Raw genomic sequence first — 137,564 nt, 5'->3', positions numbered from 1 at the left:
GGCCACCTCCTTGTCGCCCTCCATGGAGGGAGGGGGGCTGGTGGGGTGCTCCGAGTTGGGGTCTGGGAGAGTGGCTGATCGCCACATGGACCCAGCACTGAAGGGTTCTTCAGGGTGGGAGGAGGATGGGGAGGGGGGCCAGCCCACTCAGTACTGTCCTGTTCCTTCTGTCCCTGAGTTTGCTGGGAGCAGTGTGACAGCTGCCTTCTCCACGGATGAGCAAGCAGTCCACCTCCAGCTTCTGCTGGTCCTTAATGCAGTGTGGAGGGGAGCTGTGGCCCAGCCAGTGAAGGGCCTGCACCCCCTTAGTCCTGTCCCCAGCTGTTTCTGAGGGTCATCTTTCTGTCACCTCCCTGAGTGCCATGGGGGAGGATGGAGTGGCCAGTCCAGCCCAAAGGGACCCCCAAGCACTCTTCCCTGCCTCCCCTCTCCAGCTGCTGCCCCAGGCTGTGCGGGCTCCACTCAGCGATTGTCTGAAGCCAAGTCCACTGTCTGGCCAATGTCAGCAAACAGGAGACCCCTCCTTGGCACCCTGTGGAGCACCTGAGCTCTGGTGCCAGCTTCTTTCAGGTCAAGAGTGCCCCGCAGATGGGCCCCCAACCTTCCTGTCCCATATGCCACCAGGGGGCAGTGCAGACCACAGCTCAGGACGGTCACTCTGTCCCTCTGGGCCCGGGCTCCTGCATCTGGTACTTGTGCGGTCAGTCGGAGCCCACTTTGAAGTGTGTTGGCCCATTTGGCTCCCAGCCCTTCTTCATTCCTAAGGTGAGGGGAGGCCAGCAAGGTGGGGAGTCAGCCAAGGGGGGCCCTGGGGAGAGACTGGGGAGGGGTCCTTGCTGGTCTTCCCCATCCCCAGGATGCCTCACCCCTTCCTGTCCTCCCTGGCCATATGTGTCCACTCCCCTCTGGAACCAGCTCTGCACCCCTTCCTTGCTGCCCTCCTTTCCCAAAGTGCCTCACACTGGCCAGACTCACTGGAGGTGGGGCTTCAGGCCCCAGGCAAGGGTGGGGGCTGCCCAGGGTGGGGAGAGGGGTGTGGGCTGAGGGGAAGGGTCCATGAGGTCACCTGTGTCTGTGGTCTCCCCCTACTTCAGGCTCTAGACTGTACCCCCAGCCCTCCATCACCCCAGTCCCCAAGGGCCAGGCCAATCCCAGGGGGCATGCCTCTCACCCCACTCCCACCTCCAATGGTCCAAGGTTACCCAGCTCATAAGAGACACTGCCCTGGGTGGGGGTCCTTGGGGACCCAGGGGTTTGGGGTGCCAGCTGGTTTGGGGAGGCATGTGGGTGAACCATGGGCCTTGTCCTGGTCATCCACCCTTCTAGGCTGGGTGGCAGCAGGCTGGTGCAGAGGCTGAGAAGGGTCCTCTCCCCTATGGCTGACCACACAGCCCTGTTTGGGACAGGTGGGTGTCACTTCTCCATCAGGTGCTTCCAGGATTCTCTTAAGACCCTGCCTTTGGGGAAGGGAGCAGTGATGTGCGCTATGGAGACTCCAAAGACCCTCTGACCTACCTGACTTGCTGGGGCCTAGGACCAGGCTCCTTCCAGCTCCCCCACCCCCACCCCGGTCCTGCTGAGTAGAGTGGGGGGTCCCCTCTCCCGGGCTTAGGGAGGGGACGTTCGCCAAGGAGAGACAATCCCAGGGGCGGGGGGCGGACAAGAGGAGGCCCGGGACTGGTTGTCCAGGATGGGGTTGTGGGACGTTCAATCGGCTGGACCCCCCTGGACAAGCCCCAACCTTGGATTTTCTGGGTATGAGGGATGGGGGGGAGGGGGTAGTTGTCCAGCGGCCATCGCAGGAACCCCAGGGCGGAGGGGCCGGGGACTGCTCCCGTGCAGCACTCTGAGACCAGCGAGCCTGCAGACCCTCCGCGCACACCCTTCCCCACCCCGAGCGGCGCCACTGACCCGCGAGCCGCTGGTCACAGACACGGTTTAATGGGGGACAGGAGAACGGCACTCAGTACTCCCAGAGCGCAAACCCGGCCGGGGCGTCTGCGTCCGCGCGCAGCAGCCCCGAGGCGCCGCCGCGCAGGTACTTTCCGCTGCGGGCGCGGATGGCCAGGCGGCCGCGCTCACGGAACTCAAACAGGAAGTCCTCGGCGCGCTCGCCGTCGCTGCACACGCTGCCGTGGCTGCCGGTGTGCCAGAACCCGCCGCCGCGGCCTGGGGGATAAGGGGAGCGGCGGTCGGCGGGCGGCACGCTCCCGGCCCCGCGCTCCCCCTATCCCCCTCGGCGCCCCCCACTCTCTCCGGGCCCCAGCTCCTCGCGCTCCCCCCGCCCCCATCCCGCACGCCCGCACCTCGGATCTGGTAGGCGCCGTCGCTGAAGCTCAGGTGGAACACGTCGTAGACGGAGCGGTTGGTGTCCAGCTGGTTGGAGCCTCGGCGGTGGCAGACGAAGCCGTCCAGGCCCCGCAGCACGAGGATGGGCCGGTTGATGAGCTTGAGGATAAACTCCTCGTCCTCACCTGATGGTGAGAAAGGGGTTGAGGGGCCTTAACGGAGCTCCCCTGGAAGAGCTCCAGGCCCGGACTCACTGCCCAGCCTGTGTGCCTCGATCTGCCACTGCCATTGCCTTGTGTGGCCTTAGCCAGGGGCCTGCGGCCGTTGAGCCCCCGGTTCCCCAAATGTGCAGCAGTGATCAGGGTGCTCTGGATCTGCTCCCCCACGTCAGGAACGATGGTCTGGACTAGCAAGTATGACTGCTGTCTTGGACAGCAGCAGCTTCACGGGGAGGGAGCGGGGCCAGCCCTCGTGGAGACAGGGTCTCCGAGCTGGCCCTGTCCCCAGGCAGAGGGCCCCCACCCCAGTCTCCGCAGGGAATGAGGGGAGTGCTCACCCACAAAATCGCTGATGGCCGCCAGCTGCCCATTCTTCTTCATGCACACATAGCGCCCATTGCTGGCCTTGAGGGCCACCCGCCGACCCCGCCACTCCATCTCAAACATGGTGTTCTCAGAACTGGAAGGGGCAGGTCAAGGTCCCCTCAGAGGAGCAGGACGTGGGGGCTTAGGGTCAGGCCTCCCCATCCCCCTCAAGTCCAATACCACTCCCTCAGGGGGAGGGACAGGCACTTGCCTTCCGCTGATACCCCCACCACCATTAAGAGCTGTCCCTCATCCCAGTGGGCATTCTTCCCTGGCTGGGCTGCTGTGTGGTCCCCGTGGTTGAGGTGGAGGTGGTGATGCAGGTGGTAGTGGTAACAGAGATGATGGTGGAGGTGATGATGGTGATGGTGGAGGTGGTGGTGATGGTGGAGGTGATGATGGTGATGGTGGAGGTGGTGGTGGTGATGGTGATGGTGTTGGTAGAGCTGGTGATGGTGGAGGTGATGATGGTGATGGTGGAGGTGGTGATGGTGATGGTGGAGGTGGAGGTGAAGGTGGTCATAGAGGTGGGGATGGTGCACTCACACTTGTGTGGCTGTGGCCTGGATCCCCCCATGGGTGACCAGGGTCCAGTAGCCCCCAGTGCTGGAGTAGAAGGTGCACTTCCTTGTCTCCCGGTCAATTTGCATCAGGAAAGTTTCATGATCCAGTTCTTCGTCTTGGTTGGCTGAGACATTGATCCCTGGAGGGAGGAGATGGGAAGCCCCTCACGCCTCACCCTGGGTGGGGTGGGGAGCAGAGGGATGGGGAGGCATGCTCTTGGGGCAATCCTGAAGTCAGCGGGGGTCTCATCTAGAACCCTCTGGACTCTAGAAGATTTGGAGCTCTGCCTCAGCGCCAAGTGGGTGCGTCATGGACCAATACACACTGCTCCCTAAAGGTACTTGCCCAGCTCCCACCGCAGCCCCAGGAACCAGGCCCTTCCGTGCTGGCAAATCCCCTGCCTCTGCTAATCGTCAGGTAATCTGCTCGCTCCTGCTCTCTCGACCCAGGACTTACACCGGCCTCTATTTATAACTCTTCCCTAAGCCACTGGATGGACACTGGGGTCCCTGTCCTTCCCCAGCCGTGGCTCAGGACACAGCAGGGGCCTGGGGTTTGCTCCTGGGCGCTGAGCAGGGATTGGACCCCTGTCACCTCCCCAGCCCCTCACTCACATGTGCGTGGTCTCCCGAGAACCCTGAGGGAGGGCAAGTCTACTTGGGGCTCTGCCTGGGGTTCCTGGGAGGGAGACGAAGGGGTCATCCATGACCAGGGTGGGGGGCAGCAGGCAGGCCGTGGAGCCTCCCCAGTATCTTCCCTTAAACCACATCCCTGTTCCATCACAACTGGCCACTCCAAGAGAGATGGCAGATCACAGAGGTCCCCTGAGGCTGGGCTCCAGTGGCTCCAGCTAGGGGAGCAGGAGGGAGTGTGGCAGACCCCCATCAGAGCCTGAGGGTCAGGGCCACATCCTGCCCTGCCCTACCCGCAGCAGGTAGAGCCCAGACTGCAGAGGTCAGGACCTGTCACCCTTCATGGCTGTGCCCTCCAAAGCCCCCCAGGCTGGGGTCTGTCACCCTTCTCACACAGATCATTGCTCAGAGCCAAAGAAGGTGACCCAGCATTCTCACTGCCAATCCCACCGTCCCATCAGCAATACTGAACAAAGTGAGCGCCAGCTGCCCCTGGGCCCGCCATCAGTAACAAAACAGACAGCGGCCCTTGCCCTTCTAGCACTGGTCCATGGGGGGCGGCGGACAACAAGAATGGTGGTACATCCAGTGCCCATGAATGCTGTGGGTTTTGGCCAGGGACAGCCTCACTGAAGCAGACCTGAGGAGGTGAGGGAGCCATCCCCACAGGGGCTAAGTGGGGAGCGAGGCTGCACCTCCACCCCCATCTCTGAGGCCAAGCCATTGGTGTCCCCAGCATTGCCCCACACACACCCGTTCCAGACAGGATGCAGCCTAGGGGCTCCATCTCACACAGCCGGCTGCTCCTGGGGCCCCGACCTTGAGGCAGGAGAGGCTCCACGGAGTCCTGGTTGCCCGCAAAGAGTGTGGACCCCACCGTTCCGGGGGTATTGGTCAAGTGGTGGGTGTCTGAGCAAGAAGGGGTATCTGAGAGCATTTACAGGAGAACTTTCCTTACTCCTGCGAAGACTCAGAAGAGCCAGTGCCCCTCTTTCCTTTGGACTTTGTCCTGTCTGGATGTGAGCCTGCAACAGCAGCAGCCGTCTTGTGACCACAAGGGCACCAGCGTGAGGTCAGAGCTGTCCTGGGAGAGAGGTTCCTCGAAGAGGAAAGAGTGGAGGACTTTGGTGATGCCACTGAGCTGGCAGTGGTGCCTGCCGGGGATCCCACCACCCCCGTGCCTGCAGACTTCCGTTTAGGTGAGATAATCAGTGTCCTTGTGGCTTAAGCCAATTTGCGGCCATTGTTACTTGCAGCAACGAACACTGCCTGCTGGGCGGCCCCGCAGCAATGCCACATCAGTGAGGGCCGGCAGCGGGCACAGCAGAAACAGAGCCTAGCTGATAGAGGCTGCAAAAAAAAAATATTGGCAGGAGAAGCCAGGGTGCTCACAAACACTCCAGGGGGAAGGAGACGGGTTTGGGGGCTGCCTGACCAGCAAAGTGACAGGGACCGAGGCACCACCGCTCCACAGAAGCCGCCACTCCAGCTACCTTGGAATCTAGTGGCACCGCTCCCCTCCTCCCGCAGCACTGAGATGCCACACTCCACTTGCTCGAATCACTGGTAGCCAAGTCAACATCTGAATATCTCGGGGCCGGGTCCTATGCCCTCAGGCTTATTGTAAGCAAAGCAGGGAGGCGAATGTGCGGTATCTCTGGCCTCTACAGTGGGAGGCAAATCTGGTCCTTTGTGGGGGACATCCCCCATTAAAGGGATGGGGTCAGACGCAGGGTAGTCCAGAGAATGAAAAGTGGTTTGTACAGCTACCATCCCTCACCACCACCATCATCATCACCACCATCATCACCATCTCCATCACTACCATCACCACCACCATCACCTCCAGCTTCAGCTCCATCCCCACTACCACCACCACAAGACTCACAAGCTGAACAGGGACAAACACTTTGTATCCAGCATCTCCTTTGACTCACAGAGAAAGCTTTTTCACACTGCTGCCCACCTTTTAATGACAAGCCAAGCATATGGGCCTTGGCCCAGGCCAGAAAGCAGTGTGGCCAGACAGTAGGACCTGACATGGGAAGGACCGGGGCTGTCTGTCTTCCCTCACGCCCCAGGACCCGACCACATGCCGCAAGTGCCGGGGGGTGTTTGCTGAATGCCGGTCCCTGCTCTGCGCTAGCCTTGAAGACCTGGACTACAGGCTGGGGCCCCTAGAGCCACAGCTGGGCCACCCCTCCAGGTGCTCAGGGCCGGGTCTCTCCCTTCTGGACCAGGTGGTGGCAGTGAGCCGGCTCAGGGTATGCCCAGCCACTCCTGGGTGCACAGAGCCAGGAGCCCAAGCAGCTTGGGGCCACTCTGGGACCTCACCTTCTTTGAGGGGAAGTAGGAACTGCCCACGTTCACCCCACAGGCATGTGATCACATGTGGAAGGGCCCACCGGTCACATGAAGCAGGTGACCGATGATCCAGGACTTGGGGGGAGCCACGCCACACCTGTTGGGTAGAGACAGTGTCTCCCCACCAAGGAGTCCAGGCCCTGGAGGGGCCGCTTACATCCCGCTGGACTGGAGGAACCCCAAGACCCCTCCCCACTCCACTCTTGGTGCCTCTCCTTGCCCTGCCCTTGGTCGCCTTCCAAACCCTTTAAAGTTCAGAAGTGGGATGATAGAAGGGAAGGGGAGGGGCGGGCAGGGGGCCAGCCCAGTGTGGGCGGGGCCTGCCCTCCTACCCCTCATAGCAACTGGCCTGGGCCTCAACCACCTCCAGATGAGCGCTGCCCATCCTGCATCCAGTAGCTGTCCAGCGGGCCCAAGGCTCAGCAGGGACCCCATACGTGGCCCACAGCCCACCCACCTATGCTGTGTGCTGCCACACACATGTCCCCACCCATCAGCCGCAGTGCCACTCGCTGCACGAGCCCCACGCTGAGAGCATGGCTGGCCCCGCACCCTCCTTACCTTGCCGCACGGACACGTAGCGGTGGTTGGCGGCCACCAGCACCACCTGCGGGTGACTCTCCTCCAGGTCGAAGAGCTCGTCCTTGCCGGGCCGTGTGTTGCGGCCAGCCCTGAGCGTGCCTGTGGGTCCCACGGGTGCCAGGTAGCGGCCGTCACAGTCCTTGAAGGCCAGCTTGCCCGCCTTGAACTCGAGCGTGTAGCGGGTGCGAGCCTCGGGCTCCCAGACAAGGCGGCCATCGCTGCGCAGGTAGCGGCTGTCGCAGGACTTGAGGCAGTACTGCCGGTTCTGGAAGATGAGCGTGACGAGCGCGTCCACGCCCCACGGTGTGTTGCTGTCCGCCGCGATCTCGTCCTCCTGCGGGCACAGGTGCGCGTAGCGCCGCCGGCTCACACTCAGCAGGTGGGCCTGCGGGTGGATGGCCAGGTGCACAGTCCACAGCTCAGCCGGGGTGATGGCTGTGGCGAAGCAGGACAGCTGGTCCTCAGTGCCGCCGAAGAAGCGGCCGTGCGGCTCCGACTGCAGCACCCAGCGCCCATCAGGCTGCGGCAGGACCAGGAAGCGGCAGTCGCGGCCCGGCCGCTCCGCCTCGCAGGCCACGCGCCCGTCCTCCTCGGCTGACAGGTAACGGCCCAGGTGGCTGCTGCGAAACAGCACAGCTGTGCCCTGGCCCGGGTCTGGCTCCAGCAACCACATCTGCTTCCTCTTGAGGCTGGGTGCTGAGGCGTTGACCTTGAAGCCGAAGCTCTCAGCCGTCAGGTAACGGTCAGTATCATTGACGAGGCCGAACTGGATCTTCAGCACCTGGTGTAGGCCATTGGTGGGCATCTTCGGGCCTGGCTGAGGTCCCCAGGAGGGGCCTGGGAAGCTCTCTCTGTGTGCTCACGGCCCCCGAGGTCCCCCAGAGGCCTGGCTCGACGGGGTCGGCCCGTGGCCCCCAGGCCCAGCCGGCGTCATGGACCTGCTGCCCGCTCGGATGCTGCCTCTGGCCAGCGGTCACGGGCCCAGGCAGCTCTTACATGGCCAGCGGGCAGCAGAGGGCGGGTGGGAGGGCGGATCAGAGCTGTGCCGGCTTAGGAACAGCAGCAGACTTTCGTTACCCCAGCTTGGATTTCAGCCACTCCCGGACTGCCCAGGGGCCAGAGCCCAGGGCCGGCAGGGCTGGAGAGCGCCACCCGCCGCAGGGCCGACCACCTCCTCGTCTTCACTGGCAGCTGCCCGGGCCCCAACGCGGGCCCTGTGCCCCGGCCTCTGGCCACTGCACGTCTTGGCCTCTCTCCTTGCCTCCCACCTCCGGGCCCCCAGACCCACTGCACAGACTCCCCAGCCCAGCCCAGCTCTTTCCTGAGGTAGAGAAAGCCGCCTGGTGGAAAACTTGCATGTGGCCGCAACCCGATCGCAGCCCTCCACCCTCAGCCGCCAGATCCAGTTACTGCTTCTCTGATTCCTGCTGCCAGGAGTGCGGCAAGGCCCCCAACCCGGGTGGCTGCAGCCGAGTCGCATGCCATCCCCCTCAGTGGCCCCTGGGTCACAGCCTGCAGCCCTGAGTCTGATGCTTCCCGAGGGTGGCCTGTGGCTGGGAAAGTGGCAGGCAGGGCTGTCGGCGCCCCACCCCCATCCTGGCGCCCATGGCACCCAGATCCGAGCCAGGTGTGGAGAGGCAGCCGCTTGGCCGAATGCACACTGGCCGGGGAGCCTGGTGTGTTGGGCCCTGGGAAAAGGGCCCTTGGTTTGGGCTGAGGTGGCAGCTGTATGATGGAGAGTTACACCCGCCTTGCAGGTTGCACAGTGGGAGGGTGACATGGGAGCATGAACGTGGAGCAGACATGATTCCAGGCACAAGGAGGTGGCAGGCTGTCAGACTCGGGGTCACGGGGCCAGGCTCTGACCTGAGCCCTGTACCCTGAGCAACTCTCAGGGCCCGTAAGGTTGCTCTGTCTTCTACGGGCAAGCTCTGGTGAAGCCAGCCTTGATGGTGGCCTTGGAGACCCCTGATCTGCCGTTCACATTGCCAGAGCGACTGGCCTGACTGCGGGGTCTTTAAGGGCTGGGTCCGGGGATCACATAGGGCGAAGCCTTCCCAGCAGAGGGACGAGGCCAGCAGGCTAGGAGAAGCCAGAGCTGGCTATCTCTGACCCGGCATCTCCCAGCCCAGCCTCTGGGGCCGCCCCATTGCACCTCCCCGCGCCCTCGACGCTAGGCCTGGGGGGGCTGTCTTCGGGAGCTGCAGCGGGCCTGCTCAGCTTTGCCCTGCCTGTCTGTCTCTTGCACCTGCCTCAGGGGCCAGGAGCCAAGTAGTGAAACCAGAGCTGCCTGTCCTGGGCCCGGGCCAGCCTTGGTGTCCTCTTCCTCATCACAGCGTGTGACCCTCAGGCCTCCCTGCTCTGGGGACCAGGACTGGGAGCCACAGGGCACTTCCAGCCACGACCCCTAGAGTCTTGCCCTTGATGTTCTAGGCATCACCCCTCCATCCCTTTCGAGGCCATATGGGGGTCCAATAGAATGAAGGGGCCTTGGGCCGGGCATGCATAGGCCCCAGGGAGTGGGTGGGGCAGAGGGGCACATGGGTCAGGAGTCGTTCCTCCATTTTCCAGGTCCCGGACAATGACCTCCCCAGGCACGTGCAGACACTGAGGAGGAGACCAGGAGCCCCGATTCCTTGCTTGGGGGTTTCAGATTGGGGTTCAGGGAGGTAGGCCTGCACACAAATCCCCATGACAGCGTAGTGCACGCCACAGGTCAGCTGCGCGAGGGGCTGGCCTTGGCTCTCCCTGGGGGCTACTGTTGTCCACCTCTGCGACCCACACGTTTATAGGGCATCGACTGTGTGCCTGGCTAGGCTGCGTGCCAGGTACCCCATGGTAGGGAGATGCAATCTGGGGTTGTACCCCCCTCCCCAGAGATGATGCCCACAAAAAATCCCCCCAAGTTCCTATGGGACTGGGTTGCCCAGGGAAATGTCCTGGTTTGGAGATACAAGCCATGATGCTGTCCACACTTCAGGTCACATGTGTACGGGGGTGGGGGGGTGGGCTGAGGGGCAGCTGTGCCCATGGCCACCACCAGGCATGGGCACTGGTCTCTCCTCTGCACCCCCAACTCCCAGTCAGGCTGCAAAGGAGCTGGCCTGTTCCGATTAGCATGACGGCCTCATTAGCGCTGACTGGTGCTGGCAGGGCGCTCATGGGCATCACGTGCCCCACGGGAGGAAGCCCAGCCGCCAGGCGCTAAGTGGGCCTGGCTCCAGGCAGCTTCTCAGCAGCAGAGCCAGAAAGAAGGGCCTGTGGCCTCTCAATTCTAGGGCCCCACAGCCCCAGGTGGAGGTGGGGTGGGGCTCCTTGGCACTAACCCAGGGGTGTGAGCCATGGGCTGGCCTTTCAGGCCCCAGGGGGACTCTGAGAGGCGAGCCTTCCAGCCCAGGCTTCCTCGGAGGGAGGTAGTTTGCACAGATGGTCCCCCCTCCCTCCCTCCCCCTCAGGATCTCAGGCCCTCGTCCAGCTGCCTGCTAGGGTCATGGTTCCTTTCTGGATCCCCTGAAAGATTCTGGCACACAGTAGGTACTTAATAAGTGCCTGTGAATGTTTGCCGTGGGATTCTTATGTGATGGGCTGAGCCTCTGCTGATAGATGGGGTGGGGTGCTTGGGAGTCTGGGCCCCTCGTGTGTGTGTGTGTGTGTGTGTGTGTGTGTTTAAGTACACACAGACAGGAACTGGGCAGAGTGAGCCATGGCCACCTGCTGGGTCAGCCCCAGTCTGGAGATGCTCTGGATCCCAGCCTCAGAGCCCACTCATATCTGCCCAGCAGAGCGACCAGGCTGTGCACAGCATAAGGGAATCTGTTTCAGGGGCGCCCCTCACACCCCAGATGTACACTCCTTATGAGAGCCTGTGATGGGCTGGGTGTTGCAGCCCCGTGGCAGCACCCTCAGGCAATAGGGAGCACCCTTCTCACAGAACCCCATCCCCCCTGCCAGAACTTGTCCACACAGCCACCCACTTGGGGCACACAAACGTGCCCACCACTGCCCTGTCCAGCCTACACTCTGGGGCATCCAAAGTCCCTGCCACTCTGGGACCCCCATTCACCTGCCCCTGCTCACTTCTGAACCTGGCACAGTCCCTTCCCAGGGGTGAGGGCACAAACCCAGTGTGTCCACACCCCCCTGGGCTCACATCTGCAACCTGGACCAGGCCTAGGCACAGACGTCAGGCCACCTGACACACCAACTTTAATATGTTTGACTTGAGGAAGGCACCTTTTCCTAAGGTGGGCAGCACCTCTGGCTCCCTGCTTCAGGGAGTGGCCACCTGCAGATGGACACAGCCAGATGGACCCTTATGGCCACAGCTGGGCCCAGAGGGCAGGGGTGGCCTCAGCTGTCAGAGGCTCCAGCAGAAAAGGCTGGGGCCGATCCTCAGCCTCTTGCCCTCTTAGTGTCCAGCTAGGGCCAAGAGCAGAGAGGGCCTTAGAGCCCCCCAGGCCCCTGGCATCCACCCTGGAGCTCTCAGGAAACCGTTCCTTTCCTGGGGTGCTGGGGGATGGGCAGGCTTGGCCATTTGGAGGGTCCACCTCCCACTCCACCCAGCCAGGCCCCTCTGGCGCTACCAGGGAAAGCACGCCCACCTCCGCATGTCTAGACAGCCAGCCCTAGATGCTAGAGCCCAGGCTGGGCTCCTGCCAGCACACTACCTGCTGCCATGGTGACCAGCGCATGCACCAGGCTCAGTGCCCGGGCAACACTGATGCTGGTGGTGTGAGTTGGCACAGGTGCTCTGTGTGTGCAGGCTGGGGGAAGGGGCCCTCCCCACCTCAGCTGGCCTGGAGCCTGGAAACTGGGAAATGGCCCAGGATGGAGGCCAGGACAGCCCCACCGGCTGAGGGACCTCCACAGTCACACTTTTCCCAGACTAAAGTCTTGGCCCCCTGCGCTGAGCAATGCCAGACAGACCCATCCCGCAGGGCAGTGAGTCTCTGGGAATTACTCCTCACAGAGGAGATCCCCAGTGCCCCACCCCGCTTTCCGGAGCCTGCGCCTCAGCCCCAGGCCCTGACCAGCTGCTGCTCTAGTTGGCATTCCTCTCCCAGGCCATCCCGGGTACTCTGCCCCTCCCACGGCCAGGCCTCCGCCACCCCTTTGGCCCTCTGCCCCCGGACTTCTTGGCCCCGCAAGGAGGTGAGGGCCACTCTGCTGGTCCAGATGCTGCCGGGCACAGCCTGAGGCCCTGATTTCTTCACTCCTGGGCCCATCACCTTCTCCTAGGGTCCAGCTTGGCAGGCACCCAGGGACCAGCCTCCTGCATTGTTCCTGAAGCAGGCTCACAGCTTGGTGTCCTCATGATTTTTTCATGGCAGAGCTCTCCGCTGCCCCACAGTTCCACTTACATGGGCGGGCGGGGGCCTAGGTTGGTTTACTGGAGGCCTGCAGGCGGTTTAGGGTGACAGTTCCCCTCAGCAGGGCAGAAGGGAGGGGGCTCGCACATCTCAGACTGCGCTGTGTGTGCAAACACTGGGGGTACCCAGCCTGTGCCTCCTGCTTGCTACATGTGAAAACCCACACCCACCACCATCTCTCAAGACCCCTCCCTTCCCCCACCCTATATCCCCCTCAAGACCCTCGTCTTCACACACACGCACCCAGATACACACAGTCTTGGCAAAGCAGCTCCTTGAAAACCTCTCCTGCCTGGTCCCCCCGCCCCGCTTCAAGCAGAGAGCTGCTGGCTGGGCTGGGGAGGCCCCCACTTAGAACTTTCAGGGTACAAAGCTGGTGCAGTCTCCTGGCTTTTGTCTCTTATAAAACCATAAGGTCAGGGGGCGGGGAGAGGGGGAGATGAGGGCTATATCCAGCAGGAAAGGGGAGGGAGAGACCAGAGGCCTCTGGAACCCAGCAAGGCCGAAAGTTCCCGAAGGGACCACAAGGACAGGATTGAGGGCACCTCAGCAAGCTCAGATGTCCCATGACCACTGGGCAATCTTCCAGCACCCAAACCTTAGGACCTTTGCACATTCCTGGGACAAGAGAGGAACACTTGCGATATCTGAGCGTGAGCCCCGGCTGCGTGGGGCTGAGTGAGGACCAGGGCAACTTCATCAAAATGTGCATATTTTACTGCCCACCTGGGCTTGCAGACACACAGGTGCCCAAGATGTGTCAACACCTGGCATGGACGATCAGGAGCTCACGACTCCGCAGGTGACCACGGCAGCCTCTGCCCGGCCCCTGTCTATGTGCACCTTCACACACATGCCCAGACATGCATGCACACAGACACACAGACACACAGACACACAGACAGACACCCGTGCACAACGCCAAATCTACCTGCAGAGGATCAGCGCATCGTGAAAGAACCAGACTCCCCATGTCAAATAATCACAGGCACTTGTTAAGTACCGACTCTTGTACCTACCCTTGTTAAGTACCTACACACTTATTAAGTGTGCCAGAAATCTTGCTGGGGATCCAAAAAGGAATAAACTCCATCTCTGACTGCTGGGCCAAAACAGAAATGGTCCATTGCCTTCTACAGTCAAACAGGCTCTGCACGTGGTCACCTTCCTTTGTCAAATGGCTCCCATGGGGACAGTGTCATGCCACTTAACTCAGGGCATTAGTGCTGGTCTGCTTCTAATAAAAATCTTCTCACCTATAGGTGATGCTATAAACGGTGCAGAGAACAAGAGAGAGGCCCTGGGGATTAAGTATGTCATAGGTTAGGACAACTAAATGCAATACAGATCCTGGATTAGGTCAGGGAATAATGCTATGTAGGACATTATTGGGACAACTGTCATCACTGAAATTTAGATTTCAGATTAGATGAACCGTGCCATGTTTGATGTGAAATTGCCTAATTTTGGTTGCTATACTGTGGTTACATAAGACAACGTCCCTGTTCTTTGGAAAAAGACACTGAAATATTAAGGAGTAAAGGGCAGGACGTCTGAGACTGACTCCCAAATGGTTCAGATAGGAAAAGGGAAAGATAAAAAGAAGATAAGGCAAGTGTGACAAATGGTAAAAATTTATTAAGTTCTCTAAAAAAATTTAAAAACCATAATAATTAGAATTTAAAATCCCACTGCAGGGTCAGAAGAAGTCAAATATTCCAGGAAGTTAAGAAAGATAAATAGATAGAAGAAAAGACAATTAAAGGATTCAACTAGGAGATATGACCAGCCAATTAATAGAAATCCCCAAACAAAAGAACAGAAAAAAACTAAAACAGGAAAGAGGGAAATTATGAAAAAAATAACACAAGAAAATTCCCAAGAACTGAAGGACATTGAGGGCCTAGGGCCTAGAAGTGACCAAGACAAGAATGAGGTCTTCAGCACGGGTACCCCAGAAATCTCAGATCGGCTGGAAAAAAGGGAAAAGCCCAAACGCTTGTGCAGAAACACGAAAAACCATGGACGCCTGATCGGGACTCAAATGACAACCATTTCCCAAGAGCAACAGTAGGAAGAGTCGGGAGTCAAGCCTTCAAAGTCTGAGGGAACATGGGACTTCCCTGGTGGTCCTGCGGTTAAGACTCATTGTTTCCACTGCAGGGGACACAGGTTTGTTCCCTGGTCAGGGAACCAAGATCCTGCATGTTGCGCGGTGCGGCCACAAAGAAAAAAAAATCTGAGGGAACATTATCATCTCGAAACTCCCTCCCTTGTTCCCAGGTAGGTAAAACACAGGCACCTGCAGATATGCAAACTCAACTCCTACTTACAGACCCCAGGCCTGTCCCTTCCCAGCTGGGTGGCTCCCCGCCCCGCCCCCCATGCTCAGTCTGTGCCCGGGCAAAGTGGGGAAGAGAATGTTGTGAGCAGGAGTGGGTATGTGAGTCTGCTCAGCACTGCTGACCTTGGCTGTGGCTCCTGTGGGTCAGGGCTGCTCCTGGGGGCTGGCTCCCTGAGACAATTCACTCACACAGGCCCTGGTAGACACACAGGTAGGGCCGACCCACCTTTCACCCAGGTAGGTAGAGGTACAGCTCTGGCCACCAGCCCATGGGCATCCTCTGTCCTTCCCGAGGAATGACCTAACCCCAACCTGGCTCTCTCTGCCCCCCACCCATCCATCTTCAGGGTGTTCCGTGTCTCTCTGCTGCCCTGGTGTGGCAATCCAGGTCCCCCGGAAGCTGCATCCCTGCCGGCTCCCTCTCCCACCTTCCTGGGGCTAGCCCAGTCCCAAATGACCTAGTCCCACAGCTCACAGCCCTTGGGCAGCCCCTGGAGAAGAGGAATGAACTCACACCCGTTTGTCCCCCAACCTCTGCCTCCCCATAGCCAGCAGGGTGTGTATAGTTGGGGGAGGGGGCTCACAGTCCCACCCCCTCCAATCCTGCTGTGTGACCTGGAACCAACCTCAGCCTCTCTGAGCCTCCCTCTCCTCTCTGAATTGGTTATCTGTGGCCATCCGCCCAGGTGGCCTAGCTGCTGAAATAACCCAGTGTGTCCAATGAGCAGACAGCATGGCAGCTGGCATCGAAACCCTCCCAGGGAACCAGCTGTGTATTCAACAGACACACTCAGGTCCAGGGTCTGCCCTAGCTTTGGGGTCCCTCTGTGGGTGCTGCCCGCTCCCTGAACAGAAGGCACAGGGACATAGGGGTGGGCTGGCCCTGCCTGGCTGAGTGGAGGCCCTGGCCCTCCCCTCTTCCGTTGCCCTGGGTGCTGGCTGACCCCCAACCCCACCTTGTCACCCTGTGTCAGCACCGGCTGAGGTCACCGGCCACTCCCAAGCCGCTCCCTGTCACCCTCGGGCGACAGTGACTCAGGGGCCACTGGCAGCATCCTCCCCAGCCCGAGTCAATGGCTGCGGGGGTCGTCCGGGCTCTGGGGAGGGCCGGGGTAGTTGGGATGGGGCGGCAGGTGCGGCCCCGACTCCTCTCCCGGCCCGGGGCGCTTAGCCGCGATAGCGGGACCCACCTGGCGGCCCACCTGGGAATGACAGCAGCCTGCTTCAGAGCTGGGCGCTCGGGGCCGCCGCAGCCGGCCAGAGCGCCATCTCCTGGCCCAGGCCGCAGAGCTCTCTCCGCGTGGGAGATGACCCCGCACCCAGCCCGTGCCTGACCGCGAGAGGCGCGTCCTGAGTGTGCGCACTGCGCCCATCTCCCCCGTCCGCAGGGCCCCGGGTGCCGTGCCCTGCCCGCAAACCGCCGGGGCTGAGGAGATGCGGCTTGTGCGGTGCAGGGGAGGGGGCTCTGACCCCAGGTCCGAAACCAGCTAACGGAGGGGGCGCAGAATGGCCGCGGGTGGCAGGGCGCCCCACGCCTCCGGCCCTGGTTGGCACTGCTTCGGTGGCAGCCTGTTCCGCACCCCTCGGCCGCCCGCTGGACCTAGTCTCTCCCGGGACTCCCGCACTGACACCAAAGGGCTCAGAGGAAGCTGGTGCTGGGGTCAGGCTCCCAGAGGTGGAGGCGGGCCGGGGCGCAGGAAGGCGCACGCTACGACTCGTGGCCCGGGAACTGCCCCAGGACCAAATTAGGACACGCGGCCCTGGGCCCAGGGCGGGTGTGAACACCCGGAGCCCTGCCCCGTCCCAAACCGGCCGGAGCGGGCGGGGCTGAGAGCAGCAGGGCCCGCCCCCTGGGCGCCGCTTCCCTGGGAAGTCCAAAACCCGGAAGGAGAGCGCCCGGAAGGCCTGGGTGGCCGGTGCGGAGCCGGGGCTCGACGTAAGCCGTGACCTCACCTCCCTCCACTCTGCCCACTCCAGCTGCAGCCTTTGGAGCAGTGGCGGGGAGAACAGAGCGCCCCGAGCAGCGGCCTCCTGTCCGTGTCTTACCAGGGGTGGGGACACCTGTCACGGCAGCCCTGACCTTGTCCAGCTCAAGAGAGTTTGGCTGGCCGGGCGAGCTCCCCGCAGCACCGTGCCAGAGCGGGAAGGGCAGGAGGGGTGCCCCACCCTTGTCCCCTGCAACCCCCGTGAACCTACCAGCTTGGGTGCTGGGAGAGGGTCCCTGAGGGCAGTCAGGCCTCTGCTCCCTTCCCTTTCAGCTCTAGAGCTATATCCTCTCTTTGGAGGAGGGTTGGAGTCAGGGTTGGGGGAACAGCTCGGCAGCTCCCCTGTCCCCCTTCTGACTCTCAGGGAAGGCCCTTCCCTCTTTCAGGGCTGGAGCCCTACTCTCTCCATTCCTTCTGCCTACATTCCTGCTTCCTTCCCCTGTATAGGTACCAGGGGACACCAGCTTCACCTTGTGTCCAGAGAACCTACACTCTGGGGCAGAGGGCAGGGACAAACTGAATAACCAACATTCAGGTGGGAGGTGGGGACTTGCCCCAAGACCAGGGGATGACCTGGAGGCCTGCAGGGAGGAGGCGGCCAACGGGAAAAACTTTCTGGGCAGGTGCTGGTCCTAGGCTGGAGGGCAGTGAGTGAGAGGTATAGTAGGTGAAAGGGTGGAGGATCAGGCAGAGCTTGCCATGAAAGCCTCCAGCAACAGAGTAAGGGGGTTCAGGTTCTATCTTGAGGCAGTGGGTGGCATGGGGAGCAGGGTGAGGTGATTTGTAATATTAATTGTGGGGAACCAGGAGGCTGACAGCTGGACTGGACACAGGTCAGGGATGTGCAGAGTGTGCCATGGTCTGGTGGGCACCCTGGTTTCTGACTTTTTATTTTTGAGCACACCGTGGGCCATGCAGGATCTCAGTTCCCCGACCAGGGATGAAACCCATGCCCCCTGCATTGGGAGTAGGAAGCCATAACCACTGGACTGCCAGGGAAGTCCCTGGTTTCTGGCTTTAGCCACATGCTGAGGTGGAACTGTCATGAAGCAGCTGGAGGCCTGGCCTCCTGGGTTTAATCCTTGGTTCCCCTTTGCAGTCTGTGGACACAGCTCACCAAGAGTAAGAACGATGCAGAGGTGAAAAGTGGTGACCTCCGGGGGCAGGGCCCACACAGGTGGGCAGAGTATGCAGCGAAGAGCAGACTGTGACCATTTCTGGACCACTGTACCAGGTCCAGCAGCCTGCTCCGTGGTGTAGGCAGTGCTGTCACTGCCCCCAAGGCCCAGTGGGACAAGGCCTGGGGGGCGTGCCCTTGAAACAGAGTAAGGAGGCCGCCGCTCCTGGTAATCTCAGGTCTGACACACACAGGTGCTGAGTGAGTACAGCTTAATCATCATCGAAAACTGAGTGCCTGGGGACATTGAGGCCAGAGGTCTGGAAAACCTCAGTGGTGAGGCTTGGGGCAAGTTCACTGGGCCACCCAATGGTCTCCTGTCCCCAGACCTATCATCCAGTGCGGGAGGGGTACCAGCCTCAGAGCCTCTGGTGGGCCACACACCCCTCACATCATTGGCCCATCTTCTTTACAGAAGTTGAGGCTCAGAACTCAGGTCCTGACTCCCAACCCAGTGTTCTTCCAGAGGCCTCCTTGGTTCCTGCTGCACCACAGTGGGGCGATGGGAACCTCCAGTAAACTCCAGTGGGGCCTGTCTTCAAAATGCCTGGAGCCCTCCACTGCCGGAGCAGTGAAGCCTTGGCCTGGGTGTCTCTGTGTACCTGACACCCCAACTTCATGTGGGGGCTGCACACTGCGAGCCTCAGTTTCCCTGCCTTATGCAGTGAGGACTGGATGACACATAAAGAGGCCTGGCCCAGTGCATGCTGGCACAGAACAAATGGCAGGGTTGAGCACAGAGCACCTGACAACTCACCAATGCCTAAGTGCCCGAGCAGCTGGCCACCAGGGTGGCTCCGCAGGGCGTGGGGCTGGAGCCCTGGCCTCCAGGGTGCCTTGGGATATATGGACCCTCCATGACTGTCTGTAAAGTGCCGGCAGGAGAACAAGCCCCACTGGACACTTAAGACCAGAGACAGAAATGTGTGGCCCTGACTCTGTTCATTGACCTGAAACTCAGAGGCAGGCTGGCCAAGCCAGCAGTAAGCTGACCTTGCCTACCAGGGCAGCCTGGGGACCCTTGTTCCGAGCAGACAGAGCCACTCCAGAGGCTGCCCCTGCCCCAGTGGGAGCCAGCCCGGAGACCTGGAGAAGGTTTTAGGTGGCAGAACACTCATCTGGCATTTGATCCACAAGCCTGAGAGAACAGGACAGTGAGCTGAGGGTAGGGAAACTTTGGTTTTCCTTGGCTTTTTTTTTGGCTGCACCGCTCCGCACGTGGAACTTCCCTGACCAGGGATTGAACCCACACCCCCTGCAGTGGAAGCGCGGAGTCTTAACCACTGGACCACCAGGGAAGTACTCCTTGGCATTTTTAAAATGAAGTTTTTATTATGAGATAATTTTAGATTTACACAAATGTCACAAAGACAGTATTAGTATTTCTGCAGCCTCTCTACCCGGTTTCCCCTAATGTTAACATCTTACACAGTCATGGTACAATTGTACTGAGAGATTGACTTTGGTACTTAATTAATTAAACTCCAGACTTTATTCGGATTTCACCAGTTCTTCCACTACCGTCTTCTTTTGTGTTCCAGGATCCAACCCAGGATCCCATGTTGTATGTGGAGGGAGGGGAAGGAAAGACATTCCTGGCAGAGGCAAAGGCCTGAAGGGGGACTCATTACCAAGTTCCCTACCCTGACTGCCTGGCAAGTAACTGGCTAGTTGGGAGATGGAGAGAGGCAGAAGGCAGGGGTGGGGTGATGGGCTGGGGGTGAGGCTACCAGGTGCAGAGGTGACCTGGATCCCGGGAAGCATCCCTGGAGGCTGGAGCAAGGAGACGCCAGGCTGGTGTGGGTGTCAGAGGGAGGGACAAGGGAAGGACCCTGAGCTGGGGTTGCCTGGCAGTGTCCAGGGCTGGGGAGGCCTGGGGCTAAGTCTCAGCTACGCCAGACTTCCTTGCAAGGTGATGCCACCTCCCTGCACCACTGTCTTCTCAGCCGTTAAATGGATAGAAGATGAAACGAGATGCAGCAAGGTCACAATAAATGCACCAAACCAGCACTGGGCTAAAAAACTCACATCATTTCTCTGAGCCCCAAGTCTGCATCCTCAAGATGGGAAGGACACACCCACTTCTGGGCAGAAGTGCAGTTGCTGACTCTCTCCCTCCTCCCAGGGCCTCCCTGCTGACCCAAGCTAGGGGCTGCCACATCCGTGTGGTCCCCTCCCAAGGGGCTCCAGGGCCTCTCCAGCTTCAGGAGGGGTGGGGGCAGCCGTGCGCTTCCATGAGCACAGCCCTGAGATGACCTTGGGCGAGGCCTCGCACTGCCCGATTGCAAAACAGAAAAATCTCAGCGCAGAATGCGGTGTTCCCCAACCCCCTGTTTGGGGCTTGGAGGTCTCGCTCTATCTGGGGCCCGGTCCCTGGACCCACGGCGTCCACTTACTCCTGGTTCCGGATGGTGCTTCCCAGGAGGGTCGTCGCCCCCTGCCCGCCCCCCCACCGCCAAGCCTCCAACTCCGCTTCCCCCCGCCCGGGCCACGTGACCTCTGGGCCCGCGCGCACCCCCACGCTGCACTCTCGCGGCCGGGCGTGACGCGATGCTGCGAGGTCTCCCGGACCCGCTGAGGCCCGCGGAGTCCCGCGGTGAGGGTGGGAGAAGCTGCCGGTCCCCTCCCCGCCCAGCCCCGCCTCCTCGAAGGCGCCGGGGCCTCCCCGCCCCCCGCCACCGCCCCTTTGTTCCGCCGGCCAATCCGCGGCCTCCTTGACTAAATAAGGCTAGGAGCGCGCCCGGCGCCCCCAGTCCATTACTTCCGCCCCCCGCCCGGCCGGTGACTCAGGGCCGGCGGCGGGCGGGGACGGGGCTGCCCAGGCTGCGGCTTCCCGGGCGATGGGCGGGGCTCCGCCGGCGCCGAAATGGCCAAATATGGCCGCGCCGCGCGCCACCGCCCCGCACCCGCACACCTGCGGCCTCACCTTGACCCCCGCCCCACCGCGCCGGGTGACACAGCCGCGGAACTGGAAACTGCTCCCCCACCCCAGCCAGTGCCTGGCCGGCTGAGAGCGCCCCTTGCCTCCCCCGCAGCCCGGCCCTGCGGGTGGCGGGCTGGCGGCCTACCGAAGGGGGAAGCCCCGGAAATCTCGGGGCTCCCAGGCCCCGCCCCACTTCCCCCCACAACCCTTCGGCCGTGCACCCAGCGCCCTACGGACTGCAAGGTGGGAAAGAAGGAAGGGGGAACGGGGACAGAGGTCCAACGGCCTCTGCCCCCTCCCCATCTATCCCACGAAGCAGCCCGGGCACACCAGACAAAGGAGTGCCAGAGGGAACTGGAGTCCGAGGAGGGGAGGCCTCCGCGGTCGAGGGAGCCTGAGTGGAATGCGGGGTGGGCAGACACAGGACGCGACGCCTTGGATACTGGATACTTCCCACTTCTCGTGTGTGACATCTTGGGACCCCCAAGTGTTGCAGTCTTCTTCGCACACTGACGCCCCCACCTGGGGGTTGAAGGCCGGTGGTTGTGCCCAGGAGCGCCTGTAAGGGTGGGTTTTCCGGAGGCCCAGCCCCAAGTTCTTCCACGGGTGGAGCACACACCTGATGGACAGTAGCCTTGCCCTACACCCTTGGAAAGTCTGGGGAGTCTGGGACCCAGCTAGGCCTGGTGGCATGGGTGGCCGGCCATAGGCATGGCCTTGGCATCTGGGTGACTGCAGTCCGCAGGTGGGCTGGGCGGCTGCTTTACCTGCCTAGCCCAAGGTAGATGTGGACACCAGCTGACCTTTCAGGGCTTTTGGGGCGCCCGGCCTCGCCCCCCATCAGACATCAGCCCGGGTAGAGCCCAGCGCGCCCGGACCTTGGACGAGTCCCCAGACTCACTCAGTCCGGCACCACTGTCACCCCTCATGGCCAGTGTGCTCTTACACATGCCTCCTCTGATGTTTAATTCTGTACTGAGCAATCCCGAAAGCTTACAAGTAAGTCCAAGGAAGTCGTAGTACCTGGTTCCCTCCGGGCATAACGAAAGCACTGGAAGCAGCAGGTGTGACCAGGACCCTGCCAGAAATGACAGGTCTTCAAGAGCAGGCTCCTGGGGAAAAGGGCGCGCCCTGGACCCGGGAAAACCACAGCCCCAGGGCTGCCGGGGTCCATTGGGTTTACTCCTAGTGTCATAAACAGAAGACAGAGTTCCCCTTCTCAAGTTTAGGGGTGAGTTGACCGTTCAGGCGGTCAAAACTACTCTTCCCTGCCTCAGTTTCCCTACGATGTCCAAAGATGACTAAAGTGAAACAAAGCTCCACCCTCTCCCCAACGGACAGGGAGGGGGTGGCCCCAAACCCGGAGTGGAGCCCCCGCCTGGGGACAATCGGGCTTGCGGTTTGAGGGGCAGGATGTGTTGGGTGTGGTATAACGGGGCCAGTCTCTGCACCGCCAGGGACCCCGCTTTTGCACCGTCAGGGACCCCCGAGCGCCCCAACTCCGGCGGAGGAGACTACGCGGTCATGGCTGCGCTAGGGAACGGGCGGCTCCTTTCCATCGTGACAGGGGCGAGGTCACGGCTCCCCGGGACTCCCCCGGACCACGGGGCCCACAATGCCGCACGGGCAGCCGGCGGGGACCACCACCCTCCCCTCCCCCAGCCCGGCGCCGGAAACCCGCCTTCGCGGCCTGCAGAGCCTCGGGGAGAAAGCTCGAAGGGGGCGCCCGGGGAGCAAAGCCCCCCCTGTGGGGCCGGCCGCGGGCGCACAACCGGCTCCGAATGCCGCCCAGCCCCGAGCCAGGCAGTTTCGGGGTGCAGCCGGGCCCTCCCCAACAGCGCCCAGCAGTCCCGGGGCGGGGCCGGAGGGTCAGCTCCGAGGCATCCTCTGCACCCCGCCCTGCGATCCCCGGGGACGCCCACCCACCCGCCCCCGCGCCGGCCAGCGCCAGCCCGCGCGTGGTCTCGCTCGCAGGGTCTCGGGCGCGCGGGGGCGGCGCGGGCGGGGCGGTTGGGGGCGGTGCGGGTGGGGGGCGGGACCGGGCGCGGGGCCCCACGTGCCCCTGCCGGGCGGGCCAATGGGCGCCCGGCGTTCGGAAAGATCGCCATATATGGACATGTTCTGGGGCCGCGCGCGCCGCCGGCCCGCGCGCGCGCCCCGCTCCGCTTAAATACGGGCGGGGGAGGCCGTGGTCGATCTCACTCGCCGCAGCCGGCTCACGCTCCTTGTCCTCTCGTCGCTTGTCTGCTCGTTTCTCCGCATCCTACGGCCTCCTGCTCCGCCGGTAAGTGACCAGGCCTGTGTGGCCTGGCCCGGTGTCCGGGACCCCGCGCTCTTCCGTAGGCCCGCTTTTCGCTCCTGGCCCCAGAGGCCCGGCCGTGCCGACGCCGGGAACAAAGGGTAGCCGGGCGGCGTGGAGTGGGTGAGGTGGGACGCGCCCCGGCGGGTCCCCATGGGGGACTCAGTGGGGGTGCTGCCGGCGAAGGGGGCAGGGCGAGGGCGGGGCCGGGACCGGGCCTGAGTACTGAGAGCACCCGGCCGTGTCTTCGCGGAACAACGCTGCTGGGGGCGTTACATAAAAGCTGGTCCCGGTTCCAGACGGTTACTCTGCTGCCGGGGCGGCTGGTCGAGGGGGGAGGCGGAACGTCTCGCGGCGAGGGCATTTGTGCAGGGGCTGTTCCTGGGCTCCAGGGCGCGCCTGAGATGGTTGCATTTTTGAGTAGATCGCAATGGAAGAAGAAATCGCCGCGCTCGTCATCGATAATGGCTCTGGCATGTGCAAAGCGGGCTTTGCTGGGGATGACGCTCCCCGGGCCGTGTTCCCGTCCATCGTTGGGCGTCCCCGACACCAGGGCGTCATGGTGGGCATGGGGCAGAAGGACAGCTACGTGGGCGACGAGGCCCAGAGCAAGCGTGGCATCCTGACTCTCAAGTACCCCATTGAGCACGGCATTGTCACCAATTGGGACGACATGGAGAAGATCTGGCACCACACCTTCTACAACGAGCTGCGTGTGGCCCCCGAGGAGCACCCTGTGCTGCTGACGGAGGCCCCCCTGAACCCCAAGGCCAACCGTGAGAAGATGACCCAGGTAACCGTGGCCGGGTCGATTGGGCCATTCCATCTGTTTCACAAGTCATTTCATGCTCAGTTTTGATTTTTGAAATTCAAGTTTTTCTTTCACTATTTCCAGGGTTCTGTTCTTCTGGCATTTCCTTCCTGAAGTCTCAAGGTTTCTTATTTGTATTTCTGCTTGCTTCTTTTTCTTTTCTTCACACATCACATTTGTGGCATGCTGGCATGGTGTGTGAGCATGGGGTGGTCCTGGGTCCCTTCCATTGACTTAAGGAGCTGTTGCCTCTTGCAGATCATGTTCGAGACTTTCAACACTCCGGCCATGTACGTGGCCATCCAGGCTGTGCTGTCCCTGTACGCTTCTGGCCGCACCACTGGTATAGTCATGGACTCTGGGGATGGGGTCACCCACACGGTGCCCATCTACGAGGGGTACGCCCTCCCCCACGCCATCCTGCGTCTGGACCTGGCTGGCCGGGACCTGACAGACTACCTCATGAAGATCCTCACGGAGCGTGGCTACAGCTTCACCACCACAGCTGAGCGGGAAATCGTGCGTGACATCAAGGAGAAGCTCTGCTACGTTGCCCTGGACTTCGAGCAGGAGATGGCCACCGCCGCGTCCTCCTCCTCCTTGGAGAAGAGCTACGAGCTGCCTGATGGTCAGGTGATCACCATCGGCAACGAGCGGTTCCGGTGTCCAGAGGCGCTCTTCCAGCCCTCCTTCTTGGGTAGGTGTCAGGCAGGCAGCATGACCTCCGTCTGAGGCTGTTGAGAGCCGAGGTGCCTTTCACCTTGAACGTGACCGCTGAGAGTGAGCTTTGTCTCTTAGGTATGGAATCCTGTGGCATCCACGAGACTACCTTCAACTCTATCATGAAGTGTGATGTCGACATCCGGAAGGACCTGTATGCCAACACGGTGCTGTCTGGTGGGACCACCATGTATCCCGGCATCGCCGACAGGATGCAGAAGGAGATCACGGCTCTGGCCCCCAGCACAATGAAGATCAAGGTGAGTCAGAGGTGGTTGTGGGCTTGGGCTTGGAGGCCTTGCTGGGAAGACAATGCCACCGACTAAAACCACGTTCTTGTTTTTCCAGATCATCGCTCCTCCCGAGCGCAAGTACTCGGTGTGGATCGGGGGCTCCATCCTGGCCTCGCTGTCCACCTTCCAGCAGATGTGGATCAGCAAGCAGGAGTACGACGAGTCGGGCCCCTCCATTGTCCACCGCAAATGCTTCTAAACGGACTGCGAGCAGATGCGTAGCATTTGCTGCATGAGTTAATTCAGAAGTATAAATTTGCCTTGGCAAATGTATACACCTCATGCTAGCCTCATGAAACTGGAATAAGCCTTTGAAAAGAAATTTGTCCTAGAAGCTTGTATCTGATATCAGCACTGGATTGTAGAACTTGTTGCTGATTTTGATCTCGTATTCAAGTTAACTCTTCCCTTGGTATATGTTTAATATCCTGTGCATATCTTTGATTTAAATCCCTAGTTAACACGCGGCTCCGTCACTTTGTGGCTGAGGTGAGAACACATTTATGGAAGAGAAATCCAATGGCTTGATGAGAATCTGGGAGACCAGGAGTCTCTCGATCTGTGCAGGGTATTAATGTGTCAGAGCTGCCTATTCCAGGATTTCTCTAGAGGCTGGCAGGAGTCCTGAACCAGTTGTCATTTCTGTTTTGCCGGTCTTACGGGGTTGGGAAGGTCTGAGCCTTAGGACTTGCTTTCCTTTCTTACCGAAGTTTTCCCGCCAGAACACCGTGGGTTGTTACTTACCTTGAGTTGGAAAACAGTTTGCATTCACACCTGTAAATTTATTCTTTTAATTTATGTAAGGTTTTTGTACGCAATTCTCAATTCTCTAAGAGATGACAACAGATTTTGGTTTTCTACTGTCATGTGAGAACATTAGGCCCCAGCAATGCGTCATTGTGAGGAAATAAAAGTGCTGCAGTAAACTGATCAGTGCCTCCTGTTTTGGGGAATGGAGGGTTGGGTGAGGGTGGAACAACCTCGGCTCAAATAAGGCAACAGTTTGGTTTCATCCAAACCAGAGGTGAGCAAGTGGTCCTAATGAACATCTCTTCACAGCTGGAATCTGCCTCACGTTGTGGGCTTGTGGGCTTCTAGGGAAAGGAGACCCTGGCTGGGATTGGCCCCCAAGCTGGTGGAAGGAGGAATCTTTTTATATTTGGTGTTCTCAATTTAGCGTAGGGCTGTGCTGCCATAGAAGCACTTGGGGCCACGAAGGGCGTGGCTTTCTCCACACACAAGTAGTGGAGGGCGTGGCTTTCTCCACACACTGGTAGTGGTAGGGTGAGACTTGTTTGGTCAGCATATGAAAGTGGAACAACCGTGGGGTTAATAAAATAGAGCCTGACCGTTGAGCCATGGAACCTGCGATCTGATGATAGAAGTGTCATCTGGTGACATGAACATGACTCGCAGGCTCTGAGCTCCTTGATGGCTTCTGCCCCAAAACTTTATGTAAAGGCAGGCAGAGTCTTCCTCAGGTATTTCAGATTTTCAAACAATTCTTTGCAGTTTGGGTCAGAAAGGTAAGCTTTCTTCGCTGGATTGAAAAAGCTTAAGGGTTTGGAAGAACATGTTTTTGAAATCTGGAGATTTCATGCCTTTGCTGTTGGGAAGCAAGTTTCACCAGTGGGGGCTGGTGGTGCTTTCTAGCTTAACCTCCAGGTAGTTGGGGAGAGGGCTTCAGGGTCCAGGGGAGGGAGGCACTGTTAGGCTGGGCTGGATTGGGAGTAAGGGGCCCCAAGAACATACAACTGAGGGAGATATGGAGTCTCTCCTTTGGGGGGCAGAAGGTGGACCCTGCCAGTCTCACACCTCTGTCTGCTTTGCCCCTGTCCCCTTGCTCATAACCTCCCTGTGACCACCTGTGGAACGCACAAGAGTGACAGGTCAGAAATTACTGTTTTGCCCTGGGCAGTATTCCGCTTTCAGTCAGGACTAGAAAATCTGATTTGAAGCATGAGCAGATGCAGGGAACAGGATAGACCGGACTGAGGAGAGCCGCCAGGGAGGACAGAACATGTTTAGGAACTGGGAGGAAAAAGGTGGCTGCCTGGGTGGCCACGAACCCAGCTCCATCCACTCTTCTTGCATTGGGCCCGGTGGGCAAGGCCCTCTACTCCGGCCTCCGTGTCTCCTCTGTCCCCTCTGCAAACTGGAGAGCGGTGCCTGCTCCACGCGGAGGCCAGGACACCCTCCCTGTGCGTGGAAGGGGCATGTCAGCCCACCCTCCTGCTCCTGTGGGGTGTAGCAGAATTTCGGCAGCACAGAAGACACTGGCCATTCTTTGTGGTGCTCTGGGGACAGTAACCGGATGTCAAACCCAATCAATGTACCCACTGGATGACGGCCGTTGCCTGGCTGAGCCTATTGGAGAGCTTGGCACGCTGCCATCCATCAAAAGACACTTCACTGCCAAAGGGAGGCACTCACGGTGACCTCTCCCCTCGGCCCTTCCTCCAGCCCCTGTGGAAAATCTCACCTTTTGTCAGCATCGTTTCTTCGGGTAGCTCTGTTTACTGAATGCAGGCTTTGCAAAGGAGAGGGAGCTTGAGGAAAAGATTGACTGTAGCCACCATGACTTTTGACACGGAATCGGCTCAAACCAAAGCAAGATGTGGCCAGCTCTGCCTACTTCTACAGAAAGAGAAAGGAGCTTTTCACGGGAGAACATTATCAACAGGCACTTGGGATGCAACAGCTTCAAAGTGGAAAACAGGATTAATCTCCAGACCATGGAAGGACTGGAGATCTGCAAGGAAAAGTTGGGAGAACGTGTAGGCAAATGAGAGAAAAGTATTCAAATGGGCCACTTAGGGAAGATGAAACCTCAAAGACTGATTGTCTTAATGTTAATCAGCTTAATGAATGGAAGCTTCTGGAAGGGCTGCCTCAGAGAAATGTCTCATATCCTGGGGGACTCCATGACGTGAACCCTCGAGAGGCTCCCCTTCCCCAGGTCCCCCAGGTGTTCTGATGCTGAGACAAGTGGAGGATGCCCTCTGAGTGGAGCAGGAAGCTCATGGGTGCCTCCTTCCTGCAGTGCAAGGAGCCTGTCCACATGCCCAGCGGACAGTCAGCAACCACTCCAACTCAGAGTTACCATACCCTGGCAAGAGGTGGACGTTGTGTTTATTGGATGCAATTTCAAGTTCAAGGCCCTTTCATCCCAAGTGGTCAGTGTTTGAGTAGAGGACGGAAACCGTTTCAAGGAGGGAGTTCAAGGATTCACATTAGAAAGGCTGGTCTCTGGTGACCGAGAGAGTGTGGCTTCCCAGGACCCTTTCCTGGTTAGAGGCCCCAAACATCAGACCTGGAGAGCTCCCCATGGGGTGTTCCCCCAAGAAGCACATGAGCCGCCACTGCTGGGGCTGCATGCTGCACACAGAGCCCCACATGGTCCCCCACAGCTGTGCTGGCCTGCACCATCAACCCCCAATGACCAATGGCCATCCAAGATGTTCTCTCCTGCAGGAAGCTCCGCCTCCCCTTTCAGCTCCCTGCTAGGACCAGGAGGGTGCCCTCCAGGGGGGCCTGCCTCAGTGCATGGTTCTCAGGCGTCCTCTAACACTTGCAAGAGGCTGCCCCTCTCTGGTGCCCGTTCCACTTCCCACCCCACTGATGGCGTGTTTGACCCTGGACACGTAGACAGTGAAATAGGAGTGAAGGGGCTTTAGGAGCCAGTGTGGGAGCCAGCCTACTCTCTTTTCCCTCTGCTCTGGGACCACAGTGTTCCAGAGAAGGGCTTCTCCATCAGCCTGGAGGCCTGAGAGACGCCATCAGAGCCAACATGGTCAGACATACAGCCTGAGCAAGAAAGAAATCCTTACTGCTGTAAGTTGATGAGATTGTAGAGTCACTTGTTATGCAGCATAATCAAGCCTTACCTGCTTGATACAGCATCATCGTATATATGAGTGGCAACCCCTAGAGTTGTGCAGTGCACCACCTGTGCAGCAGTCCATGGTATCCCTGCACAGCCCAGCCCTGCCCCCTGGTGCACCTATCCCACCACTTCAATGCCTGTGTTATTTGTCTCCCTCCCTGGTCTGTAAGTTTTTTTAGTGTTCTATTTCTTTACTTGTGGTAAACATATGCATCACATAAAACATCCTTTTTACAATAGCATCAAAAAGAATAAAATATTTAGGAATGAATTTCACCAAGGAGCTGAAAGACTTGTACAATGAAAACTACAAAACATTGCTAAAAGAAATAAGACACAACACATCCCATGTTCATGGATTGGAACACAATATTGTTAAAATGTCAGTATTACCCAAAGCAATCTGCAGATTCAATGCAATTCCTATCAACATCCCAGTGACATTTTTTTTTTGCAGAAATAGAAAAATCCATCCTAAATTTCATATACAATCTCAGACACCCTGCATAGCCAAAACAATTTGGAAAGAGCACAATGCTGGAGGGCAAACACTTCCTGATTTCAAAACTTACTACAAAGCAAAAGTAAGCAAAACAGTGTGGTCCTGGGACTTCCCTGGTGGCACAGTGGTTAAGAATCCACCTGCCAATGCAGGGGACACGGGTTCGATCCCTGGTCCTGGAAGATCCCACATGCTACAGAGCAACTAAGCCCGTGCGCCACAACTACTGAGCCCATGCACCACAACTACTGAAGCCTGCACTCCTTAGAGCCCGTGCCCTGCAACAAGAGAAGCCTCCGCAATCAGAAGCCCACACACTGCAACGAAGAGTAGCCCCCGCTTGCCACAACTAGAGAAAGCCCATGCACAGCAATGAAGACCCAATGCAGCCAAAAATAATTAATTAAAACAAAAACAAAAAAACAGTGTGGTCCTAGCATGAAGACAGACATAAACCAATGGGACAGAACAGAGAACCCAGGGGCTTCCCTGGTGGCACGGTGGTTAAGAATCCACCTGCCAATGCAGGGGACACGGGTTCGAGCCCTGGTCCGGGAAGATCCATATGCCGCGGAGCAACTAAGCCCGTGCGCCACAACTACGGAAGCCCGCGAGCCTAGAGCCTGTGCTCCACAACAAGAGAAGCCACCTCAATGAGAAGACCACACACTGCAACAAAGAGTAGCCCCCGCTCGCCGCAACTAGAGAAAGGCCGCACACAGCAACAAAGACCCAATGCAGCCAAAAATTAAATAAATATATAAATTTATTTTAAAAAAAAAGAACAGAGAACCCAGAAATACACCCATATATGGTCAAATGATTTTCAACAAGGTTGCTAAGACCTTTCTTTTTTTTTAACTTTTTTTTTTTTTTTGGCCATGCCGCATGGCTTGTGGGATCATAGTTCCGCAAGCAGGGATTGAACCCAGGCCCTTAGCAGTGAGAACGTGGAGTCCTATCAACTGGACTGCCAGGGAATTTCCAACTAAAACCTTTCAATGGAGAAAGGATAGTCCTGCCAACAAATGGTGCTGGGAAAACTGGATCTCCACATGCAAAAGAATGAAGTTGGACCCTTACCTAACACCATATACAAAAATTAACTCAAAATGGATTAAGGGACTTCCCTGGTGGCGCAGTGGTTAAGAATCCGCCTGCGAATGCAGGGGACACAGGTTCGAGCCCTGGTCCGGGAAGATCCCACATGCCGCGGAGCAACTAAGCCCGTGCGCCACAACTACTGAAGCCCACGTACCTAGAGCCCGTGCTCCGCAACAAGAGAAGCCACCACAGTGAGAATCCCACGCACCACAACAAAGAGTAGCCCCTGCTCGCCACAACTAGAGAAAGCCCGCGTGCAGCAACAAAGACCCAGTGCAGCCAAAAATAAATCAATAAATAATAATAAATAAACGAATTTATTTTAAAAAATGGATTAAGGGCCTAAATGTAAAACCTAAAACTATAAAACTCTTAGAAGAAAACAGGACAAAAGCTTCATGACGTTGGATTTGGTGTGTACACATACATATATATTTCTGTATACAACCATCTGTATCTATATTAAGCTAAACATGAGTTCCTACTGATGTCCCCAACTCTAATCATTACCATTAGATCAGTCTACACTTTGCCCTTTGTTTATCTGTAAACTCTCACTCTGACAGTGAGAAACCTAGCTCCCAGCATCCACCATGCGTTCACTTAATCGTTCAGTTCCAGTGTATATGTACAGGCAGAACTGAGATATTGCAGGTTTGGGTCCAGACCACCAGAATAAAGCAAATATTGAAATAAAGCGAGTCACATGAATTTTTTGGTTTCTGGTGCATATAAAAGTTATGTTTACACTATACTGTAGTTATTAAGTGTGCAGCAGCGTTGTCTAAAAGAAAGGTATATACCTTAATTAAATACTTTATTGCTAAAAAAGGCTAACCATCATCTGAGCCCTTAGTGAGTCCTAGTATTAACATCAAATATCATAGGTCACTGTAACACATATGATAATAATGAAAAAGTTTGAAATATTGTGAGAATTACCAAAATGTGACACAGAGACACGAAGTGAGCGAATGCTGTTGGAAAAGTGGGGCGGACAGACTTGCTCAACACAGAATTGTCAACAAACGGTTGATTTGTAAAAATCGCAATGAAGTGAAGCTCAATAAAATGAGGTCTGCCTGTACAGCGGTTTCAGAATTAACCAGTACCAGCGGGAAACAATTTTACCAACTACAGTATGGGTCTGTGTACTGTTCTTTTGCCTTTAGTCTTAGGGATCCACTCATTCCTGAAGTTACTTAGGTCAGCACCTTTCCCCCATCCCATTTAGTGAGGTGGTTTCATCCATTTGTAACAGTCTGCATTCCTTCCTGGGATCCCTTGATCTTCTAAATGTTTTTTTTTTGTTGTTTTGTTTTGTTTTGTTTTGTTTTGCGGTACGTGGGCCTCTCACTGTTGTGGCCTCTCCCGTTGCGGAGCACAGGCTCTGGACGTGCAGGCTCAGCGGCCATGGCTCACGGGCCCAGCCGCTCCGTGGCCCAGCCGCTCTGTGGCATGTGGGATCTTCCCGCACCGGGCCACGAACCCATGTCCCCTGCATCGGCAGGCGGACTCTCAACCACTGCGCCACCAGGGAAGCCCTAAATGTTTTTTTTTAAAGCTTGCATACATCGTGGCTCATTTTTTCTGCTGTAAAGTTCTACGGGTTTTGACATTACACAGTGTCAGGTATCTACTATCACAGAACCATCAGGAATAGCCTCCCCACCCCCAAAATGCCCTGTGCCCTCATCTGTTATATCCTCTTCTCCACCCCAAACCCTGGCAACCATGGATTTTTTTTACTGTTTCCGAAGTCTTGCTTTTCCCAAAATGTCGTATAAATGTATGGAGCCTTTTCACACTGGCTTCTTTCACTTGGTAAACATGCACTAAGATTCTTCCATATTTTTGTCCTGGATCAATAGCACCTGACCTTCTTTTTTTTTTTGCGGTATGCGGGGCACAGGCTCTGGACGCGCAGGCTCAGCGGCCATGGCTCACGGGCCCAGCCACTCCGCGGCATGTGGGATCTTCCCGGACTGGGGCACGAACCCGCGTCCCCTGCATCGACAGGTGGACTCCCAACCACTGTGCCACTAGGGAAGCCCGTATCTGCCTTTTTATCACTGAATAGTAGTCAATCGTCTGGATATTCCACAGCTTGTTTATCCATTCCCCTATTGAAGGACATCTTGGTTGTTTCCAGATTTTGGTAATTATGAATAAAGGTGCTCTAAACATTTTTGTGGAGATTTTTGTGTGAACGTAAAGGTTTCAGATCCATCGGGCAAAAGTCCTAGGAGCATAACCTCTGGATTGTATGGTAAGATTGTGTTTATCTTTGTAAGAAACAGCCAAGTTGTTTTCCCAAGCGGCTGTACCGTTCTGCATTCCTGCCAGCAATGAAAGAGAATTCCTGTTGTTCCACGTCCTTGCCAGAATTTGGTGTTGTCAGTGTTTTAAAATTTTAGTCATTTGTTAGATGTTAGTGGTCTCTCAATGTGGTCTTAATTTGCATTTTCCTGATGAATAATGATGTTGAGCATCTCTTTAGGTGTTTATCGGCCTATTTTATATCTTCTTTTGTGAAGCATATATTCTAATCTTTTGCCCATTTTTACTGAGTTGTTGGTGTTTTTATTATTATTGGGTGGTAAGAGTTCTTTATCCTGTATACTAATAATTTATCAGATGCATATATTGCAAATACTTTCACTCTATAACTTGCCTTTTCTTTTTCTTTTCTTTCTTTTTTTTTTGGCAGTGCTGCATGGCATGCAGGATCTTAATTCCCTGAGCAGGGAATCTAACCTGCGCCCCCTGCAGTGGAAGCCCTGAGTCTTAACCACTGGACCACCAGGGAATTCTCCCATTTTCCCATTTATCATTAGTGGGTTTTTAAAAAAATTAATTAATTTATTTATTTTTGGCTGTGTTGGATCTTCGTTGCTGCACATGGGCTTTCTCTAGTTGTGGCCAGTGGGGGCTACTCTTCGTTGTGGTGCGCGGGCTTCTGATTTCAGTGGCTTCTCTTGTTGCGGAGCACCAGCTCTAGGCGTGCAGGCTTCAGTAGTTGTGGCACACGGGCTCAGCAGTTGTGGTGCACGGACTTAGTTGCTCCGTGGCATGTGAGATCTTCCCGGACCCGTGTCCCCTGCATTGGCAGGCGGATTCTCAACCACTGTGCCACCAGGGATGTCCCTCATTAGTGTTTTTTGCATCCTATTGTAAGGTCATCAAGATTTTCTCCTATGTTTTTTTCCAGAAGTTCTATGGTTCTAACTTTTACATTCATATCTATGATTAATTTAAAGCTGACTTTTGTGAATGGTGTGAGGTAAGAGTTCATTTTTTCCCTCAAAGATATCCAGCTGTTTCAGCACCATTTGTTGAAAAGACTTTCTTTATTGAATTGTCTTGAAACTTGTGTCAGAAATCAACTGACTATATGTGTGGGTCTATTTCTGACCTCTTCCTCCTGACCCACTGGCCTATATATACATCCTCCTGCTCTCACCACACCCTTGATGACTTCAGCTTTATATTAAGTCTTGAAATGAAGTGGTGTGCATCCTCCACCTTGTTTTTGTTTTTTTTTTGCGGTACACGGGCCTCTCACTGTTGTGGCCTCTCCCGTTGCAGAGCACAGGCTCCAGATGCGCAGGCTCAGCGGCCATGGCTCACGGGCCCAGCCGCTCCGCGGCATGTGGGATCTTCCCAGACCGGGGCACGAACCCGCATCCCCTGCATCGGCAGGCAGACTCCCAACCACTGCGCCACCAGGGAAGCCCCACCTTGTTCTTTTTTTCTTAAAATTGATTTGGCCAGTCTAAGTCCTTTTCATTCCATATCCATTTTAGAATCAGGTTGTCGTTTTCAACAAACAAAAGCCTCCTGTGATTTTGATTAGGACTGCATTAAATCTACAGTTCAATTTGAGAAGAACTGACATCTTAACAACACTGTCTTCCAAATTATGAACACTTTCTATCCCTCCATCTATTTAGGTCTTCTTTCACTTCTCTCAGTAAGATTTTAGAGTTTTCAGTTGAGGGGTGGTACATAGATTTTATTCAGTTTATTCTTAGATATTTGATGTTTGGGGCTATCTTGGTAAATGGTCTTGTTCTTTTCACTTTCCAGTCGCTCATTGCTAGTTAGAGAAGTAGTAACAACTGATTTTTGCATCTGCCCTGGCATCCTGCCATCTTGCTAATTCACCTGTTAATTCCAGAAGCAGGTGTTCTACATGCATGACCAGATCTGTGAATAAGGAATGTTTTAATTTTATTCTTTCAGATGTATTTGCCTTTAATTTAATTATTATTTTTGTCTTTTTGTACTTGCTAGCATCTCCTGTGTGATAATTCAACAGACTGAACAGGAGTGATGAGAATAGTACACCATCTTAGGGGGAAAGCTCTCTGTCTTTCATCATTCAATGTGGTCAGCTGTGGGTTTTTCATAGATACTTTTTATCAGGTTCAGGAATTTCCCTTCTAATTTTATTTTGATATGAGGTTTTTAAAAAATCATAAATAGGTATTGAATTTTGTCAAATAATTTTTCTGCCTCATTGAGAAGACCTTGTGTTCTTCCCCTTTACTCTGTTATCATGGTGAATTACAACGATTGATTGTTGAGTGTTTTTTTTTAAAATATACTTATTTATTTATTTATGGCTGCATTGGGTCTTCGTTTTTGCACGCAGACTTTCTCTAGTTGTGGTGAGCAGGGGCTACTCTTTGTCGCGGTGCACAGGTTTCTCATTGCGGTGGCTTCTCTTGTTGCAGAGCACGGCCTTCAGTAGTTGTGGCATGTGGGGTCAGTAGTTGTGGCTCGCAGCCTCAGTAGTTGTGGCGCAGGGGCTTAGTTGCTCCGTGGCATGTGGGATCTTCCCGGGCCAGGGCTTGAACCTGTGTCCCCTGCATTGGCAGGCAGATTCTTAACCACTGTGCCACCAGGGAGGTGCCAATTGTTGAGTGTTAAACCAATCTTGTATTCCTGGGTTAAACCCCACTTTTTCATGATTCTTTTATATATTTTTGATTTGGTCTGCTAGTATGTTAAGTGTTTCTGAATCTGTGTTTTTGAGTGACATTCATTTGTATACAGTATTCTTGTAGTATCTTTGCCAACTTTTGGTGTCAGGTTTTGTGATTTTTCTCTTTTTTTTTTGACCAGTTTTGTTAGTTTGCTAGAGCTGCCATAGCAGATTACCACAGACCAGGGGGGCTTAACCAATAAACATTTATTTTCTCACAATTCTGGAGGCTAATAGTCTGAGATCAAGGTGCCGGCAGGGTTGTTTCTCCTGAGGCCTCTCTCCTAGGCCGTTTCCTCCCTGGGTCCTCACAAAGTTGCCCTTTGTGTGTGTGTCTGTGTCTTCATCTCTTCTCATAAGGACACCAGTCATGTGGTAGATTAGGGCCCATTCACATGACCTCGTTTTAACTTAATTACCTCTTTAAAGATCCCCATTTCCAAATACAATCACATTCTGAGGTACTGGGGGTTAGGACTTCAACACACGAATTTTGTGGGGGGACACAATTCGGCCCATAACACCCAGTGCAGCTAAAGTTTTATCAAAGTTATTGAAGTTCTCAAAGAACTAGCTTTTGCTTTCATTGATTTTTCTCTCCTGCATATTCATTTTCTATATCATTTTTATTGGTTTTTTCTACTTTCTTTGTCCTTCCTTCTATTTTGGGTTTAATCTTCTCTTTTCTAGGTCTTAACCACAGAAGCATAGATCATGGATTTGGGGCCTTCTTTTTTTATATAAACATTTAAAACTATGTATACCTTCTAATCGCTGTTTTAGCTGCATCCCCAAAATGTTGATATATTGTGTTTTTTCTTCTCTGTGATTTAGTTTGGATAGTTTCTATTGTTGTGTCCTCCAGCTCTTTGGTATTTAGTTTTGCTTGTCTATCTATCTGCTGTTAAGTCCATGTGGTTCATTCTTAATTTCAGGTATTGTATTGTTCAGCTTTAGAAGTTCCATTTGGCTTCTTTTAGATCATCTCTTTCTCTTTATTAGGTTTGTGTTTTGTTTTACGTTTGTGAACAAATATGTGATATCTCTTTTAAAAACCTTGTCTGCTAATTCCAGCATCTCTCTCATATCTGGGCCTGTTTCTATTGACTGATTTTTCCCTGGTATGGGTCACATTTGCCTGCTTCTACATGTCCAGTAGTTTTTCATCAAATGTTGGACGTTGTAAGTGTTATATTGTTGAGCCTCTGGATTTTATTGTCCTTTTTGTAGAGTGTTGAAGTTTGTTCTCACAGGAAGTCAACTTACTTGCAGAGAAGTTTGATCTTTTTGAGGCAATTTTAAAGCTTTGTTAGACTGAGTCTAGATTAGCCTTTGATTCTGGTTTAGCACTGCTACTAGTATGACTCTTACGGAATCTCCATGAAATGCCCTGAGTGCTTAATGAGGTCTGTTGGGAACCCAGATGTCTCTGAGCTCTGGGAATTGTTCAGCTTCACACCTCTCCAGGAGTTGTTCTTTGTTGAGTGTCATGGGGTTTCCTGTACATGTGCACAGTTTAACATTCATAATTAAGGGGAACTCTGTATAGATTTCCAGAGCCCATTGTCTGCACAGCTACCTCCTTAGGCACTCTGCTTTGCAAATCCCAGCCGTTTCAGCAGCTCTAAACTCCAGTCTCTGTCTCAGCTCACAAGACCTCTGTGTTCTGTACCTCAGCCCAGAAACTACCTCCAGACAGAAAGCCAAGGTAATTGTAGGGCTCACATCTGATGTTTCCCTTCTCTTAGGAATCACAGTCCTGGGCTGCCTGTTGTCCAATGTCTAAAAACAGTTGCCTCATGTTTTTTCTTTCCAGTTTTCTAATTGTTAATGTCAGGAGGGCTAATTCCATACCAATTATCCCATGATGGACAGAAGTAGAAGTCCCTCCTATACTTTGTAATGTATATATTGACATATTTTTATGCATAAAGTTATATTTTTCCATGACCTGATTTTTCTTTTCTTTTTTTTGGCCATGCTGTGTGGCATGTGGGATGTTAGTTCCCAACCAGGGATCAAACCCAGGCCCCCTGCAGTGGAAGCATGGAGTCTTAACCACTGGACCACCAGGAAAGTGCCTGATTTTTCTTTTACTGACATGTTAGTGATGTCTTTCCATGTCAATACATTTAAATGTACCTTCCTCACAGCTACACAGTATTCTGCTATGGAAATTTACCATCAGTTAACTACCTCTCTACTGATGGTTACTGAGGTGGCTTTAAATTTATTACTAATTCACATAACACAGTGACAGGCTTTCTGATTTATGCATCTTTGTGAACTTGTCTGGAAATGCTCACTTTTGCAAACCTCTCAGCCAACCAACCTTGAGCTTTCTTCAAGGGCATTTGCTTTTTAAGATTCTTCCCAATTTTCATGGGGAAATTTCTGTTTAAATGTGGAGACTCTTCCAAACCTTTCTGCCAACTAAATGCAAATCAGGCAGGCCCGTGCAACTGGTTTCTTGCTTTCAGTAAATAATACTTCATCAGACTTTGCCAAGACAGCCACAGGCCCATCCTGCTCTTTTTATTTGCCATTTTAACCCAAGCATCTACCCAGATTATTAAATATTCTTTGTAGGGATGGCTGGGCCAGGATTCACATGCTCTCCGCATTGGAAAAGGTGGCTGCTGCCACGGGTTGCGGTTATAATCCTCCCTGTTGTGATGACACAAGTGTTAGCGCTTCCCCACCGTTCCTACCACCATCCTGATGAAAAATACACTGCAAGTTGATACCGCCCGCCCCGAGTCAGCAACGTTTATTAAGCACCCCCTGTACGCCAGGTGTGGTTCAAGCAAATCCTTGAACTTGGGTAATGCCTGCTGCAGGCCAGGGGGCAGGGGGATGACTCCATGGCGGAGGGAATGCCTGTGCAGGCAGAACCTCCCTGGAAGGTGGGCAGGAAAGGGCCTTCCAGTGCACAGGAGGGCCGAGAACTTTCTGGGCAGAAGGAATTCTATGTGCAAGAATGCCAGGATGGGGAATTCCCTGGTGGTCCAGCGGTTAGGGCTCTGCGCTTCCACTGTAGGGGGCACGGGTTCGATCCCTGGTCAGGGAACTAAGATCTCACAAGCCTGGAGGCATGGCCAAAAAATGCCAGGGTGGATAGCTGACCACAGAGTTGGCCAGCAGCCCCTAGGGAATGGGGACCTGCAAGGCCTGGGCCAGGACTCCACCCCAGGGCTCTGACCCCAAATCCAGGCTCCCCCCGCTGTCCCTTGTCAGGAAAAGAAAACCATGTAGCCACGGGGTCCCTTCCCTTCTGGCCTCTTCCGTTTTCATAACCCACTCATCGAGGATGCTGGGCTCTGTCTATGCAGTCTGCTGCTTTTGGTGGTGGGTGGGTCTTCTCTTTGTGTAACCAACTGCCCCAAAACTCAGAGTCTTAAAACAACCATGTCCGAGGGTCAGGAATCGGCCTCCCCGGGTGGTCCTGGCTCAGGGTCTCCCACAAGGTTGTGGTCAGGCTTTGGGCTGGGCCCATGGTATCTGAAAACTCAACGGGGACCGGCTCACGTGACTATTGGCAGGAGACCTGTGTTCTGTGCCGAGAGGAGGAGGTGATGGAGAGAGCCGCGGTCTCACAACCTGCTCTCAGAAGTGCCATGGCTCCACCCTCCTCTGCTGGCCACCAGATCTGCCCTGGCCCAGTGTGGGAGAGGATGGGGGCTTGAGGACCAGGAGGCGGGGCCACTGGGCCACCTTGGAGGCGGTCACCACAGTTGGCTGCTGTTGCGTGTCTGTGTATCTGCCTATCTATGTGTTTGGGTTTTTTTTTTTTTTTTTCTTTTGGCCTCACCTCGTGGCTTGTAGGATCTTAGTTCCCTGACCAGGGATCGAACCCAGGCCCCCCCGGCAGTGGAAGCAGGGAGTCCTAACCACTGGACTGCCAGGGAATCCCCTATGTGTTTGTTTTAAAAGCTAATTAGCCAGTTTTATTCTTAAGACACCTCAAGTCCATCTGAAGCAGGTTAGTGCTCTCCTGCTGGCATTATTCCAGAATCCTTTCTTGGGAGGTCCTATGGACTCAGATGGCCTCAGCCTGTCCAGTGTAGACAAAGAATTACCTTGGATTCCTTCTCCAGACTTCTTTTTGCTGAAAACACTCATTTGCTGCAAATAAATCCCTTTTTGTGATGCTCACAGATCTTGCCTGTCTTGGTGATTTAGGCAAAGAAGTAATCCAAACTGTCCCTGCAGCTTTGTCAGGCCCAAGAAGGGGTCCACACCTCCACCCCTACTCCAGCCCCAAGACCGCCTATCTCCCTGGGAGGCATGGACGAGAGAGGCCCGGTCCAGGACTGCTGCCTGACAGGGGTCTCCTGGACTTTATGGGTGCCCACAGCTATGCAGAAATGAACCAGCTGCCAAGGACAGCACCAGCTCTGATGTCACTGCACGGGGAGTGGCCCAGAGCCAAACCGAGAAGCGTCCAGGAGAAGGGGGCGGGGCCTTCAGCACAGGGGACCCATTACATCAGCCATCCAGGGTCAGGAGATGACTTGTCAGCTTTTTGCCCCACATGGCCCCTGTGGAAATCAAACAAGCAGTCTTGCCCATTTTTAAAGATAAATTAAATGCATCAATATAAAACGTCAGGCAGCGACATGGAAGGGAGAGGGTAGAGAGGTGGATGGAGTTGCGTGATTTATCGGCTCTTTAATAAGCATTTCTGGGGCTGCTCTGGCAGCCTCCCACCAACCACACAGTGCCCGAGGGCCCCTTCACTGAAGTTGTGAACAGAGCCAACCCCTGGTCTTGGCACCCACTGGCCAGGCCAGAGAGGTGTGTGTTCTCTCAGCTGGTGTCTGGGAACATCGAACACAAACTGCATTGGGGAAGAGATGAGAAGGAGCAAGGGGCGGGCAGGCGGGGGGCCATACTGGCCGGGGAAGGTCTCACCAGCTACCTTGGGGCCAGGCCAGGCTCTCCTGTGCGGTTACACTTTGGGAGCCTTAGCACAGCTGAGTGCCTGTTGGAGCTGGAGCAGAGCGGGCCCCCGCTGGCTGTGCTCTCCGGTGTCCTCAGTGAACCTGCAAGGGCCCTTCAAGAGCTTCTGCCCTCCCTTCTCCTCTCTCCCACCATGGGCACCTTTTCCTCGCATCCCACCAACACCAGCTACAACCACCCAGAAAATGTTTGCCAGTCTGGTAGGTGACAAATGACACCTCCTGGTGCATGACTGACTTTTGGAGGGCTACAGTATCTTTTCATTTGTTTTGGGCCGTCGTGGAATGTCTTATCATAACTGTTGCCTATTTTCTATTGAAGTACTGCTGTTGTTCCTTGATGGTTAATAAAGACCCTCTGCTGTGTGGAGAATGTTAATGTTACTCTGTGTATGTTATACACAGTGGCCTGGCCTATTGCCACAGCACTGGCTCTGGTGTGTAGCTGGGAGGAGGGTCGACCTTGATCTGAAAGGTGGTCTGCAGACTTTCTGGGTCTATATTCACTACTTTATTGTCAACAAATACTTAGAGAGGGCCTCCTGGGAGCCAGGCAGGATACAGCCGGAAACGCAACGGGCAGAAAAAACTCACATCCTAGTGGGGTGGTGGTGTGCGTGGGGGGAAACAGACTCTTAAAACAAGGAAACTGCAGTGCATTGGAGGGGATGCTAGCTGCAGGGAAGCAAAGCTGGGGGACTGGGGAGGGGGTGAAAACCTTAAGTGGTGGTTAGAGGAGGCCCCTCTGAGAAGACAACATTTGAACAAAGGAGGAGATGGCGGGCAAAAGAACAGTCCCCAGAGAGATGGACAGTGCAAATGCCCTGGGATAAGCGCAGGCCTGGGTGTATTCCAGGAACTACAGGGAGGTCAGTGCATCTGGAGGCCTAAGAGTCTGGGGTCATGAGATGCTGGTGGACAAAGCAGGGAGTTCAGATTAGGCAGGGCCTGTGGGTTCTCTCAGTGGTGGGTGGGCAGGCTGTCAATCCTCTAGCAGGGCAGTACAGGCAACAAAATAGGATTCCCAGTTTGGGTGAGGCCACTGAGGCTGGGAGCAGAGTGACTTCCAGAGGTTTACAGAGACAGAGGCAAAGCCCCGCCCAGCCCTGAGTCCACAGGCCCCTCTGAGGACCTCCTGGTCTGCTCTGCCCTCCTCCTCTCTGGGAGTTGGGGTTTCTGATCTGTACCCAGGCAGCTGCTGGGGAGCAAAGGCCCAGGCCTGGTGACAGGAAGGGTAGGGAGATGGGGGTGATGAATTTCCCCAGTCACACGTCCCTACAGCTGGGGGAGGGGGCATTATGCACAGGGGCGAGGGGCTGCCTGCCCTGCTACCCATGTCCTTCTCCACAGGGCTCCCCAACCAAGCTGGGTTCCCCGGAAGGAGTGGGGCAGGGCACCTGCTCACCAGCCCTCTCACTCAGCCCATTCTCCTTTCTGGAGGTGCCACTGGCCTGGAGGGCCCCCTGTGGGCTGCCCTTGGGCCTCACTCTCAATCATCTGGGGCCAGGTCACACGAGAGGGCCTGAGGTCGCCGGTCCCAGCGGCCTTTGTGCAGAGCCCCGCCCTGGCCACCTGGGCTGGCCTGAGGCAGAAGCAGTGGCGCCCTCCGCCCCGAGACCTAGCCTGCCCGACGGGTGGAGAGGGGGCGGGGGCCCGCGAGGGGCCAGGCTCCCAAGGGAAGGGACAAGATCCTGTCCAGGAAGTGCTCTGTTTCCCGAGGGCCCTTCAGGACCCCTGATAAGTTATCTTCACAGAAGGGGAGGGGGTCGCGGCCGCCCTTGATTCTACTAGTTATTCCCCGAATCAGAGCTGACTTAACGAAAATTCTCCTGAAGCTTTTTCTCTTAACCTTACCAGCTCGGCTGCGGGGCTGGGGGCGAGGGAAGGGAGGCGAGCGGAGGGAGGGGAGGAAAAGAGGGAGGGGAGAAGGGGGGAAAGGGCGGGAGAGGCGGAAAGGACCTGGAAGGAATGGGAGGGGGAGGGGAAGGGGGAGGAAGGAGGGGAAGCAAAACGCGGGGGTGGGGGCAAGCCCGCTCTGAAGTCGGGGTGGGGGAGTGGTGGGACGCGATCCGCCACCAAGAGCCCCCGCCTACCCGCGCCCGCCCGCAGGACTGACAGGGGACCCCCGCCGCTGCGGCCTCGCGGGCCCGGGGGCTCCTTTGTCTCTGGATAAAGGGACACCTCTCGCAGCCAGATGTCGCCCACGGGCTCTGAGGTGGCCATCTCATAAATTCTGCGTCTCCTTTTTGTACTGAAGCGTTTATTCTTTTACAGTAACGACAGTTCTGCAGCAAAAGAGGCTTCTACCTCCCGGTCCTGGTTAGAGGGTCCGGGGGATGCGTGGCCCCCGGAAGGGGAAGGGAGCCCGACTCTCGGTTAGGGCGGGGGCCTCCATACGGCCGGGGAGGGGCGACGCATCTGCAAGACTCCCTGCCCGCGCCCCCCAGGTCTAAAGCCGGGAGGAAAAACTGGTTAACACACGGCGCGAGGACCCTAAGATAGCGACCCCCGAGAGGCGGGGGCGGGGCCGCGCTCAGGGCCCAGTGCGCACGCGCCCACTGCCGCCCGCCAGCCTCGCCCGCACTGGGCGAGCCGGGCCGCCGTCCCCGTGATTGGCTCGGGTGGCCGCGCTCTCCGCCAATGGGCGCGCGGCCCCCGGAGCTCGGCCTCAGAAGAGATGGCGGCGGGGGCGGGTAGGCGGTTCAGCTTGGGGCCACCTTCCCGGGTTCTCGGGTCTCTCCTTAACCTTTCTCCGCCGCCCTTCAGTAAGGGAAACGAGGCTGCGAACGAGCCCTCGATCCTGGTCGCCTCCAAAGGTCGCCTCTCCTTTGCACAGAACTGCAGTCTGCCGGATGTGAAGACCCCGTCCCAACCCACGCTGGCAGCGGGTTGCCCTCAGCCTTAGGAAATTAGCAAACGAGCCTACACTTGTAAAAACCGACAGTATCACCCAAAGTTAGCCGTGGTCTTCTCTAGGTGGTGGGGTTGGAGATGAATACAAAGTGTTTTTCTTCTTTGTAGTTATTTTCAACAAATAGATATTTTGTAATGAAAACATTACTTTAAAAATTCATTTGTTTAATGATGAAAATAACAAGTGTTGGTGAGATTGTAGAGAAATTCGAACCCTCATACAACGCTGGTGCAGCCTTACGGAAAACAATTTGGTCACCCTCAAAAAAATAAAGATAGATTTCCTTTCACTCCTAAGTACACACTCCTGAGCAGGGGCTGGAACAGATACTTGTAGGCCAGTGTTCCTTGTAACATTATTCACAATGGGGAAAATGTCCATAAACAGGTGAATGGATAAACAAAATGTGGTCTATCCAGACTAAGGAATACTATTCAGCCATGACAAGGAATGAAGTTCCGCCATACGCTGCAACATGGATGGACCTGGAAGACATTATGCTGAGTGATATAAGCCAGACATAAAAGCACAAATATTGTATCATTTCACTTATGTGAAACATCTAAAACAGGCAAATTCATAGAGACAGATTAGAGGTTATGAGGTACGGGAGGAGGGAGGAATGGGAAGTTATTGCTTAATTGGTACAGAGTTTCTCTTTGGGATGATGAGAAAGCTCTGGAAATGGATAGCGGTGGTGGTTGCTGAGCACTGTGAATGTATTTAATGCCACTGACCTGTACACTTGATAATGGTTTTATTTTTTTAATTAATTATTTATTTATTTTTGGCCATGTTGGGTGTTTGTTGCTGTGCACGGGCTTTCTTTAGTGGCAGCGAGTGGGGGCTACTCTTCATTGGGGTGCGCAGGCTTCTCATTGTGGTGGCTTCTCTTGTTGCTGAGCTCGGGCTCTAGCTGCGCGGGCTTCAGTAGTTGTGATGGGAGGAACTCTAGAGCTCAGGCTCAGTAGTTGTGGTGCACGGGCTTAGTTGCTCCACGGCATGTGGGATCTTCCCCGACCAGGGCTCGAACCCATGTCCCCTGCATTGGCAGGAGGATTCTTAACCTCTGCACCACCAGGGAAGTCCTGATAATGGTTTTTAGTGTTTCGTTTTGTTTTGTTGCGGTACGCGGGCCTCTCACTGCCGTGTCCTCTCCCGTTGCAGAGTACAGGCTCCGGACGCGCAGGCTCAGCGGCCATAGCTCACGGGCCCAGCCGCTCTGAGGCATGTGGGATCTTCCCGGACCGGGGCACGAACCTGTGTCCCCTGCATCGGCAGGCGGACTCTCAACCACTGCGCCACCAGGGAAGCCCCTGATAATGGTTTTTAAATGACATATTTTGTTATACATATTTACCACAATTTAAAAAATTAATATACCCAAACCATGTAATTGTACACTTTAAACGGGCGAATTGTATGGGGTGTGTGAGTTATATTGGAAACAGTGTTCACCGTCTCTTTGCTCCGAAAGTGCTCTGGGCCTAGGTGTGGCAGGATTTGAATTCGGAGGTGTTGATTATTCCTGGCTGGGCTAGGACCCGCTGCTTTATTAGGTGTGTGCGCTACTACTCTTCTCCACTCCACCTGGTGAGCTGAGAAGGGCAGAGTGCCTCATGGGGCAGCTCCCTTTTTGGTTACGAAGTTACCTGCGATCCAGTCAAGAATACTGGGCGCCGAGAGGGGCGGGGGCGCTGGGGTGCGGAGGGGCTCCTCAGGCTGGATCCGCGAGGGCCGCCAGCTTCCCCCGCAACCGGTGCGCTCCCTGAGCCGCCCGCTCTTCGGGTCCTTAGGTCGGCCGCCGTCCCGGCCGCAGCCGCTGGAGGGCGCCCCCGCACCGCCCCTGCCGGCCGCCTGCTCCCGCGAGGAGAGCCCTTGAGGGCGCCGGAGATTGATCTCTTGGTTCACAGGAGGATTGGTAGACCGAGGGTGGGAGCGGGCGGGCGGCGACTTCCCGCCCCGAGGCTGCACCGCAGCTGGCGAGGTCGGGGCCTAAAATGCAGAAAAGGCTCAGTGGAGGAAGCAAGCGCAGTTCCTTCCTTCCAGGGCCCCGTGCCTCCCTGTTAACTGCTCCTCTGCAAGCAAACCTGCACTAATCCCACCCTCCTGAGGGGGTGCCTGCCAGGAGGCCTGAACACTCACTTCCCTTAAGACAAGGCACTAGATGGCCAAGACCTGATATCCCTCTCGGGTCCCTGTGGCCCATCCTCAACACCTCCATGCCTCAGAACTCTACCCATGGGGGAGGTGACGGGGGTCTGAGTTTGGGGGTCCTCAGCAGGTGACATGCAAGCAAAAACCAGGAAATCGATTGCCACCTTCTCCCCCCCTCTCCTCCCCTGGCAGGACCCTTGGCTATAGCAGTTGGGCCCAGGATTCGGCCTGTGTCCCTGTGGCCTCGCCAGAAAAGGGCAGCATCCACACTGACAGCCCTGGCTAGGGGCTGCGGCAGCTGCAAGGGTCTCCTCTTCATTTCCCAGTGACTTAACCCTGGCCCCAGGCTAATTTATGGAAGTGGGACTCTCAGCCAGTCCCCGGCCCAGACACTGGTCAGTGCCCTTTCTCAGCCTCTGCCCCGTGAAAGTCTCCCAGTGACCAGCCCCTCTGTCCTCCGTGGAAGTTTACTGATGAGACACTGTCCACCTCAGGTGGCCCAGTAATGGTCATTTGACATCAAGGGACAGATGTCTGGCTGTCCAGAGTGACAGTGAGATCATCACCACCGTGGCATCTGAAGAGCAGGGCAAACGTACTTTAGCGAGTGCCTGTACCAGGGTGGCAGCTGGGGGTGGGTGGGTCCTGGCCCAACTCACAGAAACCCTGCCCCTGCAACAGCAGCCGGAGACAGCACCCACCCCAGGACTCTGGGGAAGGGCATTTGAGGAGATGGCTCTGCTGCTCTTGCTAGAGTCAGGGAATGGTGCAGCACTGGCAGGGGGACGCTCCAGCAGCTGCTTGGCCTCCCAAGCACTGACCAGCCCTGGGTCAGCTGGGTCACAGAGCAGCCGGCTCCTAAATCATTCTGGGCCTGCCCAAGGGGAGGCTTCCGCTCCAGGTGGGTGACCAGCCGCCCTTGCTATCACCTCCAAAGTCTGCTTCCTCTTCCCTCTGCTGGCTCCTCCAACCTCCCTGGGCAGCCTCCTCTCTCTTGGGTAGAGCCTCCAGCTCCCGGAGGCCTCCATGTGAGAGCAACAAAATGCCATTGAAAGGAGCCTATGGTGTTGGGGAGCTCTGGTGCCCCAAGGATCTGTGGGGCAGATGGCTGAGAAGCCCAGAGGGCCTGCATCCTGGATGGAGAAATGGGCCAGTCCCTGCTGAGTTTCCTCCCTGTCACCCCCTCGTAACTTGCCCCAGCACCCCTGGCTGGCTTTTGCTTTTGCCCCATGACCCTCCCTCCCTGTGGTCTGCATAGAGGGTCTCTGCCCCCAAACAGCCAGAAAGGGGGTGTGTTCCACTTGCCTCTTCACCCTGAACCCTCACTGGCGAGATGCCCCTGAGATGGGCCATGTTGCCCCCTTGCCTCTGCTCCTCCCTCCTTCCCATTCACTGGGCTCCCGGCCACCCCGATGGGGCCTGTTTCATTGATTCAATTTGTCCAACAGTAAAAAACAGTCCGCAGATGTCAGGCTCCCAGCACCCCACCCCCAGGGAGCCAGCAGACACCTGCCAAGGCCCTGAGGCTGGGAGTCCTTCCAGGGGCCACTATAGCCAGGCTGCGGGGGAGGCCTCTGACCCCCATGCTGCTTGCTAGGAGCTGGAGCGGGTGGCCTAGCACACCAGAGAAGAGGAGTCACAGTGGCTGAGGGACTGCTCCATTGATGGCATGAAGAGGCATTCTGACCCTGATCAGATTCGAATCTGTCTTCCTCAGGGAATGACATTTTTACAGACTCTTAGGTCCGGGGTGATCTTGGAGGTGACTCCCATTTTGGTCAAGCTGCTGTCCCTGAGCCACAATCAGGGCTCCATCTTCTCCATCAACACTGGTTTGGGGGCTTTTCCAGGTTAATGGGGGTTGGGAAGGGTGCTGAGGAATCCCTGGGGCCTGACCTCCTCCCTTGCAAGGGCCTGTTCCTCCTGTCGGCTCAGTGGTCTCCTTGGTTACCACCTCATGGAAGGAAAGGAGCTGAGACTCCCGGCTCCCAGGGGTCGGTGGGGGATCCTGAGCAGGAGGGGACCTCAGGCCCCAGTCTAGAGATCGGGGCCCTGTGTCCACAGCCTGGGCAGCAATGCAGCCTGGCTGCCTCCAGAGATTTGTATGTGGCCACCATCTCACTGGGAATTGCCTCCAGGCACTTTTCTGGGGGAAGGTGTTAGGCTGGATGGAAAAGGGACCAGACCTGAACCTCTGACCCCCAGCCTAGCCCAGGGCCCTCTCTCCCTGCAAGGGCCCCTGGCTCCTGGGGCCACCACTTTCCACCCCAGAGGGAGGCCACTGTGAAGTGATGGAAGAGGGAGGATGATTTAGGGAGAGTTTGCACAGCTGGCCAGGCTGAGGCAGGGGCTTCTGCCCCATCCCCCAACCAGCCCCTCTGATTAGGAAAGGACTGTCACTCTGAATACGGTCTCAAGTTAGCAACATCCGGACACTTCGTCTCCTCTCCTGGACCATCTTCCACTCAGAAAAAAATCAGAGACTTTCTATCACTCCCTGGGTACATTTTAGCTAGAGCCTGAGCTCTTTTTTTTTTTTTTTTTTTTTTAATTATTTATTTATTTTTGGCTGTGTTGGGTCTTCGTTTTTGTGCAAGGGCTTTCTCTAGTTGCAGCATGCGGGGTCCACTCTTCATCGTGGTGCGCGGGCTTCTCACTATCGCGGCCTCTCTTGTTGTAGAGCGCAGGCTCAGTAGTTGTGGCTCAGGGGCCTAGCTGCTCCGCGGCATGTGGGATCTTCCCAGACCAGGGCTCGAACCCGTGTCCCCTGCATTGGCAAGCAGATTCTAAACCACTGTGCCACCAGGGAAGCCCCTAGCTCATTTTTTATGGGCTCTCCTTGTCCACAAGCCCTCGGAGACAGAGAGAAAGCAAGGGTAAGGGAACCGAGGGACAGAACTGAAAGGGCTTGTCCAAGGTCACCCCTGGGCAGGCCGCGTTTCAGGCGGCTGGTTCTTTCTCCTGTGTATGAGCAAGTTGGGGGTGGGGAGGGGGCTGAAGGGGGGCCGTCCCCCGGAGCGGTCAGCTAGGAAGGGCCTCGGCTGCTGCCTGCAGCCCCTCGGCGGCACCTGATGGCCCCAACCCCGGCTCTGGGGTGGGGGCACCCGCGTCGTGCAGCCCAAGCGGCAGGGGACCCCGAAGCGGGGCCCTTGGTGCCGCGGAGGAAAGAACAAAAGGAAGCCCCTCCCCTCCATGGCTCGCTCCCCTCAGCCAATTGGCGAGGCAGCTGCTGACAACGCCCTCTTATTGGCTGCTCGTCGGCCAATCGGGCGCCGGGGTCGCGAGCCCGTACGGCCCCACGTGGGGCGCCGTGCCCGGCGGTTCTCTGGCCGAGATGGGCGGGGCGCGTACACTTCGGTGCGACGGGGAGATAGGAGAGCGACCCGATCCCTCGCACCGCGCCGCTCCGGGGACCCCCGCGCCGAGGACCCCCGGCCGTCCCCGAGGGTCTCCGAGTGCCCTTTGTGCGCAAAGCCCTGTGCCATCTTCTGGGTCACCTGCTGTGCGGGGCCGGGGTCGTGGCTGCTCCCTTTGCACACGTGAAGTGACAGCCTCAAAGCCACCCAGCCTGTTAGGGTGAAGGCCCCTGGAGACCCGGTTCCTGATGCCGCTGCTCGGCCGCGGGCCCTCGTCTTCCCTGGAGGCTTGGGCACAGGGCTTCTCCACTCACCCACCGTATCACACCGATCACCGTATCACTCACCCACTGTATCCTGCCCCCTGCCCTCAGGAGATGAGGAAGGAAGGGGCGTTCCATCTGGGCTTGGCCGTGGAGGCTGAAGCAGGTCGGGTGGAAGGAAGGAAGAGGCAATCTGCTGTTGGTGGTGGAGGGGCCAAGTGGGATCAATTCATTCATTCGTTGAGTCAGTTATTGACACCCCCTGCTGTTATCCTGGGGACACAAACAGCGGTGGCCCCAGGGGAGGCTTGGAGGCTAACCTCCCCCTAGTTTCCATTAGTCTCCCCTCCGAGCTACTCCAAGTGGAACATACAAAAGTGTTCTTTATGGGCAATTGACGTGGTCTTAGTCTTACATTTTTATGGCACCCTCAGACAGGGTATTTGAGGAGAGTTGAATAAATGGAAAATGAATGAATTAAAGGAGAGATGGTGCAGCCCAGGGCCAGCAACAAAGGGGAGCTATTACCGCTTTGAACTGAAGGGTAGCTGTAGCCATAGGAGAGGCTCATCCAGCATGAGTCCTGACCTTGGAAGGAGGGACACAGCAACCTGGTTGGGAGGAGCCTGGTGATATATATACCGACCTCACTTTCCTCCTGCCTGCTCCTCTCATCTGCAGGCTCCTTTTTGGCTGAATTCCTATTAACACTGTGCCCACAGGTCAGCCTCAAGCCACAAGGTAGGGCAGCTGGGGCAGAGAAATGAGGAGGTGTCCAGCACCTGTTCTGAAGTGTGAATAAAAGCATCTTAGAAACATTGCTGTTTTGTAGGCAGTGACATAGGATGTACGTGAAACCCCTGTGCAGTCCTGTGCAGAGGTAGTTGAGAAATGAAGGGGTCAGTGTTGGGCTGAGCCCTCCCTCCCTGGTGCAGAACCATTCCAAGCCTTTCAGGAGTGGGAAGACAACATGCAAGTGGTGAGTTGAACACAGAGGCAGAGCAGTGGATGTGGAGCATGCCTGTCAGTGCACGTGGGCCGTGCAGTTCAAGTGCCTCCTCCTCCTCCAGGAGCTCTCCCTGATGCTCCGTTTCCATAAGCAGTTGTCACAGGGCACTGTTGGGACCGTAAGTCCCAGGGGCAGGGACTGGTCTTGCTCACTGTTGTCTCCTCCTGGTGCCTGCACCCATCCACAGGTGCTCAGCACACACTGGAGATGGATGGCCCATGCGTTTTGCCTTGGCAAGGTCTGACAGGCTTCCCTCTGAGGCAGGGAGCGTTTATGCACTCAGTACATCTTTTCAGGAGGCCTTTCTCTGCCAGGCCAGGTCTCAGCCCCAGGAGGCTCCAAGGAGGAAAGGATGTGTTCCAGGTGTGTTCATGGTCCAACAGATACAGCCAGAACAAATTCAGGATGAGGCACCCGGAGCCAAGGACCCCTGGGAGGTTCGGGAGGGAGGGGACTCCTTGCAGAATGGAGATGAGGGAAGGAGGTGGCGCTTGAGGTGGCTTTGAAGGGCAGGTGGGAGTTGGAGCACTGGAGAAGGTGAAGAAAGGCACAGGGCACAGAGGTGAAACCTCGAGGCCCAAGGATGTGGCTCTGGGGAGTCTGGCTGTGTGCACACCCCACTACGTGGGAGTCAGGGGACCTGGACCAGGTACCCGCACCTTGGTTTCCCACCTGTCATATGGTGGTAATAACAGGATTATCAGGCAGGTTGAAAGAGAATCTACGTGATGTGCTTAGCAGTCTTGTACTTGGTAATTATGGGCTCAATAGATACACGTGAGCTGTCATTTTAAGCATTCGTTGTAGTCAGGGAGGTGGTGGGTTTGGTGGGATTCAAGGAGCCTGTATGGGGGGCAGTGAAGATGGCCCTCAGGGACAGCAAGGTTGCCTTGCATTCCTCCATCACCTATGGCAGATGTCACTAATCCATCAGCCACTCTTTTCTGAGGAGCCCAGAGGTGGCCTCAGAATCCTTCTCAACACATTCTCCGGGCAGCCCTCTAATCAACACATTCTCTGGGCAGCCCTCTAATCAATTGCAGCTGGCACATAAGATGACATAAGATGACCAATTTGCCATCCCTGACTTGGCCAAGATCAGGAGTTGGGATCTGATGGCCTGGAATCAGGAGTGCCAATTTCAGACCTGGGTTCTCCCACTGTGTGGAAGGAAGCCAGGGCAGGTGGACGGGATACTGCTCAGGAGTGGGGAGGGCATGTCCTTAAGAGCACGAGCACCTTCTGGCGTGCAGGGTCAGGATGTGCAGGTGCCCTTGGCGCTGTCAGAACAGCCCCGACCCAAGGCCAGGGAGGCCAGTGTGGTGGTGCCTGTCAAGGTCAAAGAGAGAGAACGGATCAGAAGGAGCATGAGAGCGCAGAAGCACACGGCTGCTGGGAGTGTGGGGCTTGGCTGGGGGACTGTGCAGAGCCCGGAGCCTCAGGGCGGGAGACCAGCGAGTCCTGAACAGAAGAGGGGATAGAGGAGGAGGAGGAATGAGGGCTGGTCTGGGGGGTTACAGTGACAAGACTGTCCTGTGGACCCATGTTCTGTGTCCCCAGACCATGCCTTCTCTTTTTAGAAATTCATCTATGGACTTTCCTGGTGGTCCAGTGGTTAAGACTCTGCACTTCCACTGCAGGGGCACGGGTTCGATCCCTGGTCTGGGAATTTCTGCGTGCTGCGTGGTGTGGCCAAAAAAAGAAAATTAAAAATCAATCAGGGACTTCACTGGTGGCGCAGTGGTTAAGAATCCTCCTGCCAATGTATGGGACACGGGTTCGCGTCCTGGTCCGGGAGGATCCCACATGCTGCGGAGCAACTAAGCCCGTGCACCACAACTACTGAGCCCACGTGCCACAAGTACTGAAGCCCTGGCGCCTAGAGCCCGTGCTCTGCAACAAGAGAAGCCACCGCAGTGAGAAGCCAGCACACCGCAATGAAGAGTAGCCCCAGCTTGCCACAACTAGAGAAAGCCCACGTGCAGCGACGAAGACCCAACATAGCCCAAAATAAATAAATTTTTTTTAAAAGATCAATCAATCAGTTCATCTAAAAATCCTGAGGTGAGAACACCAATCTCAGATTTACGGGTGGATGGAGTTTCCATTTGTGTTCACCATGCAACCACCATCTCACCCAGATAACTGCCCACCAGAGGCTCCACGGTGCCCCCTCTCATCCCAAACCCCAGAAGTGCCCCCTAGAGGTAAGTTTTGCCTGATCTTTTATATTCCTGTTAATGGAGCCACACCGCCTGTCCTGAGGCTGGCCTCGTTCCTTAACGTGAGCTATGCGATTTCTCCCATGCTGTGTGTGTCCGTGCTGTGTTCTTTTGCACTGCCAGGTTGTAACCTGTTGTATGGGCATGCCAGTTTATTCGCCCAGTCTCCTGTTAATGGACATGCAAGTAATCTCCAGAGTTTACAAACAGTGCTGCTATGAACATTCTAGTGCACATCTTCTGAGTTTGTGCCTGGCAGCGGGGCTGCTGAGGAGGCAATATTTAGCTTTAGTGGATGCCACCAGTTCTCTAAATGTCAGTCCTGACCGCCTCTCTTACCAGTGGTGTGGGTGATCTCTGGTGGCCCCACGCCTATGTCAGCACTTGAGATTGTCTGTCTTTTACTGTTAGCCATTGGGGTTTGGGGGAACATGTTCCACCTCCTGATCTTCCTAATGCCCCTGTGAATAGGATGCTTACCTGGGTGGGGGTGGTATTACCCCACTGATAGGACAGGAAGAGGGGGAGGGCCTGAGAAGTGAAGCCACACCACCAGTAAGCACTGGAGCTGCTTCTGGAGTTCCAGTGTCAATTCTTTCCTCACCTCTGAAACCAGAACTCAGAAACTGAAATGTGGCTGGTGTGGATAGCTGGAAGGCCCTGGGGCTTGGAGATCCAGTGCAAGATCAGGACTGGTACAGAGCAAGGAGAGATGTGGAGGGAACTCTGGGCATTGGGGGAGGGAGGGCAAGGGAGGACGGTGGGAAGCAGTAGGGGCTGTGGGCGCTGAGGAGCGGGGGTGGGGAGGACAGTGGTGTCAGCAGGGCCAGCACCCACCTGGTGCACACTTGTGCCCAGGCCCTGAGCTGGGCCCAGGGACATAATGTTGAACCCACACAGGCAGGGGCCCTGCCCTCACATTAATGACAGTCCTGGGAAGCAGGCAATCAAGGAAATCCACAATAAATACATAATTACAGGCTGTGATGAGCGCTCTGTGCTGTGAGAGGGCCCGACCTGGTAGTGACGTCAGGACTGAGAATGAACCACATCAGAGATCACATTGCCCGAGGGACTCTTAAAAGAGGTGTCTCAGCAGAATGGGGGTGGGGGGTCTGGGAGGGAATGGCAGCAGGAGGTGGAAGTGGAAGTCCTCAGCACTGACAGACAAGCAGCAAGAAAAGGAGAGCCTGAGAGATGGGTGGTGGAGTGAACCAGACCCAACACTCAGTGAGGATTAGATTTCATTTCCACAGAAACTCCAAAATAACAGTGACTTAAACAATGGAGAGATTTCTTTCTCTTTCACATAAAGCCTCCAGGGACAATGGAGAGATTTCTTTCTCTTTCACATAAAGCCTCCAGGGCAGCTTTGGAGGCTCCACAGTCATCCACAGTTCCTCCACAGAAGGAACCCAGGTTCGTTCTCCTTCTGTCTTGTTGCTCTACTGTTCTCAAATATAGCTTCCTCCTCATGATCCAATATGGCTGCTCAAGCTCCAGCCATCACATGTACATTCTAACCAGCAGGAAAGGAGAAAGGACAAAGAAGAGCACAGCCCCTATGTTAAGGACACATCCCATTGCACATGATGTTGCTGTTCACCCTCATTGCCCAGAACTCAGAATAGCTGCAAGGGAAGTTGGGAAATGTGATCTTGACTCTGGACAGCCAGGTGCCCAGTTACAGGTGTGGTTCTATTACTGAGGAAAAAGGGGAAGAGAGATATTGGAGCAACACAGTCTCTGCCTCTTCTGGTAACTGGAAACGAGGAGATGATGCTGAAGACAAGAAATGGCCAGTGGACTGTATCTCTGTTCCTCCCTGCAGATAGTGTCATTGTTTAGGCCCAGCAGCTCAGAGACCATGGGGTACACAGAGCATGCAGGAGTCTCCACCAATAAGCTGTACTGTTGGCCTCACATTTCATCTCATTTTCACAGACAGGGAAAGTAGGTCTCAGGCAGGAAAGTGGCTTGTCCAAGGGCCCATAGCTGGGACACAGGCCAAGAGAAACAGACCCTGCTAAGAACTTTGCAAACTTCCACCCATCTGGGGAAGGGGGCTCAAGACCATGAAGCTCCCATCACTTCCTTCCCCGAGATACCCAAGGCTGTCCCTCTACTCTTTAAGTAGGACACAGGAGTGGCCATAACCACCCCCCTTGCCCCCATCTTCCCAGAGCATAGGAGGCAAGGCAGGGACTGGAGGCAGGTGGCCAAGCTGTGGATGACTGATGTGCCCTTGGTGCTGGAGAGGAGCACAGGCAGAGAGGGGAGGACATGGGAGCTGCCCCTCTTAGTCCCAGCACACACCCCAACCCTGGCATTAGCCCCTCATTTGGGCTGGAGGGCGGTGTCCTCCCCCTGCCAGAACTGGGCTGCTTCTTCCTTAGTCAGCAGATCATAGGGCTCCACGGAGGCCATGGGTTTTAGGCAGGAGCAGAGGCTCCAGTGGCTTCCTGTTCCTTCAGGGCTTTCCTGGCCTCCTCTGTGTGCACCCTTCCTGTCCCATGATGGACAGCTGCTGGGTACACCTGCTTATGGCCAGGTGGGCTGGGGAGCACCCAGTTTATATTGAACAGTTGGGTTTCAAGTTCAACCCATTGTCCCGCAGTAGCAAATAAATATATGATGTTGGGTTAAATTTATTATTTATTTATTAAAAAAAATTTTTTTTTTTGCCGGTGCCACGTCGTATGCGGGACCTTAGTTCCCTGACCGGGGATCCAACTTGTGCCCCCTGCAGTAGAAGCACAGAGTCTTAACCACTGGACCGCCAGGGAAGTCCCAGGATGTTGGGTTAAATTTAAATCTCAGAGAAACATTGAATAATTTTTAGTATAAGTATACCCCTGTTACTGCATGGACCATACTTCTACTAGGAGTTATTTGTTTATCTGAAAGTCAAATTAAACTGGGCGTCCTGTTTCTTATCCAGTGGCCAGATCGGGTCAGGGGTTGGTTCTGCAGGAGGCTGGTACCAAGCCAGGAGATAGAGGCTTCACCTGCGTTACCGTGGGCTCATGCACCCCACCTGGCTTTTGAAGCAGGGCTGTGCTTACATCTCCAGCTCACCTGAGGATCCCAGGATTAGACCCCGATTGGCTCAGCTTGGGTCACATACACACTTCAAAACCAACCACTGTGGCAGAAGCACCCTGATTGGCTAGGCTGAGGTTATATGACTAGAGTGTGCCTGGCTGCCCGCATGGCCTCATGTGTGCTGTGTGATGCGGTTCTCCCCGGTCGTCTGGGTGTGGACTGCAGAGGAGGCTCTTCCTGCTGGGCCAGGGGCTTCTGGGCCCCTGGGACAGTGGCCTTGGGCAGCCTCCAAGCGCTTTGGCTTTCTGCATGCACGGGTGGCCTCAGGAGGGAGTCCCGTGGGGCTGGGGTGGCGTGGTTTCCCTGCTGATCCCACGGAATTTTTGGTGGCTTGAGCAGAGGCTGCCCTGGCGCTGTCCTGTCCTTGGCAGTGGGCTAGTGTCCCCTTCTTGCTGGGTCCCTCCACACCCACTTCCAGCCTGCGTCCAATGGGCACCCAAAGAAGGGAGACATTGCAGGAACCTTGGGGAGCCCCAGGGCTGGGATGCTTTGCCCAGGATCAGAGGGGTCGGCTGAAGGACCTGGTGGAGAAAAATATAATTACCCTGTCAGTGTGGAGTCTCCTGACACTCCGCCTTCTCACCGGCGGCCCCCGAGTCTGTTTTTTATAAGTGAAAACAGATTTCCTGACAAGGGGCAAGATCTTAAACTTGTTCAAAAGCTCCCAAATAGGGACTTCTTTGGTGGCTCAGTGGTTAAGAATCCGCCTGCCAATGCAGGGGACACGGGTTCGAGCCCTGGTCCAGGAAGATCCCACATGCCGTGGAGCAACTAAGCCCATGCGCCACAACTACTGAAGCCTGAGTGCAACAAGAGAAGCCACCGCAGTGAGAAGCCCACGCACAGCAATGAAGAGTAGCCCCCGCTCGCCGCAACTAGAGAAAGCCCACACGCAGCAACGAAGACCCAACGCAGCCAAATAAATAAATAAAATAAAGTACTCTGCCCTTTAAAAAAAAAAAAGAGGTGTTTTTAACTTTCCCCTCTTAGCAAACCAAATAGTGAGGAGGCCTCTGGACTATTCCATCACTGCGGGTAGGATTGGGGATCCTGAGGCTCCTGACTGCTGGGAACCTTGGGGCAGAGGGGCTGTGGGAGGCCTCGGGTTTAGCCCACCCCACTGCCATCTGGAGCGCTTTTTCTCAGTGGAGTCCCAGTCTCCACTCCCAGGCTCAGGAAGAGCAGAGCTCCTGCTGGCCTCAGGGCCAGCCTGCCCCAGAGCTGAGAACTCAGGCCTAGAGCTGTTCTCCGTGTCACTGTTTTCTGGGGTGATGCCAGTGGAGGATGGTTCCCACCCAGCAAACCCCTAGTCCTGCCGTCCTCTGAAAGCTGCTTCAGCTGTAATTTTTTTCTTCAGATTAAACCAGTTAAAGGAAGCAGCTGTGGATGCCCCTAGAAGCGCCTCTGTCAGGGGCTGAGTTTCCTGGGAGAGGAGATCCCCTCCCCCGCACCGGGTCCTTGACCTGGATTTCTCGGCCCTGCAGCTGCTCTGTGCTAAGGAGGGCCCTGCACAGCTTCTGAGTTCACTGGATGCCGTGGTTTCTGTGCCAGCCTTCTTCCCTGTTGAGCTCAAGCTCTTGGAGGGCGGGGATTTTGGGTAATGCCCTCGACGCTTCATTCTGGTGCCTGGCACAGGGCCCAGCACACAGTAGGTCTTCAGCACATACTTGTTGAAATAATAGACGGTTGGATGGATGAGTGGACAGATGGAAACAAGTTGTGCTCTTGCCAGGAACAGATCACATCTGCGGGAGTTGAGAAAAGATGTAGGCCATGTCCTTCTCTGATGGGCAGGATGGCTGATTCTAGGATGTTTGGAAAGGGCGGGAGGCGTTGGCTGTTTTCCCGCTAGCCCTGGGTATCACCAGGGGCCCCTGTCCTCCATCGAGGGAGTTAGGACTGGTGAAGTTTTCCCCTGAACAATAGTCATTGGCCCAGCAAGCGTAGGGTGCTGGGTCAGTCTCTTGCCTTTTCTTTCTGAAGATGGATGCAGTCTGCCTCCGGAGCCCCACAGTCAGATGGGAAACTCATTCGAGTAGGCCCCGCTGACCCTGAGCTGGGGTGGCTTGCGATGGAGAGCGCCTGAAAGCTCAGTTTAAGGAGAGGAAGGGGGCAAAGGATGCTGTCGGGGAACTTGGAACCTAAGAAAATAAAAGCTTTGCCAAGCTCTGCAGTGGCATTAGGTGCCCACAGCTGTGTGGCGAGCTTGTCCCAAGCCCTTCTCTCGGTTCTGAGCTGCTCGCTCTCGGTCAGCAAAGTAACAGGACAATTCTTCGGCTGCTCTTCCGAGATGGCTGGCTCTAGACACTGCTTCTTCCTCTTGGGGAGGGCCTTCTCCCCAGCCGTCGAGATTCGAGTAGGCCGAAGACAAGTTGAAACGTGTCTGAACTTCAGAGCTGATGTAAAGGCCCGGAGAGCTCTGGCTCCAGACTCGATTCCTTCAGTATGGCACCAAACACAGAGGAGTAGTTTGGAGACCAGCCTGTCCTCTTTCTGCCTGAACTGGGCCCTCCCAGGTCTCGTGAGGGTGTGGGGCGGGGACAGGAACCTCTGAGGAGGGGGTGTTAAGACAGCAGAATGTGGAGTCAGGGAGCCGGACAACTCAGAGGCCTGCCCCTCCCAGACTGTTCGGTTTATGGCCTTGGTTTCCATGTCCTGCAGCGGCCTCGCGCTGCGCTGGCCAGGCTATCTAGGTGTGACCGAATCTGCCATGCCTTGAGTAACTGACCTGCCTTCTGTTCTCACCAGAGCCGGTCTGGGCTCCTGGTGAAGGGGGTGAAGGAAGGAGCCCCATGCTGTCCGTCAGGGCCCACACCACCATCCAGCACCACAGCTCCCGGGGGGCTGGTCCCTGGCAGGTCTGGTGGAGACTGTCCCTGGGGCCTGGGCTGGCCTCAGAAGGACACAGAGTTTGACAAATGAGCAGCACACCTGTCAGGCTGAGTTCTGGGAGCTGGAGCCTGGAGAAGGGGCAGCCGGTAGGTGGAAGGGGGCCAGGCAGGAAGGAGGAACATTGGCCCCCAGCCCAGTTTACTGCTCAGAGCGCTCCCACCCTCGGTCCCTCTGCTCATCCCGTTTCTCTCCCTCGGGTCCTCTTTGTCCCAGAGCGCTGTTCCCAGCAGCCCCCACGCTCCTGCCATCTTCAGGGCTGGGCTGGGGGCTGCACGAGGGCCCTGGGGTCCCAGGATAGCACGGAGGGAGGGAAGTGTGGCTTTGGGGACCCACCAGGCATCCCCTCTCACATAGGGCAGCAAGTGGATGCATATCTGACATCTAGATGGCTCCGTGAGTATTTGTTGGGGAGGGTAGGCAGTGCCCCCAGTGCAGCCAGAGGGGAGCCCCATCAACCCCCAGCCAAGCCCCTGGGGAGGCCAGGGGGCTCCTTGGTGGAGTTGCTGGGGCAGCTTCCTGGGTGCTGAGGCATCCCCAAGTCGGGAGAGCCAGGCCCCTGAGGCAGACAGTGGGTGGAATCCAGCTCCACTATGTCCAGCCCGGGGCCTGCACATGTCCCCACACTCTGAGCCTTGTCACTGCCAGCCAGGAGGGCATAGAGGGGGTGGCGTGGCAGACAGTGTGAGGCGCCCGCCCAGGGCCCTGACGGTCACTCTCTTCCTACCTGGGCAGTGGCATGTGGCCCACAGAAAGGGTTCTGCCCACATGTGGATCCAGAAATCCCTTGCTATCCCCCATGAACCTCACCCCGTTCCCATAAGTGGGCAAGCGTCAGGGACCCGGTTCACAGACTAGGACTCTGCGCTCCCACCGGCCACCTTGCCCAGCCTGCTTCCTCCCGTCCTTCTCTCCAGAGGCCCGAGTCACTCGGGCCTCTTCTCGCCCCTGCTAGTGGCACTCTGGTCCCGGAGGCCGCACTGAGTGGGGCCTCACCTTGGTGATCCCTAGCCTGTCTGTCTGCCTGGACCTTGTGCACCGAGCAGCCCTGCTCTCGTCACTGTCCTGGATCTCAGAAGGTGGCCTGACTTTTAGAGCAGAAATGGCTTGGAAGGGGTGCTGGCTTGTCACCGGGAGCCCTGGGGAATGGGGTGGGTGGCAGCAGAGGGCGGGGGGCATGGAGGTTGGAGGTCTGGACCCCAGCTTCTCTCTGGGAGCCAGGGAGCCCTTAGGGTCACCCTATTTGGTGCCACCCTGGTCCACTTCCTCACTCAGGGGCCCCAGAGGTGGGTCCCTCCTAACCTGGTAGGGCCTCTGCACAGACTCAGGAGGCCGCCAAGGGCCTGGCTGGTCATCGGCCTTTGGCTGGCTGAGTGCCCAGGTGACCTCTTAATGGCTAGGCTGCAGAGCCGAGCTCCCCCATCCCTGGCCTGGGTCTGAGCTCCCCACCCAGCCCGCAGCCACCTCGCCCCAACCAGGCACGAACATGTCAAACCCTGTCCCCGGTTGGTTTGTGGTATTAAAAACAAACTGTGATCAGCCAGATTGTCATTTCTACCTGATAAAACATCACTTTTATTGATCTCACTCACCCAATGCCATCACTTATCTTGCTTCAGCATTTCACATAATGGCTCGTTTGTCTTGATTCAAGTGTAGTCCCGTGTGTTTAACCCTTGGGGCTCTGCAGCCTCACGTGCCCCCTGCCGTCCCTTGCCCAGGCCCTATTCTGGGAGGCAGGAGGTTCTGGAAGGCAAGGGCCACCCTGTCTGAGTTAAGGTGGGAAGAGGGGGTGGGTGGGGGAAGGGAGGAGGAGATGGGGCCGCTGGGGATGGACCCCTGGGGGCTCACCTGATCCTGCTGTGGTCCTCACTTGCTGTGACCCAGTAGTCACCTGCTTCCCAGCTCACCCCCACCTGCCCACATTCCTGGGCCCATTGGCACCCCTCCCTGGTTTCTGGCCCTCAGGGCCCCCTTACCCTCCAGCCTAAAACTGTGCTCCTGCCCCCACCCCAGGCCCTTAGAGTCTTTCTCTGGTGTCAACTCCTCCCTCAGGTGCTGGACAAGCCCCTGTAACTCTGACTCTGGGGTCACAGAGGGAGTGGTCTCAATCTGATTTCGGACTCTGCCTAGAGCCTTCGGTGTGTCCCATTGTCCAGCAGACAGTGCAGACCCTGTCTAGGCCCCTCAGGGTTTAGCCTCTGCCACAGGCCGGCTCCAGCTTCCGGCCCTCCTGGCCACCAGCTGTGCTCCTCACCTACCCTCTTCCCTGCTCTGGCCCAGGTCCTGCGTGGACTCTATTGCAGCACGTAACCGAAGGTACTGAAGACGGTCTTCCAGGCCCACAGGGGGTCTCTGCCCCCTTTCCCCCCGACAGAGGGGCTCTGAGCCAGAAACCCTGGTCCGCAGGCATTCCTTTCTCAGACCTCTTCTGTCACTTGTCCTGGTTCCAAGGCCTCCTCTGGACCGACTCGCTCCCTCTCCCTGCTGCAGCCCTTGGAATTGGGCTTCCCTCCTGAGCGGCTGGAGGGTTGTACTTTGTGCAACTCACCTGCACAAAGTGGGGGCTGCTGACTCACGGACTCGGAGAATCCAAGGGCTAGGTGGCCTGCCTTCAGGCGCAGCTGAACCTGGGCACTCAGACTGTCTGTCCCCACTCCTTGTGGCCCCAGGCCGCCGGCTCAGGGGTCTCACTCTAACCACTCTTGCTTACTGGGCTCGGAAGGGGCCAAGGGAAGAGCTTGTCAAGCATCGCCTGGCCTCGGTCTCCATGCTCTGGGCCCTGGCCTGTCCTTTTGCATCCCAGGGAGGGGTCTTGCCCCTCTTTCTCTCAGAGGAAAGGGGCGTGGTCAGGGCTGGCCTGGGACAGCCCCAGAGTGGGTGGGCTGGCAGTGTTGTCTGTGCATATTTGAAAATGGCCCGCAGCTCCTGACATGCCAGCAGGGGTGGGGGGTGGGGGTGGGGGGGGGTGAGTGCTGGTCACACTGGTCACAGCCCCACGCCCCATGCTTATCTGCCCTGACCTAGGGTCCCCTCATCAGGGTCCCCAATCCCAGCTGAGGGGGTCACTCCCCAGGGGGTCCTAGAGGTGGAGGAAAAACAGCACCCCCCCCAAATTGGTAGGGTTCCTGGAAAGCCCTCGGGGCTGCAGCCTCACTGGGTGGGGCTCTCCGGCTGGGGGATGCATTGAGATGTACCCCCGCCCAACACCCCTCAGGCCCCGGGGGGCCAACCCGCTGTTGAACGATCAGGACTCCTGCACAGCTGAAAATGTTTCTCAGATGAGGAAATTCATGCCTTCCTTGAGGAGGGCGTCTGCTGTCTGGTCTGCACAGACCCCTCCCCTGCACTGTGGGGACCACCCTTCCTCCCCGCCAGGGGCACCCGGCCTGGCCACGTGGACTGGTTCAGGCTGAACATCTCACCCACCGTGGGGGAGATCTACTAAGATAAGGGACCCTCATCCTGGGGGGTTTCAAAGGCCAAGGCCACCCCAAAATCATTCTGGTTGCGTGTGCCTCTCACGGGCCCAGCACCCCAAGGGGCTCTGCTCGGCTGCCGCAGCCGAGGTAGGCCTGACCCAGATGTCCCAGTCCCTCATCTGCTGAGACCCTAGCCTCTGGGGCCTCCAGGGAGTCCCCATGGGACACGCACACGGACACCGGGGTGAAGTTAGGATTCCGGACCATTGAAAACCTGCACAATAGTTCATATATTTATTCTTAAGCAAGTTATCAATAAAAAATTTAATACTAAAATGCCTTTACATAGAGTTTGCTGTTCATAAAACCTTTGTATTTTTTTTTGTTTGTTTTTAGTGTTTACATTGAAAAAAAAATTCAACCATCCTCTTAGTTTACACATTTACAAGAGTCGTGCTTTTGCCAGGTTTAACCATGGTGGGAAGGGCCGCGCTGTCCGCACGCACACGGACAGAGGGGGATGGGAAGAGAAAAGCAAAGGACAAAAGTCCACGGACTAGGGAGAAGAACCAATGGGAGGGCGGGAGGCCAAGAAAAGGCTGCCTGTTCGTTCGCGCCTGCCTCGGTGCTTGGGGTTGGAAGTAGCCTCAGGTTCTAATTTCTGTGGTTGGGGCTTCCCCACACATGCCTTGGCACTGGCCGCGTCGCCCCACAGCATCTTGCCACTTCCCCAGCCGCCAGCAGGACCTCAGCCGCCTCTCCAGGACGACCACCAGAATGAAATATTGCACTCGAGCCGAGACAAAGTGGAGAGCTGGGGTGGGAGAAGAAAGCTGGGGTGCAGGGGAATCCCTCCATGTCCCTATACTTCCCGTGGAGCCACCAGGAGCGGGGGAGGGGTGATTTCCTGGTTGGAAAGAAAAAGGGGCCCGGGCACCCACTGACATCCCTCATTTCCCAGGTACCTGGCTTGTGTCTGTGGGTCACACAAGAGCCCATCCTAAGGAGCAGTGGCTAACTTGGGAGGCCTTCCTGGGGCTCCCACTGTGGCCAGGGGAGACTTAGTATGGTGAGACATGGGGGCACGTGGCCCTCAGTGCGTATTTTCGGGGACAAGGGCTGCTGGGCCACGGGTCTGGCTTGCCCTGCTTGTCCCTCTTGGCCTCAGGAGAAGTGAAGGTGTGATGAGTTCTCCAGGGTTACGGGGGTGGTGCTGAGGGTCTGGGACACCCACACGGCACAACGGTAGCCAGGGCGCTGGGCAGAGGGCTGCTCCGTGCACCTGAGGCTGGGTTGTAGGCAGGAGGGAACCCTGCTCTGTGCCCCAAGCACTACCCTGCCAGGCCAGCAGCCCTGCCAAGTGGCCGCAGAAAAGTCCCAGAAACCTCCACATGAGTTGGCGGGGGCCAGTTCCTTCCTTGCTCTGAGTGAAGGCTGGACAAGCTGGCCATTGAGACGGAAATCAGAAATAACTTGGAACATTCAGGAAATAAAATCAAAACATCACTTTTTCTTATCGATAGTTTAAAATATTTGTTCATTTTTGCTTTGTTTTAAACAGAGGTAAGATACATATATGGCTGCCGTCACACTCTCGGGCTGGGGAGCCTGCCCTGGCATCCCTTCTCTCCCCGAGGGACCCTTATCGTCAAGCCCGCCCCCCAATCCTTTTTTTCCCAGGAGATGAATTAAAAGGAAATAAACTTGAGTGTGACTTCCATCTTAGACAGTCACCCCAAGATATCAACAGGTATAACCTAGGGTCCTGTCTGACCTCTCCTGTGCCCTCCGGCCCCCCTGCCCCCACCCCCAGCTGCCTCTGTTGTCACAGACGCCCCAGTTGGAACTCAGCTAGGCTGAGAAAAACAGTGCATTTTCAAAGAAACCCACCCCCCCCCAAGAACAAAATCTCCACACACACACACACACACACACACACACACACACACACTCACGCACGCATACCCTCGTGTAAGCATGTAAGGAAAAAAAAATCCTTTTCGGCTTTTTTTCCATAAAACTTTCCCGCAGAAATACAATATTTACATAGAGAAATAAATAGACAACACACCTGATTTCTGCTTTCCCTGGTGGGAGACAGTCGGAGGTACTAGGGAAAATATGGCTTGGATTCTAATCTCTCGTGAACTGCCGATGTGGGAAAACAGAGAGGGCCGGTAGGTCCCAGTCGGGGCACAGGTGACCCTCCGCAGCAGACGGATGGAACTGGGTTCTGATGCCCGAAAGCTCTCTCTCCTTCCAGGGAAAATAATAAAAAAGCCTGGATCTTGCCTTGGTGGGTTTGCATATTTGCTCAGACCTGCCCCTCCGAGGTGTGGGCCAGCCTCCCGCTCGGAGGCATGGGGCTGGGTCCTCACGTCCTCACGTCCTCACGTCCCTGCGGCTCTGGCACTGGGCATGGCGGGGCAGGTGGGTCACCTGCAGCCGGTCTGCGCGGGCTCAGCACAGGACGGGCACACCATCGGCCGTCACCAGGCGCCCGGTGGTGGGGTCGTAGGTGCCCGCCAGGTAGTAGAGGTCCCGCCGGTCCTGGTACTTGCGGCTCCGTGTCATCTGCTCATACTGCTCGCGCCCCACTACCTGGCACTTGTGGGAGATGGTCTGCACGTCGTTCTCATCCTCGTGGCAGGACTGGTACAGCGCGTTCTGCTGGGGAAGGGGGGCGAGGAGCGCTCGGCGTCAGGTCTGGCCTTGGCCAGCGGACCCCACCCGACCCAGGACCCTCCGTTCTGGATAAGCTCTTAACTGTGTGGCCGGGGTCTGCGCCCGGACCCCCAGCAGGCTGGCAGAATTGGAGAAACACTTGTTTCTGCACCGTCTGCAAACATGGTTCTCAGGGAAGACTGGAGAGTGAGCTGGGGGCATTTTCTGTCTTGGGTTGACCTTGGGAGGCAGGGATCAGCAGGCCCGTGGTGGGGGACATGGGCTGCTGAGGGCAGGTGCTACAGGCTGTTGTGGGCCACAGCCCCCCCCACAAGGTGAAACTGTCACCCATTGCGTGGGGAGCCACAAAGGCCCAGCTGGGGAGGGATCCAGGTGGCCTGGCTCTGGGGCCTGAGTCCTCAGCTGTGTTACTCTCTGTGGGGCCCACGGCACCCTTGGGCCGGGAGGCCTTGAGGTGTGGGAACCGGGGGCGAGGGATGTCCATAGATGACCACTCCCCTTCTGGCTGCTGGTGCCAGTTGCTGAGATACCCCTTCCCAGGCCCCCCACTATGAGCCTGCCCATACCCCCGGACCCCCTGCCCCACCCCAGGCCCCACCTTCCCGTCGCTCTGCCGCTTCCCCAGCTTGGTCTCCTCTGGGTGGTAGAACCACTTGACCTTCACCACCATGTTGCTGCCCCACGACTCCCACATGCTCTCGATGCGGCCGATGTAGGGCAGGTTGGGCCGCCCAGCTGACAGGAAGACGGCACAGTCCCCGATGCGAAGCGTCTCCTTGCCCCGGACGATGGCCTTGTAGAACAGCTTCCTGGCCTTCCCCTTCATGCCGCGTCTCTGTAGGAGACAGCCAGGGGCAGAGGGCAGTGAGGACAGGAGCCTCGGGGACAGGCGGCGGGCAGGGGACACAGGACAGAATGACAGAGACAGGCGCAGGGAGTGTGCAGGAGAGACAGATGGTGTGTCTTGTGTGTAAGTGTGCATGGTTGGGCCCACCTACCTGTGTGGGGTTCCCCGACCACTTCCAGAGCTGCCGGGCAGGCAGGAAGGCTGAGATCTTTGGCCGGTTTTCCACGGAGGGCAGCCGCTGCCTCCGGGACAGCTCTTTGGCTTTGGAGAAGCTCAGGGCCTCCTTGCGCTTGAGCCTGGGTCTGCCACCGCTGGGGCCCGCGCCCACACCCCCACCGGCCACCGCGGCCCTGGACAGGAAGCAGCGCTGGGCGTGCGGGTGTGGGCCAGCCCCCTTGGAGCGCAGGGCCTCGGGCTGGGCCAGGAGAGCGGGCACCGGGTGGGTGAGGCAGGTCTGCAGCAGCAGGGCTGGGTCCTCCTCGTCTGAGCTGTAGGAGGAGCCCTCGTCATCCGAGGAGCAGAGGCTGGAGGTGGACAGGGAGCCAGAGGAGGAGGAGGTGGACGAGCCCGAGGAGGAGGAGGACACGGAAAGGCGGGCGAGGAAGCGGGAGGGCACGCCGGGGGCCAGGCCAGGCCCGTCCTCCTCCTCGTCCGAGTAGGAGCTGTGGCAGTCACTGTCGCAGGGCAGCGGGTACTCGGCCTGGCCTGTGAACTTGCGCAGCGCCAGCCCCATGGGCAGCGGGTGGACAGGCGACCGCCCCTTCCTGTCCTTGCCCACAAGGGCTGGGTGCCCATAGCTGGGGCCGGGCAGGGGCCTCCCTGGCCTGGGTCCCACATCCTTGTCACCCGCGTGCAGCGCCTTGCAGTTCTTGCTCTTGGGGGAGGTCACGCCCTCATGGTCCAGCTTGACCAGGAACTCGCCGCCCGCCCGCCGCCGCCCGCCCTTCTCGGCCTCCGCCCGCTCGGCCTTCTTGGCCCGCAGCAGCTTGTGGGCACCCCCGGGCAGGCCGGGCCCAGCCCCGCCGACAAAGGGAGCGTAGGAGCTGGCCAGGCTGCTGAAGGAGTCGGCGCGGAAGCCGTTGCCGAACACGGGAGCAGCCATGCTGTGGACGGGGAAGAGCGCCTCGCGGGCCCGCAGCTTCCTGGCGCTGCCATTGAGTTGGAAGAGGTTCTGCAGCACGCCCGGCCCCTTGCCACCTGCTGCGGCCGTGGCCACCGCCTTCCGCTTGGTCTGCGCCACCGCGGACCAGCTCAGCAGCGGGCTGCCCCGGCGGCCCAGGAAGTGGTCTGAGGCCCCCGCGGAGGGCTTGGTACCAGAGGCCAGGAGCTCCGCTTTGCCTGGGGAGAGGCCAGGGAGAGTCAGAGGAACTACCTGCCCGCCCCTTCTGGCCCCCCACTCCCGAGGGTGCCTCCCCACCCGAGGGCCCCGCAGTCCCGCGAGTACCAGCTTTGTCTTTGCCTACGGATTTCTTCCCGGGGGTCTTTGAGGCTTCAGGGCCATCATGTGCCTTGGGAGACAGGCTGGGAGCAGCGGCCTCACCAGGTGGGGGCGCCTCGCAGGAAGATTTCTTGGTCCTTCGGCAGCTGCTGGACACCAGCAGGGCTGGCGAGGGCTCTGTGCCTGCAGAGTGGACCAGTGGCCTCAGTGATGTGCTGCCAGGGTGACCGCCTCCCCTCGCTCCCTCCTTGGGAGACTGGACGCAGGGGAGGCCCAGCCCGACTCCAGCCATAGGGGCTGACCCAGAAAGGGAAGGACCCCACGCTGGAGGGCCCTGGGGCTCACACTGGATCTTGAAGTCCGGAGGCAGCAGCCTGATGTTGGAGACAGCGATGTGGCCAGTGTCCCCATCGTCAAACTCCACCACCACGGAGTCCAGGTCGTCTTCCTCATCACTGGAGGCGCCTGGAGACAGGGCCCACCTGAGCACGGGGCCCTCTGCTCAGGGCCCACGGGGTTCTCCCTGGTGGCCGGGTGGCCGGGACGGGAGGATGACAGGAAGGGCTCCGTAGCACCTGACAGATGACGCTGGGATATTCTGCTCCCTGATCACATTTGACCTTGGAGCTGCCATGGTGGCTGGGAGCAGCCTGCCTCCCCTCCACCTCCCGGAGTGCGGCCGGAGAGGCAATATTACCGCCATCCATCACCCGCATCCCAGGGCACACTCACAGGGACGTGGGGCCCCGACCTCCCCCTACGCACACACGCATGTGTGCAAACACATGCCTGGTTGAGGCCTGCCCGCCCCCCTGCCCCCGCACCTGTCAGACCGCAGTGTCCCCACATCCTGTGCCTGGGGGAGGGGGCAGAAGGATTTACCCCAGGAAAGCTGGTGCCCAGGTGACCAGTTTATAACCCTCAGGTCTGGGGCTCTGGGGCCCCTTCTCTGCTAGGCCTTCTGGACAGCCAGAGGCTCCACCCTGTCCTCACCCCAGGTCCCCCCTCGCCTTTTCCTGGCGACCAGGGAGCTGATGTTATCATCTGCTCTGTCTGACCCGCTCCAGCTTGGGAAGCAGGGCTGGCGGGAGGCCCTCCTTGAGAGACAGGGTCCCCTCCCTGGCACTCGGGTCTCTCATCTGCAGCTTCGCCTAAGGGGAGGGGCTGATGGGCCTCCCTGGGGGTCCCTGGGCGGGGCTTACCTCGCACTACACTGCCTGGGTACAGGCAGCGGGACTTCTGGCTCCAGTAGGCACAGACCCTCGTGCCGGGCGGGAGGTACCTGCTGGACTGTGGCCGGACATCAAGAACCTGCGGGACCAGTGGGGGCGGCAGCCGTGAGTGGGCGGGGCTGGCCAAGGGCTGCCCGGGAGGGGCTGGGTGCAGCCAGGCCCACCTCCCTGGGGTGGTGAGCCGAGCGGGGGCTGTCCCCTCACCGCCTCCTGCAGCAGCTGCTCCAGTGAGTAGATCCTCTGCCGGTTGCCTCTCTCACCCTCGATGACGATGCTGTAGCTGAGGCGCATGGGTGGGGGAGCATGAGACAGGCCTGCGCATCCACCACCTCCCGCTCAGGCCTCAGCCCTCGTCCCTCCCTGCGCACGCCCAGGCCTTACATGTCGGGGGGCTGCAGGGTCCTGACACTGCCTGCGTATAGCAGACTGTCCTCTTTGGGGATGAGCACGGGCAGCCCGTCCTGTAGGTCCTCCTTGTGGATGGTGCATGAGCGTGCTGGGGAGACGGGGGTGTCAGCACCTGGCCCCCATCCGCCCCCTGCTGGCCCCAGACGCTCAGCATCCCCTCCTGGCCGCTCACCCAAGGCGGCGCTCTGCTCGGCGCTCAGGGGGCCACTGGCCTCCTCCTCTGAGAGGCTGCTGCTGTCTTCAAACTCAAAGTCGTCCTCCACCGCGAAGCTCTCCAGCAGCCGGCTCACCGCCCGGCCCTTGCCCTGGGGGGTCAGAAGTGTCAGCTCTCTTGGGAGGGGCAGGAGAGGTCAGGGCTGGCTGGGTCTCAAGGTCGGGGTGGGGATGCTACCTGTTTGCCGGCAGCCTTGGTTTTCACCTTGCCCGCTTTCCTGCCCCTCCCCAGGATGGCCTTGGCGTTGCGGGGCGACAGGGCGATGGACAGGGCCCCGTTCTTCCGCTGTCGGAGGGGAGGGGCTGAGGTGAGGGTGGCATCAGCCTTCCTGCCCCCAGCCTGACCATGGTGTGACTCAGGCCGACCCTGAGTGTGACCCTGAATGTGAGTCCCAGAGTGTGACTTGGTGTAGCAAGTGGAGAGGAAGAGTGGAGTAAATGTCCCCGAAGGCCCTTCACATCTGGCACCCCCCCTGCTGGGCCCAGGACCCTGGGGTGCCCACTGGCCCTCACCCGCAGCCCTGGCTGGAGCACCGTGCTCTTGCGCGTGGCTCTCTTGAGGCGCTCACTGGCCAGCCTGCTGCCCTCTTCGTGGCAGGTGAAGGCCCGGGTGGGGCTGCAGAGGGCTTCCCTGCCGGGTGTGGCCCCCGGCTCTGCCCGCAGGCTGCCCTTGGCCTTGCCCTTGGCTTTCTTCTTGCCGGGCCCACCTGGGGGCCTGCGCCCCGGGGCCTGCTCCAGCTTGCTGCCCACCTTGGCCTTCACCGTCCTCCTCTTGACCTTGACCTCACTCTCGGGGCTGGACAGGCGGCAGGCCCCTGGGGAGGGAGGGAGGGAAGCCGTCGCAGGAGCCCCAGCTGCCTGCTGGGGCCCTCGTCGGCCAGGCCTGCCCCAGCCCGCCCTCACCCCCTGGGTACCTAGCAAGCCCTGCCTCTCCTTCTTCTTCTTGGCCTTCTGGTTGGCCTCCATCTTGACCACGGAGGAGGGCGAGGGCCCCAGCACGGCCACGCGGGCCCCAGCGTGCAGTGCCAGCCCGGGCTCCTTGGGAGGTGCCTCTGTTTCCAACAGACCCTCGCAGTTTTCACTGTCCGAGCCGCTGCCTGGGGAGAGGCGGGTGGTCCAGGTGATTTGGCATCAGGGCAGTGCCATTTTGGGGTGGGTTCGGGGGAGCGGATCATTCGCATGTATGGATGTGTTGGGGGCTGAGTGGAGCCCGTCACTGTCATCCCGGGGCTGCTTCGAGGGCAGGCACCTGGGCCAGGTATCCAGGTGAGGGTGTTTGGACCAGAAAGGAGAAGGGGCTGCCTCTCTGACCTCCCTTTTTCTGCCTGTTTTCCTTTCTTATGCGCTGGGCAGTGGAGCACCCGCCTTGCAGGGCTGGGGACCCCCTTCCCCAGGGCAGCCCCTTCCTCTCCCTCGTCCCCCTGCCAGATGCCCTCCTGTTTCCTGCTTCCTCTTCCCTCCCTTTGTTCTTTCTCAGGCGGGACCTGGGGGAGGGGGCAGGGGCTGGCAGGGAGGAAGCATCTATTTTTCCAGGCTCCTGTTTCTGGACATGTGTGTTTGCTGGGGGCCAGATAACCCCTCCAGGTCACCGGGCCGGACGCTGCAGGAAGGCAGGCTGGAGCAGGCAGAAGGGCTATTTTTAGCCCCTCTTTCCAGGATGCATCCAGCAGCCTCTTTTCTCCCTGTGGCGCACACCCCCCCCGAGTGGGGGTGGGGCACGGAGAACCCATCCTGGGCCAGTGAGAGCTTCTCCCTGTGTCCGGCACACGCAGTGAGCCCTGACCAGGCGCTGATGGCTGTCCCAGCTCCCGCCCACCCACTCCCCCAGCCTCCAGTGACCGTGGAGGTCCTGGCCGTGCTGCTCAGACCGACAACTTGCCTGCCTCACGTGTTGCGGCCGCTGCCGGCTGGGCTGGGAACTTAGGTGTCTCCCTGCCAGCAACGCCACCATCTGGCTGTGGGTGCCGGGCTGCCCCAGACACCTTGGCGCTCTTGGCTCGCGACAGCTTCTTCCGGATGCGACCCCCTGGGGTGGCCTCCTTCCGCCGGAAGGGGCTGAGGCTGGTGGGCAGCCCCTTGCTCTTGACCTTCGGCTTCAGCTGGGCCACCTTGTGGGTCACTGCAGATGCCAGGTCGCCCTGATCGCTGTTCTTCTTGCACCGAGCCTTCTCCTGTAGTAAACGGGCAGGTGGAGGCTGCAGTCACCGGGTCCCCCACCCTGAGCCACGGCCCTGTGACCTTCGGCCTCCCCTCTGCCAGTGCTGGGCCTGGAAGGTGGCACTTCGCTGGCCTTGCCCTCCAAAATGCCTGAGAGGGAATCTGGCCCCGGGGCACAGGGCCTGCCCACTGGAGCCTAAGCTTGTGCCTGTCCTGCCTCCCATTTCACAGCCTCCCTGGACGGCCCAGCCTACTCAGCTTGGCGGAGGGAGGCCAAGGGCCCAGGTGTTTGTCATGTCCTAGAGATAGGGACCAGCCTCCTGCTCCAGGAGGGACAGGCAAAGTGACAACAGACTCAGACCCACCTCTCACCTGTCCCTCCCAGGTGGGAGGCACCCACTGCACTGAGAAGGAATGGGGTGCTGGCACCCCTGGGGAAGCCTGTCCCAAGGGAGGGGCAGTGCCCTTGGTCCACCCACTACACCAGGTATGCACCTGACATGGTGGACATCGTGAGCCCTCCCTCCTGAAAAGTCTCCCTGTGACCTGTGGTAACTGTGTGTTGCTTTCCTCCTGCTGGAGTGAGCAGAGGGAAGGGAGGGGTCGTGGAGCATAACCGGCCCCGGGTCATACCTGCAGCCTCAGAGGCTCTCCTCTGTGTGACGCACACGAAGCTCGCCCGACCTTGTCTGCTCATCTGAGCAGTGGGGCCCCAGCCGGATGGTGACACGGGGCAGGGCGGGGTGGCAGTGTTTGGCCTGGGGCTGGTCTACCGCCTGCCCCCTGTCCTGTCCATCTGACATCCTGCACCCGGGCTTGAGGGTGAGGCTGCTGGGGGACTCACCGCAGATGCGGGTTGCAGGCCCACGTAGGTGCCCTTCTCCAGCCGGCCTCGCTTCTTCGAGGGCTCATCATCGCCGCCCCGCAGCTCGGTGCACAGCAGGCTCAGGCTGGACCGCACTGCCCTGGGAGCACGGGGGGCGCGGGTCACACGTGGGCACCTGGGCCTCGTCCCCGAGACAGTCCCTGTGGCAGCAGCCAGGGCACCGTGGTGGGTCGTGTGGTGCAGCTGCCTGCCTGGGAGACCCACTTGCCCCTGTGTGCCCCTGGGCTAGTCTCCTCTAAGCACACAGAGCTGCTGGGAGGCCAGGGGGGCCAAGCCAGTGCTGAGCCCCCCGGCCCCCGCTACCTAGCTAGCCCCCTCTGCCCACTGACTGGGGAGGGGCAGCCCAGTGCTCGGGGGCCAGGGCTCTGTGGCCAGCTGGGCCACTGTGTGACCTGGGCTGTGGCCTCAGTCTATCTACCTGGAAAATGGGGATGCTTTAAACTGTGCCTCTGTGCAAGGCTGGGGTGGAATCATGCTGGCCTTTGCACTCACTAAGTGACCTTAGTGAGTGCAAAGGCCAACAGCTACCTCAGTTAGGAACAAAAAGGGCATCAGGAGAGGCCCCTGAGAAAGGGATCCACCCCGAGCATCTTTGCCACTGCCAGGAAGAGGATGTGGGGGACAGCGGCCAGAGAAACTCGTGCCCAGGCTCTGCCTCCTAGTCCCCAGGGACCCCCAGTGCCGGGCTCAGACCCCTCAGAGCTTTGTCCTCTGCTCTCAATTCTCCGTCTCAAAGGAGAAACTCTGCACCCCCCGCCCCGCCACCCAGCTCCCAGATGGGGCCCTGGAAGCTGCTGACTCTGAGCCTGTTTCCCTGTGTCCCACAGGTGTGAGGCTGGGAGCTTGGCTGCCTGTCCTTTGCCAGACAGGGGCTGGGGGCTAGGCCTCTCACCTACTCCCTCCCTTACCCACACAGCATTAATGAAAATGAGTCACAGATGGAGGCTGAGGGCCCTGGCCCAGCCCTGGCCTTGTGCGGCCAGACGTCAACTTTTACCTTCCTGCCCAGAGAGGCCAGGCAGGAAGCCGGCCCGGAACCATGCTTGGCCCCCGGGCCTCGGCCCTCCCGCTTCCTGCCTGGGCCCAACTGCCAGCAGCTACTGAAGGGCAGGGGCCCCCCAGAGGGATGGAGAGTGGGCAGGAGCCTGAGATGGGGGAGGGCGGGAGGGAACCCCGATCCTTAGGAAGGGCAGGGCCCCCCAGAGGGATGGAGAGTGGGCAGGAGCCTGAGATGGGGGAGGGCGGGAGGGAACCCCGATCCTTAGGAAGGGAGGGCCCTGGCCTTGGCTTCCTTCCTCGTCCAGCCAGGGCCTGTTTTCTCAGGTCAGTGGAGAAAGTGGCCACAATGCAAGCACCAGGATGGGGCTTCCAGGGTCAGGCAGGGGCTTGGCGCCAGGCGGGCTCGAGCAAAGCATGGGGCAGCTTCGCCAGGTGCTCCCCAACAGGGCCCCCTGCCAGGCCCTGGTCTTAGCCAGCAGCCCCTACAGTTCTGGCTGGTCCTCAAAGGGAGGCCCCTGGAGCCCCCGCCGGGTGACACCTGGGCAGGGCGAAGGGACAGCCTGGGGAGGCCCCCCAGCCATGTGGCGCATCCCCTCCCCGTCCGCAGCAGCCTACGCGAACTCCCCTCCCTGTAACCTTCTCCGCGTTCGCTAATGTTTCGTGACATAAAGCCCTGAGATTAATTTTTTGCCTCTGTCTTAACTGAAGGAGCCGTTTAGTGCCAATGTAACTATTATTACCAGATCGTCAGGACTGATGCAGTGCGCACACGCCGCGCCAATCGTGTTTGGAGGAGCTCGAGGATTTATGCAAATGGGCCTGCCGGGAGAGGCAATTTGTAGCCGAGAAGGACAATTATACCAGGCCCGGGAGTGCGCCAATGACTGCGCCGGGCGGGTAATGGATAATAACCGCGCGCCGGCAGCCGCGCGCAGCACCGCAGCGTGACCAACGACTCTATACGGTGCAGATAAAGAGGCTTTTACGCAACGCCGCCTCGCACTCGTGGGGCTGGGCTGGGGCTGGGGCCTGGCAGGAGGGATGCCACGGCCCCAGCCGGCCACGGCCGGGTGCGTGGAGCTGGTGCGGCCATGCCCCAGGCCCAGGGGGAGGGGCTTGTCTGCTACGGGCTCAGTGCCCCAGACGCTCCCCACCGCGGCTGGCCCGGGGTTCTGGATCTTCAGGAGAAGCTGTGACGGAGGCCCAGCGGCCACGGAAGCCAGAGAGGAGCCCAGCCCCCACTGCCCGGGCCTCAAGGGCACCTGGGCCAGCCCAGCGCCACTGAGTAACCTCCAGCCCCACGCACCCCACGGGGCCCACACATGCAAGACTCACTTGACTTTCTTGCCTTCGCTGGGTCGCAGGGCAGGCAGCAAGCTGGAGTATTTGCGCTTCCGTGGCCGGCCGGGCCCTCGCCTGGCAGGGCTTCGCGAGCTCTCGTCTCTCCTGGGAGCCACAGGAGGGGTGGGTGGTCAAAGGCTGACGCCTGTCCTGGCTCCCTGACAGGGGTCCAGGAGAGGGCAATACCCTTGGGGGCTGTGGCGGGGGGCGGGCCCTCCCAAGATTTGGCGGGAGCATGGTCCCCAAACAGAGGGCAAGGCTGAGCCAGCGTCCCCGCTGCCCCCACCATCCCTGCTTCCCAGTTCCAGCCGTCCAGCACACTCCAGTCAGGTGAGCTCCCCGCACTGCTACGGCAACTTTAGGGGTTCCCTCCGCCCTCCCACACCCCAATCCTGCCCCGGCCTCCCAGCCCCCTCTCAGACACCACTATTCTCACCCTTTGCCCCCCCGTCATGAGGACCGGCCTCTGCCTTGCACCAGTCTCTGTTGGGTGGTTCTTCCACCCCTCCACTCTCCCTTGGTTTCTCCACTGAGTGAACGCCTCAACCTTCCACTACCTCTGGGGACCCTCCCAGGCCCCCACTTCTGGCCCAACTCATCCCAGCACACACAGGTTGACCTCTTCCCACAAGCCGGTGGCCCTGGGCTGGGCTGTGCCCACATCTGCCCCAGTGCCTGAACTGGGGGTGTCTCCACAAGCCACGCTCCAGCCCTCCCCGCCCCACTGCCAGCCTGGGCCATACTCATGGTCATGCCTGCGCTGCAGCCGGGCCAGCTCCCTCTGCTTCTCCTTGTAGCGCCTCTGCAACTCCGCCAGCTGCACACGCATCTCCACCTCCTGTGTGTCCAGCCGGTCGATGGCAGCCTTCAGCGGGCATACCTGGTAGGCAGGGGCACAGGGGCCTGTGAGCCCAGCTAGGGGGCCAAGATGGGGTGGGCAGGTGGCCAGCCTGGGCACTCGAGGCCTCCCTCAGGTCACGGCACTGGGCAATGGGGGCGACCAGGGCCCCCCACTCACAGGCTTGGTCTTGGGGGTCCAGGTGTCCTTGCGCTGCAGGATCTGCATACGGGGGGTGAGCATGGGAGCCCTGCAGGGGTCGGCAGTGGAGGGCTGGGCCAAGGAGGCGGGGCTGTCCAGGCCAGCAGCCTCTACCAGGGACCAGGCTGAGGCCAGCGTGGCCAGGCGCTGCAGGTTGAAGGCTAGCACATCCTCCTCCTCTGCAGGGGACATGAGAGTCAGTATGTATGCAAGAGGCTCTTGATATCAGCCTGCATCTCAGCACAGCACAGCCCAGACTACTCCCTCCTACCCCGTGTACCCACCCCCCACCCCCAGACGCCCGGAGGCAGCCGGACTCCCTGAGACAGGCAGAGTGAGGCGGCCTGGAACAATGAGATGGGCACCTGGCGCTCGCCTCTGGTCTGGGTGGGAGAGGCGTCACCCTTGGTTACTGTGGGCCAGGCCGGTTGGGATGGCACAAGTCCTCAGGACAGTGTCCAAACCATTTAGGCACGTGGCTTGTTATGCTCTTAACAGAAACTGCCTTGCATTTTTGCCCTCTTCCAGATCCATGAAAACCCGGAGAGTCAGCCCTAGTGGGTGGGGAGGGATGGCCCAGTGCAGGGTCAGAGCCGAGCCAGTGGAGGGCAGTGTCCATCCAGGGGACAGGCCTGGAGTGGAGACTTGGGACTGAGCGCAACCATGGGGAGAGGGTGGTGGCAGAAATGGGGGTTGGGCATGCACAGGTGGGCTGATCGTATGAGGAGTTACGGCTGGGGAAGGAATCCGCCAGGATGAGCCCTGTGGGGTCAGACAGGGTGCCTAGTGCTGGAGGTGTCAGTGGGCAGTCGTGATTTCTAGAACACACAGCCAGCTCTGCCCTCTGAGAAGGCCTGAGAGCAGCAACACCCCAGTAGCAACGAGCACAACTAGCACCCTGAACTTGGCTTCTAAAATTCTCTGAGGAAGGGAACTGGGCTCCTTGGAGAAATGGCTGATTCCAGGGACTGGGACGTTCGGGGTGAGCTGGGAACACAGGAAGTTCTCAGAGGATGATCCAGCTGAAGGGGCCAAATCTGAGATAATTCAATCACCAAAATTAAATAGTGACAGTGACAAATTATAACGGATTGAAGTGAATAAAAATCCACAAGTCACACTGATATAGATAAATGAATCCAATGTTTGAAGAGGAAGGGGATATCACACCATTTCAAAGTCCCTCCCCACGAAATACTTAGTAACTACAAAAGGGGAAGTGCCCAGCCATAGCCTTAATGGAGTTATCATGGTGACCCACCCTCAGTGATGGGACAAAGCACAGGTGGACACCGGAAGTTCAACCCTCTGTACGCAGTGCTGGGTCAAGGCCAGAGGTGGGTTGCTGGGTCAAAGGTGCCCCGGGAAGGTGGGGGAGGCGCTGGGGGGGCTTTCTCCTCCCACCTCCAGCTGGGGCAGGGATATCTGCAAGCTCCATTTCAGCTAAAAGTTCCACAGGGTCTCCTCATCTCTTGGGGTTACTGTGACTGCTAGGAAGCCCCTCTGTTCCTCCCTGAAGCCCCCCCACCCCGGCCCCCACTCCTCAGGCTAAGCCCGCTGAGACTGCAAGGTCCTGCGGGGTGAGCTCTGCGAGGGGATGGTGGGCTCGGGGAGATGGCAGGGGTGGCGGTGCTGCTGGGTTCTCCTCTGGCCTCCAAACAACGACCGGCCTTGCTCTCCAGTTCAGGGAGCTGTGCGGCAGACAATAACAGCCCCACCCCCTAGCCTCGGGGGTCTATAATCCCTGTCCCGGGAGAGATGTAGGGCTGGGCTGTCCAGGCAGATTGAGGGCTCCACAGGCACAGAAGAGGGCCAAGGCTTGGACTTCCCCCAACCAGCCAGGCCGGTAGAAGCTGCTGGGGCCAGGAGAAGGTGGGAGGAGGGGTGCAGGTCAGCAGGGAAGTTCAAAAGTGGGGTCTGGGATCTTGACTCACCTAAACCAGGTGGGTCACTCAGGAACAAGGGGCAACCATACTCCGGAAGGGACAGGGCCTGGCCTTCCCAAAATTCCAGGGTGGATGGGAAGCCCAGTGGGCACCATGCCCCCCAGTGGCCCCTCCAAATGCAGAGTGGAGCATTTTGGGTGTCTTGGGGATGGGCCCTTGCAGGCAGGCCCCACCAACCACGCCAGCCAAGTGAATGGCCAGAGAAGTGTCCGACTCCCTCCCACCCCAGGGCTCCATCTGGGGCCTGAGTCCCTGCCCCCCTGCGATGGAGGTCCGCGGGCTGGGCAGCCTGCCCACTGAGCTCCCTGGACTTGAGCCCAGGTGGGGGATAAGCCAGGGTCCTGCGGCCAAGTCCTACTGGTGGGGGATGTGAGGGCTCTGGACGCCCACATCAGTGAGGGTGGGGCTGGCCCCAGCCTGGGAGCAAAGAGCCCGGGACCTGAACACCAGCTCCACTCGGCCCGGCTATGGGAGTTGGGGGCCATGTCACCTTTCAGAACCTGGTTACCTCCTCACCCCCACTTCTCAGGGGCCGCCACCTGGCCTTTCACCAGCTCTGCCTGGCCTGGGAGGTACTTCAGGGGGTCTCCTCTGGGAGGAGGGGGCAGGAGGCCCCGATGTCCCTCTGGATCTCTACCCCTCCCTCTCCCCTCTGTACCCTGGCCTGTTCCCGGCATGGTCTTCTCCCGCCTCCTCTGTCTGTGAGTCCTGCCTTTTGCTCAGAAAATGAGCTGATTTCCTAAGTAATTTCAGGCAAAGCAGTCACTGAGCTTGCAGGGAACGGCTCTAGAGCTGAGAGGCTGCGCAGACGGGCAAATTAACTGGGGCAGAGGGAGGGTGGGGGCCTGGGAGCAGCAGGAGGGGAGGGTGAAGGCCTGAGGGCTCCAAGAGGGGAGGGCGGGGGTCTTGGGAGAAACAGGAGGGGAGAGGGGGGTTTGAAGGTTCCAGAAGGGAAGGGTTGGGTGGAGACCCAGCAGTGGCAGCAGGGCCTGGCCTGGGCTGGCAGCTGCAATACCCACAATGGGACACACGTGGTCTACACGTGAGCATCCATTCAATGAATGGGCACGGGTCCAGTAGGCATTCACATGCACAGACCGGTGGCCACACACATGGCACCCGGCAGCCTGCTCAGTGCACCCTCACGCCAGCCACGCTCACGCGGTGGCTCTGGGCAGCAAGGCCCTGACTGGGGCAGCCCCGCCTCACGCTACAGCTCCAAGCGAGGCCCTCCCAGAGTTCCTGACCGGCAAGGGCTCCCCGGCTTACTCTCTTCAGCACAGTGGTGGCCCCTCTGGTCAGACAAGAGAGGAGTGACACAGAGACCTTCAGGGAAATTAACTTTACAAGAACCTTCCCGTATCTCCACGCAGCACAAGAGGTGCTGGTGGCTGGCAGTGGGCAGTGGAGAGCTTCACGCGGTGGGAAAACGAGCGGGCCAGCTGAGGACTTCGTTGGGTTCTTTCTATAAATATCAACAGGGCACAAAGCCTGGCTGGGGGTGCTCCCCCCACCGCCTGAGGGGTTCCGGCAGGGAGCGCCTGGGAGGGGTCCCTGTGGGGGACCTAAGTGCTAGAGAGGCCTAAGCAAACACCTGGCCCTTGGGCTCTGGTCCGAGTCAGGGCGGCAACAGCCTTGGGCTGGCACCCTGGGGACCTTGGGCAGGGTGCAGGGAGCCCAGGAGCATCTTGTCCCACAGGTCAGCCCCAAGGCCTAGTGAGGCTGAGGGGGACGTGGGGGGTGCCACCTCCCCGGGGCCTGGGAGGCGAGGGCTGCCACGTCCTGAGCTGGGCCCCGTGCAGGCTAGGTTCGGAAGCTGCAAAACCCAAGGAAGTGAAAGCTTATAGCAAGAGCACCATCTTTCCTACCCGCTTCCTGGCTGTGAGGCCGTAGTTTAGTGACCTGACCCCCCTCACCCCCACCCCTGTGGGCCTTGGCATCCTTGCGTGTAAACTGGAGACACCCTCAAGCCCCTTCAGGGCACCGTGAATGTCCACGGCCACCTTTCTGACACCGTCGTCAGGGTGCAGGCCTGGCCCTGAGGCCCTACCCCATGGCTCATCCTGCAGCCAGGGCTGGGGGTAACACCGTGTGGGCACACCTGCCTGGTTTCCTGACAAGGGGCCACATTGTGGGGACAACGGAGCAGGGCTGAAGGCCACTGGCCGGCTGACCTTGAGCCTATGCCCAAGGGTCCAGCTCCTGGGGCTCCGGAGGGATGGGGCTTACCTTGCAGGTCTGGCTCAGTCCTCTGCTGCTGGATTTCCAGGTCGGCCAGCTCGCTGAGCAGGGCAATGCCATGAATCCCTGAGCTACGGGGCAGGGGAGCTGTGCTGGGTGGCCCAGGGACAGTGGGGGGCTGAGGGTCCAGTGGGCTGAGAGTGGGCAGATCCCCCAGGTTGATGGTGGCTGCCACCAGGGCGTCCAGACCCGGCAGCTCCCTGGGCGGCTGGCTGTTTTCGGGAGTCAGCCCCCAGTCCTCCTCCTCCTCCTCCTCCAGCTCGGCCTCCTTGAACTTGGCCGCCTCCTCCGCCTCTGCTTCTGCAGGGGCCTGCTGCTCGCCCGGCTTGGCCTGATCCGGGGCACACAGGCTCCTTGCTGGCTGCTCCATGGCCTGGGGGCTGGCCCCCAACGAGGGCCCCTGCTCTCCCTCCTCCCGTCCCTCTTCTGTGGTCCTCTCCTCTTGGGCCCCTCCCTGAGTAGAATCAGCCTGGCCAGTGGCCTCAGGGCCCCCTCCCTCGAGGAGGGCCCCACACCGCAGTTCTCGCAGCCCCTCCAGTGGGCTGGGGTCCGCTGCCTTCCCCGGGGGTCCCCGCTCGGCAGGGTTGGGGTGTCCGGCAAGGTCCTGGGTGGCCTCCCTGGCCCCTGAGGGCAGCCCAGGCTCCTCCAGGTTCTGGGGGCTGTGTGGGCCCAGCTCCCTGGGTGGGAACGTCCTGGCCAGCTCAGGCTGGGCCCCCGGCGGGGCGGTTTGCATAGTTTCGGGGTCCGAGAGGTCAGATGAGTGCACAATGCGGGGCAGGGAGAAGCCCGAGCCGGCCGCAGGGCACGTGTATCCGGGAGGCAGGTCTGCAAAAGAGGGCGCTGTCAGGAGAGAGCAGCTGGGGGTGAGGGTGACCTCAAACACCTCAGACCCACACCTGGCGGGGAGGGTCCCCAGCCAACCCTCTGCCTGTGAAATGTGTGAGGCAGGAATGGGGACGTGGTATGTTGAGGGGGGCAGCAGGGGAGCACCGGGTGCAGGAGGAGAAGCCCCCAGGCCCTCCTCCTTGGCCAGGACAGCTGTGTGCTCCCCAGCTCGGGCCACTGCCTCGTGCGGGGTGGGGGGTGGGGGGTGGGGGGTCCATGGCGGTCCCTGGAGGCCATCCCTGGTCTGTGTGGTGTGGCTAACCAGAAAAGGGGGATTTTAAAACAAGATACTTGAATCAGGGCTTTCCCTGAACCAGAACGAGCTGGCAGCCTGTCGGAGGCATTATGCCCCATTAACTACAATAAAAAAAAAAAAAAGGAAAAAAACTCTAAAAAAAAAAACCCAACAACCTCGGATGGCTTCAGCCTCCTTCTTGTGGAACTGGGACGAATTTTATGTTCGCCACACGGGCTTCCCGTGTACACTCTCAGCCTAATTCAGAGAGAATCAGATAGCTGTGGAGGAGCTGGGGGGCGGAGGGTGGGAGGGCAGCTACAGAGGCCGAGGCCGGGCCTGGACCCTCCACCACAGGCTGCCTCTCCTTGCCTTGGGCCCAAGTGGTGGCATTTCGGGCCCTGACAGTGAGGATGAGCTCCCTTGCCCAGCTTCGTCCCTGCTGCCCTGTGGTCCTGCCACTGTCCCCGGCGGGCCAGGCGCTTCCTTATCCACAAGGCTCCAGTGCCAGCCGGCTGGGCCTGACCTTCATCCTGCCCCATCTGCCAGGGGCGGGGGCCCTGAGTGCCTCCCCTGTGGGTCCCCCAGAAGGACTGTGGAGAAGAAGGAAGAGAAAGAGCAGGGGGACAGGCGACCTTGCCCCAGGCCCTACTGGGGGGACTGGGTCGGTGAGGACACCCTTGAAGGTGCTAAGCCAGGCAGCCCTGCCCCCCATTCAGCTCTGCCCACCAGACAAGTGACAGGCCTGAGTGGAGGGGGGCAGGCCAAGGCCAGCCCAGTGCCGCCCGCTCTCACCTGGTTCCAACGTGTTGAGGTCGGCTCCGGGCCGCTGGCCCTCCCCACTCTTCTCCTCGGCGCTGGGCAGCTTGGAGCCTGGCCCGGGGCTGCCGGTGGGGCAGACGGATAAAGTGCACGGGGCGCCAGGATGCGGCGGTGGTGTAGGGCAGCTGGCGGCGCGGGGCTTCGGGGCGGGAGAGTGGCAGCAGGGTGACAGCTTGGCAGGGCCTGCGGTGGCGGGTGAGGGGGTGCCCTTGGCCGTGGGGGTTAAGGCAACTGGCTTGTGGGTGGACTTCAAGGCCTTCTCCTGGGCGGGCTCCTCCAGCTCCAGGTGGCGGTCCTCAGGCTTCTGCTGTTGGGTTGGGGCAGAGGCTCAGCCCGGCTGGGCCCCCTGCTCAGGGCATCACATCAGCGTGGGGCAGGGGTTGGGGGAGTGTGCAGTGGGGACTCCTGGGCCAGGCCAGGTTGCAGCAGAGAGGCAGCCAGCAGTGCCCTGGGTCCCAGCTGGGTGTGGCCGAGGGGGCAGGTACCTGGAACTGGGTGGCCCGCTGCTGCTCCAGGGCCTGAGCGGCTCGCTGCTGCTGCTGCTGCTGCAGGGCGTAGAGCTCCTGCTGCCGTAGGAACTGGGACCGCGAGTAGACAGGGAGCTGGCCTGGGTGCTGCATGTGGGAGGCAGGGCCCCGGCCCCCGTACATGGGGGGCCACAGTGAAGCCTGGTCCATGACATCAGCTGTGGGCCGGGCCAAAGGGCTCGTCAGCCCCGGCGGGGACAGAGCGCGGGGCTGCATCCCAGCCACCGAGCTGGCCTCTGCCAGCCCTCACCTCCCGCTCGACCGCCTCGCACCTGCCTCCCGGGCTCTGGCCGGGTGCCTGCCTCCCTGTCCCTTCCCCTACCCCCGTGTGGGCCTGCTCCCTTCCTCAGACCCACTTCTGACAGCCGCACACGCGAGCAGCCTGGCCCGGGAGGCCCTTACCAAGCGCATGGGGGGCGGCGTGGGGCGTGGGCTCAGGAGGCAGGATGACGAGCTGTGTGGGGGCGTCCTGGGAGAGGGGGAAGACGGGGGGTATGGAGCCAGGCACGGACGCAGGGAAGCCGGGGGGCAGGTTCTGGTGCAGGGCAGGGTGCCCGAGGCCTGGGGAGACAGGACACTGAGGTCAGGCAGTGCGGGGCAGGAAGCAGGGCTCCAGGCTGAGGGCTGTCAGCCCCAGGCCAGCAATGACCACCACGCCCGGCCAGGGCTCTTGTCCTGCCCCATGCACCCCTACCTGCCCTCAGAGCACTGACCGTAGGAATGTCCCCCCATCCACAGGGAGGGGCTGCGGGTGCGGGGCAGCCAGGGGGGGTGGGCAGGGTGGGGATGGGGGGCTGGGTCCCCGCCCAGCTGGCTGCTCTGCAGGGAGGAACCCCCGGCGATCATGAGATGGGGGGCCAGGTCTCCAGGGCAGCCGCTTGACGGGTGGATCCGGGCGAACTCCACGAGGTCCTTGTTGTCCCTGTACGTCACGGGGGATGGGTGAGGGCTCAGCACAGCTGCCATCCCTGGCCCAGCTCCTCCACCTCACCCCTCGGGGTCACGCTCAGCGCCAGAGGTATCTGTCCCAGCAGCAGTCCCCCAGCAGAAGGGGAATTAGCAGAGGAGGGAGGGGGAGTTAGCAGAACTCCCTCCAACAGGGACAGAAACCCCAGCAAAGCCTGGGGTGGGTACACAGCTGTGCCCGAGACAGGCCACAAAACCTGACACAGTGGCCACTTAATCCCACACGGCAATATCGGGTGAGCCCAGAGGCACGGCCCAGACCCCACCCCGAAGGCTGCAGCCCGGTTCTTACTGCAGCAGCAGCTCACGGCCGGCGAGCCCCAAGCGGTCCTCGCACAGACGCACCCTTTCCTCCTCGGCCTCCAGGTCCAGAGCGTGGGCGGAGCGGGGCCCACTGCCAGCTGCACAGGTTAGAGATGGTAGAAAGGGGCGAGGGTTGGGGCGGCTGGGGAGCCAGCAGGAACCCTACTTCGAGCCAGGGGGGCCGACGAACTAAGAGAGGGTCTCCTGACCCGTGGCCCTCGCAGGGAAGGGGCAGGGCAGGGCAGCCCTGGGAGGGCCTGGAGACATGGGGAGGTGATGGGCACAAAGGCCCAGGGCCCAGCCCTGGGAGCCTCAGGTGCGTGGATGAGGGCAGGTCAGCAACACAGCCCCACGCCTCCCTCTCTGTGGAGGGGCCATACCTTTGAAGGCGGGGGCTGCCCGGCCCTGCCGCCCTGTGTTGGCACTGTAGGCTGACTCCGCCCGGCTCACCGTGTCCTTCTGCCGGGCCAAGGCCACCGCAATGCCCACAGGCGGCTGCCGCACCTCCCCATCGCCATGCGGAGCGTCGTGCTCTCGGCTTCGGGCACAGTCGGGCCTTTCCATGTCGCCGGGGGCCTGGCCTGTGCCCTTGGAGGCTGGGAACTTCCCGTCCTGCTGGGCACAGCTGGCCTTCAGGCCCCCCAGGCCCACGAAGGGCACCTTCTGGCCGACGACCAGTGCTTGGTTGCTGTACTTGAGCAGGTTCTTCATGGCCGAGACCTCGTCAGGCGGGGCGGGCAGGTCCTGAGGCAGGAGGGCGGCCTGCTGCAGGGTGCCGCCAAAGGGGTCCAGGTAGGCGCCAGCCTTGCACTCCTCGCTAATGGCCACGGTGGCCCCCTGGCCCGACTGGACACTCCAGGGGGTCGGGGGCGGCCCGCCGTAGCCCAGAGACGCCAGCTCCAGAGACTTGCGCTTGGCCTCGGCCCCGCTGCCCCCCGGCTCTACCTCGGGGGCCACCGACTGCTGCTGATGGCGGATACGAGCCACCTTCTGGGCCCCGGGGGCACCCACAGGGGTCTCCTTGCTGGCAGTCTTGTCTAAAGTGCAGCAGGCCTGGGTGACTTTCCCGCCCAATGGGTCCTGGTGACTTGGCCGGGCGCAGTCCTGTGAGGGGGCGGGTAACTCAAAGTAGCCGCTTTTGTCCAGACCTGCTTTGGGGAGCCCCGGGAAGGGGGCCTCGGGGCCTGCGCCGTCCAGGTACTCCAGGCCCTTCAGCCGGGGGGCGTTGAGGGCCGCCTCGAAGCTCCCGGGCCGCCGCTCGCCCTTGCCCTCGGCCTTCAGGTGGGCATAGGAGACCCCATAAAGCGCGGCATGGTCAGGCACTGCAGGCCCATTCAGGTGCCGGTCCTTGCCCTCACCCGCCACGGCACAGGCCTCGGCCACCTGGAACGGGCGGCTCTTGTCGGCCAGGTGTCCCACGGAAGGCACGAAGGTGGGCCCGCTGGCCTTTGGGTCCCGGGGGGCTTTGTCCTGCAGGGGGCAGAGCCCATCCGGGCCCCCATGCAGCTGCAGGCAGGGGAAGGAGCCGCCGGCCGTGCTGAGGGGTGGGGGCGGCCCGGCAGGCAGGCCAGACGGCACCGTGTAGGGCACGGCATGGTGCAGCAGCTGCCTCCGCTCCAGGCACTCGCCGAAGGCTGGCCCAGGCTCCACGGGGCCGGCTGCCTCCTTGGTGCAGCGTCCAGAGGCCGGCACGCCCACAGCCGGCCGCCCCAGCACACCCCCCGCGCAGCTGGCCAGCGCGGACCTGCCCAGCTCACCGTCGAGCACCTTGGTGTTGAGAAGGCAGGAGGCCAGGTGTTTGGGGCGGCCCTCGCAGGCACCCCGGGCCACGCCACCCTCCTTGCAGTGCGAGTCCCCCGGTACGGGCAGCACCAGCTTGTGCCGCCCCCTGACGACATCCTCCTCCACCGCCGGCCGCTCCTTGCCCTCGGCCGCCTTGCCGGCTTTCTCTTTGCCCATGAGGAAGCGGTCGAACTCCTTGGTGCCCTTCTGCAGGTGGCCGGCCTCGCCCCGGTCGCGGCTGCAGGAGCTGATGGGGTGGCCGGGGGCGGCCCGGGCCACGCTGGGGAAGTTGTGGTTGGCGGGCAGGAGCGTGGGCTGGGGCGGCAGGTTGCGCAGGTAGAAGTTATCTGTGTGCCGAGAGAGCTGAGGTCACCGGGAAGCCTGGGGCAGGGGCTGGAGGGCTCAGTGCCCCCAAGACACTGTGCCAGGTGCCTCCCCACTGCCAGCGGACGCTGACCCACTGGTACTTTATGAGGAAAGTTTATAATTGTAAAATACACGTGAGGTAAACATCGGCACTTCAACCATTTCTAAGTGTGCCGTTCAGTGGCAATTAGTACACTCGTGTGATGCAGCCTTCGCCACCGTCCATCTCCAGGATTCTTCACCGTCCCAATCTGAAGCTCTGTCCCCATTAAACACTGACTCCCCATGCCCCAGAGCTTTTGACTTATGTTCAGCCCCTAGGAGATGGGAGCTGCAAAGAGCCCAGCCGCTGTGCCCAGCTGTACCCGTGGAGATTAGTGAAGGGAAGGCAGGAGTGGGCGGCAGTGTGCCCTGACCAGAGCCAGGGGGTGAGGTCTGGGGCCACGGGCATCCCCCCCAACCCCAGACGATGCTGGGGGAGTGTAAGCTGGTTGGGTCTTTACAAACAGCCGTCAGAACCTTAAAAGCTACGGAGGCTGTGGGCTCACAGTTGGGGAATGGCTAAGTGGACAGCATGTGGTGTGATGTGGTCACGACACAGCTCCGGATGCCCAGCCACGTGGAGAGTTGCCTGAGAGATGCCCCTGTAAGCAGGACCGTGCACTGTGGACAGTAAAGTGGACAGCCTTTAGTAGCCCCCTGTAAGTGCTAAGACCCCCAGGAGGAAGTGAGGCCCAGGGCAGGTATGTGTCTGAGAATGGGCTGGGTGCGAAGGACCCGGCCCACCTACCTCCTGAATACCCTGGAGGACCCCAGCCTAGGATGATCATTTAAAGAAAGGAAAATGGTCCCAGATGGCCGTCCCCACCTAGTCCACTATGGGCTCTCAATGCCTCTACAGCTCTGGGCCCATCCAGCTTGGGTGGGTGGTAGGCGTACCCCCAGCTCCCTGTGCTGGGCCATGGCTTGCTGTCCAGCATGGGCCCTCAACCTGGGGTGCCTTGCTCTCTACCTGGGTCCCCAGCCAGCCCTGGGGACACCCACAGCTCCCTAAGCCTGTCTCTGGGGACCCTGGGGGGCCAACCCCATCTACACCCAGCTGGCACCCTGGATGGCATGGAGCAGAGAGGGAACAAAAGAAACCTTCAGAACTTGTAAAACCGTCCTGAGTCATGTAAATTACTTGTCAATTTCCTGCTAATTAAAGCAAGGGGGAAGAGTGTAGCTAAACCTAATTAGCTCAATTTCCAAAACTAAAGTGTTCTTGGGTGGGGCTCCACCACAGCACTGTGAAAGCCGGAGGCCACCAGCCAGTGAGTGCTCCTGGAAGCCAGTGGCCCACACCCTGGAGGGGGTCGCTAGCTGTGGCTCCGATCTCTGGGGCTGGGACCACCTGCTTGCTCCTGATGCACTGCCAGCAGCACACATTGAGGCTGCTGTGGGAGTTTGAGGCACTCAGCCCGAGGCCTGCGGGGCTCTGTCCTCTGGGCAGCAGTGCACCTGGCCTCCAGCCCCGAGGAGACTTGGTTCCCTGGGAGCATCCAGCGTCTGTCCCTACCCTTGATGGGGCTGGGGAGCTCTCCTGGCCCTGTCTGTAGGCGGGGTCTTACTTGCACCAATCAAAGCTGGCCAGCCCTGGGCTGGGCCAAGGCCTTCCCTAGCCCTGCCTGGACAAAGATGCAAGATGGGCTCCAGGACATAGACAAGCTGAGGTCACAGAGTGGGAGGCTGTGAGAAGGGGCTGGGGACGGCGGTGGAAGGGCAGGAGGGCTGGCCACAGGCCCGCCCCCAACCTGCCTCGCAGGGTCACCTCCCTGGGGTCCCCTTCCTTCTGTGAGACCCTTCAGGACTCTCTCCTGCTTAGCTGCTGCCACCTGAAGCCGACCCCCACTCAGAGCCCTGATCTTGGGGCTCCTTGGGCTCCCCAGAGCTGCTTCTGTCCTTATCCACCCTCCTTACCCAGGTGGTCCCTCTCCTTGGCCTGGGTCAACCTCTTAACCCGCCCCTCTAGCACTGACCCCCCACCATGAATGTCCAGTCACCCCTGGGAAGGCAGGTCCCCCAGTCCCTCTGCATGGAAGCTGAACTCACCCCTCCCCTCCGAACTGCTCCTCTGCAGATGCGCCGCCCTCCTACAGCCTGGGCCACAAATGGGGGGTGTCTGGGAACCCCCTGACCCTCATGCCCATTTCAGGTCTCCCATGGGATCCCATGTCCCCATTCAAGTCCATTATTTGTCATCTGAACGCAGTAACTAACCGAAAAACCTCTCTGCCCCAGCTTCTTGGGCACCACCCCCAGAAGATCTTTATAAAATGCAAATGAGACGTCACCCCACCAAGGAAAATCCTGGAGACAGGGCACCAAGGCCTCAGGCCACTCCCCACACCTGTCTCATCTCCAGGTGGCTACATCTCCCACAGGCTCCTTGAGGCTGGGCCTCTGCACGCAGACGTGTGAGTGTGTGTGCGCATGGCGTGAGCATGCCCTCTTCACGGAATGCCCTCCCCATGGCTCCACCAACCCCGCCTTCTCATCAGCAAAGCCTCAACCTCAGCATCCCCTCTCCAGCGACACCTCCTGCCAACAGGGTAGATGTTCCTCTGTCTGCTGGGGGCACACTATTGCCCCCCTTCCCTGCTGCCGCCCCCACCCCCCCGCCACCCCTCCCCTGCCCGGTCTTGACCTCAGGCCCAGGTGTGGGGTGGGTCCTGGGCCTCGTGTTGCCTAGCTTGGTGAGGCACAAAGTACAGGCTTCTGGGGGGCCTTCCCTACTCCCACCCGATGTCCCTGGGACCCCTGCTGGGGCGGGGCGGGGGGTGCTACAGCAAAAGGCCAGGTGCTGAGGGACCTGGGTGCCACCCCTCAGGGCCACGGTTGTTTGCAATGCTTCCATCTGAGCCACGAGAGCTCAGGGAGCACGGCTGTGTTTTCAGCCAGCTCGCCTGACCCCGGCATGTAACCTGCTGCTTGGCTGTGGTCCTGGGCCCTGCAGTTCAAAGTCTCCAGCGGCCTGAGAAGCAGGCCCACCCTCCTCCAGCCCCTATCCCTGCCGTGGCCTGAGACCTGGAGGTGAGGGTTCACCCAGGCTGGCCACCTTTACCTGGCACCCCAGAAGCCCCCAGCCCTGCCCTCCACCCCTCCAGGATGACCTGTGCCCCAGGCCCCACGCGATCCCTCACGGCCCCACACCAGCACTTGCCTTTTTGGGTTCCATAGAAACGATGTTGCCCATAGAGAACATTGCTGTTTCCATGGTGATCCAAGTGGCTCATGGGTAGGAAGGTAGATGCCAGACTCCCTGAAAATCTGGGGTACCCTGGAGCTAGAGAAGCAAGGAGACAGCTGTAGAGGCACCTCCAGGCCCCAGGCTCGCACCCGCCCTGACCCCAGGGAGGCGAGAAGCTGGCGGGTGGCCCGGGAGCGATGCCCCGTGGAGCCTGGTGCGTGCAGCCCGCCGGTGGGAAATCAACCCATCAATACATCATATTAACTCTGACTCGACTAATACCATCCCTCCGGTGTGGCACAAATTGAATTGCTGATGGGCTGGGGAGAGAGTGGAGGATGGAGGAGGGAGCCTTTGATTTCTCACCCAGCAGCACTTAGCAGTGCGGGAGCTTTGAGGCAGGGCAACAAAAGGGGCTCTGGAGAGCGTCTTGGGAGGAGGGAGACGCGGTGGTCACACACAGTGGACAGAGGCCCTTGCAGCCCTGGCTGAGCTTCTGGCCAGGAGGGGCAGGGCTGGACACAACCTGGGCCTGCACCATCCATAGCCTCCAGGTGAGCAAGCAGCTCTGGGGTCAGTGACCCACACCCCGCGGCTGACTTAGTTGGGTGTGACAGGCTTCTGCCTTGCTGGAGGCCGCAGGTATGGGGCTCTCCACCAGCCAGGCCTCCTCTGTGCTGTGAGATCTGCAAAAGGAGCTGGTGCCCAGCCATGGCAGCATCGCCCCCAGGAGAGTTCCCTGCATTGGTCCCTAGCCTGAGACCCTCCCTGGAGCTTCCCAGTCAGGTCAAGCAGGCCCCTCTCTGTCCCTCTGAGGGGCCTGGACTTGTCCTCCTGGCCTGGCCCTGCCCAGCACAGGAACACCAGCCACACCCTGGACCTCGCTCTGGCCACCTGGGACACGCACCCTGCCCCCCAGAAGGGATGAAGACAGAACTAACACTTGGCCGGGGAGGCCCATCTAGGCACTGACGTCCTGGCCAGGCACATCCAGGGGAGGTGTGTCTGCTGGATGCCCAGAGCTACCAGCCACTTGGAATGTGGCTCCTCACAGCTGGTCCTTCCCCACCAGGCCCAGCAGTGAGGGGGCAGGGATGGGTGGAGGGCCTGCAGCTGGGATGGCCGAGTCGGCTGGGCTGGGGTGGGCAGGACGCTGTCTTACTCCACAACTCATGCTTTGAGCTAATGCTCTGAACGTTTTCCCCATGGAAAATGAGTCCCAGAAGAGTTTGTCTTGGGGACCCCATGATTGTCCCAAGAGTGACCGGCTGCTGGGAGCGGCTTCCCACCTGACTTCTGGGGCTCCTGGGCTTTGACGAGGGAGTAGGAATCACCGGGTCTCCCCAGGGAGCAGTGGCCTCAGGGACAGGGAGAGGGAGGGGCTGGAGCAGGGCCCTGAGGCAGCAGTCCCCGAGGGGAAGGCGCGGGTCGCAGGGCAAGTGTTTGAACAAGGTCATAACTGTGCCTTGAAACAAGGGAGCTGTGAGCCCCATGCCTGGGGAGCAAGGGTGCCAGCACCCCACTTAGTGCATCATGTCGAAGTTACGGATGAGTCTGAGTCAGCGAGTTCCGTGCGAACCTGCTCATTAACTGTTTTCCAAACTCCTTTTAGGACAGGAGCCCTTTGCTGTTTCAGTGGAACTCCTTGTGGCAACTCGTGGCCTCACGCTCCGCTCCACTCCACAGAATACACAAGACAAACACCTTTCCAGAAGGGGAGGCTCAGAGCCATAGCACAGACCTCCAGGCCCCCAGGCCCTCAGAGGCCCGGAGGCCGGCCTGCCATGTTGCTGCAGCTGTTGAGATGGAGAGTGAAGGCCGGCTCTGTCTCAGCGCTGGGGGCATCTGTGGGGGCATGGGGGGCAGCCCTGGAGCTCACCGTGAGCATGGGGGGCCCAGAGGCCCCTTGGCAGGTCTGAGGCTGAGGGGGAGCTATGCCAGCGTGGGTGGGGCTGTGGAACCCAGCTCAGAGGTAGGGATGGACGAGGAGCCCCAGGAGAACCACTCAGAATGGGAAATGGGCAGGCATCCAACAGGGACACTCTGGGATGCCCCAGGATCAAGGCCCCCAGTCCAAATGGCGCACCCTGCACCCTGCTCCTGGTAGCCCCCTCGGCAGTAGCCACCGTTCAGCCCTAATGACGCAGTGTCATGTTCTCTAGCCCAGGGGATCTGAGGTCAAGCTCTGGAACGCTATCCCCAAGAGGTGCTCCACGCAGAACACGGCCCGTGCCAGCCCCATTCGGAGGCTCTCCACCAGCGTGCATGTTGTGAGAGCTCTGAGAAGTCCCAAGACGTCTCCCCACTGGGGGTTCACATCCCAGGCCCATCTGAGGACGCAGGGAAGGTGCCCACTGCCCCCCAGGCCTGTCCCCCCGCAGCCCCCTCCTGCGAGGGCACGGCTGAGTTCGGAGAGCCTGGCCAACTGGCCTGGTTTGTGTGCAGAGACACATCTGGAGCAGATGTTCCCTAGATTAAACGCAGCTCCTGGAAGACTTGACAAAAGCCGAGAGCCGGACGGGGGTGGGGGCGGGCCGGGGCAGGGGGGCTGAGGCCTGTGTGTGTAGTATGGGGAGTGGTTAAACCACCACAGCTGTCCTCCTTTAATTGGCTGCTGTTAAATGTTTTACGGGGCCTCGTTTTGGTAAACAGAAGTCTGTAAATTCCTCCTTCCCAGACGCCGTTTCCCAGGCACAGACCCCCATGACCCCTCGGGAGGTCTGGGCCTCCCGCCCACCCGCCCTCCGGGGAGCAGGCATTCAGCTGGCCAAGTGGTGGGCTCCTTCCTGCCGCACCCTTTGGGGGCAGTGGGAGGGCGATGGCCATGCACGTCCTTCCACTTCTGACCCTGAGATGGTGGCCAGGGATGAGGGGACAGAACTCTACCAGGGGCCCTTCCCCCATCTCCAGCCTGCCTGAAGCCCCACCCTCTGGGACCCCAGAAGGGGAATTAAGGTTCAGGGAGGAAGGAGGGAGCAGCTGGGGGAGACGGAAGAAGAAGCAGAGGGGGCATGGGCCAGGGCTGAGTGGGGCGGCCGGGGCGAGTGTGAGGAAAGAGGCCCGGACGGGTGGGTATCTGGGGTGGGGGGCAGCGAGGGAGGAAGGGGAGAAGTCCTTCCAGCCCAGCCACAGAAAGGACCCTTTCTTTTCCCAACAAGACTGTACTCTCTGAACTGAAGAAGAAAATAAAAAATGATTTTCCTGAATCAGAGCAGCTGTTCTGAAACCAGAAGCCAGGGCCGCTGCGTCCAGCCTAGGAGATGCCTGGTTCTCGAAGGGGCTTCTGCAGAGGAGAACGTGGTGGTAGTGTGGGGCTCTGGAGAGGGCTCAGGGAGCAGGGGACGGGTGTCAGAGTTCCTCTACCCAGTACTCTTTCAGGGGTGGTGTGGTCCAGAACCCCATCATTCCCAGGCCCTCACACCCCTTGAGGTCGGGCTACTGTGATCACCCCAACTGACACACGAGCCCACGCTGTATCCCTGGGCCCTGCTGCCCTCGGAGCCTTGGAGGCCCCTGGTGAGCTCCGGGGAGAGGCCCTGGGCCTCAGGGAACACCTCACTGAGGATGCCCCCCATCCTGGCCCCACGCTCTGAGTCGCCAGGAGGCAACCCAATCCTGTGACGTAAGTGGCAACGGAGGACAAAAGGTTGACGCCATCAGCACCTAATGAGGTGCAATGAAGTGGAAGCAGTCTTGAGCAGGGCAGGGGCAGCACAGACCAGGTCCTTGGGCTGCTGGGACGCCCCGGCACCCCGCCCCCAGCATCCCCTATGGTGGGAGTGTTCCTGGCCAGGTCCTGGGGGAGGGGTGCATGGCCAGCCAACAGAGGACCAGAATCCCCGGAGCGGGGTGGGGGTCAGGGGACCTCCCACCACAGGGTCCCTCGAGATCCCCACCCCCAGGCCCACAGAGCTCAGTGCAGACACTGAAGGCTTAGCAAACTCTTCCAGGGGCCTGACGCACAGGGCTCTGATCACCCCCATGCTACCAGGGTCCTGCCCCAGCTCCCTGTACGCACACCCACGAGGGCAAGGCCTTCTGCAACGGATGCCCCCTGCCCCCCATGCCACCTTGACAAAGACATTGCCACCTCTCTGGAGGCTCCAGTTGCTAGAAAGTTCTCCCCACCACTGAGCCCTGAGTTAAGGCCAGGGGCTGCCAGCAGGGTTCTGGCATCAGGTCCCAAGGGCAGCTGCCCACAACATGACTGGCTGAGCCCCCAACCCCTGGGACCAGGAACCATCCTTTTACATAGCCAGCCATTCTGGGCAGGCTCTGGGAAACCCGGATCGGACCATCTCAACTACCCATCTCCTCTGGGTCGGGGCCACCCTCCAGGGCTCAGCAGAGGCTAAAGCCCCTCTGGGTAGAGCCCCACCGGACCACGCCATCCCCCCACCCATGTCCTGCCAGCCCTGACAGATCCCATCCTTTCTCTACCCACAGCAATCCCCGCAGACACCTAGGCAAACCACCCTTGCTCCTGGGGCCCTGCACACTCCAGTCATTTTGAATTCTGCCACACGTGCCAGGCTAGGGGTCCCGACCCAATGCCCAACACTAACTGGGTGCTGGCTCTCTCCCATGTGACACCCCTTTCACTCAGGGTGCCAATGGGTTTCGACTGTGGTGCGTAAGACTACTAAACGGTGGTGACCACCCAGAATGCTGGATGAAGAAGGATTCTGAGGCTGCATCCACATGCAGTTTAGAAAGTGCTGCGATTGACTAATAACGTCTGCCCTGGGTGCAGGAGGGGCATTGGCAACAAGTTGCGAGGACGCTTGCCACCACCTCTGCTCTAGTATCTGAAGTGGGTAACCTTGCAACAGCCCCCTCCCCACGGCCTTCCTCTTCCTTGCCAAACACTCCAGCTTCTGTCCATAAGCCCTCTCAGGCTTACAGTGGTCAGAACCCGTGGGTGTCCGGGCCGTGCATCGGAGTGCAGCTCCCAGGACCAACCACCCTGGGCTTTGCTGGGAGGAGCCTAGCGAGACCCCTTCTGGGGCTGAAGGTGGCTTTGGAAGCTGGGCCCCTCAGGGAGTGGCCAGGCCTCGGCCTCTCACAGTTGGGGGCTGGGGTAGGGGCCCGAGGGGGGCCCAGGATGATTCCTGTCCCACCCCATCCCATCACGCACATACACTGACCCCCAGTCACCCCAGGTTTGGGCCTGGCAGCCTCGGTCTGTTCCCAGGCCGGGAGGAGTGGCTCAGAGCCGGGGGGAGGTGCCAGGCTGCCGCGGGCACCTCTGGAACAAAAGCAGCGGGCAGCTAGCCCAGGAGCCAGGCGGTTGTGGACAGTCCTGGGCTCCTGGCACGTGCTGCGCAGGGAGGAGCTGGGCTCAGGCCGCACAGAGCAGAGATGCAGGGCTCGGCAGCAGTCCCTGCGAGGGAGCAGGGCCTGCGGGCTGGGGAGGGTTGGGTCCCAGGGCTCGCTGCAGGACTAAAGATGGAGAAGATAACAGACTCTCAGAGCTTGGAGCTGGGAACAAGCTGGCATGACCTCCCAAACCCTCAGGAACACCCCACTCGGCAGCTCTGACTGCCAGGGAGCTCAGCTGGAGGGAACCCTTACACCGCCCCTGCCCAGGCCTCCTGCCCCTGGCTCCGCACTCTGCCTTCTTGCACACTCCAAGCCTCGCCTCCCCCCGCCACCACCCCGGGGTGTCTATAAGATACGGGGCTTGGGGCCACAGGAACAATGCAAGCCAGCCCCACACCCAGATGTGACACCAGGCCTCTCCCCAGCCCTGTCAGGCCCAGGGCTGCCCACACACACTCCTGCTGCAACGTCAGCCCGGGAAGGCACCACGGCCCCCGGCCCAGCAGTGGACAGTTGCTACAGGGGACCTGCAAGGACAGAGGGGTCCCCGGAGGCTGGGACCCTGATGAGGAGGCGGGCTGAGGCAAGGCCAAGTGAGGGGCCAAGGTCACAGGGAGGGCTGGCCCAAGAAGGCTCTGGAGGGGGTCAGAGGTCCAGACGGGACAGGCCTCCTTCTGACTAAGATGAAGCTGGCGGGAGAGGGCCTGTCTGGCAGGGCAGCCCTGATCCCCACATCTGGATCTGGGTAGCTCGGGCCCTTCCCCCATGCTGTCCCAAGATCTCAGAGGAGCCAGCTGCTCCCACTGACCCAGCTCCTCGCCTCCAGCATGGGCAGGGACAGGTGGGCAGAGTGAGGGGTGCCGCTTAGACGTGGGGGCATCTTCACCGGGCTGGGGGGCAGTGATCGTCAGTGGTCCTGTGGGGGCAGGTTCAGAGGCCATTTCGGCCACCAAGAAAACTGAGGCCAGGAGAAGGGGTTGGAGCTGCCAGGGTCTGGGGGAAAAGGACCAGGTCCAGGGCAGGGACCTGCCTCAGAGAAGGGCTGGTAGAGGGCTCCTCTAGACGGTGTCACCACACACAGATGGTGACACTGGCTGGGACCTTTGTCCCTCACACAGACATGCTCCCAGAAGCCCTGGTGAGCCCTGAAGCCTCAGAGGGGACAGAGGGGGACAGAGGGACAGCTGACAGGGCTCAGGGAAGCTGGGGCGCCGGGAACAGCAGGGGGTGCCCAGTGGCTCTTTGGTGCAGCCCTTGCCCCCACTGGAGGTCAGCCCAGCCTTGGATGGAGAAGTGGCTGCCGGGGCGGGTGCGGCTCTGACAAAGAGGCCAGGCCAGGCTAACGGCCAGCGCTGGCACATGTACCTGCTGCCTCTCGAGGCTCCCCCTCCAGGTGGCACAAGAGACCGTAAGTAGCCCAGGCTGTGGGAGCACAGCAGCTCCGGACCCCATCCCTCCCAGGCTGAACCCCCAGGAACAGAATCCCCTTTCATGGCCCTGTGGGTGGTCCCACCAGGCCGCCGGGGGTGGGGGAGGGGGGGAGGGGCCAGGCTTGCTGCCAATAGGACCAGCTGTGCTGTACCCCACCCCCGCTAGGACCCACCCAGGACAGGCTGGCTGGACACTGGCTCACCCCTGCCTTGGGCCAGTTCCGCCGCCCACCCCACCCCAGGCCCCAGAAGGGAAAGTCTAGCCTCTGGCAGGACCCCTCACTTGGGTGAACCTGGGGGGCCAGGAGGCCCGAGGGCCGCACAGACGAGCTCTGCCCCAGGCCAGATGTTCCTGGGCGGCTCCTCCAGCTCCGGGGTGCTTCTCCTGCACCCCAGCTGCTCCACCAGGGAAGCAGGAAGCTCTGGCCCCTGCTCTAGCAGTTGTCCCACAGATGGTGGACTGGGTCCACCCACGGAGAGCTAGGGGGCCCTGCCTGGAGTGGAAAGGCGCCTGGGCCCATACCCCTCCTGGCCCCCGCTGACATCCCCCGAGCCCATCCTGGCCTCCTTGCCCTTAAGCTAAGAGCCCCTTCAAGGGCCTAGCCCTGACCAGCCCCAGGCTGGGGAGGGGGCGGCAAGCAGGCTTTGCCAGGCACCTGTCTTCCCACCCATCCTGGGGGTGGTGAAAGGATGAGGGTGAGGTCAGACCTCTGAGCAGCCCGCCCAGGCAGCCCACCGTGCCTGCCGGCCCCCGCTCTCCAGCCATGTCGCGTGCCCCCCGCCCACCTCTCCCCCCTTTCCCCTGAACACACACGGCAGAGAAACAGGCCCCGGCACGCAGGGAGCCAGCTGGCACCCAGTCAAACTAGCAGCCCGGCAAGCTGCCAGGGCAGCCCGCCAGCAAGCACTGCCACTCGGCCCAGCCCCGCCCGCCCGCCCGCCGGCCTCTATGCCGGGAGCTCACAGCGAGGCAGCCACACCACGTGGCCTGTCGGAGCGAGGCTGCAGAGGGCGGAGGGCAGGGGAACCCCGTAGGAAGGGGATCCCAAGCTGGGCAGCCTACCCGGAGGCAGAGAAGGGGGGAGTGTGAGGGGGAGACCGAGGCACAGGCCTGGGAGGTGGTGTGGTCCCCAGGACAGATGCACTAGCTACCTCAGGTGGGACCCGGCAGGCTGGGGTGCTCTCCCCGGGGGCTGCTGCTCTCCCACACTCATCTTTAGCCCCGGATGGGCCCTGCTCCCCACCCACCCCGTGTTCCAGAGGCTGTGTGGAGGTGGGAGGCTCGGAGGCCCCATCTGCTTCCCCTTGTCCTGCATCCACCAGTGTTTGCCCACTGAGCCCAGTGCCCCACATGCGTGCCCTCCCCCGTGAGACCGTGGGCACGTCCAGCCTGAGGAGGACCCGGGGCTGTTTCAGGGCTGCTCAGACTGCCCTTGCCTCGAAGTAGCTGCCTCCCCAACATGCAGGATGGGTAGGGTGGGTAGGGGGCCGGCACAGCCAGGGTGCTACCCCCACGCTGGTCCCATCCCACTGGGTGGTGACAACTGTCACTGCCAGGTGGCTCTGAGGCTGTGGCTGTGGGCGGCGGGGTGTCCCACAAGCAGCTCCGCCAAGGCAGCCGTTGGCCGGGGGAAGTGAGTGTCTGGAGGCCGTTGAGGGTGCCATCTGCAGGCTGCCTCCCACCCGCCTCTCCCCAGCAGTCCCCAGAGGGGCAAGACAGGGGCACCTTCTCCCCGGGCCCCAGGGCAGGTGGCACTGCCCACAAACTGCCCTCCTTGCCGGCGAGGTCCCCAAGGGTGGGCCAGAGCGGCGGGGGATATATGTCTCCTGACGCAGACCTCTGCCATCCCGACCCTGACCAGGGGCCACCGTTGCAGCCAGCCTGGCTGTGCCCACACACCTGTGGCTGGGCCAGGGCAGGGCAGCGGCCGTTACTTCGGTCGAGGTGGTCCCACGTGGCTGCTGTGGGTATCCCCTGCCCTCGCCACAGCAATCGGCCCTCTCCTCCCTCCCACAGACGTCCTGGGAGCCAGATGCTCCCACCAGGGCCAGGAGTGGGCCTGACAGCCACAGAAGGCGGAAGGGCTGGAAAGAGCAGGGGAGCGAGGGGTGCCACGAGCTTGTGGGGTCCACCCACAGCCGGCCCAGGAAGCCCTGAACCAGGGCCTGGCACTGTTGCACCAGGTCTCCCCCGGGGAGGCTGCTAAGAGGCAGGGGTGGGAAGCAGGCAGCAGAGGTGTCTCGGCCAGGGAGCCTGCTCTGCCCACCTGGGTCCTCAGGGCCAGCCCGGCCTCCCCTCCACCGGGGAGGCGAACGGCTCCTTATCGCCTGCCCAACATGTGCGCTCCACACGGCGCTTAAAGCCCAGATTATTTTAACAACTGTCCCTCACTCGTCACCTGTCCTGTTTGGAAAACAGCCCCTTTCTTGTTGCACAAAGAGAAGTTTCTCTCGCTCTCCAGCAGCACTGGGCGCTAATCTCCCCGCCTGGAACGCGGGTGGCAGCGGGCGCGGTGTGTGGGTCCACGTGTTCTGCAAACACAACGCCCGCTGCTCAGCAGTCATTGAGTTACGGCGGTGCCGGTGCCAGGAGCGGAGAGCCCTCTGTGCCCGCTGCCAACTGCAATTACCTCTCCGTGTGCCAGCCGCTGTCGGGTTTAACCCTTCCCACGCTGTGGTGGCCAAGCCAATACCAGGAACCTCGGGTGGGGGACACTGGGGCCCAGGGCCTCTGCCCACGTCACAGTGCCCAGGGGCTGAGCGGACAGTGGGGAGCTGGGCGGTGCGGAGCTCTGTCCCTCTGTGGGAAAGCCAAGGGGAGCCCCAAGGTCCTAGAAGGGTGTGCAGGGGCCCTTCTGCCAGCTACGAGGCCTGAGACACATATGAGGCACCTACTGTGTGTACGAGGCTGCAACCAAGGGGAGGAAGGGACCGGGAGGGGCTCTGTTCTCGGCCAGGCCCCCAGGGTGGCAGCTGGAGTCTGCTGACAGCTCTCTCCTCCCCACCCCTCCCTCCCAGCTGACACATCTGGAGCCCATGCCTCCCCGAGTCTAGGAGGTGGGCGCAGCCCTGCCCGGCCGGCCCAGCTGTGTTCCACATTTCCCCGGCTCCCCAGAGCCTTCCTGGCCCCACCCCCTTCTTCCCTCTCTGACCATCTCTGGTGCACATCTGGCCAGGATCACTGACTGGCGAGACTGGCCCCCTGTTTCCAACCAATTACCACCTCCCCCGTGGGGGCCTCCTCAACAGGGAGGCAGCCCCTCGCCAGAGTGCTTGGCACGGTCTGCCAGCTGACTCTTGCCAGCCACAGCGGGGGAGCCCTTTGCCTCACCACTGGCCCTGGGCACCACAGTCAGTGGCTCCAGCCGTGGGGTGCGGCTGGGAGCCCCGGCCCCGACTTACCTTCGTGGGAGTGGGAGAACCAGATCTGGGAGGTGGTGGGGTGGGAGCCACGGTAGGCCTGATCCGAGGGGGAGGGGTTGGGGCCACTGGGATGTGCGGAGGCCGCTGAGCCCAGGCTGCTGGTGAGGAAACTGCCCATGAAAGAGGAAGCCGGAGAGTTCCCCATCAGGCGGCTGCCGGCTGTGGACACAGGGGGCAAGAGTGAGTCTGGGCAGGGACAGCGCTAAGGAGCCCTTCTCCAGGGCTGACTATCAGGTCCCAAGCTCCCTGGGCTTCTGTCTTCAAACAGCCAAGAAGCCGAGGTGGGAGAAGCTGCCCGCTCAGGCCTCTGAGGCCCTGACACCCTCTTGTTACTGCAAAACCCCCAAGAATGGCACTTTTGCCGAATGACGCACCTTCACCCCCACCCCCATCAACCAGGTGCCACGTACTGTGGGCCCCAGGGCCTGTAGGAAACAGGTGGCCCTGTGGGCGGGCCTTCGACTCGGAGGCTCTGACTCTGACTCTCCCAGGCCAAGGCCTCTTAGCTGCCGGCAGACCTGCTAGAGTATGTACCTCCTGGATAGGTCCAGGACCAGCAGGTGCCGGCAGTCTCTGCCCACCCCCTGGGTGGCACTGGGAGGGCCAGCCTTTCCCCCAGGCAGCATCTTCAACCTTCTCCCCAGGTCCAGTTAACCACCTCATCAGACTGGGGTGCCCTCTCCCAGGTGACCAAGAAAAGAAACCAAGGCAGAGGAAGAGAGACATGCAAGAGGAGCCTGAGGATGGAAGTGTCAGGATCTGCTTTAACGCCCCCAGGGTTTCTCAGGGTCAGGCCCTGACCGGCGGCATCGGGATGCAGGCAGTCACTTATGGTCCAGGACACTCTTGGCGTTTCCCCTGGCAGCCAGCCTCCGTAGCCTGTCCACCTGCACCCTCCGACACTGTATACCCTATCTGCCCAAGCCCAGTGGCCAAGGCCAGGATGATCAAGCCTCCCCAGGTTACCGTGGCGACCAGGGGATTGCATAGGAAGGATGTACACAGAGTACTCTGCGCAGAGCAGCGCCTGGTGGGTGGTCTGGGCTGTACTGCTCAGCCCCCACCCCAGCAGGGCCCCCGGCACCTTGTCACCTCTGCTCCATGGGCAGAGAGCCTAGCTTGGGACCATCCCAGGGGACAGGGAAGTGGAACCTGGGGGCTCACCATCCCATTAGGCTGAGTGTAGGGGCCTGGCGGGGTTTGCAAGGGTTTTGGCGGCCCCAGGAGGCTGCAGGCCCGGCCCAAGGTGAGGCAGGGCAGCCGTTCCCCTGCCCGGGAGGCAGGGGGAATTTGTGATGCCTCATCCAGCCTGGCTTGGCCCCGGGAGCTTCCCAGACACCCCATGACTCAGCAGAGAGGCGGCAGGGCCCGAAGCGGGGGAGAGGGAGGGGCTGCCCCGCCGGGACCCTGGCCGCTCCCCTCCCCTTCCCTCCACTCCCGTGCGGGAATGAGACATGTGGATGAGAGAGGCCTCTCCTCGTCACGGGCCTCAGAGGAAGCGTCTGTGAGAACTGCTGGGCACCAGGGTGTGAACTGACCTCTGTGGTGGGTATCAGGCCAAAGGGAGACCGTGAGAGGACCCAGGGGCAGGGGGCGAAGGTGCCCAGGAGCCAGGGACTTCCCAGACCGCAAGGCTGGGACTTCCGTGGGCCCCAGCCAGACCACAGGCATGTCCAGCCAGGGGAGGGGACTCTGGGCTGGGAAGGGAAGTGCTGGACTCCCAGGCGGGCGGGTAGAGCCTGCAGGAGATGGAGGGCGGCCCCTGCTGTGCTCCAGGGACCCTGGAGGCAGAGGGCCATGCCTGTGGGATGACTGAGGCCTCTTCCTGCCTCGCCCGGGCCCACCCCATGTCCCCCAGGCCTTCCCACCCCCGCACCCTCCCAGGGAAGTTCCTCCGCCCTGCCCTTCCCGGGGACAGTGGGAAGCAACTGAGTCCAGGAGTCGGTCTGGATAAAGGGTTTCTCCAGGAGCGTGGCCTGAGAACCTTGAATTCTCCCACACCACGGTGGGCGGGGGCAGTGGGCAGGCCCCAGGCTGGGTGGAAGAAGCAGCCTGGCATTCCATAGGGCCCTTCCGGTTTGAGGATCCAGGGAAACCGAGGCTCAGAGGCGGCCCCCTCACAGGGCCTCCCACACCTGGGGGCCCTGCACGGGCAGCAGGCCACCTCTGCAGACCCACCACCCACACCCCCAAGGACCACCCACCTGGGGCAGGGGCAGGTAGGAAGCAGGCCTGAGGCCCAGAGGGGTGTCTGACCTGACTGGTCCCCTAAGCTGGAATTGGGGTGGGGGTGGGGGAGGCATGGGACTTCATGCCCTCCTCCCCTGGGAGACCGATCCTGGCCCTGGGTGGGGACTCTCAAGGGTGCCTGTTTTGACACCATCCCAGAAGGGGGTCCCACTGCATGGGAGATTTGCGGGGGGGTGCTGTAGCTCAGCCAGCCCCAGTCCCGGCTCTACGGGGCAGGGGACAAACCAGTAACAGGCAGTTTCCTGCTGTGTGCCTACCTTGCCCCACGCCAGCCAGTCTCCCAACTTGGGGGACCCTCTTGGGGCCCTTCCTGAGTCCATAATGAAGGAACCTCTGTCCCAGAGTGTGGTAAGTGAGCAAATGGGACAGCGCTCCAGCCCCGCCCTCTGGCCTCGGTTCTGGGCTCTCCAGGGCCCCCCTTTGCTCCGAGCCTTCTGGGCTGCCCCTGCCACTCCACCTCTCCCAGCCTCGTGGGCAGCTTGCAGCCCCCTGTGTCCTGCCTCCGTCTGGGCCATTTATCTGGGGTGTCTTTTCCCTCCTTTTTCCTTTCATGTTGAAAACGGAAGAGGCTTGTCACATGAATATTATGTCTTTATGTCTTCACTGTAAGACGTTCAAGTGATAGACACAGCAAGGCAGGAAACAGAGGTCACGGGAGACCCCACTGCCCTGGGGCAGAGCCACACACGTACGTGTCCCAGGGACCACCTTCTGGGCACTCACCCACTCGCCCTGGTGGGAGACCTGTGCAGGTACCCAGGTGGCCTCTCCTCTGAAAACCCCAGCCCACGGCAGCAGGTCCTGCCAAGGGCTCTCATACTCTCTGACCAGCAGGCCAGCCCTGGGGGATGCACGCTGGGCAGGTGCAAAGACAACTCCCTGACGGGCCCCCCAGCCTGGGCCCTGCACGATGGGGCTCCATGAGCCTTGATCTGAAGGGGTCCGTTTCTCCCCCGCCATCCTGGGCTAGAAGTTTGGAAGCAGACAAAGTCCTACAGGCTTTGCTGGGCGGGCACTGCCATGGTGGGTGTGGGGGAGGGGACTGCTGGTACCCAGAGTCCCCCCATCCCCCCCAGCTGGCTCCTGACCCTCAGACAGAGCGTGCGGGCTCCTGTGTCACTTCCACCTCCAAGGAGTTTGGCCATGGCACCGTGCCCAGCCAGCAGAGGCGTGGGCAGACCTGGCTGCCACCTCCCCAGCCCCCGCCCGCCGACCAGTAGCCAGGCCCAGACAGAGCCTGAGCAGAGGCGGCCTGGGCCCTGGCCAGGGCTGGAGCTGCACGGCCAAGTCTGGCCGGGAACTGGGCTGGAGGCTTCTTTCCTCTTGGCAAGGTCCTTGCCCACGGAGTGCTGTGGTTAGCAACCTGGGAGGGGACAGTGGGAGCCCCAGGCAGCAGGGAGGGCCAAAGGGGCTTTCAGCTCAGAGCCCCCCGGGCCGGGAGCTCCGATCCTGTCACCATCTGCACTAGCCCTTCTCACGGCAAGGGCTTTATGAACCTTGTATCAATTCAGGTCTTTGCGATCCCAGGTGGCGGTCCCACCACGGGGCTGACAAAGGAACGGGCATCATCAGTGTTGGCCCCACGGCCCCAAGTGCCCGGGCTGGGGTTTGGATGAGGCTTGTCCACTCCAAGGCTGCCCTGGCCCCTCCAGTGAGCATGGTCACGGTGGCCAGTGCCCTGTATCCTCTGCAGGCTCTCATCACAGCGATCTGGCCAAGGTTAGCATCGTCTTGGGACAGGGACCCGAATGCTGTGTGAGGTGTCAGGCTGTGTGAGGCAGGCCATTCTGTACTACGCACCAGCCCCCAGCTGGCCATCCCCACTGCCCGGCTGGCCCAATCCAGGGTTTGCGGCCCCAGACACAGGGCTCCAGCCCCAACTCCAGCGCTGCCTCAGCTCTGCCTAGGACACCACGGAGGCCTGGCCCGGGTGCCGGGCTGGCTGAGAAAACCACTCCGGAAGCCAGAATGCCCAGGAGGGCTGGTCGACACCCCCCACCCACTGCCATGGCCCAGTTCCTCAGGCCAGGCCCCACCCCCGGAGGCCCAACCTTTCCCACGCTCCAAGGCCCAGACAACCTGGACCGGGAGACAGGCGGTACCTGGACCCTGGCTGTGTGGCTACTTCCCTCCCAGCTGCCCCAGCTGGACGGAGCCGGGCGGGAGTGCCCTGACCACTAAGCCCAGCCTTTGCTCACAGGGCCTCTATGTGCTGGCCGTGGTAGAGGCGACCGCACATGCCCAGGCAAAACCAGGGGGAGGGGCCTTCCTCTGTCAACCCGTGCCAGGCCCACCTGCTGCAGCCAAGACGGTCAACAGATGTTGGGCAGGCCCGAGGGGTGCTGAGGGTGTTCCTGCCTTGGAGCCCACGTGCTATCCTGGGGAGCCTCCAGTCCAGGGAGGGGCTGACTGGCAGCAAAGCCCCCAGAGCGCGAGGGGCTGGCACACCAGAGGCCAGGCCCAGAGCCCTGGACAGCCAGGTGCGCACCGTGCCTGCTCACCCCCTCTCCCTCCAGCCTCCACCTTCATGCCAGGCTGACAGAGGGACAGAGAAGGGCCTCGGAGAGCTGGGGAGAGCGAGCGGGAGCGCAGAGCTACAGCAAAACGAGCATTTGTTTTGACTTAAGTGAGCTACCTTTTCTGGAAACGGTGAAACTGGTTGTAAAAAACAAAAAGGGCCTCGTTGCGACGGCTGGCGGCCGCTGCTGAGAGGCAAGCCCCTTCCCAGGCTCTCCTGATGCTTCTGGAGGCCCAGCTGACAGGCTGCTGGCACCGGGCTCCCCAGCTCTGCGTCTGGCGGCTGCACCCTCCGCTCGAAACAGCTCCCGCCCTCCTGCTCACACCTGCTCAGGCTCCCCACGGCCTCCAGCCCCCTGAGGCCATCCCTGGGTCTCCCTCAGGACACCAGGGGCGGCCTGCCTAGGAGGCCAAAGTGCCCCTCTGGTGCTGGGCCAGGCTCCAGAGGGAGCGGACTGGAGAAGAGGAGGCAGGAAGGATAACAACCCACTGTGTGGACCCGGCCCACATTCCTCTCATTCCAGGAGAGGGAAGGGGAGGGAGGATGTCCACCCTGGGTGTCCGCATGGACGGGGGGTGGAGAAGCTTCAGTCCAGCCTGCTCGAAGGCAGGTGGGTGTCCATCTGTCTGACCACCCAGGAGCAGAATGGGGGGAGGGGGACAGGGATGGGGATACCAGGCCCTGGTGGGAGGGGCCGCTTTGGACTGCCCCACAGGAAACCCAAAGTGGCCACAGCAGGGGCCACAGAGGCTGCACCAACCACACCACCGGCCACCAGACCCACTCTAGGTGTACACGAGTTTGCAAGCTCAATTCCTGATGCCACCAGGGACGTTCCCTGCTGGGCTGGAACCCACCAGTGGCCCAGGCGTGAGATACTGTGTGTGCCTCTGTGTGTGTCTGTGCACAGGGGCACAGAGACAGCGAAGGGACTACGTGTGGGCACTCAGGGTGTGTCTGGGTGTGTGTGCATGGCTGAGCGTGCATGTGGGCAATGGCCGTGCACACAGGCACAGACGTGCATGCAGGTCTGCGGCAGAGGCTCCGAGGGTGCACTCTGGACGTGGGTGTGCACGCCTGGCTCCAAGTGTGCGCAAGGTGGTGACTTGTTCTTGTGTGAGGGAGTCACACACGGGCTGGGCCGGCCCTGAGGGATGCTGCTTCCCAGGGTCACGCTGCCACCAAACCGGTCTCCTTCCTGGCCCAGGCTCTGAAAAGGGCTCCTGGCCTTTAATTCTGTCTGATGCCTGTGGTGGCAGGCGAGAAACAACAGGACACTCCCCCCGCTCCTTCTCCACCCTGGGGGGCACATCCAGCTTACTCACGGTGGAAGGGGAACTCTAGTCTCAAGCCTGTACCAAGCTGCGGCACCAAGACCCCCGACCCCCTCCTGCCTGGGAGTCGGCCCCCTCCCCAGCCCAGCTGCTCAGCCCCCAGCCACCTGGACCTGAAAGTGGGTCCAGCGGTTGTGTGGATTCTGGGGGCAGTTGGCAGGTCACGTGGCTGGGGCCATCTCCCCACAGACAGCCCGATTCCTCTGTGGTGGAGAAGCAGCTCAGAAGCCCCCTCCGATCTGGGACCCGCTCCGGGCAGGCCCAGCCTCACCAGGCAGGCTCTCCAGGACCCAGAAATTATGGGGATCTGGGGCAGTCCCCTCCAGCCACAAACCGGTGGCCTCCAGATGTCGGCCTGTCTGACCCCCCTCACTCACTTGGTCTCACCGGACACGGAGCCTGCCCTGCTTCAAGCCACCCCCTGCTGCCACAGTCCCAGAATCCCTGAGGATGCCACCCAATGACCCCAGCTGCCATCCACAGCCCCGAGAAGACAGAGGGACAAGAAGAGGAGGCACGAGGAGGAAGGAAGGACAGAAGAGAAGGAGGAGGCTGGAGGCAGAGAGAGACAGCTGCAGCCGTGGGAGAGGGGGTGCTGGTGGGGGAGGGGCGTGGGGCGGCAGCAGTGGGAGCAGAACGCGAGCCTCCGCCAGCCCAGCCGTGGGACGCAGGGGCAGCCCCGGTGAGGGGTGCCCGCCCAGAAACATGAGTGCGTCACAGGGGAAGCCCCTCTCTGCTGGTCCAGCAGAACCTTCTAGAAGACCCGATTGGCCCAAAGGCAGTGTCTCACAGGCCATAATAGGAAAACTCTGTGTTTGTTGAGCCACCAGGCCCACAAATATAGAGGCAATGATGACAGGGGACGGGCCCAACCACCAACAGCCCAGAACTAATAAAAGAAAAGGAAAACCGGATATAAGTCTGGTTCTTATTAAAAGGGTAAATTTAGCCTTTTGGCTAGGCGGGGAGTGCGGGGTGGCCAACACTCCCCACCAGGGCCGCCTCGGACTCTGGCCGAGAGTGACTCAGAGGGCTGCCCCCCACCCCCTCCTCATTCTTCACACCTTCTGGGGTCTCCGCCTCCCTTCCCTCTCACACCCTCCCTGGCGAATGACCAGCACTCCCCCTCCAGGACGCCCCTGAAGGCCAGCAAACAGGCGGGGGGCGGGGGGGCGCAGGGAGGTGACCAGGGCTGGTCGGCGCCACCCCCTCCAAACCCCGCCAGCTGGAGGAGCACCCTCAGCCAGGGCAAGGCTTCCCTTCACACCATCTTGAACTAAGCCAGCTGCAGGGCGACAAACGCCCTAGTGGTTGCAGTCCAGTGCAGACATCAGGGTGCACACTCACGCCCTAGCCCCACCGGTCCCCTCAGAGGGAGAGCCATCTGGACAGGGTCGGAGGTGCCCACCCTGCTCTCCTACGCCCCATCCCCTGGACCCAGGCACCCAGCACCTCGAGCTGGTCTGAACGCGCCTCTTTCTCAGCTGTGGGTAGGCAGGGGAAGAGGGTACCCAACACTCCCAGTTCATTCCCAGCAGATGGGGGGGGTGCCCTGTGCTTCTCCCAGCAGAGCCCTCCAGGGAGCCCACATTTTGGAATTTCTGACAGGCCACCCTCTGCACCCCATCCCTGCCTTCTGAGGCTCTCAGCAGACCTGCCCTCCCAACCCGACTCTAATGTCTGTGACCAGAAGCAGGGAAAGGCCTGGCACCGGGGCTGCCCACGGCTCCTGGTGGGAGGAGCATTTGGGGGGCAGCCCGCTGGGGAGCAGGGATCCCCCACAGTGTGCTCCTGGGGGCAGCGCTACACCCCCATAAGAAGGGAGATGGGGTGGGGGCAGGATGCACCCAGGGCTCTGTATCCTTGTAGTTTCTTCTAACAGCGCTGCTTTGACAAACCACCCCACTTCCTTCAAAGAACGGAGAGAAAATATTTTAATTTCTAAAGATGGTGAGTATAAGTAGGGAGAAAACCTCAATTCTCTGACGTAAAACGACGGTGTTTCTGGGAACTCTTGAAGTGAACAGGGCAAGGAGAGCTGTTTCTGGGGTGAAGTGCACCCCACTGGTCTGGGGGTCCCAAATGGGGATGGAGTGCCAGCCAGCCCAGGGGAGCCAGCGGGGAACCAGCCTCGAGGCGGCCCAGCAAGAGCTCCCAACGGAGAGAAGACCCCTGCCCCGTGCAGCGCACCCACAGCCTGGGGCACCCAGCCCTGTGCTCCCCCAGCCCCACCCCATGCCAGGGGCGGGGGGCTCAGGCAGAGAACCAGCCTTGGACCTCCAGCCCAGAAGCCTGTGCTCCTGGGTGGCTCCCGATGTGACCACAGAGCAAGCATGTGGCATTGCTGAGCCTCCACCTGGACCCCACCTGCCTCAGGACCAGGGGGCAGCAGGGGACTCAGCCCTGAGCCTGAGGACTGACCCCTCGCCCGATTCACATGCTGGGCTCCGACCAAGTGTCGTGTGTGGGAAAGGCTCTGTTGCCAGACCAGGGGAGGGGGCTCTGCGCTGGGCTGCCCGGGTGGAAGGAGGTCTCCAAAGGGTGCCCCCCACACAGCCTAGAGACCTCAAGATGCACCATGCCCTCCGGCCACCTGGTCCAGCGGCTCTCGGGAGCCAGGGCCTGGTGGGGCTGCCCTGAACCTCCGTCAGCTCCAGGCAGTCCAGGAGGAGTGCCCAGGTAAGCCCGGGGCACCTGCTGACCTCACCAGGGCAGGCAGCTGGCGTGGGAACATCGGGAGAGAGTGCTGCCCAGACCGGACAGCACAAACGTCCTTGTCACCCAAGCCACAGACTGGGCCCTGAGCTCCGTCCAGAGAATGAAATTCTAACCCAGCTCACTCGTTAAGACAAACAGTTACTGAGTGGCGGCAGTGTGCAGGGTCACTCACCCTCACCCTGGAATCCGAGGAAGTCGCAGGCTGCCCGGGCACCCTGGCTTCCAACAATGGCCCTCGGACCTCTCGGTGACCCACACTACCGTGCGCAGCCGCTTGGGGCCGTCTCACTGGCCTGTACCTTTTCTTGATTTTATCTGTATTCATACCCGTTAAGGGCTTCTTAAGAGCTCGCCTAAAGATGCATTGCCATTTAATTTAGATTTAATTTTAATATTAATTTAAAACAAATTAAAAGCTTATTTTTAGGAGACCCAAAGGGATGCAAAATGTCTCAAAAAGGGGACTGGCTTCAGGCAAACTGCCCTCAAGTGACCTGCTGGCCAGGCCTGTGGAAGGCCAGTTGGACAGGGCAGCTGCCTCACCAGGCAAACAGGCAAGTCCTGGGGGACCACAGGTCCGGCTCCTTCCCCTGCATCCTGTGTAGGGTGAGAAAGGCTGTGCACACAGGCCAGGCACAGAGGGATCTGCTGGCACCCTTCTGCACGGTGCTGCTGAGGCCAGGAGGCGGGCGGGAGCCCCGGTCCTGCCCTCCCCACGTCTATGTCCAATACTGGGTCCTGAATCCCCACCTGCCGGCCGCCAGGACCCTATAGGGAGTGATGGGAAGAGGCATCAAGGGCCTGTGCCCCACTGAGTACAAAGTGCAGGGATGTGAGCGCTGCCTGGGGGAGAGAAGCGACCAGGATCTGGAGAGTCAGGGCTTGTGGGAAAGAGCCGCCACGAGATGTGCAGGCAGGGGTGTGCCACTAGCTGCCACCAGCCCCGGGCAGCCACGCACTCCTCCCAGACTGGGCACTGGGGCCCAAACCAGGAGCGGCTCCTAAGCCTCCTGGTGTGTAAATGCTGGAAAGCAGAGTGGTGCAGCGAGCGGGCCCCACCTGGCAACACAATGCTCCAGTGCCTGCAGCCCCTCGCTGCCATGCCTGACTGCCCGGGATGGAGATGGAGCAGACAGCGAGGGGCCACAGCCTTGCTCCCTCATCTCTCCTGTGCCCTCATTTCCCTTTTGTTGGTTGTCCCCCCACCCCAGCCCCTGCCTATGCAGCCACCCACACAGCCACCACAGAAGGGAGGGGAGGGGAGCGGGCAGCTCTCCCCCAGCGTCTCTCCCCCCTCGCCCACCAGGCCCTAAGGCCCAGGTGAAGCCGCTGGCTTCTGTCCTCCAATCTATCGTAGGTGCCCAACCACACATGTTGACGGTGAGGGAGTCACCTGCAAGGGGCCAGTCAGGGGACGGGCAGGAAGTGGTCCCACCCGGTGCCCAGCTCCTGCACCACCAGGTCCCTCCCTTACTGCAGGGGGAGGGGGTAGCGGTGTCTCCGCAGGGACAGTCCCATCCTGAGCCTTGTTCTATCTCCACTGGTCCCCCTCTCCACCGCACAGCCTCACACGTGCGCCCAGAGGCCAGCCCGCATGCCACAAGGATGACGCTGGGCTGCACTGCCCAGCGGACCTCTCACTGCCACCCCCTCACCCCGTCACTGGGTGTGACACTAAGAAGGAGGGGATTGTCCTCTCTGCCAATCTTTTTAGCTCTGACACCTCTTTTAAATGGAATGCACACAGTCTGGGAGCCTCTGCGGACGACAGAAGATGCTTCTGGAAGGTAAGGAGATGCTGACCTGGCCCCTGGGAGGTGGCCACACAGGCTGGAGATACTGCCCACGTGAATGTCCCCATGTATGTGTGGTCGGGTGTCGGGCGGGCATCTTGGTTTTTAGTGAAGAGACCAGGGCCAGTTCAGAATCCGGTGTCTCCTGCCCTTCTCTTCCTCGTGAGGTTCTCCCAGAGGGTTATCGTCTCGATTTTCCAGTGTGGGGTCAAAATTGCAGGAGAAAAAAAATGAACAGGGCTCTTTTCGTGTCCACAGGCACGTGTGTACCTTACCCAAGTGTGGACAGGCACGCACACCCCGTCTCGGCCCCAGCCATCCTGCACGGGAGGGAGGCCAGCAACGGCCAGGCCCAGCTCTGGGGGAACCAAGGGATGGAGGGCACAGACACCCAGACTCAGGACGCTGGGGTCCCACGGGGAAGATGGCCCCGCGTGGAGAAGGGCGGGGGTGCTGCAAGGCCCGGGGGGACAGACTGCCAAGGGCGGTCAGGGCAGGAGGTCACGGACCATGCGGGTGGAGCCTGGGCACTGGTGGCTGTAGGGGCTGCCCAGGTCGGGAGACTCCAGGAGGGACAGGGGAAGGGGAGCAGAGAAGGTACCTGGGGCAGCAAAGAGGGGAGTACAGGTGGCCAGAGCCTGTGGGTGGCTTGGCACATGTGCTGAGTGTTGGGAACCTTCGGGGACAGTGATATGACAAGGGTGGTAGGTGGGAGCTGACCTACGGTGTAGGGGGCTTGGGGAAGGGAGGCCCCAAGGGAAGGAGAAGCAGGGCTGAAGGCTCAGACAGGCTTGGGGCTGACCTGCAGGTAGAGGCAGAGCAGGGAAGCTGACCGGCACCTCCTGGAGGAATTGGACGTGGGGATAGCTTCATTCGAAACAGAAGCCTGGGGCGGGTGCTGGGAAAGGACCAGCTCCAGTTCAGCAGAAGCCAGTGACACAGTGAAGAAGGGGGCTGAAGCGGGGGTGGGCAGCTCACCAGCACCAAGCTCTGCACGTCAGGCCCTCAGTCTGCCACCGAGGGTCACTGGGGACCTTCAGGCTCCATCCCCGGCAGGTGGCCAGGAGCTGAAGGATGGAGCAGGTGGCGGGAACTGGAGACAGATCAGAACGCACATTCCGACTGCGGGGCGGGCTGGCTCTCCCAGGGGCCAACTGGGATGTGACTCCTTGAAGGCCAGTTGTGAGTGACCGTGAGCGAGTGTCTGCATGAGTGTGAGCAGGTGTGGGTGTAAGGACATGCCTGGGGGTGTGAGCACACGTGAGCAGGTGTGACGTGTGTCCATTCACCGTGGGCTCATGTGAGCTCAGCCAGTTAATGCCCTGGAGGGCCTGTGGGGACATTGGGGTCTGCAGGGTAGGTCTGTGCCTCTGCCCCCAAAGGGGACACGGGCTGAGCCAGGCAGCAATGCCTGTGCTGACACGGAGCCTGCCACAGGGTGCTGTGAGATGCTTGTGAGATGCTGGTGGACAGCGGCCTGGGAGTGCAGCCCCTTCCTTACACCTCCACCGCGTCCCCACCCTGGGTTCCGCCCCTTGGTTGTTCCCAAACTGCCTTCTTTTCACCCCCATCCAGCTGTGCTCCCAGCATGCCTGCCTTGATGGTGGGGGGCCCTGCCTGGTCTGGCTCTGTGATGATGGGGCCATGGTGCCCTCCCCAGAGTTGCCTTCAGAAGGAAGTCCCAGGGAAGAAAGGCTCTGGCTTCCCAGAAGGAGGAGCAAAGGGATCCAGCCAAGACTGCCTTTTCCCAAGATGATGGCAGAGCGCGGTTTAGTTATTAAACCACCACTAAAATGTGGCCGATGAGTCTCTCTTACTCGGCGAGGTTCCCCAAGAAGACACCACCCCAGGCCACCCTTGGGGACCCCAGCCTACTGCTCAGAGGCCTCTCTCAGCAGCACACCTATCCCCTGCCCCTCCCCTGCATTTCTGGTAATTTCTAGAGGAAACCAAGTTCCTATACTTAGATGAAGCAGGGCTGCTTTAACTTTCCTTCCGGTTCCAGGCACACAGTGGGTCCCCCCTTCCCCAGCCTCAAAAGTCTTTGGATCTAAAAACACTGGACTCTTTGTTGGGGGCCCTGGGGGAGGGGAGAGGGGGCAGGGAACCCAACCCACCTGTTCATTCCCTCCTCCCCCTCCCCCACCCTAGGTCAGAAAGAAAAAAAAAAAAGCTTCCTGGCTGATCCAATCTGGAACCTAATCGTCTGGACAGCTGCAGCAGCCCTCAGATGCCAGCCCGGCTGGCTCCCAGCTTGGGCACTGGATGCCTCTCCGCCAGGCCCACAGCCTGCTGCAAACGCACACCAATCCCATAAGCGGGGAGGGGGCAACCCCCACCCGGCACCCCCCCTACCTCCTCTAAGCCCACACCCAGTTCCCACCAACCGGTCCCCGTCCTCCAGTGGCAGCTGCTGGCAGGGCCACAGGAGGCAGTAATATTATATATTACAACAAACAGGGGCGGCCCACTGACAAATAGGCCTGCATGATCTAAATGGTATATTATCCCATAAAAACGTCATCGGGCAGGGCGTCAAAGCCGAGACGGAGCAGCAGTCTTGGAGTGCGGGCTGCAAAACCCGAACCTTCCTTGGCGTGGCCCAGGGCTTTGGGGACATGTTCTAGACAGTGCATGCTGGTTGTAATTTTGTTGTTTGCTTTTAATCTGGAGTCTTTGGTGGGAGAAAGGAGGTCCCAGAGGTTAATGGGGACAGGGGAACCCCAGGGAGCCATCCCCTGGCGGGCAAGGCAGGAGGAAGCCCTGCAGTGCAAGTCACCTACTGCCAAACAGACAGGGCACATGCTGCACCCCAAAGCCCTGAGGTCGGCCTCAGCTCGAGAGCTGTGGCGCAAGTCCCAGCAAAGACCTCCGACAGAGGGCCTTTCCCAAGGGGTGCCCACCTCTCCAGGAGGCTGTCGGGAGCGGCAGGAGTGAGAACTTTCTCTGGATGGGTGATGATGGGCTAGGCCTTCCTTCCAGAGGGGCTAAGGCAGCACCCCCGTCCTGGGGGGATGGTTTCTATTCATCAGAAGTCATCCAGGGTGGATGCTGGTCAATACGGCATTGATAGGGTTTACTGCCGCCTGTCAGTGGGAGGCTGGGGAGTGGGGCGCCGCCCCAAAGTCTGTGCAGGGTTTTCTCATGGGACTCTCTAGGCAGAGATGCCCTGATGCCACCCAGGTGGAGTCCCCACATCCCTTCCAAGCTGACCCTTTGCCAGTGTGACCAGGGCCCCTCTGAGAAGGCCACGTGCAATGGGCTGGGATCAGGGCATATGGTGGGAATCCCCCTGGGACTCTGGCCACGCCAATAAAGGCAGCTGCCCTCTGCACAGGGTGCCCCTGGGGCAGAGGGGCAGCTCCCATCTTTTGGGGCCTCTATTCAGATATTTATGGTAGGGAGGAAGCCAGGCAGGGCCCAGAGGCCTCTTTCAGGAGGAAGGGCAAGGGGTTACTGGAGGTGGCAACCAAGGCCCCCTTCCGCCCAGAAAGCACTCATTCCCAGTGGCACTGGCTGAACTCTATCTGAGCTTGGGAATTCCCAGCTCAGGGCCGGTCCCAGGCTCAGACCCTGGAGCTAGACCAGGAGCATTCTGGGAAGTGTAGTCCTTTGGGAGTTGGGAGGGCCTGCTGGGATTTCCAGGGGCGTCTCATCAAGAGCAAGCAAGAGGACAGAGCAAAGGAGGTTACCCTGACTGTAATCCCAAGGTGGAAGTTTGACATTCCTGGGAAATGGCTGAACTTAAGACATCTGCTCCCTGAAAAGATACCAGCCAACGCTGGATTCCAGCCTCAGATCATACCCGCAGTGGTCTCTCTGAGCAAGCCATCTGGAGCTCTTATTTTGGTGGGAAGACCTGGGGACTCCCCAGAGGGAAAAAAACCCTGCCTGAAGTGCCCGGACTCCTATCCTCCTCTGGCAGCTGCCCCCAGACAGCACGAGAGACAAGGGTGCTACCTGCCGGGCTCCTGGAGAGGCTGTAGCGCATCCCGCACACTCTCGCACATTATTTATGCTCACAGCCCCCGCTGATGACATATGTAAGTTGACAGCGAACATCCTATCAACTTGCTGGAGTGTATCTTGATTGTTAAAACACACTCTTAAAGGTATACGATCATTTATCAAATTAAAATAGCGGCGCCTTGCCTGTCCTCTTTTCTGCCTTCCCTGACCACTCCCCTGCAGCCTCCCTCCTCTGGCCTCCTGGGCATCCTGCCCTTGCACCCAGGCCCTGCTCCTCGGGTTGGTGGGGAGAGACACTGCCCTGCTTCCAGGGACCCAGACTCAGCACCCCATCCCCACCCTACCCCAGGCCAGGGCAAGCCCACTAATCGCCAAGAAGTGACAAACGCCAGAAGCCCCACCAATTAAATCTAAACTCAAGCAAAGCTCAGTGGCCAGTAAATTATTATTTTTATTAGCTTGAACCAAGTTCCCGTAAGAGAGAAAGTCAACTTGCTCCCATGAATGGCTCTTGTATAATTTATTTAACTCTGTGCTCTTTGCCAAAGCCTGGAATATTTTTAGCTCGTTCTGTTGTTGGATTTGGCTTTTTTATGTGTGTTTCTGAGGGGTATTTTTAGCTCCCTCCATGTTATTCTAACAGCCTCCTGTGCGTTTTGTCCTGTCTGTGCGGGCTGTTGAACCCAGTCTCACAGCAGACGAGGGAGATTTCTAAGAATACACGGGAGCGTTTGGGGGTGATGAGGGATGGCACAAGGCTGCTCCCTGCCTCGCTGGCTAATTTGCCTTAGTGCTCACGTGACCTGGATATTCCTATAGGAATATCCTTGTAGGAAAAATCAGACATGGGGGCAGTACAAGCCCCACTGAGAAAAAACCCACATTCCAAAAATGGCTTCACTGGGGTGGGCGAGGCGGCCACAGCCTGGCCGATCCACGAGGCCACTGGATTCCTGGCTCCGCAGGGCAGCCTTGGCTTTGATGTCTGCTTCTGTCACTTACAGAGCAGGATGGGTAGAGTCTTCGGAAAGTAACTCTTTTCACACCTACTTAATGTTGGTAACTGTTGCGGAAACACTCCACCGTGTCACTGAGTTAATGAGGTATTTACGAAAATGTATTTTTATTCCTTTACAAAAAAATATCCCATGAGGAGGGAGGGGGACCCTTTGATGGGGTCTTTTTACACCCGGAAATTATCTTTTTTTCCTCTGTATTTTTCTTTTCTTTTCCTTTTTTTTTTTTTTTTTTTTTGAGATTTGGCAATCAGGAGCACTGTTAGCAGGAGAGAAGTTTGTGGTTCTCCCACCAGAAGGAACGTGCCGTCCTGTTTACTCCCAACAACCGCAGGCCGAGGGCACCTGGCTTCCAGGCCCGGCCATTTACACCCCAAAGAAGCAGGGAGAAGGGGCGGAGAGGAGAACCCACCCGCTGTCACATTGCTGAAACCAAGACTTGATCGGCTCCTCCGCCTTCCTCGGGTGGAGACCCGGTGATTCTCGAAGGTTCAGCCCTGAGGGGGACGTACAGAGAAGGATGGAGGGCAGGAGCTGACCGGCTAGAAGAGGGGGCGGGGACTGGGCTTCTCCCAGGCCGGGCTGCCTCCTACTAAACGCGCTCGGAGGAGAGGCGCGATCCCCAATCGCTCCAGGCAGTAGCGCTGATGAAAAATCTTGGGTTGGTGCGTTGTTGATTTTCCTTTTTTTTCCCCTAGATTTCACAGCTTTGCCTCCGGACCATCTGTATTAGAGACAAAATCTAACACTGCACTAAAAATAACGATTCCAAACATTCTAATTACACCTTTTGGTGACAAGGTTACTGGAACAGCACTTTACCATAAAACCCTTCAGCCCGATGATAAAGCTATGGGCACTTTCAGTTTTAGAAAAACAATGAAAGAAGCCCTGGAGCCCAACATCCCATCGGGGTCCCTCAAGCTGACATTTTGAAAGCACTGGGTGGGGACGAGGAAGGGCAGCACTGGCGGAGGGCAGGGAGGGAGACCCTTGGCCAGGCCGTGTGTCTGTGCCAGGGACGAGCAATCCTCAGAAGCCAGAGACTCAATCTCTGGTGGCTGGATCTTACTCCCGTGTTAGAGCCGGACAAATAGGAAGAAGCTCGGAGCAATTTTCCTTTCAGCAGGGTAGTCAGTGCAGGGAGGGGCGGGATGGGCTGCTGCAGCCGTGGCCTGTGGACCTGAGGCCATCCGCGAAAATGGGAAGAAAGTCTGCCAAACTGGCCATTTTGAAATCCATACAAGAGATGCAAAAAAAATTTTAACTTAATTATACCTTTTTCTTTTTAAACTAGATCATATACAGACACAGACCAAAGCAAAGTAGTCTGGGGTATAATTCCTTTTAAAAAAATTGATGTAGCTATATTTTAAAACCAATACAAGATACTGGCTTTCAGCAATTTCAAAAGGCTTTCAGCGGCAGATGTTTCTAGCTGAACACCCTGTAGGCCAGCCTTCCCGTCACAAATGGGTTGAACATCTCCAAGCACAATAGGTCTCTTTGGTCCCCCGGGAGGTGCAAACAGCCTCCAGGAGCAGGGGACACGTGGCCCTCCAGCTCCCCCCCCCCCCCCCCCCCCGCCAGGGTGCCCTGGGGACCTCCAGCGCCCCCTAGAGCACCCTGCATATGGGGGAGGTGGGTAGGGTCTGGGTCAAGGACACAGACCAAGCCAGCACCCACCCAATTTCTCCAAACCCTCCATGGCCTATGATCCAAGAACCACGTGGTCAAACTTGGAATGAACAAGACAATGGTTTGGGCCACCCAGACCACGCTCCCACCTGACTTGGTGGTGCCGGCATCTGGATATAAGAACAGAAAGGGGAAATGGCGGCTGACCAGGACCTGGGGAGGGCCGTGGGCTGTTGAATGGGGACGAGGGAGACAGCAGTGACCTGAACTGACGGGGAATCTGGTCTGGCCCTGCCCCACCCCATGGGGGGCACAGCCCCAGCCTGTCTGTGTACTACTGGGAGAGCCTTGGTGTCGGGGGCCCTTCTGGACCGGTTTCTGTACCCTCCAGGCTAGAGGGTATGGCATATGCAGGGTGTGTGTGTGTGTGTGTGTGTGTGTGTGTGTGTGTGCAGCCAGAAGGGGCTAGGGAAACTGTAGCACTGTCCCTGCTGCCACCACAAGCCCCCAACCTCAACCCCCCAGTGTGGGCTGAGCTGGGCGGGCAGCATCTCCAATGCAGGGGCAGGAGAGACAACCACAGGAACAGCAAGGACAGATATTTAAAATCGCCAATTGCCCAGGCAAGTACTTTTGCTTTTTTGAGTTATAAATCTGTAAGAGAAAAAAGCAAAGGAGAGGAAGAAGGAAGAGCAAGGAAGAGAAAAAAAAGCAGCGCTGCAGAAGGCTCGCACTGGAACAGGAAACGCGGGCGAAGGGCTGATTCCAGGAGAGTGCTGAGTCCAGCCCCTCTACTCCCAGCGTGCTCGAACTTTTTGTATCTCACGTTGTAAATGCTAAACGCCCATTAGTAATCAAGCAATTTCTCGTATTTTTTTTCTTTTTAGGTAATTTATGTTTTTCTTTCTGACTGCCCTCCCTTCTGACATTTTCCCTTTTAGCCTGACTCTGCCATCCGTTTTAATCCACACACTAATTGTAACCCCATTAAAGCAGATATAATTTTATTAGTATTCACAGTTCATCAAGCTAGCAATAACTGTTACTGCCAAATTAACAACAACAAAAAAAGCGGCAAACAACATTTCTGATGTTTAGAACAAACTGTAAACAAAAGCAAGCCAACCTTTCAGGGTGACCAGCGGGTCCCCACACACGCAGCCCCTCCAGCTTCCTGCAAACTCAGCCGGCGCTGGCCAGTAACCTCCAGGGTCTCAGGCGAGATCGCGGCCCCTTCGCCACCCTCTGCCCGGCCCTGCTTCTCTTCTGACCTGGCTCGACAGTAATATCAAAGCCACCCGAGACGGGGACTGCTCTGGAGGCCTGGGTCAGATCTGCCAAGGAACAGCTCTCTCCGGGAGAGAACTGGAGAAGACCCGAGTGCAGGGCGGCCCCAGCTCTCTCCTCCTGGAGCAAATTTGCTGCGAACTCGCCTGCACCGAAATCCGTCGGCGGCCCCCGCGCCGCCCCCAGCCGAGCCGGCGCCGGCGCTGCGCTCCCCCAGGGCGCAGGCCGCGGGGCTGGGCCGTGATCTGGCCACGCTTTGTCCGGCTTTAGCAGGATACCAGAGGCACTTGTTAAAGCAAATGCATCCCCTGCAAACCCATTCTCGCCCTGACACTTCAAGGCTTTATATAGAAACAGGATTTGCTCGTCTTACACCAGCAGTCCCTATTAACGCTCACCCCGCGCACACACCGCCCTAATCCGAGAGGCCGCGGCACCCCCCCCCCCCACCTTCACAACGGCCGTTTTGTTCCCGCAGAATGTGCCTCGTTGTCCCAGCCCCGGAATGTTTTAAGGATGTGAATGCAGAATGCAGAATGCAGAAATGAGGTTTCCGCGGAATTTAGTTCTTTTGCAGGAAGGAGTGGGGGAGGGTGGCAGGAGGGGATAGGCTTTATTTTTAGTCGGCTCCGAGGCTGCCCCTCCGAGACACTGGGGGACCCTGGGGAAGGCCGCTCTAAACCGCGATGATCCGGCTCGGGGCGCCCGTAGGATGCGCGGGCCGCCACCGGTGCCGGAGCAGGGAAATGAAACCGAAGGCTTCTCCGCAAATGCTCCAAGGAGAGGAGGGGCAGGCTCCCGTACGACCCTCGACTGTGCCCACCTCGCGGCAGGGCCTCCTCTCCCGCGCCCACCCGGCCGGCACTGACCTGTGTGCGAAGCCATGGGCAGCGGCGACGGGAAGTACTTTCCGGGCTGGAAGTGCGCCGGGGGCTGCGCAGCGGGCCCGGCCGGGGCGAGGCGCGCGGCAGCGGCGGCGCTGCGGTGGCCCAGGCTCCCGCGGTCCGACAGCAGATGCGGCGGCGGTGCGAAGTCGCGGCCATCCATGCCGGGCCCCGGCCCCGGCCCGCCGCCGCCTCCCGGGAGCAGCGCGGCCGGGGCCCGGGGGCGGCTCGGCGCGCGGACGGCGCGCGGGAGGCGCGGAGGAGGCGGCGTCCGGGGTCACTGGCGGCGGCGGCGGCGGCGGGGCCGGTCAGCAAGCCGGCGGACTGGGCTCCTCGGCGGGCGGCCGCGTGCCGAGCCGGCGGCCGCCGTGCGGGTCCATAGTCTGCGGAGGCAAGCAGAGGAGACTTGGTGACTCTGGGGCTCGGCTCGCCCGGGGGTCTCCGCCCCGCCCGCCCCCCACCCCCCCACCCCGTCGGCCCGAGCCTCGCGGCCAGGCCCGGCGGCCGGGCCCGGAGCGCTCCGCGCGTCTCCCCGCTGCACGCGCGCGCGCTGGCCACCCGGGCCGCCTCGATCCCCGCGCGCACACGCACCGTCCCGGCCACGCTCCGCCCGGAGGAGCCTGAGGGAACCCGGCCGTACAGCTCGACGCTTCCCCTTCGCGGATCCCTGCGGCGAGGGCGCCTCGGCGAAAGGCTGCTGGCTCCTCTGGGTGATAAAAACCCAAATCTGCGAAGCCATCACGCACACACACACACACACACACACACACTCACACGCACACCCTCTCCCCTCCCCCGCTGCCCAAAGGTGTCTCTGAGGAAAGGCCTGGGTCGACGCTAGCTTTTTTCCTTTCCCCCCATTCCGAGGTTCAGCTTTTACTGCATTCTGCTTAACCGAATGACCATGCTAATTAAGCGAGTAATTTTATTGATTGTAACTCGAGTTTTTTTTTTAAATAACCTTCATTTTCTTCCCTCTCCCATCCCCCTCATGCGTCTTTCGGCCCATTCTTTTGAACCCGCCGCGCCCCCCCCCCCCCCCCCCGCCAACATCCCTAACGGGACCAGGTCCCCACTCCGCATTGCCGAGCTAGGACTCCGGGGCCAGCTCCCCGGAGCCCCAGGGGTCTACGTCCGCCGGCGGCGTCACCTGGGCCGCCACGCCGCAGTGCCCGGTCGGCCGTCCCGGAGCCGGGAGCTTCCTGGAGAGGCTGGAACAATCACCCCGCCCCCCAGTCAAATTCGCCCAGGATCTTCCTCTGAGGATTGGAGGTTTGGAGGGGGGCGATTTGAGAGTCAGAAATTGTTTTCTCTCAACGCCCCAAATCGGCCACATTATTTCTCCCTTCAGCGCCTGCCCCGGGTCGCCGAGCCGAGGCCTGTCTCTGCACTGCCGGGGGACGTGGGGTTTGCGACGCTGGCTGGGCCCTGGGGAGGCGGACAAGTGCCCGGGCCCAGTGCAACCTTCACCGCTGCCCACGTCCCAGCAGACCCCCGGCCTCCGTCGTGCACCTCCACCTCCCGGCTGGGCACTTAATGCCCCCCACCTCCCTTCTCTTCCACCCCCACCCAACGCCGAGAGTCCACTCGGAAGCGAAATTGGGGGTAATTTCAGACGCTGAGTGCGGAACGGCGGAGCAACACATAGACTGGACGGCTGTGCGCCCGCGTGGAGGACCGCTTTCATTCGACACATTTCTCCTCATTTCCTAAATCTGCATTGTTTTAATGTTTGATATCACCTTAACAACAGGGAGATGGGTAGGCTTAATATTCTTAACTGTGAACTTTGCAGAAAGTCTTCTGATTTTTTTTAGCCGTCCCATCGTGACAATAAAGCGATAAGATGTTTTCCATTTTGTGAATACCATTTTAAATTGCTATATTTAATGCTACAGGTTCTACACGTCTTATTTGCAGACTATTTTGTGTTTGATTTAATCTACAACCGAAAACATAATGTATTAAGTGAATACATATTTGCTCAGCTGATAAGCTTTTTAATATTTATTCGGAGAGCTTTTGCATTGTAAATAAACGGAACCTACACAAAGAGTTCTCTTTGTCTCTCAACTTTATACAAAGGGGTTTGGGGCTTCCTCCCTCTGGGGATCGTCAGCTCTCTACCCCGGTCTAACAAATAACTCGGCTCGCCGCGCTCCGGCCTGCAGAGCGAGCGCCCGGCCTCCAGGGCCGGGGGAGCGCCGGGCGAGGGGGCTGCCCGCTCCGGGGTCAGGGGAGGGAGGGGCTGCCCGCGCCGGGCTAGGGGCCGGGGGGCGCGGGGAGGGACAAAGGGAAAGGAGGGGAGGGAGGTCGGGAACCTGCGGCTTCAAAGGCGCGGAGGGCCCGGGGCTGCGCGCGCGGGGGGTGGGGGTCTTCCCGGCGGCCTCCGGGGAGCCGTGTATGCTATGCTTTTGTTTTGTGGGGTTTCTTTTTACCGATAAGAAATTCCAAAATTGTCGAGAAAGAAAGAGTTGCTCTCGGTTCTCGGGACGCGGGCTTGGTTACCAGCAGCAATTTCAATCTTCACCTTCAGCGGGTGGATCGCGGGCTGGATTGATCCTTCTCCACTAGCCCGCTAGACTTTTTACGCGGAAGGAGGTGGGTTATTGTCGCTCGTCTGTGCCACAGAGATTCTTACCAGGTCGGAGGGAGCTTTTCTTTGTGCTCTTTGCTCCCGGGGAGAGGCCGCACTGCGCCTCACCGCCCGCCAGAGAGCGGCTCCTGGGGGCCTGCGGAACACGAGCCAGGCAGGGAGCGGGCTGCCCCGGCCTGGGCCCGGAGCCCCGAGCCCGGAGCTCAGGCGCCGCCATTCGCGAGTCCTAGGGCTCCGAGCCCCCTCCCCCCAGCTCCAGGAGAGGCCGCAGCAAAGCACAGCTCCAGCCTCGGATCGGGCCGGACTCAGAGAGGAAACGGAGCGAAAACGGTGGCGGGCACGGGGCCCCACGCCGGCTGGAAAATCGCTGACAAGGGTATTTTGGAAACAGCCGAACCTCGGAAAGCCGGGCTCCTCCCCAGGACCCCGCGGCGCGGTCCCTGGAGCCGCCCGTCCCTCTGCGCGTGGCTCAAGCGCTCCAGGATGTGAGGCTCCTTCGGGTTTGCTTCGGTTTTAACTTATACACGGAAAAACCTGCCCTCGCTTCGGCCGCCCTCATCCCCCGGCGCCGTCTCCGAGTGCGCTGGCGTTGTGGGACCTGCAGGCTGGGCTGGGGCCCGGCGCGCGCGGGGCGCGGGCTGCTCGGGCGCCGCCACAGAACCCGCTCCCTGCGAAACGGTCGCGCCCGACACCATCCCCCCCGCACGCCGGGAGAGGACCGAGGCCCGGGGCCGCGCCGGACCCCCGCACCCCAGGGCGCACCCGCCCGCAGACCCCGCCTCGCGGGCGGTGGCCTGAGCCCCGCACACCGCCCGGAATGCGCGCGGGGAGAAAGCCCCGCTGCGCTAGCCTCGCTTGGCCACCTACGTCCTCCACCCTCACCCCCCCCCGGAAAAAATTTTCTGAAATGCCCTAAAATGAATTAGGCTCTGGGAAACGAACCCCCCAAAACCTCGCGGTTACCCCTTTCCGCCCGGTCCCTCGCCCCGCACGCGGCCGGCGGCCGGCAAGCCCCTCTGGTAGGCGGCTCGGGCCGCCTCGGCCAGCGCGAGCCAGCCGCTTCCCAGCGCCGCGGAGCGACCGGGCGGGGCTGACCCGAGGCTGCTCGGGGGAGGGGAGCAGGGTGTGTGGGGGGCGAACAACTGGGGTTCGTTCGTGGTGCCGCCAGAGCCGGGAGCGCGTTGGCTGCGTCGGGGACCTCGCCGACTGTCCACCCGGAGCCGCCCGCGCGGCTTGCGCCAGACGCAGCCTGGCGGTCCCTGTCCTGTCGCGATCATTTATTTTTAATGCTGGGTGTCGATCGAGACAACAAGCGCTCAGAGCAAAGCAAGGACGCATTACGGGGAGAATTTTAAAGCGATCGATAAGATTTTTCAAAGGGAGAAAAAATCGCTCTTATATATAGTCCATCTTTAAAAAAGAAAAAGCCTGCTCGACATTATAACGGATTTTTAAAAAGGGAAGATATATACTTCTTAACATCGCAACCCTGAATTTCTCTTACTAAAAAAATTGTATATCCCCAAAGCCAAAATAAAAAATAAAATAATAAAAATACAAAAACAAAAAAATGAAAGCAATTTCAGTTACTTACTGGAGGCTGTTTCCTGGATACAATTGAATGCAATACAATTAAACCAGTAAATGTGACTTTGTTTTGTATTCCTATTGGTATTTTCAATGTGCTGACTGTTGCACTGTAAATGCACCGCTTCCACAACAACGACTCTAGCGAGCCCATCCAGAGCGGCTCTCAAACCTGCAGCCCGGCGCGGCGAGCCACGGGCCCTGCATACTAATAAGCTCGTGCCACTCAGCCCCGAGCAGCCTGCGCGCTGATTGGCCGCGCGGCCCTCCTCTGCCGGGAGCTCGTGCCACTCATTCGGCGTAAACAGGCCTCCCAATAGGCTGGCGCCGGGCCAGGGAGCTGCCAATCAGGGAGCAGCAGGGCTACTACTGAGCCTGATGGCGCCTAATTCAAGCCCGGCGACTGCGCAGCTCCTTTGCGCAGATCGTTGCTGCTGAATGGGAATGTGTTGGCGCAGGGCGGGAGAGGGAGCAGGGGCGAGTGGGAGCCCGTGTCCACGCCGCGGGGAAGGTTTTTGCTTTTTTTTTTTTTTTTTTAATTTAACCCAGCAGGTATAAAGTTTGGCGTCTGGAGCACAGAGGCCAGGAGAAGAAACAGCAACACGCGTTGAAGCAGATGCTCTTTAAAATACCTGGGATTTGTCTAGCAGGTGGCTGAACCCGGCACAGGTAGGCCCGAGTCCCAAGCATGGAGGCCTCCCCGGGTTGCCCGGCCCTTCCACCACTCCGAGGCCTCCGCCTGCTCTGACCGAGCTCAGGAATGTCCCATGCCCACAACCTGGGTATCACGGGCTCTAGAGTCGCCTGCCTGGTCCTCTCCTCCCCCTGCCCCAGGGATCAGACCCTGGGGAGAAGGTCCTGTATCTCTGGCCACCTATCTGCGGAACCTCAGTTTTTATCTCTTTTGGCTACATTTTGCAACGCAGCACCGATCAAAATGAAAATCGGGGGTTTATGGCCGTAACAAAGATTTCCCCTTCTTCATCTGCAACTAGATTTTTAAAATATGTTCACCTTGATACCCACGGTGTGGAAACCACGCATGGTATTTTTCAATGTTACTTTCCTGCATATCTGCTAAATTCTATGTTGCTTTCCTGCATATCTGCTAAATTCTCGCCTCAATTAAAAGAGCCACTGAACGAATATCTTCATCGTAATCAGATGCAAACTACTTTTAAAGATATTCTCCAAATATTTCTGTTAGATTTGGTTTCCCAACAATATGCTATTTATTCTCTGGAGTCAAGGCGATGCCTTAGTGGCGATGGATACATTATTTTTACTTCTCTTTCTCCACGTGAAGCTCTGCCTGCCCCTCTGGGGGACCAAAAAAAAATCGTTTTTATACTAGATGCCAAGCAACACAGGCACACGCGTTAGAAATTCTCCGCCGGCTCATTCCGGTAGGGACACGAAGGGGTTAAGCCGGAGGCCTTCTGTTGTCACCTTCCTTTCCCCGCCCCCCCGCCCTCTCCCGCAGGACCTCCGGGATTGGCTGGCACTCCGCCAGTAGGCTGTCAATCACCGAGTGTAAACAAGGCGCTGATTGGCTGTTGTCTAGTCCGCACAGGGCCTCCTGAAAAAAGCAATTACTGGCTCCGCGGTTTCAAGGCGGCCCGAGGCCGCTTGATGAAAGGAGATAAGCTGGGGACCGTTTCCAGGACCCCCGCGGGCCGACCCCGGCAGCCCCGGAGCCGAGGTGCTGCAGAGAGCCAGCGGATCAAAGGAATCCAGAGAGAAAGGGGAAGCGGGCGCACGGCCCCTGCCGGCCTTTCCCCGCGGGTATCTCTGACCTGGGTGGGGGCTCGGGCCGCGGGCGGGGCTCCGGAATTGGGAGCCCGCTTCGGGCGGCACGGCCGGCGGGGCAGCTCCGGAGAGCCCGGGGCTGGCAGGTAAGCGCCGGGCTCCGCGGGCCGGGGCCGGGGACTCAGGACAGGGCGCGCGGCCCTGAGTCCCGGCTCCGGCGATACCCCTACCGGGCGATGAAGACCCCCGCCCCCCATGGCCCGAGCTCCTGGCCAGTCCCACTTGGTGCCTTCGGAAGCGACCCCGGGTGGTGCGCGTCGGCCGCGAGAGGAGAGGCGGCACGCATAAATTCATAAGCGTTCGGAGATCTGATTAGCGCACAGCTATTCATTAGGCCGGGGGCGATTGAATTAGGTCCCGGGTGCGGGCCCGGGGGGGCCGGCGCGGGCTGGGCGCAGCCTTCAGGACAAGGAGGATGCGGTTATGGCGCGGACCACCGGGCTTGTGCCATGGCTTCCGGAGGAAGAAGTCAAAGCATCGGCCCCGGAGTGAGTGTTGAGGGGACGGGTTCCTCCGGGTCCTGCCCTAGCGGGTGCGTGCGCAGGCCGCCCGCTTCCCACGCACACCAAGGAAAGCCAGCCTGAGCCTGGCCCGGCTCCGGAGAAATCGCGCCCTCGGAGGGGTGGGTGGCTGGCTGGCTGGCTGGCTGGGTGGGCGGGGGCGGCCTCGGCTCCTGGACCCAGCTCAGGACCAGGCGGGGCCGGAGCTAGGCCTGGGAGCAGCTAGCTGTGCCGTCCCTGAGCTCGCTGGGCTCCCACCGCCCCTGATCCGGTGGCCTGGCGCGCCGAGGCGGCCGGGTCCGCACGCCCAGGGGCCCCGCCAGCTTCCCTCAGCCCTCGGAGTTCCGGCCCCCAGCAGGGCGCCCCTAGCCCCCGCACGTTTCCCACTCTAGTTTGGAAGCGGAATTCCCCATTACTTCTCCGATGACCTTGTTTTCTGGCCCAGAAACTTTTTTTTACCTTAAGTTTTAAAGCTCCATTTGAAATTTTAAAAAATTATAAAAAGTGTATAAGAGAAAAATCCTCCATCCAAGAGAAAACACCTTGGCAACCCGCGGCGTCCCTGGAGTTACGCCGAGTTCCCGGAGCGCGCGCCGGTGCTATCCCGCCGGCGCTCAAGAGTCAGGAAGGGGCTCCAGCCTGTGACCGCCAGGTGGGGGCGGGGCCTCCAGACTCCCACTCTCCTTCCGAGTGTGTGAGGAGGGGCATCCGCTGCGAGGCCCCTCCGGGGCTCCCAACCCTGTCACCATCCCCCGCGGGCAGAATATTGTCCGAGGGTCCTGGAGCCTGGTTGATGGGCCCCACCCCAGACACAATCCAAGACATGCAGGGTGCCAGCGAGATGGGAGGACAGAGGACGGCAGGGGGTCGGGTCCGCCCTCCCCTGCGAAGGCTGTCTCAGATCCTTCCAGCTCGCCTTTGCCACATTCCTAATTCAAGGGGTGAGAACTCGCTTTCAGAACCCCCAGTGCTGTCCCCTGCCCCTCCTGTCGCATCCTGAGAGAGAGGCTGCCCGCGTGGGGAGGGCGAAGCGCAGCCCCCTGTTCACCTGGCTTCCCCCTTTCTCTCCCCAGTGTCACTTGAAAACAAATCTAGTGGGATTTTTTTTTTTTTTAAATAATGTTTCAAAACAGTTGTTACAGCAAATAGCTGCAGACGGGCCTGCTGGATGTGGCAGGGGCTGGCAGCTGCCCAGCGCAGGCGCCTGGCCGCTCTGCAGCTCCCGCAGTACCAAAATAAGCTCCCCGTGTTCCCTCTCGGAAGACGCGGCCTACCGAGGCTCCGGCTGGCCGGGGCATGTTTGGCTGGGCGCACTATCAGGTCAGAGAAAACCTCCCTGGTTTCCTTTTTTACTCTCCCTGCTGTCCAGAGCTAACAAATGTTTTTAATTTTAGAGGAACATGGTGTAGGGATCTGCAGACCAGCCTTCTACTGGGGAGGGAGAGAGAACCAGGGCGGGGAAGGAGAAAGGAGAGGGGATAGAAATGTGAGGTCAGGGTTGAGCTGGGGTGTCCAGGTTTCTGCAGTTGCCCACAGTTTCACAAATGAATGGGCTCCCAGTCAGGCGAGGCCCACCCACCCTGGCACGCTACCTGGGTGTCCTTGAACCCCCAGCTCTCTTTTTCTCTGTCAGGGGCACAGGCCTGGCAGGTACCTAAGCTTGGCCTATGGCCCCAGGCAGCCAGCTGTACCCTGACACCTGGGCATGCACCCTTGCACATCACCCATCCACACTCCACTCTCTCACACGCACACACATACATACACAAACATCACATGGGCACATCACACACCGACACGTTCACAGCACACACTGGCACCAGTGCTCTGGAGAACCTGCCTTCCCTCGCCCAACCTATCCCCAGCCCTAGGGCCCCTCCCCGAACTTGCCCCCGCACACTGTTCCCCTGAGAGCAGCAGCAAATCCAGGGCTCCTCGCTCCGGCTCCCGAAAGACCACCATCCCGCTCTGTCTGAAATCATGAAATTAATCATTTTTTAACGCAAGGGGGTGGAGGTGTTGGGTGAGTTACATAAAATTGTGAATTAGTCGCCGCTCCGAATAAACGCCTGCTTGGGCCAGAGAGCAGCAGAGCTGCGCTGGGTAATTGTGTGTCGGGTGTCTCTCCATTGTTCCCTGGGCCATTAGTCAAAGGGCAAATTAGAAACAATTTCTTGACAAAGATTGACTCTTAATTTTTCCCACCAGAGGCACAGGGGGCCAGGTCCAGAGGCTGGGCCAGGGCGCAGGCAGGCCCATCCGGAGGGGCTCTGGGATCACCGGTTTGCACTTACCCAGCCTGCAGCACGGGGAACTGGGGCCCCAGTGTGGTTCATGGTACCCCCCACCCTCCCTCAGCTGGAGGGCAGCGTTACCCCACCCACACATGGCATCTGGTGCAGGGATTAGGGGTTTGCTTCTCCCTCTCAAGTAAGTGGGGTAGAAGAAAAAATCAAATGCACTCCCAGAGGTGCCTGGGCTGGAGGAGCTCAGCCTCAGCACCACTCCAGCTCCAGGAAGCAGGGCTGGGCCCCACCCCATCCCCTGAAGGAGGTCTTCTGCCACCAGATGTGGGAGGTGGTTCTTTTCACCGAGGCCTTTGGCTGATCGACTGAAGGGGGCAGGGGTGTGGGGGGAAGGTCTGAGGGCGCCAGCCCAGACCAGGCCCCAGAAGCCCCCACGTCCCACCCTGGCTCCCACTCACTAGGCACTCATTAGAGCAGCCTGCGCCCCTGCCTGCCCAGGTGCCCTCAGCTCTGGCTATGAGTGGGGTTGAGAAGCTGCCACCCCTTCCCCGAGGGTCCTCTCCAAGGTGCTGCAGGGGGAATTTGTGCCTAGACCGGGGGTGGCCTTCTTTTCGGCCCATCTTCTGTCTGCGGGCTTAAGCTTTGTTGGGGCAGGCCTATGTTGGAGGGGAGAGGAAGGCAAAGATCTCCCAGACACCCCCTACCAAGGGAAGGGGGCTGCCCCCACCGAAAACAAAGCCTCCAGTCACAGCCTCTTCATTATCTAGCAGGGCCTGCAGGGCCCCAGGGGGCTAGGTAGCAGGGGAGGGGGCTGCTCTGAGGCCCAGGGTCAAGGGGAAGCAGCCGACAGAGGATGAAGAGTTGTCAGGAGCCAGGCCAGGCGGGAGGGTCCTCCAGTCACACAGCCCGCCCACGAGGCCTTCCTCCAGCATTTCCCAGGCCCTGTGCGCTGGGCTGAATCCCTTCCTAGAGGTCCCAGCTCAGGCCCGAGCAAGGGGCCTGCATGCTGAGGCCTGAGCCCTGCTCAGTTGGAGCCCCCGGCATGTCAGGGAGGCACAGCTGGTCTCTGCAGGCCACAGACAGGCTCCAAGACAGACTTGGGGATGTGGCTGGAAGTTTTAAAAGGCAACAAGAGCAGCAGGGGAGCCAGACTTTGAAGGCTGATGAACAGCTTTCCCCCGGCCCCGCCCTCCTGGGGGGGGTGTGATTCTGTTACTGGTTTGTCCAACCAGGTCAGGAGGCTGCCCAGCCCCCTCCGCTCAGGAAAGGTGCTTGTTAAACACAGAGTCGTAACTTGCGGCTGCTGCTTTAAATATAAGCCGGTGTGTTCACACGGAAGGTATAATTCAGGGTGCTGGCTGTGTGAGGTTATCAACCAGGAGGCCCATCTGGGTTAAATTGAAGTGATTTTCATAAATGGGTAGGAGCATCCCATTGCCAGGCTCCTCCCTGACCTTTTATTAGTGACAGGGTGATTGTTATTAGTGTTAAAGGGGATAATGGGAGTGGGGGACTCCTGAGACCCCAGGGGAGGGGGGAAGGGGAGCCTCCCCACTGCCCTCCCTACTCCCCTCTGTCCTGTCCCTCCAGCCTCCCAGTCACTTTCTCATCTAGGCCGGAGGAAGGCAGGGGACTTGTCAGGGAGTCTTGAAAAGAATCGTTGGTGCCAGGCTGCCCTCCCCAAAGGCCAGCACTGCTCCTTCCCCACAGGAAGTCTGGGGGTGGCCGCGGAAGGCAATGGGAGGGAGAGGGAAGCAGGTTCTCTGGGGACCTATACTCACCCTCTAATGCTGAAATTGGGGGTGATGCACTGAGGCATCTCCTCGCAGGCGGCTGACCCAAACTGGGCCCTCTGTCTTCCTGCTTGTAAGGAAGGACCCCACTGCCCAGAGCCCAGACCCGGCCTGCGGGTATAGGGGCGGATGGCAGTGGCAGGAACTGCCCCTCCTGGGGACAAAAGCTCTGCAGGGCCTAATGAGGGGTGGGTTACAGGTTACTTGGTGCTTCCAGGCACACCCCCAACCAGACCCTGGCTGCCACCCTCCCTGAAAAGACACCTGCCTCCCTCCAGACCCGTCCTCGGAGCCCAGCCACAGGAAGTGCCGAGTAAGCATTGCTGCCCAGGCTGCTCTGCTAATTCACGGCTGTGTTTGGGTGTGTTTACACGTGTCACTGTCAGAGTATGTCTGGACAGGGCCTCCAGGGCCGGACTTCCCAGGCCTGGTCTCACACTGGCGGGAGGGCCCTGGGAGAGGGGCGCAGGCTGGGTGTCAGGGTCTCCCCTGATAAAATCCAGCTGGCCCCGGCAGAGCCAGAGCAGGCCAACCAGGCCAGGAGTAGAACCTGAAGGACAGGGACTGGGACCGGCAACCCCTAATCTGCTGGGCCGCAGCTCATCAGCTCCCACCCCCACCACTCTGTCCAGCAAATTCCTCTGAGCACCAATTTCAGGGCCCAGGCGGCAGGAGCGGCATCTGCCCCTTCCACCTCGAAGTCAGCTTCCCCACTGGATTTCTTCAAATTCCCAGACTTGGAAAAGCCCCAGCCCCCAGCAGACTCCCCCTCCCAAATCTGCCCCAGCAGCAGGCTCCAGAGGGTGAAGGGCTGCCCATTCAGACTTGCTTCTGACATGCAAAATGGAGGCCTGGGCGGTTCCTGTCTCAGGGGCCACACACCCCACCCTCCAGTTCTCTTCCTGCTCTAAAGTTGTGCCTGCCAAGCTCCCCACTCACACCCGGGCCCAGCAATCTGGGCCCCCACCCCACAAACCTCCTGCCCTCGGGCTGAGTCGCACCCCCATCCTGTCCTGTAGCCCTAGGACTTTCTCCTGTGTCTGATGACCAAGTCTGGGGGCTCCCTCCCCAGGCTGCCTTTGGGAGGAACCCAGGGCTGGGCATGAGGGCTGGGAAGGCAACAAACACACCTTTTCCTCCTGTCTCTTATTTCTGGGGAAGGTGGGTGTTGAGTCCTTGGCCTGGTTACCTGTGGCATATATAGACCAAAAATAAATTACTCCCATCAAAATTCCCACAGAGCAGCCAGGGCCTGCAGCAAAGCCCTTTCCCCCCAGTCCTCAGAGGCAGGTAGCCGGTCTGGCGGGCTCAGCTACACCACCACTGATCAGGCCTGGCCTAAGCACGGCCACCGCCTCTGGCCACCGCCTCTTACAGGACAGTCGAACCATTTAATTAAAAATCATTCAATAGGTCTGTTTTCTTCTGACCTGTACAAATACATATTCCACCCCAATTCATGATTCATCAATACCCACTACAGGCGGTAATGGGGGGGGGCAGGAAAGTGTCCCAAAGGGTGACTCCCCAGAAAACTCCCTCTTCCAACGATTCGAAACAGGATGGCCAGAGGAGTCTACCCTGGGGCCAGCACCAAGCCGGGCTCTGTGCTACCTGCCCCCAACCCCCCCGCCCCCCCCCCCCCCCCCCCCCCCCCCCCCGCCACTTCTGCCAGAGCCTTTTTGAGCACATTCCACCAGGACTGGGTCTCTGGCAGGCTCTGGGCCCAGGTCCATTTCAATAAGCACACCCCAAGGCTGGCCGGCCGATTTCTGCTCTTGCGGGTGGAAGCGCAGACGCAAACATGGGTTTTTCTTTCCACCAGAATTGATTTTGTTTAGCTTGCATTTGTATTTTTTAATAGGAGGATTTTTCGATGCAAAAACCCTCCCGAGGCGGGTGAGGAAAAATCAGCGTCCCTACATCCCAGCCAGAAACAAAAGCCCTTTGGAACTGCGCCGCAGGGCGGGCGGAGCCGGGCGCCCCTGACCCGCGTCAGGAGAAGCGGGGCACAGCACCTACCGCTTGGCGGCTCCAAAGCGGTTCCGGCTCCGGTCCGGGCAGCCGGTGTCCGATCTGCTCGCCCGAGTCCGCCCGGTCCCTAGAATGGGAGGGCGGCCGGGGGCGCCATAATCGCAAATTTATGGCCTGGGTGACGTGCTTCCCTCTCCCACAATGGGGCCCGGTGACATTAAACAGAAAATTGATGAGAGCGGAGCGAAATCTAATCTCTCTCCCCCACGCCGGCTCTCCGCGCCTTCGGGGAGGGGCTGGGGGACAAGAGGCCGAGTGGTCGCGTTAGTTGGTGCGCTCGGAAGCCCCGCGCCAATGCTTCCTCCCGAATTCAGGCTCCTGGCCGGCGTACTGGGGGAGGGACCGCGACCCTCGCCCCGGCCCCCATCTCCCGCGGCCCGCCGACTCTCCGCCGGGTTTCGGGCGGAATCTCCTATCCTTTCCACGCGCCCCGGTCAGAGAGGAGAGCGAAGCACCTCGTTCTCTCCTGCTCGGAGGGCCCCGGGCCGGAATAGGGGCGCCAACGCGCCCCCGGCCCTCCCCACCCCTCGCATCCAGCGCGGAGCTCCCCGCCCCCACCAAGACGAACCGGCGCCGGGAGAAGAGGGGAGGACCCCGGCCACCCAGCCCCCACCCCAAGGAAGTGGGGAAAAGAGGGCAAGCGACCACGCAGGGCACTCCTGGGGCCTCTGGCCGAGAGAGCCCGCTCTCCTCCGCCCGTCGCACGGTACCCGCCGGGGGCGCCCCGGGCCCTTTCAGTCACTGACCCCGCCGCGCCACGTCCTTAAAGGCGCCGCCAGTCCTCCCAGCCTTTGTCCCCTTGGCTGGGAAGGTCACGCCAGGGACTCTGGGCAGCCGCATGGCCTCTCGAAGCACTTGCCCCCCACCCTCCTCCACCTCCAAAATTTATACCATGACCCTCCCTGCCCTGCCCGCTGGCCTGGAGGAGGTCCCCACTTAGCAACCACTGGCTACGTGCTGCCTGAGACCTCCAGGCTTGGACAAGTTACATTGTCCTGCTGGGGTACACAGCTGGGGCTGAGGAGTTGCCTTTTAACAAGTGGGGGTTGAGGGGGGTGCTTCTCAGAGAGAGAATGAATGAGGGACCCCCAGTGGGGCCAATGGGAGAAAGAACTGCCAATATTCCCAAGAGAGAACACAGCCCCACCAGGTAGCCTTGCTGCCTTGCCGCCCGCCTCCCCCATAAGGGGCAGCCCCAGGGGATGGACAGAGTCCTGGTTGGGGCCCAGACTTCGATTCAGAGGGCAGGCTTTGGGCAACTCTACTGGTCTACCTCTTTGGCCTAGATGACAACATGTGCGTTGGGGTGCCAGATGGTGTCCTTAACACCCACTTAATCCTCTGGACAGACTGGGATGCAGATGTAGTGATGTTCATGCCCATTTTAGAGATGGGCAAACAGACTGAGACAGTGAATAACTCTATGTTCTCACCCAAGGGCTAGGTACCCGTGCCCCAGGTTCTTCTGCAAAGTCAGGACATGGTTGGCTGGTCTTGGGTCCCTGACAGCCCCAAGACTCATGGGGGCAGACTTGTGTCCTGACTTCCACATGCCTCCTACCCTTGTAGATGGAGAACAGAAAAATGTGGGCCTCATGACCACAGTTGGGTGCTTTGGGCTGCAGCACACACAGAAGGGTGCCACCAGGGCCCTGTTTTCCCTGGAAAGCCCCCTCTGCAGGCTCTGCCAGGCCAGCCTGTCTGAGTCACTGGGATGAAGGTACAGCAAGGCAGGTCACCATTGCTGCAGCTGGGAAGAGCTGCTGATATATGGCAAGAATCTGGAAGCCAGATTCCAGAAGGTCACATTGGACTGAAACCAACAAGATTACGTTTAACAGGCTGGATGTGAACCTCCACTTTTAGGTTCAAAAATCAGTTGTAAAAATGTGGGCATCTTCCCACTGAAGACGTGATGAGCCGACCTGCAGCTGTCTTTACCATTCAGGCAGAATGGGCTCCCCAGTGCAGGCCCCTTGTGAATTTCCTGGAGCCCTAGCAGCTGAGCCTGCACCCTCAGGGGCCCTCCCGGGATGTCAGGCTCGCTGGGGAGGGAATGCAGCTGGGGACAGCAGAGAATGGGGTCCTTGTGCTGCTATCATCAAACCCAGGGCTGGATGAACACAGCTTTGTCTGCACCAACACTCCCGTGGTGACCACGGGACCAGGGATCAGCGCCTGGGGCTGGGGGCGCTTCAGAACTAGAGTGGCTGCTTTTTGGCCTCCGTTAACCCTGGAGTGGGTGTTGGATGCACTGTCTTTCCCCAGTTCTGTGGCTGGGGTCCAGGGGGCACACAGGACAAGGGTTAAAAATCCGTGTCAAGTCCCAAGGTTCAAAACAACGTTGTTAAACCCAATATTTTCCCGATTTAAATAGCGGCAGTCTTTGGGGGAGATGAGAGGGTGGCCCTGGGTGAGGGGACCCAGGTGGGGGGGAAGGCTGAGAAATACTCCCACACCAGGTCCAGCTGGGAACAGGAGCTGCACATGGCAGCATCCCAGTCCTGGCCTGGCTCTGGCATGCGCTTTGCTTCTGAGGAGTTTTTGGTCATCCAGAGGTGGGCGCCACATACTAGGCATCCGTTGGCCAGGTTTGGATCTCAGCCCCGCTGGGGACAGCAGGGAGACCCAAGTACAGAGGGGAGAATTGCTAGAGAGCCTCCCCTGGAAGCCGGAGGACCTTGCAGTGACTCCACAGCAAGTGAAGGCGTGGGTCAGGAGGGACTTCCAAGAGGCAGGAAAGGCAGATGGAGGTGGGGAGGGCCGAGGGTTATTTGCGGGCCTGATGGCTTGAATCCGCTGCAGTGGGTCTGGGCTAGGCAGTGACTAAGCATTGTCCCTCTCAGTGAGCAGTGGAGGTGACAGTGGGGCCGTCCCGCAGTGAGCAGTGGAGGTGACAGGATGCCGTCCCGCAGCCACTCTGTTGGGGAGACCTGGGGCGCCCACTCCCTCACTGGCTGCCCTGTGAATCTGCCCTGGCTCAGTGGTCATGGTTCTCCCGAGGCCCCGGCTTCGCCCCACAGGTCATAGGCCCTGGGGTGCCTCAGTTTGCCCTCCCTCTTCCCCCAGGCCCTATGGAGGCCACCAGCTGGACTCAGGGAGGGTGCCATCTGCTCTAGCTCTGTGCTCCTCAGTCCACAGCATCCAGGGGAAACGCAGACCAGCCCCCAGAAGTCCTTCTCACTCCCCCAAAGCTGGGGTGCAGCTGGTGACTGAGCGCTTGTCTCCTGAACACCCACAGTATGGTGAGCCCTGGGCGGCTAGGCCCCTGCCCACCAGAGGCCCACACCCTGAACATGCTATGCTATGGCCGAGGGCACTGGGTGTCCAGTGATGGTGGGCTATGTGGGACCCAGTCCCCTGGGCTGAGACCAGGCTCCCCCGCAGGGTCAGGGGCCTCTGGAAAGGCTCACTCAGGAGTCAGGATCCACCGCTGAGAGGCACGCAGGACACAGCGCTCCCCCAGCCATCTGGTTGGGGTGGTTGCTTCCCCCCTCTCCCCATCCCTATCCCCACTCCCGCTCACACAGGCAGAAAGGAGGGGAGCCGGCACCCGGACGCAGGCCGTCTACCCCAACCTGAGCTAAGGCTGCTGCCCACCTGCCCCCCCAACCCAGCCCCACAAACCTCAGGAAATGCAGGATTTGGGTTTTGGTGGACAAGCCTCAGAGAGGGCCGCTACTGGCCTCTGGCTCAGGACAAACAGAGTGGACCAGAGTCCACATGGCCAAGGGGGGCTCTGAGAAATGTTGGGGGGCTGTCCCCCTCCACGCTGGGCCCAGCCCTTAGAAGCAGGTAGGGTGGGACGGGGAGGGGCTCTCACATTCCATCTACCTTGGCTCCAGGTGCCCACAGCCTTCCTCACCTGGGAAGGCCTCTGGTGGGAAGGCCAAGGCTGAGCAATGGGGTCCCTGGGGAATGGGCTGAGCCAGAGGCAAGGGTGCCTGGGAGAGAACAGGGTTGGGGTCCTGCCCTAAGGTGGGGGGCAGGCAGATGGCACACCTGGCAGGCCAGGCCCAGCCCAGTTCCTGCTTCTTTCTCCTGTTGGGTGATTTACATTATTAATGAGCCCGAGGTCCAAAGTTCAAAGGTTTGAGTGGCATATCTGCAGCAAAAAGGCCAGTGGCTCCCAGGCCTTGCCTGCTCCATCCATCCCTCGCTGATCAAGGAGAGAGGCTGCCCCAGGCCCCAGCCAACCCTGCCCTCCTCTGTGTGGCCAGGAGGTTGACCCCATACACCCCTCATGTCTCAAGCTGTCCGGGCCATATGTGGCCCCCGTGGGCACCCACACCTGTGCCCCTGTCCCCCATCGAACATCGTGCAAGACCACACCCAGGGCCCACACCACACCAGACACCCACAGGCCTGCCGTGTGCCCTGGATCCCATTCCTGCTGGGACACTCCTGAGGCCCTTCCTGCTCTAGTTTCTAAGGAGCAGCCTAGCATCCACAGGGCCCAAGCCCTCCAATGACATGGGAAGGGACCCTTCACTTCCTGTGTGCCCAGCGGGAGCTGCAGGGCCTCCACCCCCAGACAAATGCCTCTTTGGTGTCAGGAGGCAGCAGGGCCCCGGGCTCAGACAGACCCAGGCCCAAACCCAGGTCTGCCAGGTACTGGCTGGGTGAGCCAGGCAGCTCACTTCACCTCTCTGAGTCCACCTGTTCCCCCACGGTCACAGGGAAGACTCTTTCTAGGTGGGGATTAGAGGAGCCAGGTGGGTGTTGGGGCGGCCCTGGTGACACAGGGAAGCCCGGAGGCGGGGAGTGTCTGTGGACGAGGGCCTCCCATGTGCTCATTCTCCTCACTCTCCTTCTCGGTCAGAACCACAGTCATGGTCGCTGAAGGGCCCCCTGGGCCAGGCCCAGCCCCCACTGCAGGCTTGTTCACGCCTGGCATTTTGGTTAAGGAATTTGGTGGCTTGCCCACAGCTCTCAGACCCCACACCACACATTCTTTTTTTTTTTAAATTAATTTATTCATCTTTGGCTGGGTTGGGTCTTCATTGCTGTGTGTGGGCTTTCTCTAGTTGCAGCGAGCGGGGGCTGCTCTTCATCGAGGTGCACGGGCTTCTCATTGCTGTGGCTTCTCTTGTTAAGGAGCACGGGCTCTAGGCGCATGGGCTTCAGTAGTTGTGGCTTATGGGCTCTAGAGCGCAGGCTCAGTAGTTGTGGCGCATGGGCTTAGTTGCTCCGCGACATGTAGGATCTTCTTGGACCAGGGCTCGAACCCATGTCCCCTGCATTGGCAGGCGGATCCTTAACCGCTGAGCCACCAGGGAAGTCCCCACAGCACACATTCTTAACCATATGGCCAGGAGCAGCTCTGTTCCTGAGCCTGTGATATCTTGGTAATCCCACTGCAGTGGGTTGGATGCGGGCACCCCAAAGATGTGTCCACCCAGATCCTGTGAATGGCACCTTGTTTGGAAAAAGGGTCTTTGCAGATGTAACTGAGGTGAAGCTCTCAGGACAAGATCATCCTTCATGAGGAGGGGCCCTAACTCCAATGACAAGTGTCCTTTCAAGAAAGAAGCAAAGAGGGACTTCCCTGGTGGTCCAGTGGTTAAGAATCTGTCTTCCAATGCAGGGGATGTGGGTTTGATCCCTGGTCGGGGAACCAAGATCCCACGTGCCACGGAGCAACAAAGCCCATGTGCTCTGGAGCCTATGTGCCACAACTAGAGAGCCATCGTGCCGCAACTAAGACCCGACGCAGCCAAATAAATAAAATTAATTAATTAGTTAATAAAAAAGAAAGAAGCAGAGGGAGATTTGGGAGGCAGGAGAAGAAGGCCATGGGAAGATGGGGGCAGAGGTTGGGGTGATGTGGCCACAAGCCAAGGGACTTGTGGGGCCCCCAGAAGCTGGATGAGATGAGGAAGGACGTGCCCTCGCGCCTTCAGAGGGAGGTGGCCCTGCAGACACCTGGAGTTCGGACTCCCAGCCTCCAGGACTGAGAGAATCCATTTCTGCTATTTTAAGCCACCCAGTTTTTGGTCATTTATTATGGCAGCACCTGGACACCAACTCCCTCACTGGCCCTGGCAAGTGGACTGCTCTCCCCATCTTGGGTGGAAGGCGAGGACGCAGTCTGAGAGGACTCACGGAGGCAGAGGGGAGCACACGCTGTGGGGGAGCGACCGCCAGCCGGTCAGGGAGGATGAGGGTCCCAGGCCTGCTCCGAGGAGGAGAGGGGCCCTGAGTTGTGGTGAGGTCTGGCTGCGTTTGGGGCAATTCAAATTGGGCTCAGACAGCAGTTGATTTTCTCCCTGGAGAAGGGCTGTTCTTTCCTCTGGTCACACCCTCATCCTGTCCTCCTGCTGCCGGTCTCCTCCCTGACTCATCTTTTAGAGCTGTGCCATCCGACAGAAATATTAAGTGACCCACGCCTAGGGAATTTAAGCATTTCTAGCGGCCACAGGCCTCCATCTCCCCCTTCCCAACATTAATTTCCAGTTAAAATATTCACGCATGTGCACACATGAGCACGCGTGCTTATGCATGCACACCTGCAAATGCTGGTTTCGGCCTCCTGCCTTAACCTGGCCCTGGTCCCTTCCCCGGAGCAGATGGAGTTAGAGGCAAACACTCTGTGTGCACCTGTGGGAGTTGCCATCTGTGAGGCAGGGCTCACACGCCCATTTGACTGATGGGGAGACTGATGTTTGAAAGGTAGAGGGAAGTGTCTGAGGCCAAGCTTTGAACAGCAGAGCCACTGACTCTCCCCCCCTCCCCTGGGTGCTCAGCTCCTGTCCAGTCTTAGGGGCTGTGAACGTCCTTGCTCCGCATCTGGGCTCCTGGTGGGCTCAGCTACTGGGAAAATCCCTGGAAGCAGAGTTGCTAGTTAAAAGCACTCACATTTTGGGGACAACTATCGCTAAATGACTCTCTAAGAAGGCTGTCCCAATTCTCAGTCTCTCCAGCAAACGCTGAGGGTGCCCCACATCTGGGCCACTTCTCAGGAAAGTTTGGAGAAGGGGGCTCTGGAGCACGGTGGGCCATGAGGTGTGGCTCTCTGGGGTGTGGACATGGCTGGGAGGCTCACACAGCTGAGTCACAAGGGCTGGCCCGGCCTCCCCACACCAAGGCTAGGCCCACGCGTGAGCTCGAGCCACATGGTAGGGAGGCCACCTCCCCAGGCGGGTTGATGGATG

The 137,564-nt window shown here is 59.5% G+C and overlaps 3 protein-coding genes across 9 annotated transcripts; 1 reads left to right on the top strand and 2 right to left on the bottom strand.

Moving 5' to 3' along the window:
* Window positions 1-1,926: 1,926 nt before the first annotated feature.
* Window positions 1,927-7,847, bottom strand: FSCN2 (fascin actin-bundling protein 2, retinal). The gene is made up of 5 exons (XM_065897598.1): window positions 6,995-7,847; window positions 3,420-3,576; window positions 2,846-2,967; window positions 2,307-2,474; window positions 1,927-2,169 (listed from the first exon to the last, which is right to left on the bottom strand). The coding sequence occupies exons 1-5, from the start codon at window positions 7,818-7,820 to the stop codon at window positions 1,964-1,966; spliced, it is 1,479 nt and encodes a 492-aa protein (XP_065753670.1). The 5' UTR covers window positions 7,821-7,847; the 3' UTR covers window positions 1,927-1,963.
* Window positions 7,848-23,009: 15,162 nt separating this feature from the next.
* On the top strand, window positions 23,010-25,863 carry ACTG1 (actin gamma 1). 6 transcript variants are annotated; one of them, XM_065896537.1, is made up of 5 exons: window positions 23,010-23,097; window positions 23,534-23,905; window positions 24,182-24,620; window positions 24,722-24,903; window positions 24,992-25,863. In XM_065896537.1, the coding sequence occupies exons 2-5, from the start codon at window positions 23,543-23,545 to the stop codon at window positions 25,133-25,135; spliced, it is 1,128 nt and encodes a 375-aa protein (XP_065752609.1). In that variant the 5' UTR covers window positions 23,010-23,097; window positions 23,534-23,542; the 3' UTR covers window positions 25,136-25,863. The 6 variants fall into 6 exon arrangements, with proteins under 6 accessions (XP_065752609.1, XP_065752610.1, XP_065752614.1 ...); XM_065896538.1 differs by having other exon boundaries at window positions 23,016-23,097; window positions 23,537-23,905; XM_065896542.1 differs by lacking the exon at window positions 23,010-23,097 and having other exon boundaries at window positions 23,543-23,668; window positions 23,795-23,905.
* Window positions 25,864-64,176: 38,313 nt separating this feature from the next.
* On the bottom strand, window positions 64,177-118,008 carry BAHCC1 (BAH domain and coiled-coil containing 1). Of its 2 annotated transcripts, none has more exons than XM_065897302.1 (27): window positions 117,831-118,008; window positions 98,418-98,597; window positions 88,237-88,359; window positions 83,267-85,015; window positions 82,876-82,984; window positions 82,331-82,539; window positions 82,020-82,178; window positions 81,576-81,775; window positions 81,010-81,397; window positions 79,137-79,988; window positions 74,941-75,140; window positions 74,666-74,802; window positions 73,917-74,027; window positions 71,541-71,661; window positions 70,415-70,710; window positions 69,454-69,632; window positions 69,053-69,354; window positions 68,718-68,825; window positions 68,499-68,631; window positions 68,300-68,414; window positions 68,123-68,198; window positions 67,889-67,997; window positions 67,032-67,151; window positions 66,693-66,869; window positions 65,400-66,586; window positions 65,000-65,236; window positions 64,177-64,383 (listed from the first exon to the last, which is right to left on the bottom strand). In XM_065897302.1, exons 1-27 carry the CDS (start codon window positions 118,006-118,008, stop codon window positions 64,177-64,179), a joined length of 7,962 nt encoding a protein of 2,653 aa, XP_065753374.1. The 2 variants fall into 2 exon arrangements, with proteins under 2 accessions (XP_065753374.1, XP_065753375.1); XM_065897303.1 differs by having other exon boundaries at window positions 79,137-79,973; window positions 81,064-81,397.
* Window positions 118,009-137,564: the final 19,556 nt, after the last annotated feature.

This window comes from Phocoena phocoena, chromosome 19, assembly GCF_963924675.1.
Source record: "Phocoena phocoena chromosome 19, mPhoPho1.1, whole genome shotgun sequence".
Taxonomy (NCBI): Eukaryota; Metazoa; Chordata; class Mammalia; order Artiodactyla; family Phocoenidae; genus Phocoena; species Phocoena phocoena.
The sequence above is the reverse complement of the archived record's forward strand: the minus strand, read 5'-3'. Positions and strand labels throughout refer to the sequence as shown.

Excerpts from the sequence above, each read along its gene's own strand:
- FSCN2 (XM_065897598.1), bottom strand. The coding sequence starts at position 7,820 with ATGCCCACCAATGGCCTACACCAGGTGCTGAAGATCCAGTTCGGCCTC. Across the intron at positions 2,475-2,845 it reads GGCCATCAGCGATTTTGTGG|GTGAGGACGAGGAGTTTATC; the intron begins GTGAGCACTCCC and ends TCTCACCATCAG. Across the intron at positions 2,170-2,306 it reads CGGCGCCTACCAGATCCGAG|GCCGCGGCGGCGGGTTCTGG; the intron begins GTGCGGGCGTGC and ends CTTATCCCCCAG.
- ACTG1 (XM_065896537.1), top strand. The coding sequence starts at position 23,543 with ATGGAAGAAGAAATCGCCGCGCTCGTCATCGATAATGGCTCTGGCATG. Across the intron at positions 23,906-24,181 it reads ACCGTGAGAAGATGACCCAG|ATCATGTTCGAGACTTTCAA; the intron begins GTAACCGTGGCC and ends TGCCTCTTGCAG. Across the intron at positions 24,904-24,991 it reads CCAGCACAATGAAGATCAAG|ATCATCGCTCCTCCCGAGCG; the intron begins GTGAGTCAGAGG and ends TTGTTTTTCCAG.
- BAHCC1 (XM_065897302.1), bottom strand. The coding sequence starts at position 118,008 with ATGGATGGCCGCGACTTCGCACCGCCGCCGCATCTGCTGTCGGACCGC. Across the intron at positions 70,711-71,540 it reads GCCTGCAACCCGCATCTGCG|GAGAAGGCTCGGTGCAAGAA; the intron begins GTGAGTCCCCCA and ends CGTTTACTACAG. Across the intron at positions 67,152-67,888 it reads CCCAGGCAGTGTAGTGCGAG|GCGCCTCCAGTGATGAGGAA; the intron begins GTAAGCCCCGCC and ends CCCTGTCTCCAG.